This window comes from Cenococcum geophilum (assembly GCF_001692895.1).
Source record: "Cenococcum geophilum 1.58 unplaced genomic scaffold K441scaffold_33, whole genome shotgun sequence".
Classification (NCBI taxonomy): Eukaryota; Fungi; Ascomycota; class Dothideomycetes; order Gloniales; family Gloniaceae; genus Cenococcum; species Cenococcum geophilum.
In genome coordinates, this window is record NW_027137591.1 from 1,070,376 (window position 1) to 1,212,926 (window position 142,551).

At 38.7% G+C, this 142,551-nt stretch overlaps 20 protein-coding genes across 20 annotated transcripts; 11 read left to right on the forward strand and 9 right to left on the reverse strand.

Moving 5' to 3' along the window:
* Positions 1-7,154: 7,154 nt before the first annotated feature.
* On the reverse strand, positions 7,155-7,412 carry K441DRAFT_570879 (uncharacterized protein; the record flags this gene model as incomplete). Its single annotated transcript, XM_067643949.1, has 1 exon — positions 7,155-7,412. A coding segment is annotated over one exon (258 nt), but the record flags the coding sequence as incomplete, so codon positions are not given.
* A 17,243-nt stretch (positions 7,413-24,655) lies between these two features.
* On the reverse strand, positions 24,656-27,416 carry K441DRAFT_188031 (uncharacterized protein). The gene is made up of 6 exons (XM_067640416.1): positions 27,317-27,416; positions 26,944-27,267; positions 26,842-26,893; positions 26,024-26,650; positions 24,832-25,963; positions 24,656-24,773 (listed from the first exon to the last, which is right to left on the reverse strand). The coding sequence occupies exons 2-6, from the start codon at positions 27,163-27,165 to the stop codon at positions 24,746-24,748; spliced, it is 2,061 nt and encodes a 686-aa protein (XP_067501725.1). The 5' UTR covers positions 27,166-27,267; positions 27,317-27,416; the 3' UTR covers positions 24,656-24,745.
* K441DRAFT_188139 (uncharacterized protein) lies at positions 27,260-27,981 on the reverse strand. Its single transcript, XM_067640417.1, has 4 exons — positions 27,848-27,981; positions 27,720-27,797; positions 27,317-27,670; positions 27,260-27,267 (listed from the first exon to the last, which is right to left on the reverse strand). Exons 2-3 carry the CDS (start codon positions 27,779-27,781, stop codon positions 27,403-27,405), a joined length of 330 nt encoding a protein of 109 aa, XP_067501726.1. The 5' UTR covers positions 27,782-27,797; positions 27,848-27,981; the 3' UTR covers positions 27,260-27,267; positions 27,317-27,402.
* K441DRAFT_663469 (uncharacterized protein) lies at positions 27,889-29,238 on the forward strand. The gene has a single exon (XM_067649201.1). The coding sequence runs from the start codon at positions 28,153-28,155 to the stop codon at positions 28,963-28,965; it is 813 nt and encodes a 270-aa protein (XP_067501727.1). The 5' UTR covers positions 27,889-28,152; the 3' UTR covers positions 28,966-29,238.
* Positions 29,239-32,822: 3,584 nt separating this feature from the next.
* Positions 32,823-33,659, forward strand: K441DRAFT_640400 (uncharacterized protein). Its single transcript, XM_067646615.1, has 5 exons — positions 32,823-33,013; positions 33,063-33,139; positions 33,194-33,437; positions 33,488-33,555; positions 33,607-33,659. The coding sequence occupies exons 1-3, from the start codon at positions 33,011-33,013 to the stop codon at positions 33,354-33,356; spliced, it is 243 nt and encodes an 80-aa protein (XP_067501728.1). The 5' UTR covers positions 32,823-33,010; the 3' UTR covers positions 33,357-33,437; positions 33,488-33,555; positions 33,607-33,659.
* Positions 33,660-34,482: 823 nt separating this feature from the next.
* On the forward strand, positions 34,483-34,823 carry K441DRAFT_188183 (uncharacterized protein). Its single transcript, XM_067640418.1, has one exon. The coding sequence runs from the start codon at positions 34,554-34,556 to the stop codon at positions 34,740-34,742; it is 189 nt and encodes a 62-aa protein (XP_067501729.1). The 5' UTR covers positions 34,483-34,553; the 3' UTR covers positions 34,743-34,823.
* Positions 34,534-35,389, reverse strand: K441DRAFT_663473 (uncharacterized protein). The gene is made up of 3 exons (XM_067649202.1): positions 35,370-35,389; positions 34,975-35,319; positions 34,534-34,927 (listed from the first exon to the last, which is right to left on the reverse strand). Exons 2-3 carry the CDS (start codon positions 35,314-35,316, stop codon positions 34,775-34,777), a joined length of 495 nt encoding a protein of 164 aa, XP_067501730.1. The 5' UTR covers positions 35,317-35,319; positions 35,370-35,389; the 3' UTR covers positions 34,534-34,774.
* K441DRAFT_727330 (uncharacterized protein) lies at positions 35,325-35,900 on the reverse strand (the record flags this gene model as incomplete). The annotated part of the gene is made up of 1 exon (XM_067654159.1): positions 35,325-35,900. A coding segment is annotated over one exon (576 nt), but the record flags the coding sequence as incomplete, so codon positions are not given.
* A 1,747-nt stretch (positions 35,901-37,647) lies between these two features.
* K441DRAFT_615058 (uncharacterized protein) lies at positions 37,648-38,207 on the reverse strand. The gene is made up of 3 exons (XM_067645707.1): positions 38,075-38,207; positions 37,948-38,024; positions 37,648-37,893 (listed from the first exon to the last, which is right to left on the reverse strand). Exons 1-3 carry the CDS (start codon positions 38,075-38,077, stop codon positions 37,704-37,706), a joined length of 270 nt encoding a protein of 89 aa, XP_067501732.1. The 5' UTR covers positions 38,078-38,207; the 3' UTR covers positions 37,648-37,703.
* Positions 38,208-44,244: 6,037 nt separating this feature from the next.
* Positions 44,245-44,394, reverse strand: K441DRAFT_571579 (uncharacterized protein; the record flags this gene model as incomplete). Its single annotated transcript, XM_067643989.1, has 1 exon — positions 44,245-44,394. A coding segment is annotated over one exon (150 nt), but the record flags the coding sequence as incomplete, so codon positions are not given.
* A 13,754-nt stretch (positions 44,395-58,148) lies between these two features.
* On the forward strand, positions 58,149-60,536 carry K441DRAFT_615060 (HET-domain-containing protein). Its single transcript, XM_067645708.1, has 2 exons — positions 58,149-58,954; positions 58,999-60,536. The coding sequence occupies exons 1-2, from the start codon at positions 58,241-58,243 to the stop codon at positions 60,430-60,432; spliced, it is 2,148 nt and encodes a 715-aa protein (XP_067501734.1). The 5' UTR covers positions 58,149-58,240; the 3' UTR covers positions 60,433-60,536.
* A 3,779-nt stretch (positions 60,537-64,315) lies between these two features.
* Positions 64,316-65,781, forward strand: K441DRAFT_663476 (uncharacterized protein). The gene is made up of 2 exons (XM_067649203.1): positions 64,316-64,411; positions 64,462-65,781. The coding sequence occupies exon 2, from the start codon at positions 64,701-64,703 to the stop codon at positions 65,283-65,285; it is 585 nt and encodes a 194-aa protein (XP_067501735.1). The 5' UTR covers positions 64,316-64,411; positions 64,462-64,700; the 3' UTR covers positions 65,286-65,781.
* K441DRAFT_688515 (uncharacterized protein) lies at positions 65,633-66,318 on the reverse strand (the record flags this gene model as incomplete). The annotated part of the gene is made up of 2 exons (XM_067652197.1): positions 65,633-65,806; positions 65,845-66,318. The coding sequence occupies 2 exons, from the start codon at positions 66,316-66,318 to the stop codon at positions 65,633-65,635; spliced, it is 648 nt and encodes a 215-aa protein (XP_067501736.1).
* Positions 66,319-67,618: 1,300 nt separating this feature from the next.
* Positions 67,619-67,930, forward strand: K441DRAFT_455056 (uncharacterized protein; the record flags this gene model as incomplete). Its single annotated transcript, XM_067641730.1, has 1 exon — positions 67,619-67,930. A coding segment is annotated over one exon (312 nt), but the record flags the coding sequence as incomplete, so codon positions are not given.
* Positions 67,931-77,509: 9,579 nt separating this feature from the next.
* K441DRAFT_571236 (uncharacterized protein) lies at positions 77,510-77,728 on the reverse strand (the record flags this gene model as incomplete). Its single annotated transcript, XM_067643971.1, has 1 exon — positions 77,510-77,728. A coding segment is annotated over one exon (219 nt), but the record flags the coding sequence as incomplete, so codon positions are not given.
* Positions 77,729-87,716: 9,988 nt separating this feature from the next.
* K441DRAFT_663479 (splicing factor, CC1-like protein) lies at positions 87,717-89,947 on the forward strand. The gene is made up of 4 exons (XM_067649204.1): positions 87,717-88,666; positions 88,715-89,023; positions 89,075-89,575; positions 89,627-89,947. The coding sequence occupies exons 1-4, from the start codon at positions 87,900-87,902 to the stop codon at positions 89,889-89,891; spliced, it is 1,842 nt and encodes a 613-aa protein (XP_067501739.1). The 5' UTR covers positions 87,717-87,899; the 3' UTR covers positions 89,892-89,947.
* Positions 89,948-90,375: 428 nt separating this feature from the next.
* K441DRAFT_188354 (uncharacterized protein) lies at positions 90,376-91,490 on the forward strand. Its single transcript, XM_067640419.1, has 2 exons — positions 90,376-91,117; positions 91,265-91,490. Exons 1-2 carry the CDS (start codon positions 90,619-90,621, stop codon positions 91,273-91,275), a joined length of 510 nt encoding a protein of 169 aa, XP_067501740.1. The 5' UTR covers positions 90,376-90,618; the 3' UTR covers positions 91,276-91,490.
* Positions 91,491-93,285: 1,795 nt separating this feature from the next.
* On the forward strand, positions 93,286-95,181 carry K441DRAFT_679143 (uncharacterized protein; the record flags this gene model as incomplete). Its single annotated transcript, XM_067651230.1, has 1 exon — positions 93,286-95,181. One exon carries the CDS (start codon positions 93,286-93,288, stop codon positions 95,179-95,181), a length of 1,896 nt encoding a protein of 631 aa, XP_067501741.1.
* Positions 95,182-95,671: 490 nt separating this feature from the next.
* K441DRAFT_663480 (protein serine/threonine phosphatase 2C) lies at positions 95,672-97,701 on the forward strand. The gene has a single exon (XM_067649205.1). The coding sequence runs from the start codon at positions 95,785-95,787 to the stop codon at positions 97,615-97,617; it is 1,833 nt and encodes a 610-aa protein (XP_067501742.1). The 5' UTR covers positions 95,672-95,784; the 3' UTR covers positions 97,618-97,701.
* Positions 97,702-99,030: 1,329 nt separating this feature from the next.
* K441DRAFT_706859 (uncharacterized protein) lies at positions 99,031-102,189 on the forward strand. The gene is made up of 2 exons (XM_067653685.1): positions 99,031-99,661; positions 99,758-102,189. The coding sequence occupies exons 1-2, from the start codon at positions 99,089-99,091 to the stop codon at positions 101,879-101,881; spliced, it is 2,697 nt and encodes an 898-aa protein (XP_067501743.1). The 5' UTR covers positions 99,031-99,088; the 3' UTR covers positions 101,882-102,189.
* The last annotated feature ends 40,362 nt before the right edge of the window (positions 102,190-142,551 follow it).

Below are 142,551 nucleotides of genomic sequence, written 5' to 3' on the forward strand. Positions count from 1 at the left end.
TAGGAAGTATAATGTATTTTATAAATCTACTTTGCCTTTACTAAGCGGTAGTACGTAAATTAAGACATTAGGGCGATTTATAAAAGTCCTAATAACCTTAGTTTAGTATATACGGTTACCTATAGAGCGAAAACCGGTATTGCTAAGAACTAGTTATTCTACCTCCTTATTAAGTGTAGTAAAATAACTAAACTAAACTATATCCTAATGAAGTATTGTCTATAGCTCGCCTAATATTATAAATATTAGTTGGAACAATTCCTATTACTTTACTAGATAATACTTATTAATTATAATAAGTCTAATCCTAGCCTGTAGTTCTGGGCTCTTTAATATATTTTAAAAAGACTTTAACGAGGCCTACTTAGGACTAAGAAGTACGTATATATATATACTATCCTTTACTTTTCTAATTAGGGCCTTATCTAGGCTCCTACTCTTAGTAGTAATAAGACACGGATTAAAACTATTAAGCTTCTAGATATTATCTAACTGTTTATTACCAAGCTTACTTAATAAGACTATCTATATTAGCAAAATATAGTACCCTACTAATGGCCTTAATAGTTGGTGGTTGACGCAATTGGCGCGTAGTTGAGGGTATTTAGCAACTCAACCGACTAGCCTATATTGTGTTTTTTTAACACGCAGCCTGCGTGCAGTCTGCGCGCAACCTATATGCAACCTACGCGAAACCTGCTAGTAATCTGCGCATTTAGTAACCATAATTATATTTACCTCTTTTATATTAATAGCATATTTTAAATAAATAAAAGCTACTTTAAGGCTATTTATAAGGCTAGCAAAATAAATATTATTTTAGATAATTTAATATAATATAGCAATGGTTCTCTTCTACCTATCTACCTATTGACTTACCTACCTACCTATCTACCTACCTACCTATATCGCCTACCTGTCTACATTGCCTACTTGTCTACATTACCTACCTATCTGCATTGCCTACCTATCTATATCGCCTACCTATCTACATCGCCTACCTATCTGTATTGCCTACCTGTTTATATTACCTACCTATCTACATCGCCTACCTATCTACATTGCCTACCTGTCTATATCGCCTACCTATCTATATCGCCTACCTATTTGCATCTATCTACCTATCTATATCTGCCTACCCGTTAGCATTTACTTACTTATCTACATCTGCTTGCCTATCTATATCTAATTACTAGTCTGTATCTACCTACCTATTAGTATCTACCTACCCGTTAATATCTTCCTGTTTATACCTACCTATCTATGCTGCCTTAATTCGATCGATCGATTAAATTATTTATAGTGTTCGCTAGCTAGTTGTTATCGTCTAGCTCTGGCAACGGTTATCTAGTTTTGGCAATAGTCGTCTAGTTCTAGTAACGGTCGTCTGGTTTTAGCGACGATCGTCTAGTTTTGGCGACGGTCGTCTAGCTCTAGCGACGGTCGTCTGGCGACGGTTGTGTGGTTCTGGTAACGGTTGTTTAGTAACAGCGACGGTCATCTAGTTCTGGTAACGGTTGTCTAGTTCTAGCAATAGTCGTCTAGTTCTGGCGATGGTCGTCTCGTTCTAGCGACGGTTATCTGGTTCTGGTAACGGTGTTCTAGTTCTAGTAATAGCGACGGTCGTCTGGTTCTGGTAACGGTTGTCTAGTTCTAGTAACGGTCCTCTACTAGCTGCCGTTCTGGTACCTCCTTAGGTAGGGAGGATATAAGGAAGGATAGATAGATAAAAAAAATAAGGTGGCTATATAGGAGAGGCTATTAGGAATATAGCGGGGACCCGATACAGAGCTTTATGTAGAGCCTCTATACACAAAGCTTCGCGTAGAGCCTCGTGTAGAGCTTTGTACAGAGCCTTATATAAAGCCTCCATACATAAAGCTTCGCGCAGAGCCTCTATATATAGAGCTTTAGGCAGAGCCTCTATACGCAGAGCTTCGTGCAGAGCCTTTATATATAAAGCTTTATATAAAGCCTTGTGTAAAGCCTTATACAAAGCTTCGTGTAGAGCTTCGTATAGAACTTCGTATAGAGCTTTATATAGAGCTTTATGCAGAGCTTTATGCAGAGCTTCATACAGAGCTTTATATAGAGCTTCGTGTAGAGCTTTATGCAGAGCTTTATGTAGAGCTTTGTATAGAGCTTTATATAGAGCTTTATATAGAGCTTTATATAGAGCTTTGTGTAAAGCTTTATACAGAGCTTTGTATAGAGCTTTATATAGAGCTTTGTATAAAGCTTTATGCAGAGCTTTATACAGAGCCTCTGTATGTAGAGCTTTATATAGAGCTTCGTATAGAGCCTTATATAGAGCCTCTAAGTAATAAAACTGTATAAAAATTTATTTGCGTAATTAGTATATAACTTTACCTTAATTGCATGTTAAGGAATATATAGTTAGCTTTTAAAGTTATTAAGTAGGTTAACTGCGTGTTATTTAACTACCTTAAACAATTAGACGGCGACTTAGCCGCCGTTTTTAGCGGTTTGTAACGCCGTTTTCTAAGGCCAATTTGCCCAAAAACCCCCTAAAACCTACGGCTAATAGCCTAAGCGCTAAGGTTGTCTGGATTGCCTATATTAGCCTAGTGTAGGCGTAAATAATGTTAGTAACAGAGTAAGGTACCTTTAGCCTTTTTTAGCGCTAAGGTACGCTTAGGTACGCCGTATACTTATATACTTTTAGACTCCGGTAAACTATCTTTACTCCTATTACTATTAGGCGCTAAAATGGGCCCCTCTAAATTTAGCTGGCTAGTATACTTAAGATGGCTTTGCCCTCGCTTATTGACTATAAGTAGCTACCTATCTTCTCTTCTCCCGCTAGATTTACCTATTCTACTTACCATCTACCTTGCTCGTCTTTAAGTATTTATTAATAGTAGTATCGCACTAACCCTCCTTTCTTTAATATATTTGCCGACGATAATATAATATGCGATAATACCTGTTAGATAAATACTCTTTGTTTAAGGAGAGCAAATATATAGATTTAAAAACTGACAAAGCTAGTTCCAGTATAGATTTAACCGATGTTAATACCTGTAGTAATAATAATGATAATAATCGGGCATGGCTCCTTACTAATAAAGACTACCCGCCTAAGTACTACCTCGAATAGCTTAATACGTTTAATGAAGTAGAATATATAAAGGAGGATTATAAACCTAGTAGTACCTATCTGCTTGACCGTATTAAAGAGTAGTAGTATTAGTAAGTAGCTTATCTTTTTCTATTTCCCTACCGTGTTACACTACCCTAATAGCGCTAATGTGCGATATAGGTTCTGGGCGTACTTAAAAAAGGACCCTTAAAAGGCCTATATAACCGTCTTTCTTTATAGTCTCTATAGCTTTTTTAACTAGCTGCTTAATTAACGCTAAGGGAAAGGAGGAAGGAGGCGCCGCGGGATTAAGGTATCGAGCTCCCTTAGGATATATTAGAAGGTCTACCACCTTATATATAAAAGAGTAACTAGTGCGAAGCTTAATAGTCGGTTGAATAGGAATATATATAAGGTAAGCGTATTTTAACTGCTTTAAGATATTATATACCCTAGGCTTTAAACATGACTAATTTTAGGGGTTAGGTGCTTAGAAAGCTGGCTAAGAAGTATAGCTTAAAGAAGATGGGGCTAGAGAAGCCCTATATATATATAGAGGACCTTATAAAAGTGCTATAGACGAACCTAATGACGACTAAAAAGAGGTACTCCTATAGACGCTATAGGATACTACTCTAGCTATATCTATAACTGGGTGGTTTTACTATAAATTGGCCCTAAGCCCTCCTTAATCTCTGCTATTAGTATATTAGGGTCACGCTACTCTAGGACCTAGAGGGTGGGCCCTACTATATTTTACTAGAATTTATATTTAAATTTACGAAGGAGTACCTTAGTGTAAAAGATATGTGAGTTCTTAAAGTTCTATTCTTTTCTTTTAGTTACTACTATTTATAACGTTATAAAATAAGTACTAATGCTTACCTACTAACTAGAAATACCTTCCCTATCCCTAAAATTATCTACGACCCATCCCTTAGCTTTAGCCCTTATGTCTTCCTTCTCGGTCTCCTTTTCGCTAATTAGGCGTTTACAGTATATAACCTTATATCTCCTAAGGAGCTAAGTAAGCTCTATATTAAGCTAGGTTGTAATAAGCTACTATTATAGCTAAATCGGAAACTAGACGATATTCCCGTGTTCCGCTGGTTAGTAAGGACTTTAAATAGCTAGACTATTTCTCCTAACGAACCTCTTTTATACTCTACCCTTATACCCTAAACTAAAGGGCTTAGGGAGATTACTGGCTTTACTTAGGTCTCTTGCCTATATTCGCTTAAATATAGTGCCGGAAAGGCATTTAACGACAATAGTAAACTTTATTGCGACCAGTCTTTCTATTAGAAGCACTAAAGAGAAATATAGGTAATATTAGCGAGGCTATATAAAACCTAATAATGTAGTATGCCGATATATAAACGTTCTTAAGGCACTACCTATTGTAATATATTACAGCAAATATATAGGCAATTATCTGAGGCCTTTAGCTCTAAGACGTATTAATACAGGCCGCTTATACTATAAGCCGTTTAATTAATCCTTAATAACTGCGGCGGCTTATAATAAAATAATCTTTATTAATTAACAATTATCTTACTATCCGTTCTCTGCTTAAGTAAAGAGAATAACTTAAATGCCGTTTTAAAGGTAAAGCTATAAAATATCCAAAGTATAAGGCGCTTAATGGCGAAATTAATAAGGAAAGGCAATGCTAGCGGTATGTACTTCTTAAAGATGTTAAGGAGGCCTAGGAATAGGAGCAACTAGTATATAATATTAAACTGCAGCTTGCCGGCGTTTAAGTTAAGGCGGAGGCTAGGGTAATAATGAATCCCTATACGGGCATACTATTAGAATAGAAGGAATTAGTTAATGCAGTTATTAGCCTACTAAGTACCATATTTAAAGAGGAGATTTGTTAACGCGATAGGGCTATTTATGCGGTTATATAATACTATAAGGTTAAGGAAGGTAAAATATACCCTACCGCTTCTAAACTTTATAAATAATCTAACGGTTATATAACACTAGTTAAGACGATAGATAAGGCCAAGATTAACTCTTAAGTTAAAGCCTTAAAAGCAGCTAAAGTGTTAGTATATAGTGAGAAGAGGCTAAAGATATATTTCCTTTATCTAGGTAACGAAAACCTACCGATTAAACAGCGCATATATTCGTTTTATACCCTAGGTGATTTTAGTAAATACTTTAAGCGGAAGCACCTTGTGAATATTAGGTAAGGGAAAAAGATCTAATATAACCTCTGTTAGGTTGTTTTGGCGCATAAGATACACTTATAACGGCATACTAATGATATATATAGTACGGTCTTATAGAGCTCTATAACTGTTTAGAACACGGATTTACTCTGTAAATAGTGCAATTCTAGTTTTAATACTAAGGATTAATTACGGCAAGTAGTCTTACTTAGAAAATTTCTTTTATATTTTAGAAGATGGGCTATTTTATACAAACGCTAAAAAACTTTAATAGTAATAGTGGAGGCTAAACGCGTTTACATTTCTTTAAGGGGATCTTGGGCTTTAAGTAAGTTCATTTCTAAATTTATACCGCGTAATCTACCTTACCTACTAGTTTACCCTATATACTAGTCTGCCCTATATCTATCTTATCTTTTAATCCACCTTACGTACTACTCTAACGCCCCTATTATATTTCCTGTATAAGAGGACTTAGGTAAAGAGGTTATCTAGATTACTTTACCTAAGTCACGTCTTCTATATAAGAGGACTTGGGTAAAGTAGATACTAGGACGATTTTCCTAGGACGCTAATTTTCCTAGAAGGATCGCCCTAGGATGCCTATATACCTAGGATATTATTTCTCTTACAGAGTAGTCTTTAAGGACCTATTTTATCCTAAGAGCTTTCTCCTAAGAACCTATATCTCTTAGAAGAATCCTATACTTTAACCCTATTCTAGATATATTCTCCTAAGATTGCAGATTAACAAATTTTATAAATACATACAATGAAATTAGCTGGATATTTAGGTCCTATATTAGCGTACTTCTCGTTAAAGAATATATAAAGGAAATTTTGGGTTATATTTTATATAACTAGGTACAACCTAGAGTAGCATTAGTAGCGTTATATTACCTTACTATTTACAACATTATAGAGCGCAGGTAAAGGCGGATATAACGGCTAAAGGTAGTTATACTTAATTTATTGCCTTTAAAAGAATGCTTTTAAAAGGGCGTGCCCGGAGTAGGTCGGCTATCCCTATTAGTAATAGCAACATTCTTAGCTAATTACTTAGATTATTGTTATTAATTATAAGCCTTAGATATATTAAAGTGGGAAAGCTTATTATATAACTCTAGTGGGTAAAATTCTACCTTGCACTATATATATGCTAAAGGGGATAATAAGAAGAGTTAGCTATTAGTAGAATAGCGTAGATATATTAAGCGAATCTGCTTTATAGCTGCCGTGCTTAATCTAATAAATATACTTTATAGCTATAGTGCTTAACCAGACGCAATTAATATAAAGGCTATTACTCCTCTTGAAATTATCTAGCCTCTAGCTGCGTATTCTTCTATACTTAGGATCTATATGCCAACGATAGTTATATAGAACCTATCCATAAGGTATAGTCGGATCGTTTATACGCTCTAATTTCTTAAGAACCTAGAATATTGTAGTATTAAGCGCTTATAATAGCTATAATTCTTCTTTCTAAAGCAGTTTTATATAAGTAGAACTATACCAACTTGACTACCTATAGCTACAGTTATAGTTATTATCTATTTCTGCGTCTTTTATTCTGTTGAGTAAAATTTCCTACAATTCTGTGCGCATCTAGCTCCTTTGCTCTTTTAGAAGATCTATAGTAAAGCGTTAATACTAAAATTAGGGAACTTTGTATAACACTTATAGATAACCTGCTATAGGACAGAATTATCTAAACCAATGTCCTTATAAGCGAGCGAGAGGTAGCGATCCTTATAGCGAAGTATTATTAAGAGTATAATTTTACTAAAAGCCCGTGCGTTATTAAGGACATATATAACAGCTATAAGATACCTAAGTTCTATAATACCTTAAACCTCCCTAGGGTTTAACTAAAGTGTGCTAGTATATTTTACAGCAACAATATAGTTAAACTTATTTGTAGTAACTGCAATTCCTAAGACCTTAATTAGGTTAAGGGCGTTAGGTATAATATTATTACGGAGATAAAGGATGTTGCAGATAATCTCTAAGGCATTTATATCGTCATCTAGTATTAATATCTCTTTAGGACTATTTACCCTTAAGTCCTGGCCTTTACTAAAGTGCGGTCTAAATATATTGCTAAAGTATTTTAAGGTATTCTTAAGAACAGATAAATAAACTTATATCCTTCTCTTATATAGGCCAATAACGAAGATAATATTGCCGTTTATAGCAATTTCTATAACCAAAGTTAAGGACTAATCGCTGTTCTATATCGTTATACTAACCTACCCAAGATTTTAGTAATGGTAAGTTTATAGAGTGGTAGGGACTCGGCGATAACGCTATTTAACTCGTATTAAACGTAACTTTAGTTTATATAAATAAGAAGATTATAGTAATAAGAAGGGAAAGAGAAAGTAAAGATATTGCAACTAGTTTGGCCTAAGAGGCTAAATCTGAGATTTAGCTGCTGCGGGGCTGTAGCCACTAGGGTTAGAAGTGTTACTACCGCTAGTAGGGGGCGGTTAACCCGTTCTAGCAATAGGATTGCGAGCTTCGCGGTAATAGAGAAGTACCCTATACTGTAGCAGCAGGTTATATACTTTAGTAAAGCTTAAAATATAAGGTTTTATTAGATAGACAAGGTAAAGCACTTAAAATTATTCTAGAGTAAATAAGGTAAGGCCTTTGCTAAGCAATTTAGAGGCCCGTATAAAGAAAAAGATATAGTTATCCGTATAGCTATAGGCCTTAGAACTATAAGCTTGGCTTACTAAATAATATAAGTAAATTATACAGTGATGATTATATAGGGCGTGTGGGGTTATTTCGCACTAGCCGGGACTAGTAAGTGCTTTAATTAGAAGTACTAACTAGGGTAGCAACCTTGTATAAATTTGCGCCCTATAGTAGACCTAAGGCTAATAATAACTTTTTAGCATTGTAGTAGGGCTTTAAGGCTTAGATAATATCGTTTATAAGTATTATAAAGTGGTAAGAGCTTAACGGTGGCGCTATAGGGAAGGCTCTATTGTGCTAAAGAAGGAGGCTCTATTAGGTAAGAAGGCGACAATATAAATATAATTTTTAGGTGGGAGAGGCTCTAAATATTAAAGAGTAGCTATAGTATACTATTTATATAGTATTTTAGAGACTCTTAACGTATGCGTAGATTTATAGTCGCTTAAAGTTAAAGTGCCCCTCTTATTTTCCAGTATAGTGGGTTTTCCGCTAACTATAGAGGGACGTTAGTGTTTTCTCTTATCTTTGCTAGCGTATAATAAATAATTTAGTAGGCCTTTAGCGTAATTATAGACTACTTTTATCTAAATTAATATTAATAAATAGCCTTTTAGGATGGACTACTATTCCGCTAAAGTGTAAAATTTAATATGACGTTACGTGGGAATACCTTTATAAAAGAACTAACTAATATAGGCTTAGCTAGGGCATCCTGACAGATATCTTTGTCCGGGGATGCCCGCTAGCCTATAATATTTTTCTTTAATATAATAGAAGGAAGCTATGCTCTAACTCCTATATCCCGTAAATAGTAAAGTCACTAGTCTTTTAGGTAGTCTTATACGGGGGATTAGGACTATAAGAGGCGAAAGCTATACTTATATAAAAGCTTAGGTATATTAACTACGTCAAAGATAATAATTAATAGGTAAATAATAAGTAAGCTGCTAATTCGGCAAGGTTCCGCTCTAGTAGAACTTTTAAGAGAGTTTACCGCCTAGAAGAGATAACCTTAGGACCCTTAAAAAGTAGGGTAAGCGGATATTCTAATAATTCTAGCGGGCCGAACTAATACTGAGATATAGCATCCGTGGTATCTTATATTGGGGTTTAAAGCTTCTAGGAGAACTATACTTTTTAAGAGAGCCAGTTTTAGGAGATATGCAATCCTAGGAAAATTGGTTATATAAGGAGGGCGGTATAGCGAGTATTCTAGGATTTCTAAGCTCCTAAGAGGAGTTTACTCCTAAACGCCTTATACATCCTAGGGGAACACAGCTCTTAAAAACTTCTCCCCTATAAGTATTTGTCCTGCTCTAAATATATATATAGGAGTTTTATAGCGCCGTAAGACGGAATAATTATTTCTCTTAGGATCGCACCCTTTTTAAAATCGGCTCTTTTAGACTAAGGGCCCTCTATTAAATAAGAGTAGTCTTTATCTTTATTGCCTAGGCTATAGAGTGAACTAGTATAATATAGGTTTAAGTTAGGCATCCTAAGGGATGTTTCTTTCTTAGGATAGCCCTAAATTAACTATAGTAAAGACTCTTGTAGAGATCTCTACTATAACTTAGCTAAGAGTTATATTATAATTAAAGTATCTATTTTCTAATTTATAAAATAAAAGCAATATAAATACTAATTAAATAGCATACTTTCTTATAAACCTGTACGTGAAATCCGTATATAAAATCCGTATATAAAACCCGCACGCGACAGCCAGCTAACTTTAGAGACGGCCACTAAAAACTGGCTAAAGGTAGTAATATAAGAAGCTTATTCAGAGTCGCGGTTTAGTTATTAAGCTATTGTTATCCTCTATGCGCTTACTCTCTTCCTATATACTAGTTCTCGCAGTATTTACTAGAGGCGGCTATCCCTCTTATATAGTATATTTATGTGCGCGGAGGTCTAGAAAGAGGCGCGTTATTAAGAGCGTTAAGTATAAGTTTATTAATTTGGCTTTAGCAGGTGGATATAGCTCTAGAACCTAAATAATAAATATTTATTAGGCTAAAGATGCTTGACTAGCTAGCGACCGAAGTTTATTTAAACTTAGTTATAGAGATAGATTCCTATTAATTATTCTTTGGAAATAGTAAGCCTAAGTAGGTAAATGTGCCGCGCGCTTTTATACCTTTAATATAAAACCTAATATAGTTACATAAACTCTCTTATTAGTAGGGACCTAGAAAATACGCTAACCCTTATATTTTAGGAATCTAGCTATACTAGGTAGTTAGTCATTAAATAAGCCCCAGAGTGTCGCTCTAAGGCTATATACGTTACCATTTTACTAAGATTATTAGTTGTAGAGATACTTAGGCGGCTTAATATATAGTATACCCCTATTATATACCTTGCCCGATATATAGGTAAGGTCGCCGTCAATAATAACAAAGTTATTATTACTTGGGCAATATATAAGATTATTACGCCGTAAGTCGTTATAAACCCAGTTTTTAGCATAGATGTATACTAGCCTTAACCTAAAATCGCTAAGTATATAGGTTATTTTATCAATTCTAAAAGGCCCCTTAAGCGGATAGAGATATTTAAGCTTAATTGTTAATTTAGAGGAGTTAAACCTAAATATCTTAACTACGTTAACCTAGCGTGTACGTTAGTCTTCTAACTTTATAATTTGCGTTATAGTATAACTTATATATTAGCAGCTATATAGAAAATTAACTTTACGTTTCTAGACATTATATACCCATATAAGGCTTTTTGCCGTCTAACTAAAATGTACCTTCTTAACTACTATATCCATATTATTAATACGTGTTTTAAAAATATTCCGTTTTTTCACCGCTTATATTGGCTTGAGGTGTATTATAGGAGTTAGTAGAATTAAATGAATTGTCCTACTGCCCTTGCTATGTGTATATTAGGCTTTCTTAGAATATAGAGATGCGCTTCCGTTAACTATAGTTTTAGTTAGTAAAGGGGCGCCCCTAGTAGCCTAGTAGGCCGTACTTTTTTTAGATTATATTTAGCGCCTATAACTATTATCGGAAATAGGATTACAATTAATACTCCGGTTATTTAAGGTCGCGTTTTTAGTTAGTGGAGGTAATATAAGTAAGTAGAATAAGAGACTATTGCCTAGCTATAGTTTCTAAATGTCATTACTATTAAGCAGGACTAGAGTATTAGAAGTGGCCTCTAAAGTTAGCCTTTAGGTACCACTCACAGTAATAATCCTAGCTTGTTTTACTATAACCTATAAGGTAAGTATAGCGTAATTTAGATTAGGATAGAGTTAATAATGCTCCTAAAAAATCTAGTAGGTCTATTTGCAATCTATATACTTTAAGCAGATATCTAACTTTAAACCTAAGCTAAGTAATATCTATGGTTTTTTAGTAGGCTGCCGTATAACTAATATAGTACAAGGGATAAGAATAACTATATTTAGCGTACGTATATATTTAGCCTAATACTTATACACCTCTTCGTCCCCCTTAGTATAGGCATTACCGTCATTGTCCGCTTCGCACTTGGAGATACTTGGAGATAGTATATATACGCGGTATTTAGGGCTAGCCTCCTATAGCAGAGTACGTAGAGGAGACGCGAGAGGCATTTAAGTAATTAATAATGTAGTAAGGGGTAGTAGAGTAATTAGGAGAAGAAGATAGAGGGATTATACGCTATAAAGCAAATTGGTATCTTTTTAAACTCTATCTCTACCCTTAGCTACCCTTCGCGCCAGTGCTGCCGCCTATTACTACCCGTTTAATAGCGTGCTTAAAGCGGAGAAGATTAAAAACTTTAAGCACTTAACACTCCTCTATTAACCTCCTTTAACTATTATAACTAGCCCGCCTTTATCTCCTATCTCGTAAATAAATATATACTTAATATAGTAAGACAATAAAGAGTATAAGCGAGAGCTACTTAAGCCTTTAAATATAACTACTATACCCATCCTTAATTATAAAGAAGCCTTAGTAGTTTTCTACTAGACTCCTAACTATAAACGCAGCACTCGCTTTAAATAAATAGCATAAGATATCTTCGCGGAAATAGCTTAGCACGCTAATATATATATAGCCTAAACCGATAAAAGTAATTTTAAAGATAACTATAAAAAATACCACTTGCTAATATCTCTAAAATAATAGTATAGGATAATGGAATAGGATACCGCACCTATAACTAGGGGCTAAAAACATCACAAACCGAGAGAAAAGTTAAGTTGTATTACTTGTTCTTAAGCAACAAAAAAGTTAGATTGGGTTACTTATTCTTAAGTAACAAAAAAGTTAGATCGGGTTACTCGTTCTTAAGTAATAAGAAATTTAAACTGGACCGCTCTTTCTTAAGCGGCGGAAAAGTTAAGTTTAGTTATCCGTTCTTAGTGCTTTATATATTATCTCTAAGTTAACGCTTTAACTATATAACTAACCCACTTATCTAGATTAGATATTAGGTTTCGCCCCTAATAGGACGGAAAAATTGCCTCCTTAATCTTATATCAGCTTTAAAAGTTCTTCCTATATCTTATTTACTACCCTCTAAAGGCGGTAACATAAATCTCTTTAGCAATCTATTAGCGCTAAACTTAGCATCTAAGGACATAGAGGAAAAATCTACGCAGAAACTTTAGGCTGTTTAATCTTAGCTATAATAAACAGAATCACTACTTTAATCCGCTAAGGTGAGGTACACTACGGCTAAGCGCAAAGGCGAAAACATTAATAACTATCTTAATACCCTCCGCAAGACCGGGACCTATTATAATTATAACGCCGAGTTTATATATTATATTAAGGACAGTACTTATCCGTTTAACCCTAATCCTAATTATATACTTTATTACTTAAAGTGCCGGTGTAAGTATAAGTAAAGATATATGGCTTAGGAAATTAGCTTAGGCGGGAAGTTATTATATAATACTTCTCTTCCTTTCTCTATTTAGGTTAATCTAAGAAATTTAAATGTATATCTCATCTATAGTCGATTTATTTAAGCCCTAGTAAATATAAAATCAATTAGCTACCTAATATATTACTTAAGAACTTAACTAATATATAGAAGAAGTAAGAATAACAATTATCTAAAAGGATTGGTTATGATTAATTAGACATACTTTTGTTACCGCTACGTTAATTAATACTACTTAATTATTACCTGTATTAAGACATCCTACAAATTCGGTCTAGAATTCTTTGGTCGCAGTAATAGCGTTCGTTAGATATTGTATAGCAACTATATTATTTATCCTATCTATTTAACTTAGACCTAATATTTTATAGAGGCCGTTTTCGGGTTTAATAACGACGTAGGTCGGTTAAGTAGTTAGTTACTACAGATACTCTAACCCAGGCGTGCTATTTTAGGACCGCTTTTAACCCCCTACTTCTTTTTAGTAATGGCGGCCTACTAAAAAATATGCGGCTAAAGAAATCCATTCTAGCCGCGTTTACTTACTCCCTATAACTACTAAGGCGCTATTAGTATAGTTTAGCATTCTCTATTCTACCCGCGTTTACTTATATACTATAACTACTAAGGCATAATTAGCGTAGTTTAGCATTCTCTATTCTACCCATATTTACTTATAAGCTATAACTACTAAGGCATAATTAGTATAGTATATCCGCGCTTAAATCGCAGAATCCCTCCATTACGTCCTTAAATTTATACCTACTCTCTTACTTCTCTAGTCTAGCGAAAGGATAAGATATATTACTCCATAGCAGATAAGGTTGGTAATTAGATATAGGGATCGCTAGCTACGGCGTAGGATATTAGGGAGTTTTATATTAATGTATAATTCTAAATATAGAATATAACGGGGAATGTAGGTTAAAGATAATAAGTAATATAGATAGTTGGATTTATTAATATAATAGAAGTAGGCGCAGCTAAAGCATTATATTTTTATATCCTGTCGTATAGTGTGGATTACTTTATTATACGAAATTTCTAAACTAGGATAGGCTAGACTTATAGTTAAATAAAAGAAAATAGCCATTCTTATAGTATATGTAGTTAGGAAAAATAGCGAATTCACTTTAATAATCTAAGAGACTTAACCTATATATAATTCCTCTAAATTATAGACAGCGATCCGTACTACTTAGCCTAGCATTTTTTTACCACGCCGCCGCCTTATACCTCCCTTAGAGGAAGAAACTAACCCGTTATAAACCGCATTTTAATTTCCCTATTGTCTTTCTAGGAATTTAACTCCGGAAAGGGTGGGTGGCCTATTAGTATAAAGTAGATAGCTAATCCTAAGGCGAAAATGTCGGTCTTTTAGTTTGTATTTATTGGATTTAGATAGGGCATAAATAACTAGACACCTTTAGCCGAACTACTATTAAGGAGAACTATATTATTAGAATGTAGAAGCATTCCTTAGAAGTTATATAGTTTAATATTTAAATTCTTGTTAAGGAGTAAGTTATTAACACTAATATTGTAATATAAGACGCCCTTTTTATAAGTATAAGCCAGAGATAAAACTGCCTTATTCGCTCTTGGGAGTATTATATTCCGCTTTATAGTCGCCCTTATATCTCCCAAACACCTTTACTAAATAATTACTTATTTTTATACGGAATGGACTAAAGTAATAGTTATTTACTAGCGCTTAGAGGGGTAGGAAGCAAGGGACGCCGCGGCTTAATGCCCTTATTATTCCGTACCTTTTAAGCGTTAGTAATAATTAAAATATAAGTAAATCCTTATACCTCTTCTTGTCGCGGAAATAAGATGCCCTAGCGCTTATTTTCCTCTAGCTATCTATTTACTGTCGAGTGGATATAATCCGTAGGGATAGTAATACACTTAAAGGCTAGAGCTCGCTTTACGCGGAATCNAAGCACTTTATAAGTGCTAAGGTGCTCCGGATTATTATAGTTAAAAACAATAAATACTTTCTCCCCCTTAATTATGCCGAGGACACTAGTAGAGCGATAATTGCTACCTATAGACTTGATTAGAGGCCTTATAAGAGAGCGTTACTAGTCTTCTAAGTATTTATTAAACCTAGCTCTTAAATAGTAGATAATGCATTAACTCTGCCCGCTTAATATTAAAGGAGTGTTTATTATAGAAAATGTAAGTATAGAGATAGAGAAATAATTTAATGATGTGTTATAAGCTGAACTATAATCTAATAAAGGTAGGGAAGGACCTTCTCTCTTAGAGGTGCCAAATTATATAAGTAAGCGAAAGTAAGATAACTAATTAAGCGCAAACCACCTAGTGCACTATTACTCTTCTAAAGTTTCCAAAACGCTAGAATTACTACTCTCTAGCGGGGTTTAAAGTTGTTTAGCTGCTATACATTCTATATAGTCTTTAGGGACTTTAGTGTCTCTACTCTTATCATATATAATATTTAATCTAGTGTAGTTACTATTACAGCTATTACTCGGTGCTTTTATTCTAACATTATAGCCGCATATATAATACTGCGTAAAAGCCACACACATAATTACCTAAGTTAAATAATTAGTACTCTTAACGGTTATACTAGAGTTATACTAATAAGCTAGCTAGTAGACCCTAACTAATGACTTTCGGGAGGATATTGCCTGCGGTCCTCTTTAATTATTAAAAGTTAGGCGAACAAGTTTATAGGATTTTAATTAAATACTTATAGGGATTGGAGAGGATTTTCCTAAGGAGTATGCTAAGATATAATTATAGTAATTTTATAAAGAAAGCTAAAGGCTCTTTAGTAACTATAAGCAGTTCATATAGAGAGTAGGAAGGCGATACTATTTAGCCGAATGCGGCTATGGCTGCCGCAAGTTTGGGTAAGGATTAGTAAGATTATACCAATATATACTTATACAAAGGGCAAAACTATAAGGCTAAGTAAGGGCACGTTAGCTCCTAGTGTGGCAACATCTAGTAAATATTAGCTGACAACCGTAATAAGTCCCTATAACTCTAGTAACCTCTAGCTACGCCAACTAACCTCAGCTAGCCTATATGATTTTATAATTATAGCTAATGTATTGCCTAGTAGGTTAGCAGGTTAAATAGAAATACTAGCACGTATATATAGCACGTAACTTGCGGTACTATACTGTGACTTATAGTGTAGTAGCTGGTTAGGTTAATATATTACAATTTATATATAAGAAAGTGGCGTTTTACGGCTACGGAAGTCTCTAAGAACACCACACGTGGCTAATCCCTGTGATAATCCTATATTTTCCTTATACTTTTTTCCATCACAATTATAACAGTTTACTACTGTAGCAGGTGTTATAAGGATATATTATTAACTAGTTATTCTTTTAGAATTAAGGTTAAATATAAAGCTAAGCCTTATAGGGTATTGTTCAGTGCCACCTACTACTTAGGCCACCGGTAGATTATTTTACCGATTTACTATAGAAATTTTAACTTAGCACTAACCCTCGCGGAGAGCCGCTATATATTTATTTCTCTCTTTAACTTCTTAGTTCCTAAAGCGTTCCCCCTCTACGCTCGAAACTTTCCTAAATAGTAGACTTATAATATTTATAAATTATTACCGCTTATTATACGGCTATTAGTCGTGTTATACTCCTCTAAGTGTATTAACCGTTGCGCTTTATCGCTATAATAGATATACTGCGATTAGCGATAATTAAAATAAAGCCTATAGGATACGGGTTAGATGTGTTCCGTAAATCTACCTAGTTACTCTTTTAGGAGCTTACCGCTTCTAGTCCCACTACGGCATTAGATTAAGTAGATTGTAAAGGTAAGGTAGCTAGATTAAACGCAATACTCTACTAATAGACATAGTCCTTTAAGATTACGCCCTTAATCTTATATTAGCACTATAAATCCTTCCCGCCTCTTATCTACTACCATCTAGTAGTAGTGGAAAGAACCTCTTTAGTAATATCTCCTAACTTAACCTAGCTATTAACACTAGGGATTTTAATATATAACGGGTTATACCTCTCCTCCGTATAGTCCTTAATAATAAGCCTGATGGCGTTATCTAGGACTAGGTCTACAATATTATTACAAAGTTAGCGCTTATAACCGTCGCTAAACTATTAACACCTTCCCTATCCAGCCCTCTACGTACTACATCGTTTTAGTAGACGCCTTAGTTATTTAACACTAGGAGTTTCGCAGACATATCTAATCTAAGGAGGAATATAGATCCTATACTTAGGAGTAAAGTAGAGGATAATCTTATAATTAATTATCCGGACGTTCTCAATACGTTTTTTAGAAAGATCTCGCAACTTTATAAGGTTATAGCGGCGGTATTAGAGAGCTATAAGTTATAAAGGAAGTAGATAAGAATGTTATAACTTACTACGTACCATTAATCCCTTATATAAAAGAGCTATGGAAAGTAGTTTTTCTAAAGGGAAAGCAATGGCTAAGGGAGGATTGACAGCTCTATTCTTATATAAAGTCTATTTTCTAGTAGGTAAGTAATAAGTTAGATACCCTAGAGTAACAGCATTTAATTAGATTAAGTCGCTTGTTTTCTACTATACGGAATAGCTATATAATATAAATTCACTTCTTGCTTCTAAGTTATTACCTACTAATTTTTGGTTATAGCTAGCTATAGGCCCGTTTTAGTTCCTATAGTAGGACCTATTTTGGGTACCTAGTCTAAACTGCTTATAATCTTATCTAGCTATAGCTAGAGGCTGTGCTTATAGCGTCTTAGCGTCTGCTAACTTAGTAGCAATAACTATTATAACTTCATCTTATAGGTTTTTAGGAAATTTAACGCCTCTTATATAGTTATAGGTGTACATTTAAGATTAAGGAATAGAGAATGTAGAGTAAATAGGCAACTAGTGACTAACTGTCTTAGGTATAGCGTTATAGCGGTAACGCAATGCCGCTGCTTAGTATTTAGCTTAGCGCGGTTACCAACTAAACTGTACTAAAACTTCTAGACCACAATTAATTCTCGCAACCACCGTTTAACTTTGTAATGCGGCCTTTCTAATAGCATAACACACGGCTATGTCTATATCGCAGGCTCCTCTAAAAGAATATTAGTATATTATACCGCCTTTAAGCTTTATAGGTATACCTTAACGCCTCCGCTAACTAACGAGAAAGCCTTTACCCAAGCTTACTAAGTGATCGCGCTTTTTAAGGATATCTAAGCTGGAAGATATATTAAGGAACACCTATAAACGGAATTTCGGCTTATATAAGGAGAGTATAATAAGATAGAGCGTTAGCTTAGGCGAGATAAATTGCTATTTAAATACGGTATATATGCTTAAGGAATGATAGGAATAGCAGCTAACGATAGGGATTAAATAGATATAATTACCGCGGAGGAAGCTATTAACTTATTGTTTAGATACCGACTAGCGTATATAAGCTCTTTATTAATAGTGTTAAGGACGCGATTTAAAGTCAGCTAAAAGCAATTTGCAGTAGATTAGACAGGGCAGCCCTCTTTATATAGAAAGTACGCCTAGCCTAATTAACTGAGATATATTTTCTACTTAATAATACTCTACCTAGCATAAAGTCGAAATATAAGCCGGACGCCTCCTTCTAGCACGATGGTGCTTAATACCCTGGGGTTATAATTAAAGTCGTATATTTATAGAAGAGGAAGAGGTTGGGCCGCCTAGCGGAAGACTATCTTCTGGACTTAGATGCTAGTGTATAGGTTGCTGTTGGCCTAGACATTAAATACAGTAAGAAAGGTTCGCGTAAGGCGACATTGTTAGTATAGCGAACTTATATATTCTATACCAACAATAGGAATTAATTGGGGGTAATTTAAGAAATAGAAGACGAGGTATATACCTCTAGTTTAAGGCCAATATTCTCACATTACGGTGTTCTAAGATTCTAAACTAGGCATTTCGCAACAATAACGAAAACCCTACTACTTACCTAGGCCTATAACTTTAACTATCCGACTTTGCTTATAAAGAGCTAATAGAGGAGGTAATTAAAGGGGAAGGTTAAGATATACTCTTATCTACTTAAGAATTATACCAATACCTTACTACTATAGAGGATAAGATTTAAGGGTAAAGAGTGCTTATTAAATACTTTATTCTTTCTAAAGTTAAAAAGCGTAAAAGATCTAAAACACCCCTAAAGAGGATGGCTTCTAATAATAAAGCGAGGTATATTAAGTAAGAGGAAAGAGCCGCGAAGCGTATAGTAGACAATAATCCTAATTATAAGGATACGTTAATTAAAAGCTTATTAGAGTAAAAGTATAAGACTTTAGTTGCCGCTTATAATTATATTTAATATTATATATTTTAGTATTAGAATATATACTATTAGCGCATATTCTTATTCCTTAATCTATTATAAGATCTAATATAGTTGTAATTCTTAACTACGGAGCCTAAAGTTAGCTTACTTAATTAGGATTTTTTACGCCATTTACTTAAAAGGAAAAGTAAAGGTTAAAGATAGGAGCGAGGAGGTTTAGGGGATTGCGTAGACCCTAAAAATGGAGACTTAATTTAGGCTCTTAAAACATCCAAAATTAGGACCCTCTTAAAAGCTAAAAATAGCCCTTTATTTACACCTAAAACTAAATACTTAATTTTTAGAGCTTACTTAATCCCCCTCTTTTATTCTCTCTAAGTTTAGGCAGTAGTCTTAAATACAACTTACATAAAACGGCGTAGGGCAACTTATTAAAGCGTAAGCCAATAAGGCTTAGCGAAGCGTGCTAACCAATTAAAAGCCAAGAAGCTGAGGACAAAAATAAATCCTAGCGATTTATCTATTTATGGAAGACCTTGCAGTTCCACTTCCTTGCGGTTCTATTCCCCTAGGGCTTCATTTCCCTATAGGATTATTCCCCTAAGGCTCTATTCCCCTAGGGGTTCATTCCCCTAGGGGATCATTCCCCCAGGGGTTTATTCCCCTAGGGCTCCATTCCCTTAGGGCTCTATTCCCCTAGGGCTCCATTCCCCTAGGGCTCTATTCCCCTAGGGCTCCATTCCCCTAGGGCTTCGTTCCCCTAGGGCTTCGTTCCCCTAAGCTCGCTTAGATCTGCCCTTATACGCGGGGTAAACCAAAAGTAATATATGGATTGTCGGGTCCGCTAACGAAAATTTTAACCCGAGTTTATACTTAATAGGCCCTTATTTAGAGGCTTTTAATATAGAGGCTTTTGGGTTAAAGACTTTTAATATAGCTTTTATAGTTCGCAATTAAGATTATATTGGTTATGAATATAGTGTATACTTAGACTGTAGAGCTTTAATATAAAGCCCTCTGCTTAAAATATAATGGAGTAGTTAATTATAATCAGAGTTTAAAAATTTGGGACCCGAAAGTAACAGACTACTTGTAAACTCGGGTCAATAAGCTTTATAGTTCCCACACCATAGAATTAACTTTTTAACCAAAAAGGTTAGCGATATCCGCTTGCGGATATACGTATATCCGCTAATTGATTCTACGGTCTGAACTTACTAAGGTAAGCCATTAGATCCACGTGATAGCTACCTGGAGCTAGATTTTCCGGCCGATTTCCGTTTAGAATGGAAGACACTATTACCTTAGCAAGCTTAGACGTAATTCTATTAGTGCGGATTTTTAATCGGTCCGCAAGCTAACTAACTACATTTATACGAAACCACCAGAATCACGTCTAAGCCACATTTACAACGTTTATAACATTTTCCGACAATATCCGCATTGCGGAGGTTGCGGATATTAAAATAACTTAACACTAGTATTTTATATCCTTCCCTAAAGTTCATCGATTATATAATAGAACCTAGGCTTTTAGGCTATATTATTTTTATTACTTAGGTATTCTTAGGTCTTGTGCTTATTTTTGCTAAAAAAAAAAAGTGTTATTAAGGATTATAGAACTCTATATAATTTTATTAAACGCTAGCTAATATATATAAAACCTATATAGATCTACAATAGGTACCTTAAGGCACCTACTATAGTTAGGTGGATATATAATATCTATACTATATTAACCAATCTTTATCTAAACCTTGTTATGTACCGACTACTAAATTATAGATATTTAAGCTAACCTATAATATGCTACTATAAAAACTCGTTTATATAGAGAGGTAGAAGGTTAAATAAGATACTAGAACAGCTGCTACTATATTAGGTAGTAGATACTTAAAATTAAAGAAGTTTATAGGATAGAGCAGGAGCGATGGCTCTGAAATGAATATCCGTAACGTCCGTAATTACACTGCGGGTCTCTTTATATAAAGCTTTGTGTAGAGCTTTGTATAGAGCTTTGAGTACAGCTTTATATAGAGCTTCGTATAGAGCTTCGAGTACAGCTTTAAGTAGAGCTTTGTGCAGAGCTTCGAGTAGAGCCTTGTGCAGAGCTCTATATAGAGCCCGTGTAGAGTTTCGAGCAGAGCTCCGTATAGAGCTTTAAGCAAAGCTTCGCGTAGGCGTTCGTATAGCGTTCGCGCAGACGTTCGTGTAGAGCTTCGAGTAGAGTCTTGTGTAGAGCTTCATACAGAGCTTCGAGCAGAGTCTCGTGCAGAGCTTCGTGCAGGGCCTCCGTACGCAGAGCTTCGTGCAGAGCTTCGTGTAGAGCTTCGTGCAGAGCCTCTGTACGCAGAGCGTCGTGCGGAGCTTCGTGCAAAGCTTTGTGCAGAGCCTCCGTACGTAGAGCTTTCGTACGCGGAGCTTTGTGCGGAGCTTCGTGGAGAGCCTCCGTACGCAGAGCTTTGCGGGGTTTCGTGCAGAGCTTCGTGCAGAGCCTCCGTACGCAGAGCTTCGTGCGGAGCTTCGTGCAAAGCTTCGTGCAGAGTTTCGTGCAGAGTTTCGTGCAGAGTTTCGTGCAGAGTTTCGTGCAGAGTTTCGTGCAGAGTTTCGTGCAGAGTTTCGTGCAGAGTTTCGTGCAGAGTTTCGTGCAGAGTTTCGTGCAGAGTTTTGTGTAGAGTTTTGTGCAGAGTTTCGTGCAGAGTTTCGTGCAGAGTTTCGTGTAGAGTTTCGTACAGAGTTTCGTGCAGAGTTTCGTGCAGAGTTTCGTGCAGAGTTTCGTGCAGAGTTTCGTGTAGAGTTTCGTGTAGAGTTTTGTGCAGAGCTTCGCACAAAGCCTCGTGCAGAGTTTCGTGCAGAGCTTCGCACAAAGCCTCGTGCAGAGCCTGGTAGGCGAATCGCCCGTTTGGCGGCGCTTTCTGCTTGACATCGCGGAGGCTAACAGGGTAGAGATATTCATCGATTATAGACCTGCTTCTGCGGATCAATTTGACGGTATTTCTGAGATGATAGCTGCTATGGGGGTGTAGATTAATTTCGTTAAAGAAGGTAACTGCTCTATATACAAAACAAGTCGCGTCGCTTAATAAAGTCTGTAAAAGTCTCTCAGACTATAGAATTAACTTTTTAATAAAAAAGGTTAGCGATATCCGCTTGCGGATATACGTATGTCCGCTAATTAATTCTATAGTCTGAGCTTGCTAAGGTAAAAGACACTAAGTCCTAGCAGCCGTAGAAGTCCTTCCTCTAGAAGTCTGGCGCTAAACTATAGATTATGCATGCAAAGTCAGACATGGCTATTCCAGATATGGCTGTTAGATATGGCGTCTTGCTTTCTAGATGTAACTGTTCTCTAGACGTGGCTGTTCTCCAGATATGGTGTCCTATTTAGCGCTGCTAAGAGGACCGATTATTTTGGGCTAATTGGGCATCCGATAATTCTCCAGATATAGCTGTTCTTAAGACGTAACTGTTCTCCAGACGTGGTTTCCTATTTGGCGCTGCCAAGAGGACCGGTTATTTTGGGCCAATTGGACATCCGATTTCCAGACGTGGCTGTTCTTAAGACGTGGCTGTTCTCCAGACGTGGTGTCCTATTTGGCGCTACCAAGAGGACCGTCATTTTGGGCTAATTGGGCATCTAATAATTCTCTAGACGTGGCTGTTCTCCAGACATAACTAGGATCCCCTAACTACAGTTAGCTAAAAATAGAGGGTCCTAGAATTGGGTTCTAAGGATGATATTTAAAGCGTAGCTAAAAACTTATAATAAATAACCTGTTCTCCCGTAGTAAATATTATTAAATAGGCTATATAAATATGCAGAAGGCATAATTCCTTAAGTATAAACGAAGATTTATAGTAGAGAGGAGGATCAAGTATAGAGGTACTGCTAGTGTTAATCTCAAAGTGCTGTATTTCGCATGCAAAAAGGACAAGGAAAATGTAGTAAGACTTAAGAATTTCTTCCAGAAGAATGGTTGCGATCGCCTAAATATTCAAAATCATCTTCCTACCATTATCGATTAGGAGCAGCTTAACGCTGCTATTTAACTTTTAGAAACTTCCGCTAAGGCGCTAATAGGTCATCTTATACAGAGCTAAACTTTCTTCTTAATATTCTTTCTTTTAGTAACACAGTATCTGCAAACATGGAGTCTCTGGATCAATTAGATGTCTTACTTACTATAGCTTTTATTATAAAGCGATTCCACCTAATTAGATCGGTGGAAGCTCGTATATAGGTAAAATAGAATTACTAGCTTTAACCAGTCCGGACTAGACGTCGGCGGAATAAAGAGCGAATATTAGAATTAGGTTATTGCGGCCGGGCTGCTTCTTACGCTTTAGATGATATACTATCCTAGGCGTATCCTAAACTTATAAGGTATATAGTTAAGTATAATAAACAACTAACTACCCTAAAAAATAGACTTAGTTAGGGACGCAACTGGCGCTAGCAGCTTAATTTAGCACTAGTATCCTTGCTTTAGTCCTAATTAATAGTGATTTTAGTATCCACGACCGTAAGTAAGCTTTCTTCCTACTAGCAGAATCTATACTAGGCTAACTTCCTATAGTATTAAAAGACTTCCTATAGATAATTTTAAATTGCTTATTAATATTTTAGATAAAGAACGTAGTAGTATATAAGGTGTATGCTAGAATCATAGGCTTAATTATATTGGCGCTTAGGTCGTTTAGAACATGGTCTATAGATAATATTTAGCATATTAAAAATACACTTATATATTTACGAAAGTTGAACAGGATTCTAATAATATAGAACTTAAAATTAGCTAAACTTAGCATAAATTTATATATCGACTATACTAATTTAGCTAAAACTCTATTCACTAGTGTTATGGAAGCTTTAACTATCTCTAAAAAGCGCGATAAGTTAGGGAGCTCGGGTGAAGATTTTCTAGTCGGTTGGCGCGAGGCGTTAAAGGTGCGTCTACGAAGCTTAAAGGCGGCGTAATATGTCAATATTTTTCTTGAGGAGGCTGCGCAGTAGACATAGCCGTGTGTCGTGCCGTGGGAAGGTCCGCAGGCTTCAATTGACTCAGCAACTGCAACACGCTAAACAGCCGAGCAGCACACAATAGCGTTGGCGGCAGTGCTTCACCGCCACCACGCCACACTTGAGAGTGTCAGTTCCTACGCCAACCAGCTGCCCATTTACTCTACATTCTCCATCCCTCAATCTCGACAAGTACCTCCTCGACAACCCTATGGCCGGTACGGGTCGGCCGCCCTCTCTGCTAGCGCGCCACCCAGAACATCTCAGGCCCTGACCGACCTGCTGACATACCTGCATAGGTACCTCGAGTGACTTCCCGCTGTTTTCGCCACCCACATGTCCTCTCCCCATGGTCTCAAACACGTCGCTTCACCATCCATACACCCTATCAGTTCATCTCCTTCTGCGGATAAACCCGGCTCCATTCCGTTTTCTAACTAGATAGTGTCCCACTCGCCGGTACAATCAAGCACAGAGGACTGTGGACAGATAGTCTACTATATCCTTATGCCCGCTTCTAGCCAAGTTTCTTCAGCAGTTTGTGTCTAGAGGTTGACTTCTTTTGCCGTTCACTAGGTTCAGCAATAGGTCGCACATGGGCAGATTCCAGCACTGACCCTCTCCCGCTTGACGCGTTGATCGTGTCTCTTACTTTGCTGAGGGCAGCAAGATTGTTACATAAAGCCTGACACTTTAGATGATCGGTCCCCAGCACTTTTTCGTAGCCTAAGAGAGCTTTTGAGTAGAAGGCTCTAGCGTCCTGTACTCGATTTTGATGTTCAAAGAGAGGGGTGAGGTTCCATATAGTATTGAGCGCTGGAATAAAGGTGGGTATGTTATCTGGGCTGATTGCCTTCTTATATCCTCGCAGCGCCCGCTCGTACATCGCCTCCGCCTCGTCCAGCCGTCCCTGGTCCGCGTAGAGAGAGCCCAAGTTGTTGACCGTGTCGAGTGTCGATGTATGCTCTGCTCCCAATGTCTTCTCGCTTCCTCGCAGCGCCCGCTCGTACATCCCCTCTGCCTCCTTTAGGCGGTCTTCGTCTGAAAGCAAATCCCCTAGGTCGTGAAACATCCCCGGCTGTATCAAAGCTCCTATAATCCTTTCCTCATCAGCTATGCGCTCTCCCACTATCCATCCACAAACACTTGTGGCATGGGCTAGCAGTCTCTTCCGCTTCCTCCAAAAGTCCGCCTCCGATCGCGAGGGCGCATTCAATGCCACTAGCCCGGCTGCTATGCAACCAAGGCCGTACCGCTCGTCGCCTTCCGCTAGCTGGCCACACCATTTGTGCAGCACCGAGTGCATCGAGTGGCTGTTGGTGTCTTCCTTCGCATCGGCGAGCGAGTAGCGCGATAGAAGACCGGCTGCGTCGGCAAACTCCAGCTCGTCCTCTGCAATGTTGAGCAACCACCTCGAAATGTCCATTTCTTCTGATAAATCCAGGCTGGCCGCGACCAGCTCATACCAGAGCTCTCCGCAGTCCAGGAACCCCCAGAGCTTGAGCAGCCACGCGGCCTCCTCGCTCTGCTTCCAGACCTGCTCGTACGATATAGTCCATGTCGTTAACACATTTCGGTCGCCATACTCCTCCAGCAGAAACCGCCCCTGCTTCTTCATCAGGCGCTCCCAGGTCTTGTCGTAGTGCTTGGCATAGGTCGAGGCGGACATCTTTGTCTCTCGCATATACGAACCGGTTTGGGTAAGGGCCAGGGGGAGCCCATTAAGTCGCTCGAGGATGATGTCGGCGTCTATGTACTATGTATCAGTTATAATAAACCTCATATTCAGGTATCCAACCGTCGACTTACCCCTAACTACCCTCCCAGCATTGTTCTCCAAGATGGCTCTTGCCTGCTCTGTGGTGGCCGTTCCTACCTTAAGCCCTGACCCGTGCCTCTGTAGGCTTGCCAGCCGACTAGTGATGAGAATCGACCCGTGATCAGCATGAGGAAAATAGCCCTTCACGTCGTACGCCTGCGGGTCGTCTTTGTTGTGGAAGTCGCGGTCGACGTTGTCGAAGATCAAGAGCCACTGGAAGTTCGATGTGAGGGACAGCCACCGGAAACACTCGCGCACCGCCACGTCAACGTCGATAGCGGAATGCTTCAGCATCTCTACGCCATCTGCCGTCAGCTCGTCCTGCGGCAATCTTTGCGCCATGCCCGCAAATGACTGCTTTAGGCTTGCCTCCGACGGCCCGTCCAGCCAGATAACACTGCTAAATCTGCGATGGTGCTCCCGTGCGAACTCTACCGCTAGCTGCGTCTTGCCTATGCCACCAAGGCCATGGACGACGAAGACCCTTCGTCGACTTGTTGCGGCCGGCTTCTCGAGAAAGAAATGTACAAGCTCTCGCATTTCCGCGTCGCGTCGGACGAACTGACTCACTACCGGTACGCCTCGTAGGCTGAAGTCGATCTTGTGCTTGCCGTCGTCTGCTGGAACAGTCAACCTCTTTTATTATAGAACTACTACAATGCGTAGTTACATTGAGATCGAGCCAAAACAAGCTCATGAGATGCCCCGGTCATCTTCTTGACCACATCTCTCACCGTCTCAAAGTCTTCCTCCGTAGGCTTCCCAAACTTATTCATATTGAAATGGGTGCGTGAGAGCGAATACTTACTCATCAAATCGAATAGGTCGAGGCAGCCAGAGCTCTCGCTGACCACAAACCTCTGTGCGTGTAGTTAGCCTCGTGAGTCACAAAGCACTCTTCCAAACCTACCGTCCGATCCTGTTTTCCCACAATCTTCCCCACGTTGCTCGACTTCAGCTCGTAGAAACATGCAACTTGAGCCTTGTTCGCCTGCCCACGCGTCTTCCCAAATTGGTCGACCACCTCCTGAAGAAATTCGTTCCCCGGCTCCAGGATTTTCAGAACCTCCGGCTGCACCTCGTCCTCTTCGTATTCCCGCCGCGCCGCCGCGAGCATCTCCACCTGGCTCATTCCCTCTGCGCCGCGAAACGGCGTGCCGAAGAAAATGAGGCCAGTGGTGGATGCGGACACGCCTGGCCACTCATTCTTGTCCTGTCGGGCATCCAGGAGTGCCTGAACACACTTAGTAGTGGCCATGTGCAGTTGTAGATTACCTCCTTACCTTCAGCACGACCAGCCCGCCGAAGCAGTGCGCTATAAACAGCAGTGGCCGAAACGGATACTCCTGGCGGAGTCAGCGGTGACGATCTATCCGATACCCAGGATCTGCACCTCTCTTTTCCGTCGCAGGGCCAGCAGCAACCGCTGGGCCACCGTCGACGCCTTCTGCCGCATCGCTCCTTCCCCAAACCACTGAGATTGGTATCCATACCGCATGATGCGCGCGTTCGGCGCTACCGCTGGCAGCATGTCTTCATCCTGGAGCCAGTTGACCCAACGCGGGCTCTCCGTTGTGCCGACATTCTTGCACCAGCTGTCGTCCGGGTGGGCGCCGATGCCGTGGATCGCGACGATGCTGAGCAGGTCAGTATAGGCTCGGGCAATCGAGCACTGTAAGGACGAACGCACTCAATGATCTGGGCTGCTGCCGGTGCCTCGCGTAGCACTTTGAGCCCGATGTCGTCATCGGTTACCGGCCGAACCTAGTTCCGTGTTAGTCTCAGCGCGCCTTGCGCCTTGCCCCACCGCATACCATGGTTGCTCTCCAATGCTTGACTAGGTACAGTATGTGCGCAGGCTGAGTGAAAAGAGGTATTGATGAGGTAGAATGATCAGGGCGAGGAGATGCGCTGATAACTAGCAAGTATATGCCGGACTGAGACAGCCGTTCGCTCTGCCTGCCGGGTTGGCCTGCGGCGAGGCTGAGGCTGAGGATGGCGTAAAGCGAGCTATTGCGGCCTGAGGCGTAACTCCCTCTTAACAATGAAGATGTATGCGCTTCCAGAACCCATCGCTCTATAGAGTCGACTCATCTCAATGTTATCCTTCCAATCAGTCATGCCGCCATTCTTGAAACTAAATCAGCTCGTTCATGACATTGAGCCTGCAGCTGAATCACCAACGATTACTACTTTGCCCGGCTACCCTTTGGTCATGTTGAATGGGGCCCCTCACATGAGACAATTTCTTGAAAAGGAACTTTGGTCTAAAGACCTGGAGGCAATGGCACCGCGTCTTTGGATTATGACGACTTTCTCTGGTGGCAACATTAACCCGTTGCACCGCCAGCGGGTTAAAGGTCGCGAGATCATTGTTACAGAAGAACCCCGATTGCATCTGGTCTGGATCCACAACCGTATATTCATCAAACCTCTCCCACGGTATTTATTGTCGCAAGCATTGTGGGAGACATATCTGGACAAAGGTTCAGACCGACTGGGCGATAGTCAAAGCAATATCCGCAAGGCTGCGACTGGATTCTTGCGGACGTACCGCTATTTGATCCAGCACGAATCGGACTTCAACATTGCTCAGCAGGATAACCTTCGTCTTATTCCCAAGGACGTAGACTGGGCATCTTTCTGCCAATTCATCTCGGAGCTTAATCATATTGAAGACTCGGCCGTGTCGAAGAGGTACTGCTATGGCGAGCTGAGGCTGACGCGACTCAACTTTTATGCTCCGTTCCTTCTCCGCAAATTTCACTTCGAACAGGTGCACGGACAATATGGAGACTTCTTTGGACGACTGTATGGACCTATACTCTTCGTGTTCGCCGTAGTTTCCATGATCCTAAACTCGATGCAGGTTGCACTTGCGGCTGAGCAGCTGGTGGCTGCTCATTGGGAGTCAGTGTGGTATGTGTCTTAATGTTTTAGCATAGTAAGCCTCGTGGGAGCTGCTATTATCTCTACGTGGTTCGTATTGCTGTGGCTATGGATATTTTTGGACGAGTGGATATATACAGTAAGACGCAAGCTGGAGAGGAAGCGAGAAGCCCGTAGTACATCATCATGTTAGGGAGGATTCGTCGCTGGAGACGAGGAAAATTTTATGCGGTTCAGCCTTGCGACAATGATACGAGTGCATTGCAATACGCGTCTGGCTGAAGTCGCAGACTGGGGCGATCCCTTTGTGTGGCAGAAGAGACTTTTCGTATTGGGCGCTTTGGGCGTTCCTGCCTGGGTTAGCATGTTGCAGGCACCCTAGCTAGCGTGATTTTATTAGCAAGCCTCGCCAAAACGCGTCAATATTGCGATGCCGATGAGATGCTGCAGAAGGCCACCACTAAAAACACCTATATATATATTTTTTTGAGGAAGTTAGGCAAAAAATCGCGATATATGACGTCATGACTGTAGGCTTCTGCTCTTCCTCCATTAACCAGCTGCTGATTATATAGGAAAATCCTCCATCAAAATCCTCTCCCGCACCTCTCCACTTTATACGCGTTCTTGATGTTAATGAGGATAAGCCGGTAAAGGACCAGCTTAAGGTTATAAGGGAGGACGTGCAGTATACATTAAATGAGGTGTATCAAATACTATAAGTGGTTGAGCGGTTTAATCAGCGGTTATTTGATGTAGAGGATCGATTAAAGGCAGTAGAGGAGGGCTTAGAGGCTAAGAAGGACGCTGTAGCAAAGGCTTAATTAGCTTTGGAGTCTCAATACCAGAGGCGTAAGGAAGTAGAGGACCGAAAATAGTCACCTAGTCGTCGCCTACTGAATGAAAGTTGTCAAAGCACCAAAGGCATAGAGGAAGCCTACAAGCCTTGCATTCATATACTGTTTGCCTGATTTTTGTTGTGAGCTTCTTTGCCTCCTTCTATCTACACATCTAGCACCTTGGTGGGCTCTTATAGCCTTGCTTCCTTGTAAAGCTTTTAATAGAATGGTGAGTTCGCGTCTTACACTGTTGAATTACAGGTAGTGGGGTTTTAGCGGTGATGTAGGTGGTTTTTCGATTCGTTCTATTTTTATGACCAGGCCCGATACCATATTGATATTGCCCATATTTTGGTGAGCTTTGACGAAGAAGACGCTCAGTATCGTGCTCATTTAGGCCCATTTTCTGACTGTCCATAATAACGAGGTTCTATGCCAATCGTATGCGGAAACGGCGGTGGGTTTGGAGGAAGGGCTTCCTTGACGTCCCGAAGATCTTCTTACTGATAATACAGGCGTTAATTATAGCCGCATCAAGCGCCTAGAAGAACAAGGGCAGCCAGGTGCGCACAGTAGTGATCTGTGTGGTGTCAGCCAGGCTGGTATCACGAAGAATGACATAAGCTGGCTGGTAGGTAGAGACACAGAATTGAACGAGTGATCTGTTTTATTCAAGGTGGCTCTAAGAGCCCTAATATACATAAGAGAACTGACCCCCTACAGGGGTCCCTGGAGGGTGGTGTAACAAGACGAAATTAGGCTGATATTGATGTCTGACAGCCGTCGTCACAGATTGATATTACCCTAGCTGTAAAGCTACCTCAGTGGCCAACATGTGGTATAGTAGCTTCGAAGCTGATCATGAATATCAACGCCGCCCATCCAGTTATAGTCGATAGAGAGCCTAGGAAGCGTCAACTTTTTGATTGGATCGTTACCCCAAACATCAGCTACCAGCTTCTTAAGGAAGGAATTATATGCCCGCGGCCGACGCCGATTAACTTCGTCAACGTCCTCATTATTGCATGAGTGAGCTGTCGTCAAAAACCGTACTAAATTCTTGTCCCGCCATACGATTGAAAGCACCGAATCAACCACACCGACGACTACTCCTGTAATGAAGTTGAACGGTAGCCTTTCCTTCCTTTTATCAGCCCTTTTATGTATCTCTGGATAGTCCTTTGAGTTTGATCGAGCCGTGCCAGCTGCAGCAATTCTAAGTCGTCGAAGCACCTAGAGCAACGGAATATTCGTAAAGTAGTTATCTAAAAATAGGCAAAATTGACGAGCCTGAAGGGGGAGCTGTTGGGTAAGGTAGAGGACGCACTCAGAGGTCTTTAAGAGGACAATATCTTAATGATCTATTTGAGAAGGAAGCCTAAAGAAGCAGCTAGGTGAGGTAAACATAAAGCTGTAGCAATACCTATATTAACAAAGGCTTAATATCTTAAAGCACTCAGGTACTGGCTTACTAGGCAATTTAATTATAGCTGTAGATTGTCTAGTAAACCTCACCATTATCTTATTAAAGCTGACTATAGATCTAGGTATGATGTACTTCCTGAATGCCTCGCCCAAAGGAGTCGTCAACGGCTCAATTTTCTTAAAAACCTGACGTTTGATGCCCTTTGGTGGAGGTGGTGAGGTATGGAAGAAGCGCTTGAGTTACTCCCATCTTTTTTGGCCTATAAATAAGCTGATTAAATGTTTAGGATATTCAGGATTTATGGCCCAAAGGTCTTGTACCTAGGTGACCTTAAAGACGCCTATATAGATGATAAGTCCTACCTAAATCATTAATTTGCCAGCAGAGGTCTCCTTCCACGCCTGTGATTGTTTACCAGTATATTGTCCTGATTGGTGATATCCGCCAGCTTTTTGAGACGCTGCATATAGGTTTATATTAACCGCGAGCATCTTAAATACACTGATACTAAAGAACAGTAGAAATACTCGAATTGGCAGGTCCCATCCAGATCTACTCCCACCAGACGTTATACTAACTTGATCTGCCAGTGTACAGTAAGCAGAGTGCTTACTACCCTCATTTTAATCAGAAAGATTATCAGATTCAATGCCCGCGTTAAAGCCGCTAATAGGCTCACCAGTATGCCGAGCGGCGAATATTAACTCATCTGGAAGGTTGACAACCTCAAGATCTTGTTCAGGAACAGCGGTTATAGGCTCCCATGAAGTAGGGACGGCAGGAAGGCCCATTCTTGTAACTTCTTCAGCTGATAGCTCTGGTAGTTCAGTCTCATCTATCTCATCTGCCTTATCCTCAGCAGTTTCGCCGTGGGCCTCAAAAACGGCTCCTAATTCGTCCTTAATATCCTCAATCAGCACTGCTGCCGACAAGCTATCGTGTGTATACTGCGTCGCTTGAAAGGATTGTGAATAGGACTCCCAGGCTTGCGGTGCTTTTAGAGGCTTTTGTTGAACGGACGATCAGGTATGAGAACTCTGTTTATTGAATGTGGCTCTAGAGCCTCTATATATACATAAGGAAGATGGGGTAGTAGACTACGTCGGAGACCGAGTCGGAGACCGAGTCGTAGACCGAGTCGTAGACCGAGTCGTTGACCGAGTCATTGACTGAGTCGTAGACCGAGTCGTTGACCGAGTCATTGACCGAGTCGTAGATCGAGTCGTTGACCGAGTCAGTAGTAAGACGGTGGAAAGGAAATCCGACTCAGTTCGACAGCTTTGGAGGCCTTGGAGGCTTCGGAGCCGAAGACGCACGACGTTTTTTGGGCGGCATAAGGACGATATTTTACTGACAATTCAATGATCAAATAGACGGCGACAATATTAAAGCTTTTTGATCAACTACACCAAATACTATAGGCTCCCCGGCCACGTCGCTGCTGTTCACCGCAATATCCAAGCGTCAAATGAGGCGCCAGTACTCTTGCCGCCGAGCAACCGCATTGACCAGAGGCTTCAACACCAAGCTCTATGCAGTATAGAGCTTCTAGATTGGCTTATGAGGCGTGCATATACGAAAAGTCCATGAAAATATTGCCACACAAAGGGATAGAATCTCAAAGCGGCTCGCTCTGCGCCATCCGCAGCCTCTCAGCCTTGCTGCAGGCCGACCGGCAGGTAGAGCGGGCGGCTGCCCCAGCCTGGCATACATCTGCTTTTCATCTGCCTGTCTCCTCGCCTTTACTTCTTATGCCTCATCAAGACCTTCCCTCTCCCAGAGTAAAAACGCGCCCCGCCTAGTCGAGCATTGAGGTTTCAACCATGGTGCGTGGTGGGGCAGAAAGGAGGCGCGCCAAGACTAACACGGAATTAGGTCCGGCCTGTGACAGACGACGACATCGGGCTGAAAGTGCTCCGCGAAGCACCAGCAGAAGCAGGCCAGATCATAGAGTGCGTTCGTTCCTCTGGTGGTCCGTTACCTAGGCCTATACTAAGCTGCCTCAGCATCGTCACGATCCATAGCATTGGCGACCATCCGGACGACAGCTGGTGCAAGAATGTCAGCACAGCGGAGAGCGCGGCGCGGGTTAACTGGCTCACCAAGGAAGACATGCTGCTAGCAGTGGCGCCAAATGCGCGTATTATACAATATGGATACAAGTCTTAGTGGTTTAAAAAGAAAGCAATTAAGCAGAAGGCATTAACAGTAGTATAGCAGTTACTACTAGCCTTATAGCAAGAAAAAAAGGTATTAAATTTGTTTAGGATATATTATATTATTATTAATTTAGCTAGAAGGACCTATTTTACCTACTAATTTTTATAGTATACTATTTTAGTGGTCTAGTTATGCTAAAGGTATTTAAATAAGCTATAACTATACATATTTATAACTAAAGATTTATAGGCACTTTTAAATACTTAATATAATATAAACAAATATTTTAGTATATTTAATTTTATAACTAGGCTACTTTTTTTAAGCATATTATTTAAAAAAGTAAACAGAATAAGCCAGGTAAAAATACTTAAAATAATACAAAAGGGGGACTATATACAGCCAGAGGTTTTAAAAATACTAAAACTGGGAAATAAATTCCTTTAAAATATAGTTAATTAGTTTAGAAAAACATAAAAGTAGGTAAATAAAACTTAAATTGCATATTTTTATAAACTTAAGTCTAGTAATATAGGGAAAATTATAGACAAAAAGGATTAAATAGTAGGTTTAGGATACTACTTTATAGATTATAAGGGTAACTATACTTATAGGAACTTATAGTAAGCAAGAGCTCTGGTTGCTTTGACCTATCTAACTTAATAAGCAAGTACTTACTTTCATACACCCACTCTAATGTGAACAAGTTTAGAAGGCCCACAGAGGAAGACTTTTAGATAGTGAGGAATGTCATTAATAATATAATCAGAGCGGCACACGGGCTAGTATAGGCCTAGGCTCAGTGTAGTTTTGCAGCCAGTATATGCCCTGGCAATATGGCACAGCCCAAAGCTTGTTATAACATAAGGATGGCCCTAACATGGGGACAGCAAATGACCCGCCTTAATAAATCAGGGGGATTAGATGGATTAGAGGCAGCCTTGGACAAATTCACAGTAGGCACCCTAGCCCAGGACTAAATTACTCAAATAAAGAGTTAAATACTAGGAGAGCAAATATGCATTGTTCTGGAAAGCATAGAAGCTACTAGAAAGACGCTTTTATAAGGTACCCTACTTACTATACCCTACGTGTCCATTACATGGTATGGGTTTGGGGTTTAGCGTGCGATGTCCACATACATTGGGGGACCAGTCAAATTGGAGACAGCGAAGAATTAAAACTGCATGAAGATACCAATTGCTTATGTCTATTCTGACATATGACGAGCAAACAAAGTCGTCGTTCCTGACAACCCTGAGCGCGAGTTTTTGGATAATATTTTACGTGCACAACACGCAAAGTGGTGGTGTAATGTATTCCACAAGCAAGTTGTCCACACAACCGAGCTGTCTACTTTATAGTAAGGATCTCACCAATAGTGAGAGCCTATAGAAGTCGGTAATAGATGGCCTCGAAAAGCTCCATCAGGTCCAAGAGAACGTCCAATCCATAACACCGACCATTGTCCCCAAAACAGAAGCCCTAAATAACGACCAAAATAGATAACCGATTACTGAGTCGCTAGATGTCAAGAAAACCCAGAGAACATTGTGGCTCAAGCTGAGGATAAGTTGTCCCTAGATAATTTAATAATGCTTGATGGAAAGGGCGCCGCCATACTTACTAATGTAAATGCACCGATAGGTAGTAGTTGGAGCATTATGCATGCGGGAAATGCAGCCCAATTGAAGATTGAAATGTAAAATACAGCTACAGCTTGGCGCCGAGCCAAGGCGATGTCAGGGTCGGGACGTTGACTCGAGAAGAGGGGTATATAGCCAAAGTAGATGCAATTTACGACCACCAATAATAGACGAAATGTGTTGTAGTGGCCACGAAAGATAGAAGTATAGATCAGATAGAAAAGGCCATGCGTGATCAAAACGAAACCGATGAGGATCCAAGGAAAATGACTCTTGCGAAAACCGAAGGGAGGATAGCCAAAACACAACCTCTCAGACACCATAGTCTACTCTATTTGTTAGCAACCGATAAATTCGTAGCCAGCAGGGTAGGTACCTGAATTATGAAGATTTGTAATCGAGATAGGCCTTGTAGATCACGCAATATCGCCGAGCTGGCATCCTCGCCCTCGCCCCGGCTACGCAGCAACCGCACCAAATCATCCATGCTCGTCAGCACATCTGGGTGTTCCTTACCCTGCACCTTCTCATGAACTTGGAACACTTCTTTATACCTTTGACAAGTGACATTATATCTGCTTTGATTTTCATCATACCTAGCCAGCTTTTGCAGAAGGTTGGCTCGCTGAAGAGGCATTGCTTCAGATGGTTGTCCATATCGAAGAGCTGCCAATGCATGTGGAAAGAGAATTTCGCATGCTCCCCAAGTTTTGTATCTTCCATTTGGGAAATTTTCCGCTATAAGCTCCAACACCCTTTTCTGCCATTTCTCCTGTCTACCGTGCAAGGCTAGCCATTTCTGGGTTGACAGCTGTACTAGTCGATGAATTTCGAAGGTAGATCCACCCTTCTCAACAGTTATTAATGAGAATGCCTTCAGTGTTCCAAGGGCCTGAATGAAGTCATCGCTGTGCTCCGGATCTTGGTGTAGAAGCCTTTTTGGAATTGATTGCCGGTCTAATATTGCTATGAGAGATAACAGATCAGCAGCTCGTGGTCTCGCTTTAGCAATATGATCGAAAGATAACTTCTAGGTTCTCACGACTGAATTTTCACTTTCTGAGTCTCTGCGGGGATCAGGATAATCTTCGCTCAGGTATTCCTGCAGATGAGAATTGTCTCTGACCAACTTCTTAGTATATTCCGCCACTGTTATGGTGTTTTCGCTAATGAAAGCAGCAGCTTGGGTAATTGCAAGTGATATGAAGCCGACTTCTTTGAGAAGAGTTTGAACGGCTGTCGAATTCGAATTATCCCCTCGCGTTAGATTAGATCGGAATAGCTGCTCTGCATCCTCTGGACACAATGGCCTGACCATGGTCACTGCTCCATCAATGAGTCTCCGTCCTACTCTCTTATCACGAGTTGTGATGATAATGGTACCATTCGAACTTCGGGGTAAAAAGTCAATGAAGCGTGGAGTTTCGAAGAACATCTCTAAATCGTCCGCATTATCCAGTGCAAGAAGCCATGGTCCGTTCTCTGCTCTGCTTAGCCAGTCAACGAGAATGTGCTTAATGTCGACCTTCGGGTCATCCCATCCTGGCAGGCATAATTTCCGTACAATGCCTTTGTAGGCTTGATCAAATCGATCTGGAATACTTGCATGAACCCAGAACACGTGCCCATAAGGCTGATGCTCTTTCCAGACGTAGCAGTACTCGATGGCGATTCGTGATTTCCTATTGAGGTTTCAACACGTGGTCTGCACTTACTGATATAAGGCTTACCCTATGCCGCTAATGCCACAAAGAGCGACACGACGTTGCGTTTTGATGCTATCATCAATATCTTGAATGACTGTAGATCGGCCAACAAACTTTTAATCTCTAACGAATGGTACTGTCCACACTAGGTCTCATCTATCAAGGAACCAAGGCATGGCAGCTTTAAGTTGATCAGCCATACATATAACCGCTAACAGGCCCCTAGAAAGAATTATATCGAGATCGAGCTAGCATGAGCCCATGCAATATCCCAATCATATTCTCAATCACAGCCCTCATTGTCTAAAAGTCTTCCTCTGTGGCCTTTCTGAACTTGTTCATGTCGGAGTAAGTATATAAGAGCGAGTACTTGCTTGTCAAGTCAGATAGGTCAAAGCAACCAGAGCTGTCGCTCACCATAAATTCCTATAAGTATAGTTATTTTTATAATTTATAAAGCAGTATCCTAAGCCTATTATTTAATCCTTTTTGCTTATAATTTTCTTTATATTGCTAAGCTTAAGTTTATAAAAGTATATAACCTAAGTCTTATTTACCTGCCTTTATATTTTTTTAAACTAATTAACTATATTTTAAAAAAACTTATTTCCCAGTTTTAGTATTTTTAGAACCTCTGGCTGTATATAGTCCCTTTTTTATATTACTTTAAGCATCTTTACCTGGCTTATCCCATTTACTCCTCTAAACAGTGTATTTAAAAAAAATAACCCAGTTATAAAATTAAATATATTAAGATATTTATCTATATTATATTAGGCATTTAAAAGTGCCTATAAACCCTTAATTATAAGTATATATAATTATAGCTTGCTTAGATATTTTTAATATAACTAAACCACTAAAACAGTATACTATAAAAATTAGTAAGTAAAATAGGTCTTTTTAGTTAAATTAATAATAATATAATATATCCTAAATAGGTTTAGTATCTTTCTTTCCTACTGTAAAACTAGCAGCAATTACTATGCTACTATTAATGCCTTTTACTTAATTACATCTTTTCCAGCCCACTGAGACTTATATTTATATTGCATAATACACGTATTTGGCGCTATTGCTGGTAGCATGCCTTTTTTATTGAGCCAGTTAATCCACCACAAGCTCTCCACTATGTCAACTTTCTTGCACCAGGCGTTGTCCGGATGGGCCCCAATGCCGTGGATAGCAACAATGCTGGGATAATTTAGTATGGGTTCAGGTGACCAAGTACTATAAGAACGAACGCACTCGACGATTTCAGCTGCTTCTGCTGGTGCCTCACAGAGCACCTTCATGCCGATGTCGTCGTCTGTCACCCGCCGGACCTTATTTCCGCGTTAGTCTTGGCGCGCCTTATCTCTGCCCCACTGCGTACCATGGTTAAACTTCAATACTCGACTAGACAGCGCGTGTGTTCAGGCTGGGAGAGAAGGTCAGGATGAGACAGAAGGATCAAAGTGAAGAGATGTGCAGATAAACACCAGGCTGAGCTGGGCTGAAGCGGGCTGAAGCGGGCTGAAAGCGAGCCATAGCTGCTGAAGGCGCGACATCCTTCGCTAGCGGCCTGCTAGCTGTAAACATATTTGGGCTTCTCAAATCCGTCGCACGCGCAGTTGACTGATCTCAACGTTGTCCTTCCATGCAATTATGCCACCATCTTCCAAAGTAAATCAGCTTGTTCGCGATCTTGATGCCGGAGATAGAGACGCCGATTACTACTTTACCCAACCACCCTTTGGTCGTACGCAGCGACGCCACTCGCATAAAACAATTCCTTGACAAAGAGCTCTTTTCTCAAGAACTTGATAATGGCGCCGCGTCTCTAAGTCACAACGACCTTATCCAGCGGAAACATCAGCCCGTTACATCGCCAACGGGTTAAAGGTCGTGAAATCATTATCACAGAGGAACCTCGATTGCATTTGGTCTGGATCCACAATCGCATATTTATCAAACCCCTTCCGCGATACTTGCTATCGCAGGCTTTCTGGGAAATGTTCCTGAATGAGGGCTCTGACCGACTGGGGGCCAGTCACCATAACATTCGGAAGGCTGCGACTGTGTTGTTGCGGACGTATCACTGCTTGATCCAGTGAATCGGACTTCAACATTGCTCAGCAGAACAACCTTCGTCTTATCCCCAAGGACGTAGACTGGGCATCGTTCTGCCGATTCATCTCAGAGCTCAACTTTAAGAGTTATAATAAAGAAGAAGAAGGCAACTGAAAATTTATTTGGGGAATGCCAAGACTTATCGCGATAAATATTGATTGATAAGAATATCGCGATAAGGATATCCATTACATCTTATCGCGATAAGATTTATCCAAAACCACCCTAATAGCGTGATGCGCAAGCCCATCTAGTCAACCTATTTATTAACTGGCAATTATTCCTATCTTGCCTTCAAACGCCTGTACTGCAGCAAGGCAATATCGCATAAAGTTGCCCTCATCCCTAGCGACCAGTCCTACCTAACACGATGATGTACTACAGGCTTCTCGCCTCTTATCCAGCTTACGTCTTGCGGTATATATCCACTCATCTAAGAATATCCATAGCCAAAGCAGGATGAACTATATAAAGATAATAGCTGCTCCTACGAGGCTTACCATGCTAAACCAGCGAGATAGATACCAGACTGACTCCCAATGGGCTGCTATTAACTGCTCGGCTGTAAGTGCAAGCTGTATTGAATTTAAGATTGTGGAAGCTACAGCGAATACAAAGAGTATAGGTCCATAGAGTCTTCTGAAGAAATCTCCATATTGTCTATGTACCTGCTCGAAGTGGAATTTGCGAAGGAGTAATGGAGCATAAAAGTTAAAGTCGCGTCAGCCTCAGCTCCCCATAGCAGTACCTCTTCGATACAGCCGAGTCCTCAATAACTAAAATAACTAATTTAAACCCAGTAAATAAAGTTATGTTATCCTTTTTTTCTAAATTTTAGTAGGTGGCTCTGTATATGGCTCTACATCCGGCTCTGCGCGTGGAAGCTCTGCATACGGCAAAGCTCTGCACGAAGCTTTGCACGAAGCTCTACATACGGAGGCTCCGCACGAAGCGCTGCACGAAGCTTTGCACAAAGCTCTGCGTACGGAGGCTCTCACAAAGCTTTACACAAAGCTCTGCACGAAGCTTTGCATGAAGCTCTGCGTACGGAGGCTCTGCACGAAGCTCTGTATACGAAATCTCTGCACGACGGCTCTGCGTACGACGGTTCTGCGTACGACGGCTCTACTACGGAGGCTCTATATAAAAGCTTTGTGCAAAGCTTCGTGCAAAGCTTCGTGCAGAGCCTCCATACGCAGAGCTTCGTGCAGAGTCTCCATACGCAGAGCTTCGTGCAGAGTCTCCGTACGCAAAGCTTCGTGCAAAGCTTCGTGCAGAGCCTCCATACACAGAGCTTCGTGCAGAGCTCTTGTACGCGAAGCCTCTGTACAGCATAACAACATTTAATTAAAAAAATATATAACCACCCAGCCAATAAATATAATTTTTATAGCATTAGATTTACCTTATTATACTTTTAAATAATATATTATATAGCTATTATATAATAGGAAAAGAGAGGTAGGTAAGAAATTAAGATAGAAAAGCTCCGCATAGGTTACTTTTATTCTTATTGATTGTGATATTTTATGCATTTTCTATTGGATAAAGGATATTTTATGCTTATTTATTACCTTATCCAAAACCACACTGCATGCTATGCTCTAGCTCTGTGTTTAATTCTGTGTTTTTGTGCTGAGCACAGTTATCCTCTCTAAGCAGAACAGTTGTTTTAGTAGCTGTTAGCATATTTGTGATGTCTTTCTCTTAATACTTAATCCTAAAATCTTATTTAGCGTGCTTACAGTTGGTGGATCTTTCTCCATTTCTATCACCCTGAGGGATAAAAATTGTTTCAATTATGGTAGAGCGTTGTCTTTGACAGTACGTATGTGAAGTTGTGACGGGTGTTAGGAGCGGGCAGAGACATGGCTTAAATAGGATTAGCTTGGGCTAGGCAGACGCTTATAATTTAAAAAATGTCAGTGGCAAAAAGCCTATTAGAGCAGGATGTCACTCAATGTATCTCTGCAGGTAGGTCAGCAGGTGAGTTAGGCCTCAAGATGTTCTGGGTGGCGCGCTAGCAGAGAGGGCGGCCAACCTGTACTGGCCATAGGGTTGTTTTCGTGGCGTTTTCTAGACATTTAGCGCGGTTAAAGCTACGATCCACTTTGTAAAGGAAATAGGATGTTCACACATAAATGAGCGAATACTCCTAAGGATCCCCTCTTCTACCTACACCACCTAACTGTGAGCCTCCACCTTATGTGCCTGCATGACACTAGAACAGCCCTGCAGGTTAGCTCCTAACCCCTGCTATGCTACATTTCAATAGTTATATATTACTTTCCTTTTATTTCCTTAGTTAAGTATGGTGTTAAGTAATGGACAAGTAGCTCTCACAGTTGGCTTTTAAACTAGAGCTAATACTTTAGTAGCAGGATGTATTTAGCTGGCTCTTAGTAACAGCCTATACCCTAGGGGTGTAGAATATATATATATATATATATATTTGTGGTATACACTCAGACATATTTAAAAGTCTTTTAAAAAGGACATGTTGTTAATAGCAAAACCAGTTTAGGTGCCTGTAATAGGGCACCTAATACTTAATTAAATTTAATTTAGTAAACAATAAACCCTAAAGTGAAAGAAAATTTCTAATGGCGCCCTAAGGCAGAAGCCAGTTTTACTAACAACTATATCCTAATATAATGTTTTTAAATTATAAATAGCTGCAAAAAGCCAGCACTTTATATACCTATAATATTGATAAGTACCTATAGGTGGGATGGGGAAATGGTGCTACTTAGTTTAAATTCTTTAATAGGCAGGAGGCAGTGCTATCCCTTAGTTAGGTTATGTATCTAAGTATCTAGAGAGCTGGCAGCTATATAGCTATAAGCAGATTTAGCAGATATTATAGTAGTAGTAGTATATATCAGCTAAAGGAGACTTATAATTATATTAGTATATATTCCAGACAGATATACTGAGGTAATAATTGTAGGTAACTTCAATTAGCACAATCTGCTATAAAAAGGAAGTCATATTAGTATTATATTAATACAGGAAAAAAGCATATTAATTATTGACTTTATAGTAGACTGTATACAAATAAGGATCAATCATGATAATAACCATATAAATATTTAAACTCAAAAAAAGAGGCTACTAGAAATCTGGGTTAACAAATACAGGAGTAAAAAGAAATTTCTATTTAGGTAAGGAGTATATATTTAGTAAAACTACTGTCTAGCTGAGTAGTACTATAGCCCCTTCCCTAACCCTCCTATTTACTTACTAGTTCTGGGCTATATAAAGACAAGACTAGTTATATAGAGGAGAACTGTTATATTATATTATACCCTACTAGTATATTGACCTTATAGCTGAGATTTAATTTATGTTTATTTATTAAACTGGTTCTAAGAGATTATAATCTGTCTTTTCTGCTTATAAAATTTATATTAACCTAAAATCTCTAAATTTCTTTATATAGAATTACAGCATTTGTCTTACATAATGTGCACCAAAACTATTACTAGGACTAAATACAAATGTGGATATACTGTGGAGGAGTCTTTTATCACAGCTTGTAGTAATAAAAATTGTGGGATTATAACTAGCACTACTACTCTTATACAAAGTACTAACTAATTATATAACTGTCCCTTATACTGCTAGTATATATACTAAAGGACACTATAGAGTATAAACATTAATTATTAATATAAGTGTTGTGGTTGTCTTTTAGAAAGAATGGGGAAAGTAAAATGTGGTTATATTCTTTTTTAATTATGCTTGTACTATATTGGGATTAAATAAAGGGGTAGTGAAATATTGTTACAGTTTATATTTAGGTACACCAAACTAAATGAAATTAAATATCCACCATTTTAATGTGCAGTATATATATAATAAAAAAAGCTTAAACAGCTTTTTTTATATAACCAATTTGTAGCCCTTTTATATGCCTATTGCACTTGCTAAGCTTTACTTTTAATTTTTTACAAATCCACTATATTTAATCTTAATATTTATTATATAAATTGTGCTGTTAGGTAAGCAGTTTTACTGCTTTTAAAAGGATTTAGTGTTTATACTAAAATAGTATACCTTAAGCTCCTTTTCTAAGCTGCTAATATGCTGTAATACAATTTTCTAATAATTAGATTTTCAACACCTAATTACTATGTATTTTTAAAAGACTAAGACAGTACAGCTAAAGTTTGCCTTTTAAACAATAGCAAGATAGTTCTTAAATTTGTGCTGGCTTTTAATCTTAATAGGTGCAATAATAAGGTTTTATATATAGTATAATGTAAGGAAATAGATTCCTTAATGCTCTTAGAATAAAAAAAAGCAGTGTATAAGTATTTAAATAAATATAAAGAGATCCTTATATATCTAGATATTTCTAGCACAAAGTTGTAATTTCCTTTTATAAAGAACAGGAGTCTGTAGTGCTATTTTAGTAATCCAATAAAGCTAATACAGTTTTTTATAAAGTTTTTATAGGTTAAGAGTGCTATAAAAAGCATTAGCTTTATCTATTTAATAAATATACTCTAAACTAATATAAGTACTAGAAATTTTCTTATGGCTAATAACCTGTTATTAGTACTTTACAACTTTTCTAGTTTAGCAATAGGTAACTAAGACATATTAGTTAAGCAGGAAATGTGGTACTAAAAAGTAGATAGTGTAGAGCCCTTTCACATCTCTATTATAACTGAGATATTTGCTATTAATAGTCTTATATATAAAATTATAACTAGAAAGAGGCTGTATAATAAGATTAAAAATAAAAATAAAATTGAAAGGTTATTTAAAATGCAAAATTTCCCTTTAATAATTATATTCCACTTAAAAGTATTATTAACAAATACTGGTTAAATGGATTTAAGATAGTTACAAAAGTGCTTAAAAATATATAAATAAAGAAGAAGATTCTGGAAACAAAAAATAAACAGTAGGATTACTTAATAAACTACTACTTTTACTCTTATAACACTTAACTGTAATATCACTACTCTCTACAATAGCATTATAAATATACTAGTAAAAAGCAGGTATGCTATTTATAAGATATAGCATAATACTTATAACAAACTTTTTTGCATGCCCTATATCTCCACTACCTCTTAAAAAGAAGCTAACCCTAAAATACTCTTACTCAAGAAACCTGTAAGTAATAATACAGGCAATAGTTGACTTTCCTATACTAGCTAGGCTGTTAAGCCAGAAAATACACTGCCCATTTTATCTATTAGCCCAGTTATATATCTTCTAAAGAATGTTAATATAGGTTTTATAAAAGTAAATAAATTTATGTTATTGCTAATATAAATAAAAAGGTGCCTTAATAGTATATAATAAATAATTAAGTAGGCTATTTAACCATAAAATACCAATTAGTGTTTTACTGTTTTATATCTGAAGTTATATCAATAAACTTAATAAATTTATATATTTAAAAATCTCCATATCTTAAGCCTTTTTAATAGCAGCTAATACATCCATCTTAGCTTTTTTATTCATAACAGCCTCCAAAAGGTTCCTATATTCCCCATTAGGGCCTGAGAAAACCTTTAAGTGCTCTTCTCTAGTCATTAGCCTTCCACTTTCTACCTGTCTAGCCTAAAGACATAACATTTTATTAAGCTCATCCTAGGCATAATTAGGTCTATTACATATATTTATTATTACCAAAGTTAGGCTAAAACTGAGGCCATAGTCTTATCTTATAAAGCATTAGTAGTATTTATAGTTGTTAGTTTTAATATTAATGTCAAACTCTTTATCAGCACCCTAGATCTTTTGGCAGTTTACTTCAATATATTAGTGGCATATGCACCCCTGGGTTTGGGCAGACATAGTGTTGATGAGGTGAGCTTGGTCTTATGATTATCTGTGGTATTGTTATTAAGGCTTTGCCTGTCACGGGGTATCAGATCTAGTTGATCAGAGCATTTGGGAGGTATCTCAGGCCCATGAGATCAGCTTGTGCGCTTGCTGCATCTTGTTCGCTCCTGTCTCCTCCGCAAAGTGGATCATAGCTTTAACCGCGCTAATGTCTAGGAAACGCCACCTCGACAAGGTCAGAGCCGGAGCGGGTCGGCCGCCCTCCCTACTAGCGGTAGCGAGTCGAAGTATTCTATGCTCTAACTGCTTGCTGCAAAGACTATTAGTAATATTGCCCCTGAACTCCTTCTCGATATGCTGTAAAGTGCTCTTTTTTGTTCTCTTCTTTTGGTTGCTCGTAGAGAATTCGCGAAGATGTGGCCGGAGCGGTAAGCCACCCCCTCGCATAAGGAACTAATATAAGTTGTTCACAGTTTGTATAATACAACAGGTTGAATGCCGGGTATATATTAGCGCATATCACTATTGCACCCCGCAACGTAGGTCTTGCGCAACATTGCCCCAGAGGCCCAGCTCTGATAAGTCAGCATTACCTACTTCAGCTCCCCTCTCAGCTCCCTTCTCAAACTCTCCTTTCCAGTTTCCGGCTCTCGATCACTTCTTTAACTTTTCTCTATTCTCATATATACTTGTAGAATCCATTGAAAGTTGTGAGACATTATATAGAAATTCTTCCCAAAAGCTACAAGGACATCCTCAATGTAGCTCAAACCGGACTCCAACTTATCATCATCGCTTGCATCGTTTTCATCCTTCATTTAATCCAAACAACTCAAATATTTCATGACTACCTCGCTCAACTTGTTCCCCGCACATGCGGGGAGCTCCGTTCTCCACAAGTCCACCATAACTCTGCGCACTGCGGCAGGTTTACTCGTCATTCTGCGAGTGTCTCCAAAGTTAACGCTTGTCAATGCCTCTATCCGGCCCTAGTTCGACAGCTCGGATTTGGAACTTCTCGCTAATAGTTTTGGGCAAGTCTTCTGAACGTGGATCCGAGCTCACAATAAAAGGTTGCCAAAGAACAACTCCCAGCATGCAGACCCCCAAGCTGTAAATGTCGTTTCTGATTGTGTATTGGCTTTCCACTTTGAGGCTCTGGCGGCTTGGCCGTTGATAGATAGCACATTGCCAATCATCCTCACTGACCCACAGGCTACCCTGTTCGACTTTTCGGACCAAAGTCTAGTCTGTTAAGAACGTGGCTTGGTTGGATATCTTCTCATCGTACCTCCCAGTGACGAGAATGTTGGGTGGTCGAATGCTTTTATGAACCAATCTCACTCCATGGACGTCCGAGACGGCCCGTGCATGACTCGGTGGCTCAGCGTAGGCTTTTGGTCAAAGCTGAACATGTCTGCTAGGGACCGTCGATAAGAATTCGTAGGGAGCTTGAAGATAATGTTTTACGCGTCGTCAAAAGGATTCTTGCGGTATCCCAGACATTTCACCTAGCCAATGGACCATAGCAATATCACCTTCATCCAGATTTATATCCTTGAGATGAGCATTGTTGAATGCGGTTTCAAAGAGTAACTTGGCTTTGCTAAAATTGCTTGACAATGAGGTACATACATCGATAGGATGTGTTGGCCGCTGAGGTAGCTTTACAGCTAGGGTAATATCAATCTGTGACGACGGCTGTCAGACATCAATATCAGCCTAATTTCGTCTTGTTACACCACCCTCCAGGGACCCCTGTAGGGGGTCAGTTCTCTTATGTATATTAGGGCTCTTAGAGCCACTTTGAATAAAACAGATCAATCGTTCAATTCTGTGTCTTTACCTACCAGCCAGCTTATGTCATTCTTCATAATACCAGCCTGGCTGACAGTTATGAGCCCAGTAACCTTCTAAAGCACCAGCAAGATCTTAGTGGCCAGACAAATACCACTAAGCCTCTTTGAGCATAGTTTGTTATAACATATTGCGTCATTTACACATAAGCGCGTCTTTTTACATAACCTCTCTTAAGCCTCAAAACAAAAGCCACCATGGCACCCACAACCACAGATTCTACCAATCCTCTTTTACTAACCCAAAAGGACTGGCCTTTATAGTTTCAATTTATTTGTTGTAAAACAAGTTTTGCAAAGATCTGGGACTATATTAACCTAGATAAGACAGAAGATAAAATTAAGAAAAACACTAAGCCAGATATACCCTTAATAGCAGCAGCTCCTGCAGCGCCAGTAGTAGCCCCTGCAACACCTGCAGCAGCTCCTGCAACCCTAGTAGCAACTCTAGCATCTACTGGAACAGCTATACCTGGGTTATTAAGTCAACAAGAATAACAAACTCAGCAATCTCTAAAGACATAGAGAATGCTTTTTAAGCTCTACAAACTCCAATAACAGGATTACCTAAAACAGGAAGAGAAGCTCTATACATTTATAGCACTCTTATATGCCACCATAGGCACTAACTTCTCTAGGTATTTTAAAAACCTTACTATACTATATTCAATTCTAAGACAGCTGAAAAAGGTAGCAAAGCCATCTTAAGCTATACTATAGTAAATGGTATTAAACAATTTCAAGAAACAGAAATAAGGGCCTAAACGTCAGACACTGGAGTCATGGCTTTAGCTTTATATTACTATTATACAAAATGGTAAAAAGCTAAAGGAAGGGTTAATAAAAACAATAAAAAGCAGCATTATATAAGCCTTTGTTTAGGACTATAAGGAGATCTATCCAGCTCTATACCATGCCTTTATCCAGAAGGTAGCAAAGAGGTTAGAGAAGCTTAAAATAGCAATAATAATTAAGGAATTTAACCTCCTTTATAAGCATCTAAATACAGGACATAACACCTATATTATACTCTTAGGGCAGCTAGCTGCAGATCTTACAATATTTACCACTTTAGTATTTTCTTAATTACCTAAGATAAAGTATTCTGCTTATAGTTTATTTTATAAATTAAGGAATTACAAGCAGCTGTTTCAATCTCTTTAAAATCTAAACTTTATACTAAATGACAATTATTTAAGGAAGTATTAAAAATAGCTTAAGGTCCTAATAAATAAGCAGTATTATAATAAAAGACTTAAGCAGATTAAGCAGGAAGGTCCTAGGTTAAGAATGTCTCTATTAATTTTATTTACTACTAAAAAGATTAAGGATTTAGACTGATTTTAAGTTATAGCAGCAGCTATAACAACATCCTTTTTATTATTAATATTATTGCAGGATTATCTAAATCTATTATTAATTAATACCTAGGGGTATAACACTATAGCAGACACCTACTTCTATAATAATATTAAATACTTTTATAACTTTAAGCTAAATATATCTATAGCAATAGCTGGAGATTCTAGAGCAGAAATCTATAGATATAGTAATATTAACTTGGCAATTAAGGTGGGCAAATAATGCCTAACTTGGTATTTAATATTGAAAAACATAGCATATGCTCCCTATTTTTATACTAATCTAATATCCGCAACAAAGCTCTACAGAGTTAAAATAATTATTAACTAATCTACAAACTATCTATATTATAAAAATAACAGAAGCCTATTTGGTAACCTTATAGAATATAAAGGTCTTTACCTTATTAATACTATTACCACCTTACCACCTATTTTTACTACCTATACTATATCCACCAAATTCTTTAAGACCTTAGTATATAACAAAGTATAGCATTAATACTTACTACACTATAATATAGAGTTAGTAGATTATCTGCTAATTACAATAGATAGGGTTAAAGTAGTTAAGACAGACAGAGGAAGGACTCTGTACAGTATACTACTATATAAACTATATATTTTAGGGAAGATAATACAGCAGATATCTTATAGGGAATTAGCAAAGGGAACCTACTCTTTTAAATATGTCTACTTTAATATTGTCGGGAATAAGGCAAGCGGTCGTCACGTGTCATCACGTGTCGCCGCGGCACTAGCGTGGTGAGGAACCTTAGGTTCCTTACCTACCCCTAATTCTAAACAATAAGCTTTATAACCAACATTTACTATATCTACTTAAGTAGTATTAGTAAGTTACCCTGTAACACCAACACTAATTAGTGGTTGAATATATAGTTAACCATAGAATAGCAAGGTTTTTAATAGAAGAGACAGTCTCATATAGGGGTGCTATATGCGCTTATATGGAATGGATCCCGGCAATACTATACTACCTTAGACTTACGGAAAACTAGTAACAGAAGTGTCACTAAGTACTAGGAGATACTAAGTTACGTTTATCACGCAGAACAACCACGTTTACAAAGATTTAGTCGAGTACTTTAGGTTAGAAGTGTTACTAAATCTAAAGTCCTAAGTTAACGTCCGAAACGCGTCAAAAATAATACTCTTAACACTCTGCCACGTTCCTAGCGGCCCTGCTATGTTAAAATCACGTTAATAACGCGCTCTCTAGCCCTTATACTCTTCTATTAGCATCTAAGGCAGTACTAGCGCGCCCTTACCTTATAACAATTTTAGCTCTACCAGACTATTAAAGTTCTGCTAGCACGCTATCCCTATATTCTCGACACTCTCTACACGTCAAATAACTATTATTATGGCGTTAACCTATCTAAAGAAGTATAAGAAAGATATTAACCCGGAGATATAGGACAGACCTATAACTAACTTTATAACTACTAAGCAAAAGGAGCTAAATGGATTCTTATTATACCGCATGGTATACTATAAAGACAGCGAATATAATAACACTATGCTATAGTATTATATAAAGGAGGACTTTATTAGATAGACAAAGGAAATATAGGTTCCTATATATAAGGATCTCATATGGGACTTCTGTAACTTCCTTTGGGAGTATAAAGTATTTGTCCCTATAGATAGGGGAGGTATTAGAGATAATATTTAGGAGTATATTATTAAAGTAAAAGAAGAACATAAATGGACTCTATAAGAGATTAAACACCAACTACGCACTATAAAGAAGCTTAACTTATAATAGAATCCAAGCAATACGCCACTAGAGACGTGCTCTAGTTCTATTGCTTTAGAACCCCCTACTTCGCGACTTAATAACCTTTAAACTCTCCTATAGCAAGATCAAGTACCATACTCTATTCTATTAAACTCTACGTCCCCACTATAGCCTATAATGTAATCCCCACCTCCTTAATCTCTAATACAATCTTAACCTAACCCAGCGCCACTTAGAGGCATCTTAAAGTTGCTTACGGATCTTACAAAGCTCTATTTAGATTAGGAAAAGAAGTTTAGCAGGGAGCTGTATAATATCCTTAATTTAAAGCTACATATCTTCTACAACTATTGCTAGAAGGTAGGACTAGAACCTAACTAATATTATAACGCCTATTCCGTCATACTTAAAGGCCGCGCCAGCACCTTCTACTATAATCATTTGGTAGGAAAAGGGTATAATTTTAACCGTATAATATATAAGTTAAGATACTACTTTAAAACAGAAGAAAATAAGTAATAGTATATATTGGAATAGAGAGAGACTACCTTCCTAAGGATTATTACTACAAACCCAGGTGTTTCTCGGCTTAATTATCTTTAAAAGCTCTTCGATCGACTTTAGATAATTTAGCGTAGTTTATTCAAATTATATTAAGAGGACTTTAGCCTACGCGATTAAGTTATTAGTGTATACCAAGGTGTTAAAGAATGCAACCTTACTCTTTTTAATCCTACAAATACTTATAAAGGAGTGTGTGCTTAATTAAGATCCTCTATCAGCACCGCTCTACGTTTTTAAGAAGTATAGCAATTTAACGCCCAACCCTAACCTACTTTAATTAACCCAGACGATTAATATAACCATAACTGGACTAATTAAATATATTATAGTAGGGGATACGGCAAAGGGTACAATTAATACCAACTATAAGGCAATTATGGAGGTCCTTATAGAGGTTTATTTCAAAGTAATCGCTAAAAAAAGTGTTATATTTATAAGAAGCCAAATTGCTAGTTAACTAGGCACCCTCTTAATAGACGAAAAGAGGTATATAACAAGTTTCGCTAGAGTATAAGAAACATCAAAAACTATAAGGTTACTACGGCCTACTTCTAAAGCTTCCTAGTTTAATATAAAGGTATAGAAGATCTTAAGGGTGAAGTTAATAAGGCTAAACAACTCCTTATAGATATAGAAATTAAGGACTACCCTTCCAACCAATACTTTACCAAGTTTAGTAAGGTAGATAGCACACAAACTATCGCTATTCTTAACGACCAATCTACACTTCATTCTATTATAAAGTTAGATGTCTTTAACAAGCCAAGGAAGAGTTCTACGTTCTTATTTAACGATAAATACTCGGCAAACGTCTTCCATAGTATTATACCAGATACTAGAGCCGCAGAAGTATCTATAGTAGGAGAACCTTAAGTATAAGCTCTTCAGCAGCTTAATAGCTCTGTTCAGATTAACTAATTAACAGCAGGCTAATATACAATTCGCTTTAGCAAGGGTACTATAATCTCTCTCAGCACAATCAAGGTCCAAACCCTATTAGGATATATCATTTTCCACATTATTCCCGCAAACACCCCGTTTCTATTCTATATCCAAGATATAGATAAATTAGACGTTAAGCTTAATAACCTTAAGAATATACTTATTTAGGGAGATAATCGGGTGCCCATTATACGTAAGTAGGGTCACCCTTAGTTGCTCCTTTAACAGCCAGAAAGGAGTATTGCTTAGAGCCACTTAACCAAGTTAGAGCTACATTAACTATACCGTCGTTTTAGCCACCCATCTATTTACTAACTGCTTAGGGTTCTTCAGCGAGCAGGTTATAAAGTTAAGGTTAAGATAATTAAGCATCTTATAAAGTACTACTATTACTACTAAATAAACCAGAAGTCCCCTAGCCGATTTAAGTTTACCCTTAAAGATAACTATAACTTTAACTTCTGTATTATTATTAACATTATATATCTTAGCGGCAAGCTAGTACTCTAAGTTATTAACTTCTTAACATCCTTCTAAGCCACACGCTTCCTAAAGGATATATCAGCTAGGAACATATAAAATACTCTCTAATTATACTAAATTAATGTCTACCTAGGACCCCCTAATCAAATTATTTATAACACAAAAAGGAACTTCTTATCTATAGAGTTTCGGCAACAGGTAAAGGCAATAGAAATTAAGGTTAAGGAAGTCCCTATTAAGGCACATAATAGCGTTAAAAAAGTAGAATAATACCATATACCATTACGCCAAGTATATAAGATTATTTCTTCAGAACTAGAGGACGCTAGTAAAGAGCTTATCTTACAGATAGCTATTAAGGCTATTAATAATTCCGCTAGTCCAGATAGGCTCGTACCTATATTACTAGTCTTTAACGCCTACCCTTAAATAACTAACAATTCTCTACTATCTCCCTCTATTATGTAATAAGCTAAGGCTATCTATAAAGCAATAAAGGAGGTATAACGTCTCTACGCCACGCGCTAGGTTAACGACGCACTAGGAATAAGAAATGGCCTAAATACCTTAACTACGCTTAATCTGCCGCTCCAATCTAAGGTACGCGTATAGCGTAAAAAGGGAGAATAGTTAGGCCCACATAAACTTATTATAATTAATAGTTAAACCTATAATCTCTAGATACCCTATAGACCTACTTAATTCCGCTTAACTATTATTAAGCCCTACTATAAGAATAATAGCTCCGAGCCTTTATAGAATGCCCCAGAGGATACCCTAAAGGAGAACCACAATCAACATACTCTAGAAGGCGACAACGATTCTAATATAATTATAGTAGACGTGCCGCAACCATGACGCGGTAGAGGTCGCCCAAAGGGATTATAGAATTGCCAACATCTTATAGATTTCGAAGAGCTATTTATTACCGCTATTAAAAGTAAAGACGAGTTATTAATAGCTTTTATAACAGCTAAAGAGAAGGATGACTTTAAGCTCGCAAAACAGCTCTAAAAAAAAGGCCGTATTATAACTCCAGGAGCTCCTTTTTAAGCATCTAATAAATAGGAGATCAACGGTCTTATTGCGAGAGGAGTCTTTAAATTCAAGAAATATGACCCTACTAAGTTTAATGGAGTTCGCATCTTTAAGTTAAGAATGGTTAATAAGATTAAGGGTAAAGCTACTAACGCCCTATTTAAGAAATCAAGGCTTATTATCTAAGGTTATAACGATAATAGTAAGAAGATAATTCTTATGCAATCTCCTATAATTTAACAAGCTAGTTAGCAAGTTATTATTGCGCTAGCTCCCTCCTTAATAAAGAGTAGAATAGCAGTTTATTTATAAAATATTACTTAAGCCTATACCCAATTAGAGACGCACCTTTAGCGCTTAATATTGGCATATCTTCCAGAGTAAATTCGCCACCAATATCCCAAAGATATAATCATGGTTATCCTCAAGCTATTATACGGAATTACAAAGGCAGGAACCCATTAGTGGGCTATTTATAGCAAGTACCACAAAGAGAAGCTTTTAATAACTACTTCTACGTTTAATCCCTACTTCTTTATTACAACTACGGGAACTCTATTTAGAATTATCGGTATATAAACTAACGATATAATTATCTTAGGAGATAACCAATTCTTAGCCCTTAAAGAGGATAAGCTAGTAAAGGCAAACCTTATAGCAAAGCCAAAGGAAAGACTTAATTTAATAACACCATTGCTCTTTAATAGATGCATCCTCTCCCTAAATAAGGATTCCATTGCTTTACGCCAGAAGGGTTAAGGTAAGAAGATCAACGTTATTAATATTAATTCTCTAAAGCAAGGATACGTGGAGCAACGCGCTTACGGAGCTTATATTACTTCTATCTATTAACCTAAGGCTTCCTTTAATCTCTTTATTGCCGCCTAACACCAGGAACTAACTAAGGATAATATTCTTAACCTAAATAAGCGTCTTTCCTAGTAAATAAACTATCTTAATTAAGGACTACTCTACGTGCCTATTAATCTTCCCACCGCTAAGCTCTTTGTGTTTATTAATAGATCATTCATAAATAATAAAGATTTTAGCTCCTAGCTAGGATATAAGACTATTATCGCGAACAAATCTACCAGAGAGAATAACTTCACAATTTACGGCAATCTTATCTATTAGAGCTTAACTAAAAGTAAGCGTATTACTTAAAGCGTTCTAGCATTAGAGATATATAGAATAGTTAGCGGTGTTAATATAGCAATTACAATTAGAACTACCCTTAAGATAATTATAGATCGACTTAAACTTCCTACTATTCCTACAATTATATGCACTAACTTATATTCCCTCTATAAGTGTTTAGTTAAGCTTAGTACTATAAAGGAGAAGCGCCTTATAATTAATATTATAGCACTTTAGCAGTCCTACAAGCGTTAAAAACTCTTTAAGATCTAATAGATTAATAGCCAAGATAACCCGGTAGATATAATAATAAAGATAAACCTAAACAAGGCACTAGAGACGTTTATTAATACAAATACTCTATATATACGAGTTAAAGGTTAGGTTAAGAGGGAAATTTAGAGAAGTTAAGATCTTATAGAACTTTAACCGCCGGTCAAAGTTATCTAATTAGTTAGATTCTTACTAAGAGCGCCGCGCCTAATTAATTTAGGTAGCGGTGTGGGATTCTGCCGACACTATTTATTAAGCTAGCCAATTAGGATTTTCCATCCCCAGAATAGAAAATCGCCATTGGCTTGGCTAAGAGCGGTAAGCGGAACTAACATCCTCGCATAAACCCGTACAGATACCTACGCTACCCCTTCCCCTTTATTTCTTCTTCTTCTTCTCCTTAGCTTTATATCTTTATATAGTAGCAATCTACAAGTATATATAGATAGCAACTATAAAAGAAGAGTTACTAGTGTCGGGAATAAGGCAAGCGGTCATCACGTGTCGTTACATATCGCCGCGGCACTAGCGTAGTAAGGAACCTTAGGTTCCTTACCCACCCCTAATTCTAAACAATAAGCTTTATAACCAACATTCACTATATCTACTCGAGTAGTATTAGTGAGTTACCCTATAACACCAACAGATATCATTATAGAGAAAAATAAATTCAATGGAGACACATATGTAACTCACTTTTAGTATAATTATATAAAGTACCATTATGCTTTTCCTATTAAGAACTATAAGCAAAAAACACTGCTCCTACTCTTTAAATCAATAATAGCATTTATAAAGAAATTTAATGCTTAAAATATTTATATTTAGCATATAAATAAGGAGTAAAGTATAGGTACTAGGGTAAAAAACTTTATCTAGCTTAACAGAGGTGTTATTAAGCAATTAATACTATATACTCTAGCTCAAAATGGACCTGCAGAGAGGTTAGGGAGAGCCATTTCTAAATAAGTAAGAACTGCTGTCATTAAAGCAAAGTTACCTATAGATTTATAGCCTAAGTTTATGCTTTTTATAGTGTTTTTATTTAATCAAACTCCTATTAAGTCCATTAACTAGAAGACCCTATTTAAGATACTTTATAGATAGAAGCTATAGCTAGCAGGACTTTATATAACTAAATCTTTAACCTATATACTTATTAAACATAGCATTCCTAGAAAGGCAAAGTTTAAGCTATAAGCCTAAATAGGTTATTTTATTAGTATAAAAGCATCAAATATCTATAAAATATAAATACTAACCACCAACTACATTATCTAATTTTATAATATATAAATTAATAAATTAAAGAGATATTAATCTTTTAAAATACTAGAATATCTTATTATTTTACAGGCTTAAAAGGATTGTTTTTAGCAAGTCTAGGACCTACTAAATAATCTTTAAGATAGCAATAAAGACTAAATGGAGAACTTTGATAAAGAACTGGATATAGGACTGCTGTATTTAGCAAATATTGATATTATTTCTGTGTTAAAAAGCATTTAGATTTTAATAGAAGAACTCTATTAGCTACCTACCCTAGAGCTAACTCCAGAATTATCTAAACCATTAGTGTCTTTAGCGTCTTAGCAATTACTATCTACTATAGTATTTACGCCACAGACACTATCTACTACTTAGTTATCTTCTGGAGTTACTAAACTACTATTTGTAGATCCTACACTTTATTCCAAACCTTAGATAACAGCAGGCTCATTGTTAGGGGGTAAGAGATATTCTGGCCGTGAAAAGCGACCTATAGTAAAAAAGAAAGATATGCTAAATTAGGATCTATAATAACAAGCCTTTATGGTTTAAATTAATAATAGTAATAATATTATTAATCTAGATATAACACTATTAGCTTATGCCTTTTATACTACTGCTATAAAGATATACAGACATTAAGATAACTTTCCACCACTACTAAAGTTATGGAAAGAGATGCTTAATTATAAGTATGCTATAGAATTCAAGATAGCTGCTTACACTAAGATAAAGGCCTTAACTGGAAAGTAGACCTAGGACAAGATATAACTAATTAAAAAGGTCTAGTGACTTCCTACTATATAGGTCTTTATATACAAGGAAGATTTAGATAGCTTTATTATAAAATTTAAAGCTTATCTAGTTATCTATAAAGACTTTTAGATAGTCTTATAAGAGGAGGTTAAAGCTATAACAGCAGCCTATTAAACCTTCTATTTACTTTACACTCTTATTGCTGGTTTTAACCTTAATATTATACAGATTAATACTGTAAATGCCTTTATTAACACCTTAGTTAACAATAAAGTCTACCTTATTCCCCCTAAGGGTATAGACCTACTACCTGGATTCTCTCTCTGTCTAAGAAAGGCAATGTATAGACTATAGAAATCTCCTAAATTATAGTTTTTAGAAATGTCTACTGCTCTATAAAGCATAGGTTTAAAAGTGGTACCAGATAAGCCATGTTTCTATATTTACTTTACTAAACCTATCTTTATATTCTTTTACATTGATAACATTTTAATTATAAGACATTTAAGCTGTTATTAGTAAATAAAGGACATCCTAAAGCAGCTATAAGATCAATTTAAAATACACCAAATACCTCAATTTATGTCATTCCTAAATACTTATATTATACAAGATTAACAAAAGGGAAAGCTCTAGCTTTATCTAGATTAGTATCTTAAGAAGCTAGTCTTAATATACTATTTAGAATATTTAAAGCTATTAGCTACACCACTATTAGGCCAGGAATTGACATTGTATAAGAGAGAAGCTATGCTGAATCAGATAAAAGGATATTAACACTATGTAGGTTCTGTAATATACCTAGCATCTACTATATAACCAGACATCACTTTTTCTGTTAATAAACTAGCTGAGTTTTTATAAAATCTATTATTAGCTTATTTTATAGAGATTAATAGATTACTTATCTAATTTTTATAATACTAAATACCTCACTCTTAAATTCTCTACTATTATGCTATATGAGATAAACCAAGTTCTAAAAACTACTTCTGATACCAGTTTTACTAATAATACTCCAATATATTAGAGCTCACAGGGCTTCTTAATAAGCTTATTTAATAGGCCTATAGCATAGCAGGCAACTAGACAAAAGGTAGTTATTAAATCTACTATAGAGGTAGAACTATTGGCTCTCTTGCATATTAGTAGGGAGGTTAAGCATATGGTTTGGATTTTTAAAGCCATTAAATTTGATCTAGAACAAGATGTTATTATTAATTATAATAATTAGTAGTTAGTACAGATCATAACAAAAGAGACCCCTACAGTATTTATAAAACTCTGACATGTAAATATCCATTAATTCTGGCTTTGCCAAGAGGTCCAAAACAGAAGCTTTGTTGTACAGTGGGTACTGACAAGTGAGATGGCTGTAAATGGATTAACTAAAGCTCTCTCAAAGCAAAATCATTAAAAGTTCATTAAAATAGTAGGGCTCTGTGATATTAGATATTTAGTCAATTAACGCTTGGATAACAGCAAAGCTTACCACCAGCTCATTTATCCTGACTGCCTAATCCGGTAATCCAGCTCTGCCGCTCTATGCCAGATCTAAGGGGGTGTGTTGGCCGCTGAGGTAGCTTTACAGCTAGGGTAATATCAATCTGTGACGACGGCTGTCAGACATCAATATCAGCCTAATTTCGTCTTGTTACACCACCCTCCAGGGACCCCTGTAGGGGGTCAGTTCTCTTATGTATATTAGGGCTCTTAGAGCCACCTTGAATAAAACAGATCAATCGTTCAATTCTGTGTCTCTACCTACCAGCCAGCTTATGTCATTCTTCGTGATACCAGCCTGGCTGACAGGATGACGAAACCTGTCGGCACGTCCTCCAGGTAATGAAACACACCTTACATGCCTCGTACCAGTGGAATAAACAGTTGATCGCTTCCGAGAGTTCCGGGCGTGAGGGCTTGCCTATATGAACAGGATAACCTGTACCAAACCCTTGTTAGGCCCATGCATCCGGCTTTGGCACCAATTTGGACTGTGGCTCTGTCACAGTCTCCAAGTGTCATGTGACCGGGCTTAACTTCGGCTCAGCCTCACTGTGAGCTTCTCAGCCACTCTGCTCTTCAGCTCAACACCCTCCTATTCTGCTATCACCCTCCGAAGGACCCAAGCCGACCTTCCCTCTATTTTCCCAGACACGTTTTCCTAGTAAATAAAACTGATGGCAGATGATCGGGATCGCTGCGCGGCAAGTGTGCGTTGCAGTCGTTGTCAGGAGATCAACATTGTCGAACTCCTCCGGGAAGGTGGACACCAAAAAATTGGACACGGTTCCACATTGGATCTCTCCCCAGGCTGCGATGTTTGCTCGATTTTACAGACACTAATGCCAGCACAACCCCTAAAGCCTAGCTCTCCTATCTACCTCATTTCTGTGTCGGCACTCGCGCGCCTTGAGCCTGGGATTGATATCAAGAGACATGAGGGGCCGGGAAGGAAAAATTATGCGAAATATGTTTTCGTTGGGCAGGATATTCGATACCAGGAGAGGGATGTTGCGATGCGCGAAGCTGTTGGGGTTGACAGCAGCTCTGAAGATGGGCTTGCATTGTGTCTCCGAAAAGTTCATCCGTTGAGTGTGGATATTCCGTTGATTAAGCACTGGCTTGGTGTATGTGAAAAGATCCACACGAGCACATGCGGATTGCTACCATTTGAGGAACTATCAACCATTAGACTCATCGATGTGTGGACAAGGCAAATTGTTGCATATCCTAAGGATGATCAGCCATATCTCTGCCTGAGCTACGTTTGGGGAAATTGTACGCAACCTCGTCGGGCATTACATTCCTACCTCGAAGATTTGCCGGCTACTATTGAAGACGCAATTCGATTTGTTCAACTTGTCGGGAAGCAGTATCTTTGGGTTGACTCGGTATGGACTTGAAGACTCACTCTTTCATTTCTAATGCTTATCAGATCTGTATCGACCAAGGTGACAATGACTTCAAGACACAGCAGATTTCGATCATGCACTCGATCTATCGAGCGTCTTGGGCCACTATTGTTGCTCTATCAGGAACATCAGCGAACTCAGGGCTGCCAAGGATTAATCCAAACATTCCTGTGGATCAACAAAAGGCCTTTAACCTCGACAAAACTCGTCTGCTGACGGCAATGCCCACGCTACAGCAACAGTGCAATGAATCTATGTGGGCTACAAGAGCCTGGACATTCCAGGAAGCACTCCTTTCGCCACGGTGCCTGTACTTCACAGAGAGTCAGGTTTATTTTGAGTGCAATGCGACCCAGTCAAGCGAGTCAATTGACGATACGGGTTCGTGGTTCCACAACCTATCTAATACTGAGCGCTTCGAGAAATTCGACTGTCCATGCCATCATCCATTTGGAGAAACGATTGGAAAGGGTGTTTTCCGAGACCCAGTGGTCATGGATTCGGACGATAACGGAATTCGTAAGCGAAGGTTAGGGAGATACGACGACTTCGTCCACCAATACTCTCGACGTTCAATGACATACAGTTCGGACATCCTGATTGCATGCACTGCCATTTTAGGCCAGTTTTCGTCGAGATACTTCAATGAAGGCTTTTTCTGGGGTATCCCCACAGAAGCCTTACCGTTCTCCTTGCTTTGGAATCACGAATCGGATTATGATCCCCGCCAAGGGTTTCCATCTTGGTCTTGGACAGGGTGGCACGGACACATTGAGAAATCCACGTCTCTTGTCGATGAAATGTACCCGAAAGCAAACTATCAGCCGCCCTTTAACGCTTGGAAGAAGACCCAAAATGGCTTTAGCCTCATTTATAAGAGCCGACGTCCAGATGAGTACTGTTATCGAGGAAAGGGGTATGATATGATCCGAGATGCTGCACGCTCGCCTCCACAGGATCCAAAGTTTAACCTGCGTGGATTGGATCAAGTTGAAGTCGGAAAAATGTTGTTCGTTGAGTGCTTTTTTGGTAGTCTCAAAGTCGACACTGCTCCTTTCAGAAGCCACTTTAGAAGGGGAATGCGTATCAGCATCGATGGGGCCCTGTGCGAATTAGAATGTTTCAACGACAAGGCAGAGGAGATCGTCCAATCCCGTTTAGCCACTGGTATAGCATTTATTCTTATCGACCGATTGTGTGTGGAGGCAGAAACGAGCTGGAAGTACGATTTACTTCTCCTCAGCTACGATAAAGGCGAGAAAACATCGTCTTCGCGTTCTGCATTCAATATCTTTCGTCGTGTATTTCCCCCAAAGCCCACACAGATCAGTGTCTTTCGTCGCATGTCCTGTGCAAGGCTGACACCGATCAACTTGCATAGTTGCGATTATGCAGACACTGTTCGTGAAGTGCTTAGCAGCCTTAAGTTAGTCAAGCGGCTACTTATCCTTTCTTAGATATCGTAAATTGCCATTGTAGGAATAATGGAAAATGAAGAAGCATAAAATATAACCGCATTTAATTATGGTCATATAGTTTTTCTTACTCTGGTATCTCATGCATCTTTGTGTCCATGGAACATCGCAAAAGGTGATGTTGAGCACGCAATATTCGTCAACGTTAGAGGTCTGAGTCTGTAAATGCAAGTCAAATGATTACTTTGCAAGGTTTGACATTGAAAGAGATGGTACATGTAGTCGCTCCTTTTCTGACAAGGTGCGAGATTTGGACCTACTTGCTAAATGCCACTAGGTTTTAGACAGCCCCGGAGGAATCTATGTGGATTCCCCTAACCTTCACTTTGGATTTTTTTCCCCCTCTTTTCCATCTTTGCACTTTTAACTCGCTTCTCGTTCACACCAACCCAGATGCATCAGAGGCGCAGTATCTAGAAAAAGTTTCAACCTCTCCGTTTAGGATAAAATCGCATTGTGGTCAAAGCTTAGCATACGGGAAGGTGAGGTATGTAGTCAGCTCAACACGCTTGTCAAAGATGACTATTGGCAGAACATATCTGAATGTCTCGAAATTGAGTTCTACATTATTCGCAAGCAGCATTACCGAACACAGTACTAGACAATTTTCTTTACTTTTCGTGAGATTCGCATTGGGGTCCACTACTTCCAGGGGCAGCTGCATGTCACCGCCACAAGCAGAGCATGAGATAAGCAGTCATCAAAATCTGGCTAAGTCCATGTCCGTATCTTCGACTCCATCATTGAATGACAAGGTTTAATGGAATAATATACTTTGGGAGTGTAGCGCGTATTCGAATTGTTAGCGTGGCAGTGCCTATAGATGGTAAATCGCCACCACTAGCAGGGAGGATGGCCGAACCGCTGCGGCCACAGGGTTGTCGAGGTGGCGTGGGACGCGGCGCCTGGACGTAAGAGAACTTTTGAAAGAGGAGGATATTCATCTCGGACATTCTTTTAATCGAATCCTAGTTGTTTGTTTATCTAGTTCCCGCTATAAGGCGGCTCCTGCGGCCCACCGAACGAAGCCCCGGAGCCCCAATAGCTACTTCAACTCCTAAACGCGTATCGGCAGCACCACCTCTGGCCACGCCAGCAGCTCCACTAAGAGGACGTATAAGGAAACCGAGCGCGAAGGTGCTAGAGGCCTAGCAGTCACTAAAAACACAAATAATCGCGCCACGATTAACGCAGAATGGATTACCCCCATTCCCTACTATAAGCGTCTCCGTCTCACCTAAACGCAAGGGAAGAAGTACTAACCTAGAGGAAATCGCAAGGCTTATCACGAATCTAAAAGAAATTATAACATAGTAGAGTAGCGTCATCACGAACCAGAACAGCATTATTGAAGGCGTCTAAAACGACCTTATAGAGATCTACGTAGAATAGCAGAGCCTTAAGAGCCAATACGCCGAACTTTAGGAGGAGATCCGTTCTCTCTAAACGCAGTTTAATAATTTTTCAGCATCGCCTCCATCAACACAATCATGGGCGTTAGTTGCGGCTAGCGGAGGCGTAACGGGATTAGGGACAACTCTCTCGCGAATAATAAGCACCGGGAACCCTTATAAGGAGCCTAACAGTTAGCTAGTAATTAATATTAGCCGAGCGGAAGAGGGAGTAATAGAGAAGGTGGTGAATACGGAGGTAGCAAAACAAACTATTATATAGGGCATGAGTAATATTAAGAGACTTATAGGGGCTATAATTAAGGACTTCCGAGTATGGCGAGCGAACGACAATACGAGCGTTATTAAATTCTTGGTGGAAAAGGATAAAGAGGCCGCATTCCGGCAGACGACTACTTAGTGGCTTAAACCGCATATCCTTAGGGCTAGGCTTATCGGACCCAAGTAGTATACGGTTAAAGCGGACTAGATTAAAGTAGCTCTAGCGATGGATATGGATAGCGGGAAAGTGAGCAAGTCAGCTATAGAGCGGTTTGGGGTGGAGAACGGGGTAGAGGTATATATGATAAGATGGCTTGGAAGACTAAGGCCCAGCGGCTAGCACGCGTCAGTAGTGGTTAAGGTGGCGATAAAGGAGGACGCGGAGAAGCTTCTCAGGATGGACAGTGTGTCGTTTGGTGGGGGTACGATCATGGTGTCGCTATTTAAAGAGCGACGTACTCTGGTGGCATGTTTTAAATATAGAAGGTTTGGACATAGAGCTAGAGACTGTATGCGACCTAATACGTGCGATATGTGTGGCCAAGAAGGCTATCTCCAGTGCAAAACAGTAAACCTACGCCGGGGCCCACACCAAGCCTCGTACCGTAAGTGCCCAGCATATAGGAAAGAGAAGGACAGGATTCTTGTAATTTAGCAGCATAGGTAACTAGGTCCCTATCCTTATTCTCCATTAAATTTCATTTCTAATCTCGCCTTAATATGCAATCGCCGCCGCCCTCTTAACCTACTTATTAGTATTAGGCCGTTTAAGAACAATATAACTTAGTAAACTGCTACTAAGGGAAGCAGCTATTGCAGTTATCGGCAATAGTGGCCAGAGAGGCGCTCTTTAAGGGTAGAGGCGGATACGGGCAGGTTATAGGAGGGAATTTCGATATATATATACACTCTTTATCTCTTAGGTCTATATACTCTCTTTATTTCCTATATTAATTACAGCGTTAAAGGAAGGAGAAATAGCTCTCATAGTTGGCTACTAAATTGGAGCAGGTATAATTCGTGTCAGTTTACTCTAGTTAGCGCTTAGTAACGGCCTATACCTAAGTTAGACGGTGCATGGCTATAATAGAACATATATACATAACATCTATCCCTACGTAACCGGACACCCCCTAAGATCGGACGAATTATGGGTACTTTGTCTTTGTAGCCATTTTAATCTCGCATAAAGGTTTATATATATATAATTCTATAGGTATCTTATAAATAAGCTACTTGTAAAATACTAGGACCCCTTATACCTAAAAATTACATTTACGTCGTCGCCTCATTACCTGCTTAGTAGAGAGCCTCTTTTATACTATAAATCGACCCCGATGCTCTCTAGCCCTAATATTAAGCTTAATCATTTCTGATTTAGATAAAATAGTTATATCCAAACGAGAGAGCCTGTGCACTATACCTGGGAATGTGGTAAGCTATATAGCATCCGTGAAGTGCGAATTCATCTGGTGTTGCCACCCTAATCGGTACCTTCCCGGTTGACGCTATTATATTTCTGGTTAGTGCAAGAAGTCTTTCATGCCTTATATAAGTATAATACCTCATAAACCCCGGTTAAACGGTAGCACACTTAAAACCACTTAAACTTCCAGCCACGATTGCTTTGCCTTATTTACAAACCTCGAATCACGTGCGCTAACATAGCAATTGTCTAACCTCCCCCCCGGTTTAACGGAAAACCCTATGTTCTAGAATAAGTTAGAGGTACCTTAACTTTTGGATAACTTAGAACCTGCACACCCGTTATTATTTTTATAGTGCTAGAAGCAATATCTATGCAGCGATTGATTAACACTTATGACAACTCTCACCTAAAAATTACACAAGTGGTAACTAGTTATCTTGTCGCTTGATTCGCACAGGATGCGCAGGACGTGCCTTAACGCCGCGACGAAACTTCTTTAACACAATGCCGCCACCTTATGGTATCATTAATTCAAACTAAGAAATGAGTTCTTCGGAGCATGCGATATTTCATAATACATTTCTAGGCTACTATCGATATAATACGTGGTGTAAAAGGCAAATCCGCCACGAAGGTCGGTACATTCAGCAAGCTACAGCTACGTATATGGAAATGGCGGTATTATTATGTAATATTGAGGTCTATTAGTTGTAAATAGTCACCCTGTTTTTTTACAGATCGCCCAGTTTCTGACCGTCAGCAGTCTAACCTCTCTTGGGCCGAATAGAAATCCCTATGTCCAGGAAAGAAACATCAGCCAATCAACGACTCAAATTCCTGCACCACTCAAAACTTTATCGTGAGCTCTGCACGCCCGCCTTCAATATGGCAAATTAACACCAGCACCAGCAGTACCTCCAACGACGATACAATCCGCTCGCCTGGTATATTCAACGAGAAGAGGCCCCGCAACCCGTATCTACACGACTGAAAGGCTCGTTCTTTTTTGAACATCGTGAAAGATGCACCCCGCTTCCCCCCAATACCGACTCCCTTCTCCCCTTCGAACCCCACCGAAAGTCCTTCTACGAGCGGAATGCCATGATGAGAAGTCACTGGTATATAACCGGTCTTTCAAAGACTTTAATATGGTTGCAAGAGATCCAAATAAGCCGAAAACAAGACAAGCATTTGACGATTGCCTCTCATGGGAGAAAGTCAATACACCATTCATCCCTTTCACCAGAAAGTGGGAAAGAGCACTGGAAAGGAGACGACAGCTCATAAAAGATGGTGGGAAAAAAGTTGTCATAGTGGCAATCTGGGCGAAAGGGCTGCATGATGTTTACGACGCATATAAAGTCGCAGAGATGTTAGGGTACCGCAATGATAGCTCAAATCCGCGAAAGCGATTGGCAAATCACGTCGACGAATACCTTGTTCTTGGAGGCATTTCGGCCGATGAATACAGAATATTGGCCATTTTTAACGGACAAGGGGAGCAAAGGAACATCACAATAAGAGTGCCTAGACTTACAGGATCGCCTATACTTCCTGATGCATTTATGACGGATGTACCTGGAAGAACGGCAAGGGAGAAACTCGAGAACGAGATATACCGACATACTGGTATTAGAGGAGAGAGTGAGCAACTCCTAAATCTTGTAGGGGTCATGAGTGGAGCTTTTAGCGGTCCTTGGCCATTCGTAGTCGCGCCAACGCACCAGGACTAGCGCAGTTGAATCCGAATGTCATTCTTCTCATTGATAGTGGAAAGATGGTAAGGAAATAGATGGACTGGACCGGAAGCGAGCCCAAAAACGTGGCTTGGAACAGGTAGAGTCAGCGGGCAACACTAGTGGGCAAGTTTTGCTATCAAATTGATCATAAGAACGGTACATATCAAAGACGGAGAACAGAGCAGTTTTTTTCTGGAGGAAGCCCGCCTAGGGGAAGCGTATTTCCAGTGATTGATTACATTATAATTCTTCTGTAATAGGCGAGTGAGGCTGCTATCTACTCGCTCATGCTGATAGAATATATTAAAAAGTACCTTTAATGAAATATCTATGACCTGGCGTCACCAATTATCTTCTATGTTCTTTTCGAAGATTGTGTTGTAGTTCTCCTGTAACGCCTCCCTCTCGCTGCCGCTGTATTCTGCGAGGTAGTCGCCTCTCTCTTCCGCCTCTAATTGGTCCAAATACCGTTTCTCCCGTCGTCTTTCTTGATCTGTTGTCAATGAGATGCCGGCCTATGTAGGTTTGCAGTGGAAAACTTGCCTTCCTTGACTTCTCTGGGGTTTCTACTCTCGAGAATTGCCGTTGTGGGAATGCGATGGAGGCACAAAAAGGCTCCCCGAATATGCTGACCGGCGTCCTTTGGAATGTCCAGATCAAGCTCTTCCACCAAATCGCTAAGCTTAAAGAAGTGAATCGTGCTTATTATTTTGGTCGTATCAATCACATGTAGAGACCAATTGCCATTCGGGCCTTTAATTCCTCGCCAAGGCTCCTTGAGACCCCAATTTTCGGGGTGCTCTCGATCCGAGAAGAGAGAAATGAACGGCAGAGGTTCTCGGCAACTCCACGTGAATTGCTTTTCTATAGCGCATTTGAACTCGTTCAATTCGTTGTCGCCAAAAGTTCTCGTCGTATCCGTCGCAGTAAAGCCGTCTAGGCTAGAGAAGGTTGTTCGGCTTCCAGGATAGTCAACACGATAAAGTTCGTTAGGAAGATCCAACTTTGAGCAAATGTATCCATCCATGTTAAGTCCTAAGTCACAGCTGGCTTTGTGTCATTTGATTATTGGTCGACAGTAAAGTGTTGGTATATTCTAGGCTCCGTGGGATTAAGACCTTCCCATAGTACGGCACTGGCGGGATCGATGCGACAAATGGTGATGGTGATAAAGTGATGGCGAAGGAAAGACGCGACGAGCTACACTAGGCATCAGGCTCAGAGACACGTGGCCGATGTGCTCATGGACACTTCTAGAATTGCACCGTGTTGTAATTTTCACTTAAATAACAAACTGTCAGATAGATTATTAACTATGGATCAGTAGAGTATGACATAAGCAAAATCGATAAGACGGCGTCTTGGCACGAAGGGCGGATGTACCTGCACCCTCGGTTCGGGACTCCCGGAATGTCAGTCGCTAAGGGTTAAGTATTGGCGAACTCTGATGCAATGATTACTGTAGGCACAGTTTCCATTTTATCGTCCCGAAATTCAATGAGCTTCCAATATTCACGATTTAGCAGGGGAGTGGAGCTCCAGCGCCTCTCTGTATGGCGAGAGAACCGATCGAGGAGATGACTAGGTTGAATGTTATTTTGTCATTGCAAGTAAGGATCATGTTGAAAAGAGGCTAGAAAATACATAATATTAACTATAGGGTTATAAAGGTGCGGAGCTGGTTTTCAGAGGTTAATTAGTCCAAGTATCTCCGGCACAGTGGGTTTTCCGCCATACCGGGAGGGAGGTTAGTCGTTTAATCGCCTTAGCGCCCTAATTCTTAGGACGCCGTTTGTAGTCCGAGCGTCAACACCAGAATCAGCGTTCTGTGCAATCTGCCACAAATTATCATAACGGACAAATTGCACCTAATTATACGCTTATTATGTCGCTGTTCTATCTACTTGCAATGCCTGAGACGCGAAAACAGAAGAGATTTGATACTCCATCTCCGTTATCACACGTGATATATTCACGTGATAGCGCTCGGGCCATGAGCGCATCCCAAGACCTTATGCATCTTCCCCGCAAAGCCCGCCTAGCGGTAACCGTCCAATGACTTGCATGAACAGATCTGTAGGCACCTGATCGATCTCAGCCTTTGAATCTCGCCTTTCTCAGTACAAGTTGTTATTCAGTCGCTCACAATCTTCTCCTGGGTTACCGCCCGGCGAGCCTTAAAGAATTGCAGGCGGCTAAAAATAGATGGGCCAAAAAAGAGCCCCTCTTTCAGGGTCAGGCTCATCCCCACCTCAAGCTACGCGCTCGCTTCATTCCTCCCCACCCTTCCCATCACTATCACCATTTCCATAGTAACTAAAGCTAACATGGACCGAGCAAGCCAAGCGCTGGCACAAGGCATTCCTCATGGCGTACGCAATACATACCGCGCCCTAGCAGAACATCACAACGTCGCTCGCTCTACCCTCCATGATCGCGCACATGGCAAACGCTCGAAAGAAGAGAAGGCCCAGAGCCAACAGTATCTCACCCCATGTGAAGAAAAAGCCATCGTAAACTTTTTGTTGCAAATGGCCGAATTCGGGCAACCTGTGCGAATAAAGCATATACCTTCCTTAGCCTTCAGCGTCGCTCGCCAGCGATCCATGAACAAACCAGCCAAACCTCCAGGCAAGAACTGGGCTCGGGCTTTCGAGAAACGCCATCCAGAACTTAAAGCAAGAAAAAGCACGGCGCTAGACTGGGATCGTTACAATATCTATGATAAGGTCGTGCACTGGTTTGAGGTGATTAGAAAAGTGCTGCAAGATCAGACTGTCTTACCGGAAAATGTCTATAACATGGACGAAACAGGGGTGATGTTAAGTATGCTCGGCAGTGTTAAGGTCCTTGTTAGTAAGGATGACCTGCGAAGCTATCGAGGCGCGCGTGTGAAGCGCACAGTAGTAACCGCGATCGAATGTATCAGCGCCGACGGTAGGTATCTGGACCCAATGATAATCTGGCCAGCCTCAACTTATTGAGCGAACTGGACTACGTATCCTACTCCTGGATGGCATTATGCATACTCTGAATCTGGATATACCGACTCTAAAATCAGCTTAGAGTGGCTTAAGCGTGTATTCGATCCCCAAACTAAAGAACAGGCTAACCGAAAACCACGAATCCTGATATGTGACGGCTTCGGGACGCACGAAACCCTCAAAATCCTAGAGTTTTGTTTTGAGAACAGTATTTTCCTATGTCGTCTTCCCTCTCATACATCCCACAAGCTACAGCCTTGTGATATCGCTGTGTTTGCCCCACTGAAAGCAGCCTATCGTGACCAGGTCGAACGTCTGGAGCGAGGAGGAATAGGGACAATCGGCAAGCAACATTTCACCTATCTATACAGCCCTGCAAGGGAAAGGGCTTTTACTAAGAGAAACATCCTTGCAGGATGGAAAGCAAGCGGTTTGTATCCCTTTAATCCGGACAAAATACTCACAGATATCCCAAAGCCGGCCGCTGAACCGACGGCTGCTAAACCAACCATTCCTACTCTTAGAACCCGCGAAATTGATCCTTGTCTGCAAGGTGAAGTGGTCCAGACGCCAGTGACACCAGGGGCTCTTACAACGTTGCATAACCTAATTAAAGAGGATGCTTATGCGGAAGATGAGATGAGCAAACAGCGCCTACAGAGGCACATACAGAAATTTGCCAATGCTGCCCAAACATGCTTTGCCGAGCGTGCCCTTCAGCGGGAACAAATTCATTTTCTAAGGAAAGTAAACAATGAAGCCAAAGTTCGCCGATCTACTAGATCACTGGTAATAGGGACGGCGAAGGTCATGAGCTATGAGGATCTCGAGGAGGCACGAAAGAAGCGCGCTGAAAAGGATGCAGCCAAAGCAAAGAGCAAAGGCAAACGTGGTCGGAAGCGCAAGAGTGCTGCATCAGAGACAGATGCAATAAATCCGAAGGTTAAAGTAGCACGGATGGGCGAAACGCTAGAGCCAGTGAGGACTCCAGTGTCGTCCGTACAGGCTGTCCCAGTAGCACGAATGTATTAGGATTATCGTAGCCTTCCTCTTCCACATTTTGTGTTATATTAATTGTCTACCCGCGATTCTTCATCCTCTTTTTAATAGTGATTGCGCAACAAAGGCGAGCCACCCGTTAGCCGGGGGGAAGGGATCCAATAAGCAGCCGTAGCGTCAACCAGCCACAGTCATTCTTAGAGGGGTATAGTGCCTAGAATAATTTTAGCTTAGTACAGTATTATATGACCACGCTAATCCATATTAAATTTGAATGCCAAGGCCCGTAACGCCGATAAAACTCCTCTTTACTCGGCTATGCTCGGAATACTCATTTCTGATAGATTATTATCTTCAAAACTTGTAATAATGTTCTCTCTTAATAAAGCCTTCATTGTATGACTATGGATCTCGTAGAAAGGCCGACAGCGGTAATTAAGTAGGGGAGATTCGATGAAGCGACTTTCGACGTCTTTAATAGAATGATTAACAACACAACTAAAACTACAGTAATTTTCTTATTATAAGCCAATTCCTAGAGGAGAAATAGCTAAAGTATAATTATTTTTCAGTTACAACTTAATAGGCTCGCGAGGAAAAAATTTAACGTGTCTAACTGGTAGTCTTATCCGGTTAGACAGTGTGTCCGGTGACCTAGGGAGGGATATTACATACATACATACGTTAAGGTGGCGTGTATATAGCTATAATAGAATATACACCACCCTGGCGCATCCGGTTAAAAGCGTATATTAATCTTAGTAATTAAACGGCAGAGTTTATACCTTTTGAAGTAATACGCACGGCCACTTTAACGTATTTTTACCTTTTTTAGGTATAAATCTAGGCATTTTAATTAGCGTAATCAACACGCGCTTTCAACCGGATGCGCTAGGGTAGTGTACATACATACGTTTTCATGGCGTGCACTTTAAAAGTCTCTTAAAAAGGACACATTGCCGATAAGTAAGGCCGGTTCAGGTGCCCGTAATAGGGCACCCGACACTTAATTAAATTTGGTTTAGCGGATAATAAACCCTAGTCTAAAGCAAGCAGCTATAAAAAGCCAGCACTTAGTGTACCTACAATATTAATAAGTACCTATAAGTAGGAGTACCTATGATTACGGGGAACACCTATAATAGAAGGGAGTATTTACAATAGGGAGTACTCCTAATAGTGAGGAGTACCTACGACAATGAGGAGTACCTATAATAATGAGAAGTACCCACGATAATAAGGAGTACCTACGATAATAAGGAGTACCTACGATAGTAAGGAGTACCTACAATAAAGGGGAGTGCCTATAAGTGGCAGTGCCCGCGATAAAGGGGAGTGCCTATAAGTGGCAGTGCCCGCGATAAAGGGAAGTGCCTATAAGTGGCAGTGCCTACGGTAACGGGGAGCACCTATAATGTTAGGGAGTACCTACAATGGTAAGTATCTATAATAGTTGGGAGTAACGGGGAGTGCCTACAGCGATATGCCTTTGGCCGGTTTTCAGTGGCCGTCTCTAAATAGCTGGCGTTTAGCTTACGTGTTTCGCTTATAGATTTCGCGAGAAAGTATATAATTTAATTAGTATTTACATCGCTTTATTTTTATAAATTAGAAAATAGATACTTTAATTATAATGCAACTCTTAGCTAAGTTATAGTAATTACTAGAGATCTCTGTAAGAGTCTTTACTATAGTTAATTTTGGGCCATCCTAAGAAGAAATATCCCTTAGGATGCCCTACCTAAACCTATATTATACTAGTTTAGTCTTAGTAAATCACCTTAGTCGCACGATTACCTTAGTCACACGATTTTCCAGCTCGTACATCACCTAGCTTGTAAGATCTCCTAGCTCGTAAGATCTCCTAGCTCGCAAGATTACCTAGCTTACAAGATCACCTAGCTTGTAAGATCACCTAGCTTATAAGATCTCCTAGCTCGTAAGATCACCTAGCTTATACGATTACCTAGCTTATAAGATCACCTAGCTCGCATAATTACCTAGCTCGCACGATTACCTAGCTCATAAGATCTCCTAGCTCGTATAATAGTTCTCCACCTTTATATGCTTGGTAGCGATAAGTTAGGCCAGCCTATGACTTATTTAGTCCTCTATAAAGAAAAGATTCTAATTTAGATATCTTAGAATTAGCCTTTATCGGCCTACCCTCTTTAACCTAGTTAAAATGTGCTAGCGTTTTCTTAACTGGTATAGGATAGAACTTTTCCTTTAAAGTAGTTAGTAGTCCGTATAGCAATAGAGAGGAGAGGGCCTATTAGATTTTATAGGTTTAGAGGCTATAAAGGTTAATCTATAGACGTATAGGTATAAAATTGACCATTGCGCCGTATTAGGATATAGCAATCTATGTTATAGTCTTGCTTTAATCTATTAGCCTTTTATAAAAAGGTCTCCTTTTACTTTTAAAAATTCTCGTTTATAGCTCGCTTTGACTTTAGTAGTAACCTTTACTTTAAATATATTACTATAGTACTAGATAATTAATGGCCTATTGGCGTTTTGTAGGGTAACTAGGGTACGAGTTGGCTCTAAATTATATATTAATAAGGTAGGAATATTGAGAATAAATATAGAATCTACCCCTTAATATTAGCCTAAGTTTTGACTAAAAACAAGATCTCGTTTTAAGAACTAGATCCGATTCTAAAAACCGTATTTTAATTCTAAAGGCTATATCCTAATTCTGGGTCCTAAACGTACTAAATATGACTAAAAAGATATAGTATTAAGCTAATTGGATTATTTTTAGTTCTGGCTCAAATTGCGATCCTAAAAACTAGATCTAGTTTTGGAGACCAGATCCTAATTCCGGTTTTAGGACATAGGCCAATTAACTACTATAAAAAGGGCACGATTTTGAAAACCGGATCTAGTTCTAGGAACTAGATTCTGTTTTTGGGAAATAGGTCAATTAACCGCTATAAAAAGAGGTTAACTGTATCTATATTTATATATTAGGTTTAGCTCGTTTTAGGACTAGCTACGTAATTATTTATAGGCGCCCCTTTAGCCTCGCTATATAAGCCTTACGCGTCGCGGAACAAACTAAAACTAATAAGCATAATTAGTTATAAACTAGTATTAACTAAGCCCTACGAAGCCTTAGTCTAAGCCATATTAGATTAGCTTAACTTTTCCACGCCCAATCTTTAATCCTCCGTATTTGCTCACACCTTACTTCCTTCCTTATACTTTTCTCCCTAGTTATTTCCTTATTATAAGACGCGACCGACGTATACTCAGCCTCCCTACACTTATCTGCCATTATACCGTCCGTTATATACTAGCCTCTTTAATCTCCCCTCCTTATCTACCTCCTGCCTACTATATCGGCTCTTAGCGCGTTCGCCTATAATAGCGAATCTCTCTAAATTAGAGATAATTAAAACAAAACCTATCGGGGAAGGACTAAATAACTTTCGCGATTTATTTAACTTAACTTATTAGGATCTAGGCATCCCTAGCTCTTTAGACTTATTGCACCAAATAGGCGATAAAGGTATTTATTAATTCGTCTATTATAAGTCTCCTTTAACACATATAGGGCTTATAAATCTCGTTATTAACCTTACTATAGCGTTATAAAATCTTCCCACTACTTAAGTACTTCCATCTAGTGCTAGCCGCGGCACCCTTCACAGTGACCTTCTCCGGCTTAGCTCCTTAGTTGATTCCGATAACTTTAACATTAAATAGTTTCTACCTCTTCTAAATGCGATCCTTTAGAGTAAACCTAACAAGGTTATCTAGGAAAAGGTATACGCTACTATTATAAAGTCTACGCCTCCCCCCTAACCGCTACCATTCCACATTTAAACCCTACATCGACGCAATATAAGCAGCTTCGCTAACTCGTCCAAACATAGGAAATACGTAGATGATGTTCTAAAGGAGGAGCTAGGCCCTCTTTACGTGGGGATTTCTAGCTTATATAAAGTATTCTTTAGGGGAGTAGAAGGTCTTAAAGAGGCAAGCGCCGCCGTTTTTAAGAAATGCAAGGAAGGGGATAATCTACTATATACTGAGGGCGGCTAGCGTAACTGGCCTAAAGGCGCGAAAGAACGTGGAGTCCTAAAGTGGTTTAATAAGCTAATTATATCATTTCTGGACTTTATAAAGGAGCATAAGTTCGTTTTAAAGGTACGATAAAGACTAGTAGAGTATACTTAGTAGCCCTTATAAGGATCTACGGCCGACTAAAAGCTAGATATTAGCTTTATAGATAATCTAGTAGCTAGCAAAAGCTCCTAATACCATTGGTCGCATATACTTATATTAGGGGAGCTAAAGAGTAATCTAAATACTAATATAGCCTCGAAAGTATAGTTTAATTTAGGGAAATATATAAGGGAAGTATTCGCCGCTTAGGATAGTCGTCGCTTTATCCTAAGCTTTACCCTCTATAGATCTATTATGTGGTTATAGGAGTATAACCAGGTAGGAGGCATTATATTATTACCATTTAATATTAATAAAGACGGACTATAATTTACCTTGGCGATATTGGGATTTCTTTAAATAGATAAGGAGCAGCTTAGGTTTAACCCTACTATTCTAATATCGGACGGTAAACAGTATATTAAAATTATGCGTAATGACTAGACTAAGCGTCTTATCCTTAACAAACTTATAAAGCGGGTACGCTATATTGCTAGTTAAGCAACTACTTATTAGAAAGCATACCGTAAGGGGACACCTAAGATACCCCTTATTATTAAAGACTTATAGCAGTACCTAGAGCGCAAGGAAGAAGGTAAACTGCTATATAAGATATTAGAGAAAGGAGTGGTTAATATAGCTAGGTACTATCACCATAAGACTATTTGCGTAAGTAGATAAGATAATGATATCTTTAATATCCGTAAGGGGCTAGATATTATAAAAGCGATAAACTATAAGCTAGAAGGTTTAATAATGCCTCTAAAACTAGCTAGAGTATAAGGAAGTATAAGAAAAGGTCGAAGTTTTAGTAGAAAGAGGTCTTCTAGCTATAGCGCCCTATTACCACCCAGTAAGCGCCTATGTTTAACCTCTCTAACTAAGCGCCCTATTATATAGAATTGCGTGCACTAATATATTATTACTAGTGACTATAGAAAGCCTCTTTATAAGGCAAGCTCTTGGGCTGCAATACTTACTATACTAGAGGGTGGTATTAAAGGATATAAGTCTTTATATACGCAGGCCGGTATTATCTAATATAATATTTTAATAGGCAACCTTATAATGAATAAGGAAGATAATAATCCTTCTTAGCCGGTATTCTTAATTAACTTTGATCTTGCGATTAAAGAGAAGTAAGAAGGACCTTTAGGAGTATAGGGCAAAACTAGTATAAGAGCGTTTATAGCTATAGGAGTGCTTTTAGGCGAGAAATACTCCTTTAGGCATAATCTAGAATTGTTTTTCTAGGTACTTTTCTGGATATGCGTATATTATAATCGGTTAGGTAAAGATATCGGTCTAACTAAGTTTAAGTATTGGAACTATAAGAATATTATAAAGCTAGCTAAGTTAAAATCGGGGCTAGTAGGTAGAGAAGGCCATTTTCTTAACTATATAGCTAAGGTATTTACACCCTACTACTAACTACTAAAGCCGTGGGTTAATAGGCTGCGGAAGGTAGTTTTCTTAATAGATGGGAAGTAGGAAAAGGAAGATAGGGCGCTTTATTCCTAGATAAAAGAGATTCTTTAGTAAGTATAAAAGGATCTAGAGGTATTAGTAGAATAACATTTTATTACCCTATGCTCTTTTACCGCACGAGTTAAAGGTTTGTAGAGATTTGGGCGGCTAAGGCTAGGTAATAGCCTTGGTCGAAATGTATATAAAACAGTATAGGGTGGGCTAAATAACCCGGGAAAGCGGATAACCTAATCTTCTGCCAGATCATTAGGTCCCTATACCCTACTATCTTATATAGGCTTTATTTTCCATAAAAATATATAATCTACTCCCTAGCCTATTAGAAGCCGCCTTGTACCGCCTAAATAGAGGCCGTAGAAGAATTAATTCCTTCCTCTAACTAATCCCCTACTTAAATAAGTCCCCTACTTAAATAAATCCCCTATGGGAGCCAATGCCTACGTGTTTTGCCGCCCTATAGGAACCAGTTCCCTACTCTAATAAATCCCCCACGGGATCTAGTCCCCTACTCTAATAAATCCCCCGCGCTGATAAATCCCCCGCGCTAATAAATCCCCCGCGCCAATAAATCCCCCGTATTAATAAATCCCCTGCGCTAACAAATCCCCTACTCTAATAAATCCCCTACTTTAATAAATCCCTTACTCTAACAAATCCCCTCTAGGCGCTAACGCCTACGTATTTTACCGCCCTATAGGAACTAATCCCTTACGGCTTACATTTCTATACGGCTTTTACTCCCTTATAGAAACTATTAACCACCTCTTTTACTCCCCTACGGAAATAAATCCTCTATAAATTCCGTTTCTATATATAGTAACTATATCTTCTACTGCCCTATAAAAACTGTACCCTATAGCTTCTATTCCCATATAGCTTTTACTCCTCTATAGGAATTAGTAGCAATAACTTCTACTCCCTTATAAAAACTAATCTCTTATAGCTTTTAGTTCTCTATAGGAACTAATACCGGTGTCCTCTATTCCTTTATAGCTTTTAGTTCCTTACGGGAACTAATACTTATATCCTCTACGGGAACCAATACCCTATAGCTCCCGTTCTCCTATTTCTAAATTCGCCCGCGTTATAGCCTACTATATAGGCCTTATTATAGGAGTAAGGAAGTATATAGGCTTATATCCCGTATAGGAATAGGAGCTATTTACGCACTAACTACCCGCAATTAAGGTTTTAGGAGGGCAGTAGGTACTTTAAGTTATCTAGTTATATTTGTTAGAACCTAGGCCTATAACTAGGGATTTAATATATAACCTCCCGACTATATCTATATCTAAAATCGTAGCCGCCTAGAAGTCTTAAAAAGTGGGAAATACTTAGTAGTAAGCGTTTAAATTGCTAACTTAGCCTAGACCCTTATAGTTATAGTTAAACTTATTACCTAGTTACAGAACTGTTTCCAGATATTAATAGGATAACGATTTTTCTTCCTTATACGCTAAGGCAAGGGCTACTCCTATAGCATTTTTAATCTGCGAAATATAAATAATTTAGCATAAAAATTCTTTACTAGGACTTTAGTATTCCTACCTATTAGCCGTTAAGCTCCCGTTGTGCTAATTCCTTAAGCTCTTTATAACTAAATTTTGCCCTACTAGTAACTGCCTTCGCCAGGAAACTGGCCTAAAGGCCCCATCTCGTATTAACGCCTAAGGGAGGGTATTTTATGGCTATACGTATTCTGCTTTATATTGCGTCGTTAAAGTCTTTTATATAATTAGTAGTGAGGATTATAATTCCTTTATAGTATTTAAGTTTCCGCAGAAAAATTAAAGTTAGGTTATTGCCTATATAATCCAATGATCGTTGCTTTATAAATACGTTAGCTTTATCTAATAAAAGTATAGTATTCTAATAGCTGGCCAGCCGAAAAGCGTGAGAAAGCTGAATTTTAACCTCCTTTAAGTTGGTGGCTAGGTCCCTACTAGATAACTAGAAGAGTTAGGCAAATAGTAGCAGTTTAAATAAGCAGAGTATACCGTGTAAAGCGGCTTTTATAGCTCTTTTAAAAGTCCTTCTGTGGTTAAGGTCTTTTTAACTTTAGAAGGACCACTAATACTCTATATTAGTTTTCTCTAAGTATAAAGTAGAACGGAGCTCGTACTATAGTAGTATAATTAGACTACGTCCTTTGCCTAGTATAAAATTATTAAACTAAGCCCTATTTGTATAAGAAGCTGTAAGAGCCTAAATAAGCTTCTTTTAGTTCTCTAGGATGGTAAGGTTTTAAAAGGAGAGAGGGTTCTACTTAATGTTGCTGATATTATTAATAGCAAACTCTACTGTAGAATATTAAATTAGCTTTATAGTCTTCTCTGCTTGCAAATCTAGGGGCTTATACTAGAGCTTATTATTAAGACTAAACCCTAATATAGTTGGGCTGTAAATAAGCAAGTCCTTATATTTTAACTCGGTAGGTTCCTTACTATTACTCTTAACTTTATTAAGTTTCTTCTCTACTGGTTTACTAAAACAAATCGTCTAAATATTATTGGTTTGGTATTTTCGCTACTTATTAATGCTAGGTTTAATATAGTTTGGATTATCCTTTTAGAAGAGTACTGGGTTAACTATAATCCAACTATTAATAGATAATCTAATAGGCTTTCCTTTCTCTATATAAAAGGCTTTGCCTTTATACTGTTGGTGGCGTATCCCCATTAATAAAATTAATTTATAACCGCTATTAGCAAGTTCTTGCTTCTCCTCCTCTACGTTAGGGTGGTATTTAAGGGGATAATATATAAGGCTATGTATCGGCTTTAACCCCTAGAACTTTTAAATAGTAGCTACGGTTACAGCCTTACCAAATTTTTTGCTATTAAAATCCAGATACTAACCTTAAATGCGGAAATATTTATCTCCTTTATCGTCCTCTTTTACCTTACCTGAGTTAAATCTTGTATATCTATGCTTCTTAGTACCATAGCATTTCCTATATACCAATTTATTTGACTTAAAGAGAGTCTAAAGCAGATTAAATGTAATTTCTCCGCTTTCTTATAGCGATATAAGGCGCTGTTTTGTTAAGGTATATGTATCCCTAATATAGTTCACTAAGAGGTTAAGGTGGGTGCTGTTTTTTGGGGCTCCCTTATAAGCTTCTAGCTTGGGAAGGAAGTAGTATAATATATTCCACTTAACCTGGTTTTAAGTTAGTAGCCGATCTAGGACCTAATAGATAGGGTTTTATACCGTAGGTTTATCTTCCTTAAGGAAAGTTCTATCTATACCTTATAGAATGGACCTAAGTATATCCCGCAGGCCTTTAGACTTAACGTTAATAAGGTACGTCGTGCATTTAGTCTTCTTGTCTATTGTTTTGCCGTTAGTAATATAAATCTAGTGGCTATTTTTATGCTTACTAATGCGTATACGAATAATAAATATGTATTTGTTATATGCGTCCACCTTAGAAGGTGCTGAAAAGGATTTAACTATTTTGTACTTTAAGGTCGTATTATCCTAGCTATATACGGCAAATCAGCTAGGGTTATACTTTCGGTTTGGCAGGGATATATATTTTATTAACTATCTTATACTCTACCTTTAAAGCTTAGGCTCTTGGTTCTTAAGGTTAGGAACTGTCTATAGCTTAAGGCTTAGTAGCCTTAGAAGTGTCTATAGCGCTAGGTGTTACTTTTACTACCTTTAATATGTCCTTAAGCAGCTCCGCGAGGTAAAGGATAGTAACTGGGTCTGAGGGCAGTATAACTAGGCTAGAAAGAGGCGTTTGCGGACTTCTGCAGCTAGGAGGGATGTCTAGAGATACCTTATATGGCTTTATAGTCTTAGGCTGGTTTAATATTATTGCTTTATAAAGCTTTAGTAATGTAGTGCTAAGTTAAAGTATAAAACTAGTAATAAGCTAAGTGTATAAAGTGAGGAGCTAAGTATAGAAAAGGTTGATAGTATTAGTTCTTAAATAAGATCCGCCCTCTTTATATCTAGTGATGCGACATACTACGCGAATGCTTTCCCCTATTTATCCTAGGAGACGCTATATTATATATATTAACATTAGTTCTAATATAGTAGAGGACTAAGTAAATATTATATAATCTGCTATAACTATAAAAATAGAGCTAAGACCTGTATTTGGGATCTTAATTCCGGCGCTAGAGCGGCGCAAAAAGGACATTTAACTGCTCTAATTAATGCGTAGAAGCCTAACGGATATTAAGGACCTATTTTCGTTATTAAAGCCAATATATATGTCTTTATTTTTAAATACTAGCGCGTAAGTTCGCTTTTAAATACTAGCGTATAAGTTCGCTTCTAAATACTAGCGTACGAGTTCGCTTCTATATTAGACTATATATTCGCTAGGTAGGCCTAGAAAATTAAAGTTATACCCTTAGGATAAAATAACTTATTAGGTTATATATAAAAACCTATTATAAATTTAAGACTTTATTAACTTCTCGCTCTTCTCTATATAAGTGCTAGTATATAATGAGATCTATATACATAACGTCCACTTTTAGTTAGTGTAAATATTGGTAAGAGTTAGAATGCAATACTTGCCCCATAGTAGTACAGATATTGCGTACAATTTAAGGCCCTACTAGGCTGAGGATAAACAACCTTAAAATGTCCAGACATCGTTGTTGGGTACTAACACTACTATCTATTCCTCCTAGTCCTATAACTACGACACTCCTCTATATCTTACTATATTGAACTCTGTATATACGTTAGAGAATATAGAGTATAATACCTATTTATAAGATTTGTGTATATACCCTACTATTATACCATTAGATCCTATTTAGTAGCGGTGTAATTATAGTAAGTACTAATTTTACTATCTTCTAGTGGTGCTAACGTCTTACGTAAAATTAGCTGCTCTTATAATTTATATACTGCCTTCTCATTATACGGACTTAAGACAACTACTTACACGCGCTTACTATAGACATTCTATCCTTATACACTACCTTTAAAAAGCTTAAGTTTTATAACTCTACCGTTATAAGCGAGACTAGAAGGACGGTTAATGTTACTAATAAGGTAGTAGAGGACAATTAAAAGTTAAAAGGAATATTTAAAGATAAAGTACGCTTTTAACTTCTTAGTATAAAGATTATGCTGTTACTAAGTCCTATCTAGACCAAATAAGATGGGGAGGTTAAAGGTAACTAAATAGGCCCTTATAAGTTAATAGTATAAGGACCATTTTAGCGCACTATAGCGGTTATTATAAAACATGGCAGTAGTAGGTATATTACGGTCTTTAAAGTTTATACTAAAACGGATTATTAACCTATTATAACTTATAATGTATTAGACGGAATAACTATAATTATCTTAGAATCTACTAAATATTGCTAGGTTATAAACAGCGCCAAAGTCAAGTACATCTTATAACGTTTATTAGATATTTACGTCTTAGTTATATATTTTTCTATAAGTTTTGTATATATGTTATAAGGGATAGTAATAAATAGGAAATGCACCTGTGGTTATAGAAATAATATAGTTAATCTATTACTTAGGCCCTCCCTAATATATATAAGAATGACTTTAGCGGCTTTAGCGGTAAGTAGTAAGGTTAGGGTTTAAAGATAGAAAGAATGGTCTACTCTAATTAGTCCTGTTAACTATATAGTTAAGGAATTACGCACCTCTAATATGCCCCTATTTTAAAGATGCTTCCTCTAAAATAGGGGGGTTACTAGGATTACATAGTTATATCTTAAGCTTATAGTAGTCTAGACGTTAATTAATAATATTTATATAGATAATATTAAAGAAACATACTTTCTAAAAATGCCCTTATATTTTCTTGCCTTAGTGTATTTGTTATTACCTTTTATATCTAATCTATTGCAATCTATATAGGAGGGAGGTCTCGCGCCTCTAAATAGCGCTGCGCATTGTCTAAGAGCTAATTAAATTATTTATATAGTAGCGTAGATAGACTGGAGAAAGACAAGGTGTAGAAGATTAAGGTTATAAAGTCTAGCTTCTGTAGTTCTAACCATTGTGATTGGCTTTTTTTAGTACCGTTAGATAATTTTTTAATATTAAACCCTATCCTTTAGACTGGTAAAGGCTTTTCCTCTTATATAAGTTTAACTATCTTATCTAGGCCTCTTTAGACCGTAATCTGCGCTAAAAGGTTAAATACTCTAACGCTTAGTTCCTTAGAAAGAACATAATTAATATTATTAAGTTTAAATATGCGCTTACTAATCTCATCTAATTTTAGGAAGATCTTATGCGGCATAATAAATAAATAATAAGGGATATAGAAGAAGCGAATAGTTGTTCTCTAAGTTTAGAAGTAAATAGCTACTATCTATATTTGGGTACAAACTTGCCGTTTTATATTAGAAGTTGCTAAGGTGCCCCATTTTTACTAATTCAGGTAGTAGCACGTCTAGAACTGACCTTATATGCTAAGCTGGCGGCTTGTCGAAAACTAAAAGCGTAATGTGGCACCTTTTAGCAATTAAGCGTTTCAGTTATCGATATACCACGATTAAGTGGTTCCCCTATATAAGCTTAACTATTACTTATATAACGGCTGCTATAAGTATTAGCACAGCCTAGAATATATAGTCTAACCACGAAGTAAGGCGCAGCAGTATAGAGAGTTGCGGCTCGCGCCACAAATCTATATATAGGTGCGAAAACATAGTATAATAATGTAAATATTTTACTACGCTATTTAGGGACTTAAAATGGGTGGTCACTAAGATATAGTTTCGCGTTTATTAGTTATATAGGGGGTAAGCGGTATAAAGAAGTCCTTAAAGCTATTAGGGGTTATATGCTAATAGATAGGATATTTGTACTAATCTAGCTATATAATGTATATTTGTTTCCCTATAGTGGACTTTCTTTAATAACCAGATGCTTAAATAAAACTTTACCGCTTTAGACAAAATTGGATAATAAAGAGAAGAAGAGATTTTAGAGACTAACTCCTTTAGGGAAATTGGAATTATTTCTTAATGTTGGTATAGTATATATAATTCTATAGATAAAATAGTAAGGGAATCTAGCAGCAAATAGGATGAAGTGCTATAGTTATAATAGGCCTTACTCCATAAGAACGGTTTGGGAGATCCTAAGGATATCGCAGCGGCCTTAATAAATTACTTCCCTTATAATATGTGCTAGTGCGCCCATACTATACCTAGCGTCTAATCTAGGAAGCAACTAAATATATCGTCCCACTTTATACCTATCTTGTTCTTGTACGTAAGTAAGCGCTAATTATCTAACTTTAGCTACGGCCGACGTGTTCGAACTTATGCGCGCCTATACTCTCTATAGAGCCGCCTATCATTATTAGTGGCGGCGGTGCTAGTATTAGAATTACTACCGCCTGAGCTTTTACTGCCTAAGCTTTAGCTACTATTTTTAAAATTGTTGTCTCTATTGTTGTTATCCTCATTATCTAAACTAATAGCATCATTATTGGCACCTTTACCGTGCGGACTACGTATACCAGTTTTACTAGCGGTATAGTTACTATTTTGCGGCGTTAAGCTCTGGCTAGTATATACGTTTAGCGTATTATTATACTAATAGCTTACTAATAGCTATAAATCTAATGTTAACTGCGTTATGCGGATAAGTTGCCCTACGTTACCAAGCAAGTCGCGTATAATTATTAACGGTTTTAAAGACAGCTTTAACGTTATCTTATTTTAATAGATAATCGCCGTTACTAATATCATGCATTCTGGCACCTAGCAAAGGGTAATATTAGTTAGCCAATAGTCCATATAGTCGCTCTGTCTATAGTTAACGGTATAGTTATATACTACCTTTACTCCTAGAGAGGATGTTTAAAGGGAGATAGACTAAGTTGTAATATTTGCTTTAGATCTAGAGTGGCGGCATACTGGTAATAACTTTAGATATCGCAATATTCTTATAGGCCTTATACTCCCGCTAAGCCGTTTAAGACTTATTCCTATTAGACTATGCCGCTTATCCTAGAACGGATAATTACTATATTTATATCGCTGTAAAGTTACTACACTAGCCCTATAGGACACCTTATAGTCGCCATTAAGGTTATCCTCACCGCTCTCCCTAACCTTACTATTGCTGCCATTACTTTTATCTTTACCCGTATATATATCCTTATTAATGTGTTAATCGCCTTCTATTTATCTATATGGAGAGACTAATTATCTTAAGGGCTCTAGCGGCCCCATATCTGGCCTATGCCCTTAGTGTTTACTATCCCTACTATTTACTAAATTAAGGATGTCGCTTTGAGGTAAGTCTAGGATATTAGCGTTATTGTCTTTGTTGCTACCGTCTAGGTTTCTAATATTTAGATCGTTACTAGTTCTAAGAGGCGAAATTAGGCTGCCGCGGCCCGGCGGCGGCGTTAACTTTAGTGTATATATAGGACTAGAGATAAGGCTCTCTGCCTATAGCTAGGCTGACCTCTACCGCTTTACTAAATAAGAGTCTTCTAGAGCTGGTCCCGAGGTTAAGTCTAGTACTTTTATAGAGGAGATAGCCGTATTAGCGGATAAAGTGCGCTTCCGCTTGCGTATTATAGACGGCCGACTCATTATACCTAGATCCCTATAGAGAGGTTCGTCCCGCTTTAGTAGACTATCTTTAAATACGTTAAAATAGGGACTCTATAAGTCTATAGGAAGATTACTTACTATTATATACGCCTTCGGTATTCTCTATAGAGGGGGCGCATATACTAGCTGCGTCTAGACCGTTATTCTAATATTCTAGCAACCCACCACTAGATTAGATATCCCCTATACTATAGCTTACTCTAGCTGTATCATCCTCTAGAATTAAAGGAAATTCTATTATTAATTAGTAAATAAGAGCCATAACGCTATTAATATGCCTACCTAGACTACTTTTATCAAATAACCTATTTATAGCTAAGTTTATCTCCTTAACGCCTATAGCCTAGTTAGCCCCTTCCTAGCCGGGTTAGTAACTCTATAGTATCTATAGAGGAATGGGGCTAAGACTACCTTCGCCGTCTATATATATATATTAGCTGATATCTATTATCTTATACTATTTAAGACGTAGATAATACCTTAATATAGCGAACCTAAAGGATTAATAGCTTTTACCGGAGCTAGTAGTCCTAGATCTAAAGAACGCGACGCTTTAAAGTCTGGTAGATTAGTTAAGAAGTTATTAATATTAGCCCACTCTATATCGTATTTAGGGGAGCTAGCTTCGCTAAGATTGGGCTCTATTATTTTAGGCTTCGCCTTAGGCTTAGCCTTAGATTTCGTCTTAGGCTTAAGCGTTAGAGGAATATAAGGAATATATTTTATAGGAGGAAGTAAAGGGGTAAGTAAAAGAGTGCTAAAAGAGGAGGCTATTTTGGTGCTAAGATCTGCTGGCTTCTCTAGTTGTAAGGATAGGAGCTAGTCCGGATATTAAAATATATAGCTACCTCTCTAAGCTAAGGAGTGTCACTTTATATACCGCTACTAATAACGCCGTCTAAGGTAGGATCGTGAGGAACCTATATAAATGCCGTATCCTAGCGCAGAAGCTTAGTTATAGGGGGTAGTAAGGACTGGCTTAAAGTCCCGTCACCCTTAGCGTCTTTAAGACGATTGTATATCGTACTTATAGGCGCTGCGGAGGCTCTATTATAATAAGATTATATATGGCTTCCTGGGCGATTAGCCAGTAAATATCGCAAGAAACCCTTTAGACCGTTTTCCGCATCTTAGTATACCCGTCTATATTATAGCCTATCGTCTATATCTTTTAGCTAATTAAGGATCTATATTACTTTGAACGAAACTACCGATCGCCAGCTAATTCTTTAATTATTGGCTAACCCCTTATATAGGACGAGGCTATATTAGATAACGCATTAATGACTAATTCTCGCCGGCATTGCCCCACGTTAGAGGGCTCTATTTAGTCTCACAGCGCGCCCAACGCCATCGCTAAGCTATTATTAGCTAACTTCCAGGCACTAGCTCCCTACTGGTTGCATTGCAACATTATAACTACGCCAAACATATTATATAAGGCATAGCATCCTATAGGGGCTATAATAGTAACGTAAAGGTTATAAGAACGAAATTAATACCTTATGCTAGTGACTTGCTATATTATTACCGAGGGATTTAGCCCTAATAGGACACGGATAATGGAGCGCGGATTAGCTAGCGTATTTTACTACAGGGCTAAAGTTAGAGAGTACAATATAAGGTAATTAGAGCTAAGATAATAGTATAAGTGCTATATATTCTTTAGCTAAAATATACATTAGGTAGTGCGCAGTAAATGCTATTAGTAACCCTAGGGTGGAGAATAAGTTCCTAAACGTATAGGCTAGCGTTAACTATATAACCGGTAGGAGGTATTACCACTTTAACCGCAGCCGTGGCTCGCCTAAAAGGAGAGAGTAAAAGTTAATAAGAGAAGGATAGGGAGAGTATATAAGAGAGAAGAAGAGGCGTCTATAAACTGCTTATAGGGACGAGTCTAGAAGCGGCTTCTCTAGTAGCGGCTTAGGGTGCCTAGAAGTAGACGGCATAGTATACATGGAAATAAGATAATAGGGAGGAATAGATTAGCGGAAGCAGAGTTAGGGACAGTGTATATACTACGGTAGAGTTTAAAAAAAAAAAAAAAAGCCTTATAATAGATGATTGGGGCGTAATAAAGGGGGCGGCTGGGATAGATAAAAGAAGAGTAAGGGGGGGAAAGGGATAGAGTAGAGAGAAAAAGTTAAGGAGGATAGAGGATAAAAGACGGCGAAGGGAGGGCCTTTTATGGTTGGTTGTTGAGGAAGATTGCCAGTTGGGGTGTAGCGCCAAAGTCGTAAGCGAGGCGCGGATTACCTAAACGGGGAGCCTCTATTTCCTAATGCAGGCTTACCATCTAATTGTTTACTTTTAAATATATTAAGTAGGTTAACTACGTGTTAAGTTAGTTAAATTATATATTAAGTAGGTTAACTACGTGTTAAGTTAGTTAAATTGTATATTAGTAGGTTAACTGCGTGTAAGTTAGTTAAATTGTATATTAAGTAGGTTAACTGCGTATTAAGTTAGTTAAATTATATATTAAGTAGGTTAACTACGTGTTTAAGTTAGTTAAATTGCATATTAAGTAGTTAACTACGTGGTTAAGTTAGTTAAATTGCATATTAAGTAGGTTAACTGCGTGTTTAAGTTAGTTAAATTGTATATTAAGTAGGTTAACTGCGTATTAAGTTAGTTTAAATTATATGTTAAGTAGGTTAACTACGTGTTAAGTTAGTTAAATTGCATATTAAGTAGGTTAACTACGTGTTAAGTTAGTTAAATTGCATATTAAGTAGGTTAACTGCGTGTTAAGTTAATTAAATTGCGTATTAAGTTAGTTAATTGCGTGTTAAGTTGGTTAATTGCGTGTCGAGTTAGTTAAATTGCATGTTAATTACGCGAAACGCGAACACCAAAGTTAACTTGAATCTTATCCTGCGAATATTTTCCCGATGTAGATAGTAATTTTACCTGTTAAGATTAAAAAAGTATAAAAAAAATAAGACTCTTTTTAAAACCTATACGTGTAATAAGAAGTATATTGCTAAAACCAAATATTAGACGTCTTAAGGTGCGTATTTATTTAAAATAAGGGGTTTAAGGGCGGCCTCCTAGGTTTATATACTGGAGTATTTACTTAAGATATGCTTTTAAAATAGCCATCTATAATAGAATATTTTCCTTACGCCAAGCTTCCTTAATAATAGATGGCAATTCTTCTAGGTCTATTAAGCTGATTGCTATAATATAACCTAGTTATAGTATTAGACGCAGACAAATCTCTACCCTACCCGCCCTTGTCTTTTGTTAACCCTTATACCATTTCTTCCTATAATTATAATTTTGTTTAGGCATCTAATTAGCTTAGGAGTTTATAGGAGTTTATAGGAGTTCGCGGAAGTTTATAGGAGTTAAAAAGAATATAAATTAGCTGTACTCTAATTGGTAATAGGTGGTGTATATAGAGGAGTAACGCTAAACACGCCTTAGGGTCCTATATATAAGCGATCTAATTGGCCTAGGAGTTTGTAGAAGTTTATAGGAGTTTAAAGGAGGTTATAGGACTTAGCTAATAACAAAAGTAGACGTAATATGGTTGTAGTATAGATAGTAGTAGGAGGAACGGTTTATAAGTATTATAAACATTTAAATCTAAAATATAGTTAAGGTTTTGCACGATATATCTTATACCTTTAACTACGTTATAATTAGCTTTTATATATATAGAATTAAAGACTATTATCTTAAGATTAAAATGCATTAAATAAAGTATTAATAACTGTTAGTGGGGCCTTTTATAGAGCCAGTTAAAGTTAAAATACGCAATCTAAAACATTTAAATCTTACTAAAGCAACGCCTATAAGCTCTTAGACGCTCCGTAGAGGATTTTATTAGGTGATAGGGGTGCGTAGGGGGCTAAAATTAGTGCGCTGTTCTAATTGGTCCAGGAGTTAGTAGGAGTTAGCAGGAGTTAGGGCGCTATTCTAATTGGCTTAGGAGTTTGCAGGCGTTTTAGAGGGTCTATGCGTTATCCCGTGTCACGGAATAAATCTTCTGCGGAGCGTCTGATTTATGAGATAACAGCGAAGCCGTGGGGGAGGGTTACAATCACGTGATTTCCCAGCGCCTAGCGCACCGAACTTCCATTGGTAACTGCGACTTAATCTACTTCCAGTTCTTCTCCTCCCATATCTCCCGCCCAACATCCAACTACCTCCACAATCAATAACCATCTCAATCACTCCCCCACTTACAATTTGCATGCGATCTCAATTTTGCAGTCACAGCGTACTCTCAGATTCGGAATCACTGGCTTTTCTGAAGGGTTCGCACATTTGTTCGACTCACTTCGCTGACTCTGACTCTGAGGCAGTGAACCTCTTCCTCGCACTTACTTGACGTCTTGAACAACCTCCAACCCAACATGTCATCAGGTTTAGACGTCGAAGCTCTTCTTGATTCGACGGCCAATGGCATCGCGCCTGACCCCAAGGCGTCGCGCCCGCCCACCGACCGTGATGAACGACATAGGAACGATAGATCTGACCGGCGCGACCGGGAACGACCTCGAGATTCAAGCCGAGACCGCGAGCGAGACCGCAAGCGCCGTGACCGCAGCCGTGATCGCAATCGCCGTGACAATAGAGATGCTGACGGTGATGAAGAGATGAAATCTCCTAGGAGCGACAAAGGCAGCGTTAACGGCAGTCACAAGTCTAGACGCCGAAGTCGCAGCCGCGACAGTGACCGACGCCATCGCCGTGACCGCCGTCGAGACTCTGCTGACGGTGAAGATTACCGCTCATCCGGTGGTGATTTCTACCGTGGCGGTGGACGCGCCCGGACTAGGACTAGATCCCCTGACGGTGATAGGTACTATCGACCCACTGGGCGGAGCCGACGCGACCGCGACCGCGATGATGATCGTGACCGAGATCGCGATAGGGATCGAGGGTATTCTGGTCGTGGTGGTCGTGGTCGTGAGAGTCGACGACGCACTCCAAGCCCGCGGGCAAACGGAAAGTCCCCTACTCCTCAACTCACCGAGGATGAACGTGATAGGCGAACGGTTTTCGTTCAACAACTCGCTGCCCGTCTAAGAACGAAGGAGCTAGCTGATTTTTTCAGCAAAGTCGGCCCAGTCAAGGATGCTCAGATTGTCAAGGATAGAGTTTCTGGTCGTTCTAAAGGGTATGTTTCCTTTACTATTGGCCTGATTGTTTGCTAACAATAACCCAGTGTTGGATATGTCGAGTTTAAGGATGAAGAATCGGTACCTCAAGCCATTCAGCTTACCGGACAGAAGCTTTTAGGCATACCTATCATTGCTCAGCTTACCGAAGCCGAGAAGAACCGCCAAGCTCGGACTGGCGAAGGCAGTAGCAACGCCACTAGTGGCGTCCCCTTCCACAGGTTGTATGTTGGTAACATACACTTCAGTATCACTGAGAGCGATCTACAGAATGTCTTCGAGCCATTTGGCGAACTGGAGTTTGTACAATTGCAGAAGGAGGAACAAGGCCGCAGCAGGGGCTACGGCTTCGTTCAGTAAGTTAAACCGGTCCTGTCAAATATGCAGCTGCTGATATTTACCTTCAGATTCCGTGACCCCAATCAAGCTAAGGAAGCTCTTGAGAAGATGAATGGTTTTGACCTCGCTGGCCGCCCGATCCGTGTGGGCTTGGGAAACGATAAGTTCACCCCCGAATCTACTGCCAACTTGCTGCAGAGATTCCAAGGCCAAAACCAACCTTCTTTTCAGGGCTCTGCCTTTTCGGGACATGGCGGACGCGGTGCTCATGCAGGCGGTGCTGGTGGCAACTTTGACCGCGCTGGAGGCCGAGACAACGACAAAGGCGCCGGCGGTGCAAGTGCTCTCGATGATACTGACGTTGCTGGCGTCAACTTTAACAATTACAGCAGGGACGCCCTAATGAGAAAACTCGCCCGAACAGATGAACCAGCCGACAACAACGGTACCAATGGTACTGCAGACAAGCGAAATGTGCCTAAACCTCGCACTGAGGTGAAGCCATTGCCTGTTACTGTTAGTCAGGCCAGCAGATGCGTAGTCTTGAAGAATTGTTTCGACCCATCACAGTATGTTAGAGCCCTTGAATTCCTAGAACAGTATACCAACAGTCGACTTAGGGAAGAAGGCGAAGTGTGGATCAAAGATCTCGAGGAAGACGTCCGCAATGAATGTGAGGAAAAATTTGGTCACGTGGTTCACATTGCTCTAGATCCGACTAGTCAAGGCGACATATACCTTAAGTTTGACCGTGTCCAGGGCGGCGAAAACGCGATCAAAGGCCTCAACGGGAGATTCTTTGGTGGCAGAATCATTACTGCCCAACCAGTCGTGGACAAGATCTACAGCAGCCTCTTCTCTCGTGCTTCAACGAGGGAAATGTAGCAGACCCGTCACGAGTTCTGATGGGTTCCACATGGCAATGGCTGGTAGGTAGACTAATCTCACAACACCTTCTTACACATGGTTTTAGGCAACATTCGATACAGGAAATTCTTATGGCGTCTTGGAGTTCTCATAGGCGTCATTTTCGAAGGGCACTGATTATTACTTAGAACTCATATGATTGTAACTAGTCTGTTAACCCGAGTTCTGATTTAACGAGACATAACAGATCCTCTATTACTTGAATGGTTTGCATTGCGAAACAATCTCTCGAGCAATCGTTCTAATGTCTCCGTCGCTTAGCGGAGTGCTACCCAAAGCGCCATCTGCGATTCGCAGCCTCCGATTTTCGGCTCATAAATCCCGTTTAACGCACATAAAGGGTGTTGCTGCGTACCTTCCCTTATCCCCTACCAGTAGATCTTGCTTATTGGAGATGATAACGGCTAAAAGTTTGCGTTTTAGTTTTCTGGAATCTGCCCTCAAGCAATACTAGCTATGGTCCTGCGAGAAAGGTCTACGTGGCATAGTGCGACATGCCTGTAAATTGCTNCATGGCATAGGGCATCTCTTAGTCTTTAGGAGAAGTAATCTTAGAAACATCCCTTATACAGCTGCTTCGTTTTCTGTTAATGTGAGACTTTACTAACCCATATTCATACACTGTGACGGTAACGTCTCGCAAAGGCTTTCTAACGCAACTTTACATGATTTTGTTTGCCATGCTATGAGTTTGGCTGCTAGATCTCACCTAACGTTCCTTGTATTTTACGCCGGGCGGTGTCTCGGTTTTCGTCTCCGTACCACACCACAACCCCGGGCCTACTCACCAAAGCGCCCCTCTCATCAACACCACTACCTCTTCGTCACTACCTCTAGCTTTAGGCATCCTTTTTTCACCAATAGGGCCCCAGTGTCTCTATATAGCCTGCTTGTTGATGTAACGATGGCTATCCTCTTCATCCTTTGGTGGAGCCGCTGCCTTTGTTTCCACCACCTTCACCAATCTCATCTCCCACCGCCTCCAGCCATCCTTTCCTCTACACTGCCTCCCTCCATTCTTTCTATTCTACTACCTCCACCTACCGGTCCATCACCTTCAACTATCTCTTTCTACCTCCACTACGTCTACCATGTCTCCACCTCCCCACTACCTCAAAACACCTTCGTCCATCTCTTTCACTATATCAGCTTCATCAACTTACCCACCCCTCCCTCTACCTCGAGTGAGTCCTACCCATCTCTACTAACTTCATCCGACCATGTCCTTCCAACACCTCGTCCTGCCTTCCTCCAGACCATCACCCGATGTTGCTCCATCCCTTCTTGTCTTCCACAGTTATCTCAACTTCTAATCATCTTTCATGGACTAGTTCAAATTTAAGCCCTGGTTCCACACCTCGTGGCCCTCATCGACCTATACTTACCACTTTAACCATCAGGATTTGACTTTCTTGACAAGTCCTTTCAACTTCCTTTGGCAGTCCTCTACACCCGTCACTCCTCATGTTTACATCTTCATTCAATTCGAGTATTTGGAACCGACCGCCCAAGCGCTTCTCAAGGCCGTGTCCGCCTCTATCTTCTTTCACCGCTTGGTACCCTGGAAAAGTTTCACCCAGTCCCCTTCTCAAGATAAATTCGTCGTCTGCACCACGCTCAAACTCTTCATGTGGTCTACGATCATATCTGAACCTAGCCTAGCCATCCTGCAAGTTACGGCACCCGCTGCAGATTCGCCAAGTCCATCACTGTCTTCTCTTTAACAACATCACTTATCATTGTTCTTACTATTCCTCATCCGCTAGACCACATGAGAACATTACTTCTTTGCTTATGCACATTGCCGCTTTGGTTTACAACTTCATTCATCATTGCGGCAGTGTCGAAAACCTATGCTTTTCCTTGGCTTTCTTACCCTTCTGAACATCTCGTCAATATCACTTCAACACAGCTTGACTTGATCTTCTATCTTGTAACTTTGGGGTCAAATTTTAATTACACTTCCAGCAACGCCGACCGCATTGGCCTACCAGTCCTATTGCAATCGCACATCCGGCGACAATCCATAGCTAACTTCTACAGACATTAAACCCAGTCAAATTACAACCTATATCAACGTATCCTGAATCCCTTAGGCCGCCTCTGGCATATTTCTTTAATGATTATGAAGATATCGAGTAATTGGTGGGCCAATAAAACCTCTATTACTTTCAATGAAATTACCGGCTGGTATTATCAGAGACGAGATGCATATGCAGACTCAAGGCACCTGCGGTGCAGCGGCAATGATGAGGGTAGAACAAAACTTCTTGATTGGCAATTCAAATAAAAATAGAATACCAGAGGTATGTGGTCAATTCCGCAAAATTTTGGACAGTATCTATTGCCCCTAGGTTGGTGTTTCTGGGTTGATATTTTTTTCAATCATCGTACGGAATTTCTGTAACCATTATGTTCGTTTCCCTGGACGCTCCCTGGTCGCTTATTCACTCAACCACCATCTTTGTCATTCGGCTGCATCTTGAAGTTTTCGCCTGGCCAGATTCACCATATGTGCTTGTTTCGCTTGTCTTGGCGTGTCCATTTTCGGCTGTGTTCTGGCAAAGCAAGCCTCCGATTTCACCTCCAGCCCCTCTCATGGTCACCCTTCAACACCCTTCTCTAACCATTCCTAACTTCTTCATCAATCTCAAGATCACACCCAGGGTGGTATAGGGGCTTATTTTTCAACAACTCAAGTCTCAGAATCATCTTCTGCCATTCGTACGTCAGGGTCTTGAGTCATCACGCTTCGACTTAAGTTGCTTCGGTAAAGCGCCGCAGGTTTGCCTCAGCTTCAAGATCCTTTCTGCTTCTTATCTAAGATAACCTAAGTGTTACGATATTAACAACGCGTAACTCGCTCTTCCAAGCGCTATTCAAAACGGCTTTTCATCTACGTATCCTTGCAGTAAGCTGTAATACCTGTTCGCACAGACCGTGTCAGTCAATTCTATTATCCTGGGTAAGTGTTTACATCTAGTCAAAGCCAATTCTCAGGCCTTGGAGCAACCAAACACGTTGGTCCTGGCCCCTTCCCGCTCAGCTCTTTTCTGCCCTACTCGTTGAATTATGAGGTTGGTCTTCTTGTCATGCGCAGATGCGGCACCGTCCTTCCAAATGATTTTCGCACCATGTCGAGCCGTGTTCCCTGGTCAAGAACGCAGCAGGTGACTGACCTGGCCAGTTCTTTACTCTTACAGCTCCTTCAAGTTACTTACTGCATTCTACCTCCGATTAGCTCTAGCAATCCTTTACCTCAACTCGGTGTGGCTTGGTTCAGTGTCTCCGGTGGCACATTTCATAGATATCGATACACACGAATTCACAGATCCAAAGCTCCGAACCTATCATGTCTGGACAGCGAGAGAGCTCTCGGCGAGTGGCTGACAAAACCCAAAGCCAGCAACCGCCAAAAACTCCGACTCCGGACACAAAGCACGGCTATCCCAGAAGAGACAATAGCTCTAGCAATGCTATGAATCGTCGTCACTCTAGTAGCGGTGACAAGCTTCAATCAAGTTTTGGTCAGCGTAGCGCTGGAAGTGATGGCAACAACCTTCAAGCGACCATGGACCCGTTTTACACTAGCCCCAATCGAGGAATTTTAAAGGAACAGAAAGGCGAGGCACCCTTTCAAGTTTCTAGGCACTCATTTTCGAATCGGCTTCCTAGTTCAGCAAAGGACCCACGAACCCCCCCGAAGGACGTCAATAAGATGTTGCAAGCGTCAATTGATACGTATGATGGCGGAAATCACTCCTACGATAAGCCGAAATATGAACCTAAATCAAGGTTCTTCTTGCCAGAGCAGCTGCTTAGAGACTCTCCATACCCACTGCTGAAGCATGGAGGCCGAAGTAATATGGCTGCCGAAGAGCCAAGATCTGTTGGCTTACGACCAGAACTATCAGCTCTGAAGAGTCAAGACAAAATCATCTCCTATAACGACACTCGCGTACCTAGCCATTCTGAGACGGCAGCCTTGGTAGATATAGCTGTGAAGTACGGAGTTCTCCAAGAAAAGCTTGAAGTGTTGAAAGAGAGAGTCACATCGTCAGAGAAAGAAGTTGAGACGTACAAATCCATGCTACAGAGCTCTATTAATGAACGTGATGAAGCTATAGCGAATGCAGACACCTTGTGGAGGAGAGTGCGTGAACTTGAAGCTACGGTGCGTTCTATGTCGGTTCCGGTGACCCCAACTCACCATCACCATAGCGAAAATGGAATTGGCTATTCTGGCCACCGAATGACTGGGTTCCAATCTGGATTGCCGCAGACTCCAACGTTTGCGAAGTTTGCCGAAACCCCAAGCACTTCACTGAGCGTACATAAGCCTCCAATACGCACAGAGACGCCTGTACTCAAGGCAATGTTACACGACCCCCAATCAAAGGTTCTTACTACTACTGCATTGAAGAGCCCACCCGCTTCGGATCTCCGACAGCAACCATACCGTGGCCTCTTGAGCGACTACTTCGGGTCAATTGAAAAGTGGGGACATGGTTATGCAAGACTTATGCCGTCCAGGATGGGTTCCCTGAACCCTTTCGTACGCACTGTAACTTCTGTCATGGGGAATTGGAGGGGTTCTGATGACCTTATTGATGATCTATCACTCCGAGGTTTTGTGGTTGCTGCCATTATTAACCGTAGAATTGGCGAAGCAACAATGGCCGAAGACATCTTTAAGAGCTACGACGTCCTTAAGCACCAAAAGAACATGGATCTTGTTGATCGCTGGAACAAGGCCGTTGCTCAAGCTCAAGATTCTACTATTAGGCGCTCTATTATCGCTGACCGGGTTGGCTTGTTCAACGAGATGAATCAGGAGGAGAAGTATCGGTATTGGAGAAAGGACAAATCCGAAGAATTGACCAACAGCTTGATGGACATCTTCAACTCGATCATTCACGAAACCCATCGGACAAAGGCATTTGAGGATCTACGCGAATTGGTTGTGAAGGGCTACCGCATCGCGATGAGGATGCGGAAAGAGCACAGGAAGTGGGATTTCAATTTCCCAGGCTCTGGGTCCCAGTTCCAGAAGGACAATATGGTTGTTCGGAATCATTATCTGCTTGGAGACCCTCAGACTACGCTAAAGCACGTTTCAAAAAGTCCGGACAACTTCAAGGTGTTGCTGGGCGTCTCACCAGCTATTGTGCAGGTTGATTACAGCGGAAATGCTGTTGTAACGGACCTTGTACATCACTCGGAGGTACTTATCATGCGCAAGCACTAAGACTTGACTCTTTTCTTTGGTCAGACATTCCTGATCGTTGATGAGGTGGAATTGGGGTGAGGTTCTGGGTGCAACATCTGATGGAGACGCTTTTATTCTGTTTTCTAATTAATGCTTCATGGGAATTACGACGCAAGGCGGACGAGTTCTAACGAGTCCGGATTTCTTTAATTTCTTGCTGAGAGCTTTGCTGAAGGGTTGTGTCCTTCCAAGGTTCCGGATTGCTTTCCTCGTTTTGTTTGCTGGTCCCTTCACTTGCTTGGGCGAGCTGATCACCTCTAGTCATTGGGCACTATATTCCATCCTGGATCTTGCACCCTGATTCTAGATAAAAGTGCACTTGGTTCATAGCAATATATTCAAGAAATTCTAACTTGGCGTTGAGTAAACTCGTGGGCGAGCCCGGACGAGGCAGGAAGTCGTCTCCGCTTCTCCGCGAATTTGCCGATGCGTGTGGGGAAGCGATCAAGAACTACACCAAACTGTCCATACCCAGCCATCTCCCCCAATTCCAGGAATTGTTTATCTTGTCCTTGAAGGAATGACATAACACTTCTCCACAGTCTTCACGCGCATCATGTGTCCTTCGTCGTCCGCTCAAGCATGTGGACTCTACCAATCCGCATCACTAGAGCCAGCAAAACGCGCTCTTGCGTCTGCCCTCAATGGCCGCGCCGACACTTTCACGAGTACTTTATAACCCATCTACCCTCCTCCTCCCTCCATCCCGATGCGGGATCCGCTGGGGGCCCTCACCATAAGCTCCCTCGGGACAAATCGACCCCTCACACCCCACGTGGGAACAACAGATCTCCTGCTGCAGCCCCTCCAATGGTTGGAGTGTCGCGGGAGATGACGGTTGTTCGCATACCACTCAAGAGCGCAAAACATCATTTCGGCGTTTCCCTTTCTCGAGGGAGTCGACCGTACAACGAGGACAGTTATCAGGCTGGCACAATCGAAATTCCCGCATTTGCAAAGAGGAGGCCGATATCGCTGACACGAAGTAAGAAGGGCGATGTAAGCAATGAAATCACTCCGGCTGATAGCCCTAGTGGAGATCCTCAGGTCTTCTACTTTGGGGTGTTTGATGGGCATGGTGGGAGTGAGTGTAGCGGCTTTTTGAGCGAACAATTGCATGAGTATGTGGAGGAAGGCGCAAGGTTGTTTGAGCTGGAGAGCAGCCTCAAGAGAAAAGGGAATCCGGAAACGTACATGGGTTGGCCGAGTAGTATGGGTGATAAAGATGAGCGCAGCTCCGTTACTGAAGGGGAAGCTTCAGGCAAAGACAGTCTGGATGCCGTGAAAACTCTCAAAGCCCCGGGCATTAAACCAATCAAACCACCACAGCGAGGTGCCAGCGAGAAACTGCCTAATAGTACAGATGACCAGACTCCTCTACCTGACGGATTTCCCCCTCTGAAACAATCCGATAGTATTCTCAAAGCAGAGAGCCTGGAACGCTCTCTTGTCATATCTTGGAAAGAGCTGGTAGGGGGCTACTTCAGACGCTTCAAGCCAGAATACTTCTTGTTATCAGCCGGTGGGCAGGGCCATAGCTTAGAGAAGGAATTAGTTCAACAGAAGCAGCTTAAACACTCCAGTCTCTCAGATGATACTACGGAAGGCATCGGCATTGAAACAGTGCTTAGCTACGCATTTCTGAAAGCCGACTACGACTTTGTCTTTGCACAAGTCGTGAAGAAGGATGAAGACTCAGTCTTAGCTGACCGCGCGATCAACGCTGACGATATTCTTGGCCATCCCTCCAAAGCGGGGAAAAATATAGGTGGTCCTAAACGATTTAAAGGCGGTAGTACATGTAGCATTGCACTCGTGTCAACGCCTACACCATCGCCGTTCTGGCATCCTGCCTCTCCTTCTACAATCGTCACTGCTCATGTCGGCGACACTCGAATCCTCCTTTGCGACACGGCTACGGGCCTTGCTATTCCGCTTACCTCGAACCATCATCCCTCACTCCCTCAAGAAGCCACTCGACTACGACGATACGCAGCGACTTTTGTGACTGACTCTTTTGGCGAAGAGCGAGTGTCTGGGCTTGCAAATACTCGCGCCTTCGGCGACATGGCGTCGAAGCGCATTGGCGTATCTGCTGAACCCGAGATCCGACGCATCGAGTTATCGCCTGCAGAGTACTCTTTCCTTGTTCTTATTTCCGATGGAGTCTCCGGCCCTCTTAGCGACCAGGAAATTGTAGATATCGTTAAAGAAGCACGCACACCAGAGCAAGGCGCTCGGGACGTTACCAGCTTTGCGACAGAAGTTTCCACAGATGCAGATAATGCCACTACGCTTGTAGTACGACTTGGAGGATGGGAGCGGAGGTGCGAAGGTGGCTTGGGGAGCATGGGAACGAGAGAACTTAGGGACTGGAGGAAACAGGAAGCAAACAGCCCGAGAAACCGCATGTAAGGTTGAAGGGCATCATTGCATGGATGGCGTTTGGGAGAATATTTGAAATGTGGCTTCACGTGTAGTATCTGTACATTTTGGCTTGATGAGTATCATGGATGGCGTTTGGGAGAATATTTGAAATGTGGCTTCACGTGTAGTATCTGTACATTTTGGCTTGATGAGTATATAGTTGGCGTGTTTGAGCGATAGATACTTTGCGGGTACAATATATACAAATATTCTTGGAGGTAAAGTGTGTGCGCCTTGCTGTGACCAGAGATGCTTCACGTCGCTGGAAGTACTATGCAAGTCGGTACATGATAGTATTGACTGCTCGGCTGAGCGCCCGCTGAGTCGCTGAGCCGTGAACACTTAGCTTGCAGAATCAGACCTGGCACCGATACGAACCAATACGAACCGATAAAATATCGGTTATCGGAAATATATCGGCAATACGATATTGCCAATATTGGGTAAAAAATAAAAATAACTGGCTTTACGCAGCCTTACATTATAAAAGAGCCTTACTACTTTATAAAAAAGCTTTTTTATAAGGCAAGATATAGATAGGGAGTTTAATTAATAGAATAATAGGATATATTATAAGAATAGACGAATTCTTAAGGAAAAGGAGGTATCCGGCTACGAGCGCACGTGCCCTATATGCGAGTCGCCGAGGTTTTAGGCCTCTTTAGGGGGCCTTTGGCGGGTCTAGGGGCATAGACCGCCTAAAATCTCGTTGCTTAGGCGACAGAGCCCCCATAACTTTGGCGACCTTATAGGGGCTCTATTGCCTAAGCAACGAGATTTTAGGCGGTCTATGCCCCTAGACCCGCTAAATGCCCCTAAAAGAGGCCTAAAACCTTAGCTACCTACCTTCCCTACCCCCCCTTCCCCCCCATACCCCCCTTATCCCCCCCCCTACTAATAATATTAAAAATAAGAGATAATATAAGTTTTAGAAGATATATAATATAATATTATATAGATAGAAGATAACCTTTAGGTATAATATAAAATTTTGGTATGCCAAGCAATATTGCAATATTATCCGAATATTGGCAATATTGGCAATACCGATATTTTATTGGTTCGTATTGGATAAGATTTTATCGGTGCCAGCACTGTGCAGAATCAGACTTTCAGCGCACGGTCCTTGCTGCAGCTCTTGGCAAATGCTTTACCCTGACACTGGAGCAGACGAGGGGCCCGACCCGGGACCGGCGCGCACTGTAGCACCCCACCAATTTAGCAGCCAACCACGTGCTAGTTGCTACAGTATTGGCCTCCGAAGCTTGGAGACAGTTACAATACAAGCCGCCAGCGGAGAACGCCACGTCATCCGTCTCAGTACGTCTTGGGTTGCCGGGCGCTAACTTTTCACGCATCAGTGTACCAGCTTATTCTTGAGATAAAGCTTGTTCATATTAGCGAAACAAGAAATTGCCTGTACTCTTAGCTCATACCGAGCCAAATTCGTTTGCGAAGAATGACACAGTTATCATCCGTGCTCAGGAAACTCCAGGGAAGAGGTCCTCAGTCTGAAAACACTGGTTCCACACCCCTCCCGGAAAGCTCCTGGAGATCTGCATTGCGTTTCCAAAAGTCTCCAAAGAGGGGCAAAGGAGAACCAAAGAATCCTTGTCCGGATGTTGGCACGGCGGGCTCAAGCACTCCCATTGAGTCCAAGCCGGATGCCGCGACTTCCAGTGAGGATGGCAATCTATGGATGAGAGCGGAGCAGATGTTGAGCGGTGACAAGAGTAAGGGAAAGATTTGGCAGACATACCTTGAGATTCTCGGATCGGAGCTCGGATCGGAACTCAAACCTAGCGCAACTGCCGACCGCCAGAAACAGCTATGCGAGCTTCTCGATGCTAAGACACAAGAGCTAGAAGATAAGAAGTGGACGGTTCGGTTCGGCGANCATGGGGTGGAGGCTAGGGATCTACTAACCGGAGCCTTCAAAAATGTTCTAATTGCGAAGAATCTCATTAATTCCGCAGCGAGTGCGAGTCCGCCAGCTGCTATAGCTTGCGCTGGAGTAACCGTAGTTCTCACGGTAAGTTGATCCTAAAACGGCGCTATTCCAACTTAGATGAAGCATACCCTCTTAATGTAACTCGCTATGCCTTCAGGAATACTTACTCGTGCGCAGCTTCTCGTTCAAGCCGTAGAGCAACATGCTACTCTCTTAAAGGGCTTGGACTCTATCTCTGCGCTGATCTGTCGCCTTCATATTATGGAAGATCTCTACCGATCGAGGGCAAAGCTTCCGCTTCTCGACCCAAAGCATCCCGTCCCGATGAAACAGAAGTTCGAAGCAAACTTAACAGCGTTATACTCCAAGATCCTCGAGTTCCAAGCTCGAGCCCTTTGTTACCTGCGGAAACACCTAGTAACTCAAACTTTTAATGACATGTTCAAGCAAGATGGATGGGATGCGTTACTACAAGACATCAAAGAATCTGAGGATTCTATAAGAAGTTTCACGGCTCTAATCGATGCAGATGATATAAGGAGCCGGCTTGAACGGCTTCAAAAAGCACAGGAGAAGGACAGGACGTGGCAAAAAATGTCGGCTCGGGATGAGAAGGCCAAAAAATTCCTTAAGATGCTTTATACCTGTCCTTACAGAGATCGCAAAGAGAGGAATGGCGAGCGCGTCCCAAATACATGCGAATGGTTTACCAGCCACTCTCTTTTCCAAAACTGGGTAAAGACTGACAGGTCAAGTCTTCTCTGGGTGTCCGCCGATCCAGGATGCGGGAAGTCGGTTTTGGCAAAGTACCTGGTTGACCATGTTCTTCCAAGCACAAGCAAAAGGACTACTTGTTACTTCTTTTTTAAAGATGATTTCACGGACCAGAAGAGCGCTACTAATGCTCTATGCGCGATATTACGCCAGCTTTTCCTGGCAAAAAAGCATCTTTTACGGGGCTCAATACTTGACACGCTGGACACTGACGGGGACAAATTTATCCAGTCATTTCACGATTTATGGAGTACGCTGATCAGTGTTGCGGCCGATCAGAATGCTGGAGAGATTATTTGCATCCTAGACGCCTTAGACGAGTGCCAGGATAGCGACCGGTCCCAGCTCATCCAGGCAGTGAGGAACCTCTACGTGGCCGACTCGAGCAGGCTCAGATTGAAGTTTTTGTTGACCAGCAGGCCATTCGGTCATATACGGCGTGAATTCTGGGAGTTGGAGAACCGCCTGCCTACCATTCACCTAAGTGGTGAGGGTGAGGTCGAAGTTGAGAAGATTTCACGAGAGATAGATCTCGTAATCAAAAATAGAGTAGAGGATATCGGTAGGAAAAGGTCTCTAGAGCCGAACGAGCGTATTTTTCTGCAGGAGCAGCTCAAGCTTGTTCCCAACCGGACCTATCTCTGGGTTAGTCTTACCTTAGATGTTATCGAGAATATGCCGGGCTTCACAAAAGGGAACGTCCGTAAAGCAATACGTCAAATACCTCAAACTGTCGATGATGCTTATAATAGAATCCTGGATAGAAGCTCGGACACAGAAAAAGCCAAGAGACTCTTGCATATTGTTACTGCTGCAACAAGGCCGCTGTCTTTGAAAGAGATGTCTCTGGCAATGGCAATCGAGGGAACTCACAGATCATACGACGACGTTATGCAGGAACTAGAACCAGAAGAGCGGTTCCGAGCCACCCTTAGAGATATTTGCGGCCTTTTCGTGGTCATTATAGATGCGAAAATCTACCTCCTTCATCAAACTGCGAAGGAGTTTCTAGTTCGGGACGATTCCTCGGCTTCATTAAAGGATACTTCTCATCTTAACTCTCAGTATAGCCTACTTAAATGGAAGCATTCACTGCAACCAGAAAGGTCAAACAGAATACTCGCGGAAAGATGCATTTGGTGCCTTACGTTGGATTTTGTTGAAACTCGCTTCACGGTCTTACTCGATTATTCTGCCCATAATTGGGCAGCTCACTTTCGTGAGGCAGGCATACGGAGCGAGGAGGAAATAGCAGTATCAGCACGAAGTCTCTGCGAGATAGGATCAAAACGATACAAGGCCTGGTCCGCTATATATGCATCCAATACATCTGGATTTCCTAAATCCGCCAGCTCCCTTATCATAGCGTCGTATTTCGGGCTTGACGCGGTAGCAAAACTGCTGCTCGAGACGGGCAAGGTGGACGTGGACTCGAGGGACTCCGATGGTCAAACGCCGCTATCGTGGGCTGCGGAGAACGGGCGCGAGGCGGTCGTCAAGCTGCTGCAATCTTTCAACGCTACGTAGCTTGTTACGAAGTCACATTTTGCAAACCTCCACCCCGCCCAGCCACCTTGCTACTCTAGCTTCCTTATATATCCCTAAATAATCGACTAGAACATTCGTTTGCTTTAGAAATCGAATTATTTTGAATGCTTAGCTTAGAAATCATGTTAAGCGTTAAGGGGTGCGCTTAGAGGGTGACGTCATCTCGATGAATTCCGTTAGGAAATTTGGGGCTGGTACGGAAGTCGCTAACATCATCGGCAAAATATTGTCCCCTATCAATTGCCTCAACGGCCGGTAGTTAACGCAATTGGCGCGCAGTTAAGGGCATTTGGCAACTCGACCGACTGACTCTGAAGCTCGGAGAGTGTAGCCAGACCATAGAATCAATTAGCGGATATCGCTAACCTTTTTTGTTAAAAAGTTAATTCTATAGTCTAAAAAACTTTTATAAGATTTATTAAGTAATATAACTTTTTTTATATATAAAGCAGTTACCTTTTTTAATAAAATTATTAAAGCTATCTATATAAGGTCTAGGGCTATGTATAGGCTTAAAAAATTATAAAAACTAGCTCTATAATTAACTAAACCTTTAGGCCTTATATATATACTTTGTCACGGAACCCGACCGCAGGGGCCTCCATAGGAGAGCCCCGTGCTCTCGTGTACACCTCGCGTACAGCTTACGTCAGCTACGCATAGGTATATCACCTCCTTACGCCCTCGACCCTTACGATCGATCGCGCAACGTCTTATAGACTCCTCAAATACATACGCTCTGTAGCCACTGCCCCCGTTCCGTGACATTACGTTGCGCCTTTTTACCACCAACGCTTAGCCTACGACCAATTCTACGTCTCTATAATACTACAGGCGCTACCAGAAGCAGCGTATCTATCCCTTCGACCGCTGGCGTCCAACGCCAAGGCCGCACGGACAGCTATACCCTGATGGCAGCTACACAAAAGTACATATGATTGGCTAGATCCCTTATCGATAACGTTGGACCCAACTCAGCGGTCGAAGGGATAAATTACCTTACTTTATACTTCTAAGGAACCCATAATAATAAGATAATATTCCTTACTAGCTACTATATTAAACCCAAAGAATAATCTAACACCTATACTTAACCTACAACGCCAATTAATCCCAGAAGAATTTAATTTATTAGCCTCAGCCTTAACCCCTAAGGAGATGGACACTAATAATATCTTATCTTTTATTAACTATATAACTACAGATAAGTAAGCGGAAGGGCTACTACCTATTAAAATTAAAATATAAGACACTAAGACATTTATAAAAATGGTAGCACGAGAACCTAATAAATACTACCGCCTTTTATAGAACTACTACCTAAAGCTTATATAAGCTAAGATGTGTACTACTTAAGATTGTAATATTATCTAAGACCTATAAGCTTATAAGGCACTCGCTAATAACACGCGTTAAGAAATTAAAGATAACCTCTGTGTATTTAAACGCGAGGTCCAATAGTTAAAGAAGGCTAAGTGTCACAGCGACTCAGTCAATCGAGGCACGAGCGCCGTAGAACGTATGCAAGCCTGTACAATTGGTAGTCTATTGACCCGGATATCAAGATGAGGAGTAGAAGGTGGAAAAGGACACGTTTATATACATATGCCAAGGCTCAAGCGAGCCCCCTGACTAGATCCGTTACGGAGCCGTAACACTAAGATTATACTTATTACTATAGTTACTAAAAGAGAAGGTATAATTAAATACCTATAATCTTAGCTTAATAAGTATATTTATAATAACGCTAGATACCTCTTTACTATATATAACGCCACCTAAGTTTCTATACCCCTGGTAACTTTACCTACTTAACGCCCGACGGAGGGTTAGCGCTAAGCAGCTTTACCTAATAGAAACCCCTACTAGAGCAGCGATAATAAAAGCTACAATAATCGGACCTAAGCTGCTACTATAGGGTCTAATGTACGCTACTCTAATCCCCTAGTCTTTTAGGGAGACTGTAAGGAATATAGCTACTAGAAGATGTAAATCCGTAAGAAACTAACTTAGAGCGCCTACCTTTTTCCTACAGAAGACACTAAGATTGGCTACATTATTAGGCGAATAAAGGGTATACTATTTAATAGACTCTTCGCCTAATAGGAGACTAGTAGCCCCCGGAAGTAGTAGTTCCACTAAGAAGTCCTTAATGATCTTAACCTAATATACCGCGACTATGACCTACTAGCCACCAACTAAGCTAAACTACGTGCCCTAAAGATAAGCCCTACCGAATTATTTAATAAGTTCTATGTTAAAATTTAGGAATATACTAGAGCCCTTACCTAAGATAATACTAAAGACTAAAAAGATCTCCTTAAAAAAGTTACTTATTACCTTAGTTACGCAGCCGCCAGCTACAACTATAATAATGTTTATAATATAGTAGCAGCCCTATAGAAGATTAAATAACGACTAAATTAGATTGCTACTATTAACCCTTACCTAAAGACCTCCCTATAGAAGCCCTTTAGACCCACTAAACCTATATATACTAAGCCACTAACGCCTACTACCTTAAATACTACTAGAGCTAATATTAACCTCTCTATACTAACCTTTCCGTAAAAACTCCTAGATGGAGAGCGTAAGCTACTTTAGAAACTAGGATACTACTATAGATGCTATTAAGAAGGCTGTTATTATAATAGCCTAAACTGCCTAATAGCTAGGTTTAGTAGCTGCCGCCTAATACCTAACCTAATACCCTAAATACTAAATACGTTACTATATACCACTACCATATAAGATAAAGACGTAGTAATAGTAGTAGAGTTAGATATAGAAGCGGAAAACGCTAAGTTTTAACCTTAAGTTGTGGGTTAAGACGCCCTAACGACGGAGGGATCTATATATCGGCTTACTTAATAGATAACTTAGTAAAGATAAATAAACGGAAATAAATAGTTTTACCTATAATAGGAACTACTGCTAAAAAATAATATAAAAGCCGTTTTATAATTAATTATAGAGCTATTAATAAATTTATAGATACCTAATTTATACGTACTTATAATCTACCTATCTTACCCCTTACTAAAGCCCGCGCCCTATAACTCGCTAACAGTAGTTATACTGCACAGAAGATTACCTATATAGCATAACTCTACCTAGATATAAATAGGCACTAGAAAGAACTTTGGGCCTATATTATATTACTTATCAACTACCCTATTATCCTTGGAATAAACTAGCTTAAATAATATAACCCCTTTATTAACTAGAAGAAGAGAGAAGTAACCTTTAACTCTAAATACTACAGAGAGACTTGCCTAGGGTATAGCCTAGCCGCCTTTATTTACTCCCTAGGATATTAACCTAAGGAACCCCTTATTACTCTACCTATGATTAACTACTACTATATAAGCGCCGCGGCCTTCTACCGCATAGCATATAGAAAAGGCTAGACTATTACTATAGCCTTTTAATTATAACTATATAAGCTTAATAAAGAACAGAATTATATCCTCTATAGTAATAGGATAGATATAGTTAACCTTTTAGAAAATAATACCCCCGTAAAACTCTATAGACTTTTACCTTTAAACTTTAAAAAGGTTATAAAGCTTAAAAAAGGACTTATTAATAAGGAACTCCGTAAGCTCCTCCCTAAGAGGTACTATAACTTTATTAACATATGCTTATAAAAGAGCGTAGATATACTCCCCCTATATTAACCTAATAACTATACCATTAATATTAAATAAGGAAAAATGTTACCCTATAAGAGACCCTACTTAATATTAAAAGACGAACTTCTAGTTATTAAAAAGTATATTAATAAGCACCTTAATAAAGGGTTTATTCGTTCTAGTATATCCCTAGCAATCGCCCCTATCCTCCTTACTAAGAAGCTAGAAGGAGGTATTTAATTCTATATTAATTATAGAGGACTTAACGCTATTATAATTAAGAACTAATACCCTATACTACTTATACGCAAAACTTTTAAGCGGCTTAGCTAAGCCAAAATCTATACTAAGCTTAATATTATCGCCGCCTTTAACTACCTCTAAATACGGGAAGGTAACGAATAAAAAACCGCATTTATATTACGCTTTAGCTAATTTAAATATACTATTATGCCCTTTGGCGTATATAACGGCCTAGGCAGCTTCTAAAGCTATATTAATAACGCCTTACGGGACTACCTTAATAACTTCTGCTCTGCGTACCTAGACGATATACTTATTTATAGCAATAACCCTTTTAAGTATACTAAGCACGTTTAAAAGGTCTTATAGCGCCTTAGGGACGCGGGACTTTATATTAATTTAAAGAAGTGCGAATTCTTAGTTATAGAAGTAAAATACCTTAAACTAATTATTATTACTAAGGATGTCTATATAGACCCTAAGAAGGTATATATAATTACTAAATAGCAAACCCCTAACTGCATTAAGGATATATAAGCTTTCTTTAGTTTCGCCAACTTCTATTAAAAATTTATATATAACTTCTCGGGTATTATAGCACTACTTATAGCAATAATGCGAATAAAGGGCCTTTCCGTAAAAGGAAGAAAAATATATTTACGTTTTATTTAGACGCCTAAATATAAGAAGGCATTCTAAGACCTTAAAAATGCTTTTACTAAAGCACCTATCCTAGCTTACTTTATACTAGGACAATAACTCTATCTTAAGACTAACTCCTTAGATTACGTTAACGCAGGTATCCTTTCTTAGATAGGTAATAACGGTTTCCTCTACCTAGTTATATTCTACTTATCTAACGTCAGGAAAAAATTTACCAGCATTTAATTTTTCTTTTCAGCCATTTCAGCATTTCCCAGCATTTCCCAGCATTTGGCGGCATTTATAATTAAGTATTAGCATTTAGCCGCTAAATGCGGCACTTAGAATTAAGTTTTAGCAATTAGCTGCTAAATACTAGGAAATGCTGGTAAATTTTTTCCTAATGTGCCTTTAAGCTCTGCATAAAGCTCTACACGAAGCTCTGCACGAAGCTCTGCACGAAGCTCTACACGAAGCTCTGCACGAAGCTCTGCACGAAGCTCTACACGAAGCTCTGCACGAAGCTCTACACGAAGCTCTACACAAAGCTCTGCACGAAGCTCTACACGAAGCTCTACACAAAGCTCTGCACGAAGCTCTACACGAAGCTTTGCATAAAGCTCTACACGAAGCTTACACGAAGCTCTACACAAAGCTCTACACGAAGCTTTGCACGAAGCTTTGCACGAAGCTTTGCACGAAGCTCTGCACGAAGCTTTGCACGAAGCTCTACACGAAGCTCTACGACTGATGCTCTGCACGAGGCTCTGCGCGAAGCTCTGTGCGAAGCTCTGCGTACGGAGGCTGTGCATCGGGTCCCCGCTATATTTCCGATAGCCTCTACACGTGCCTCTGCCAAGTATACCCCCTATATAGCCACCTTATTTTCTTTACCCTTCCTTCCTTCCTTACATCCTCCCTACTAGGGAGGCACCAGAGCAGCAGCCAGTAGAGGACCGTCGCCAGAACTAGACGACCGTCGCCAGAACCAGACGACCGTTACTAGAACCAGACGACGACCGTTCGAACAACCAGCCAGCGAACACTACGAGCGATTCAATCAATCGATCGATCGAATTGAACCAGAGCTGACACAGGTAGGTAGGTAGGTAGGTAGGTAGGTAGGTAGGTAGGTAGGTAGGCAGGCAGGCAGGCAGGCAGGCAGGCAGGCAGGCAGGCAGGCAGGCAGACAGACAGACAGACAGACAGACAGATAGGCAGGCGGGTAGGTAGGTAGGTAGATAGACAAACAGACAGATAGATAGACAGACAGATAGACAGACAGATAGATAGACAGATAGATAGGTAGGCAGACAGGTAGACAGGCAGATAGGTAGACAGGCAGGCAGGCAGGTAGGTATGCAGGTAGGTCGGTAGGTAGGTAGGTAGGTAGGAGAGAACCGTCGCTATATACTAAATTATCTAAAATAATATAATTTATTTTGCACCAACTGCGTAAACTAAGCAAATACTATTAAGTACGTAGGAAGAGCAATATTTATTTATTGCTTAAAGTGGGTAGAATATACGGAATGCGCAAGAAGGGCATTATATATTAATTGCGCATTAAGTGCTTAATAGGGTAGGGGTACTACTTGCCTAAGTGGCTATAAATGCGCAATTAGCTGCACTAAGTTGTTGAATGCGGCAGTGTGCCGCAGCTTAGTCGATACCATACGCTACACGTTGTGGTGCGCGAAATGCGCATTTGGCCGCCAAATGCTGCCAAATGCTGCAAAAATGCTGGTAAATTTTTTCCTGACGAAGCTTATACTATAAGAATATAACTATAAGATCTATAATAAGGAACTTCTCGCGATTATATAAGCGTTTAAGGAATTCTAACCGGAACTCTCCTTAGTAGAACCTAACTAGCTAACTAAAGTCCTTACGGATTATTGTAACCTTAAGTACTTTATAACTACGAAATAGCTAAACTAACGCTAAGTACGCTAGAATAAGTTCCTCTCTAGTTTTAACTTTAAAATTGTATATAGGCTAGGAGTATAAGGTACTAAGCCTAATAGCCTAATACGCCGCTTATAAGACCTTTTTTAGTCTAAAGATAACCCCTATAACTAGTTCCAATAATAAACAATCCTAAAAGCACGGAATTTAGCCCTAGGTATACTACCTATAATAGAGCTAACTGTACCTTAGCTCTATACTATAGAACTAAAATTACCTCCTAAAATTAATAAGCTTATTACTATAGTATATAACACCTCTATTAACCTATTACTATATTAACTTATTGCCGTAAAGACCGCTAGCGCCTATACGCTGCTAACTAAACTCTAAAGCTTAGGCTAGATTAATATAGCAGCCTTAAAAGTAAAAGAGAATAGGCTCTATTATAGAGGCCGTCTATTTGTCCCTAACTTAGAAAATTTTAACGGCAATTAATCTAAATAGCCTACGACCTCTAATTAAGCGGCTATTTAGGTAAAGAAGGAACCTATAAGCTTCTTAGCCGATACTACTTTTAGCCTAAAATAATAGACTTAGTTAAACGCTTTATAGGTACCTACTACGGTTATAAGCGCGCTAAGGCCTTTAATATAAAGTACTAAGGACTACTACACCCTTTACTAGTACCTATATAACAATGGGCAGATATTACTATAGATTTCGTTATTAACCTACCACCCTATAAACGATATGGCTGTACCTATAAGAACATCCTTATAATAATATACCGACTTATAAAAGAGCGCCACTACGTCCTAACTAAAGGCGTAGCTGTTAGCGACGTTACTAACGCCTTCCTTCGCGAAATCTACCGATTATATAGGTTACCTAACTTAATTACGTCCGACTAAGGTATATAGTTTAGCTCTAATATATAGAGACAAATCTACTAACGCCTTGGCATCTCCGTTAAGATATTTATATCCTTTTACTATAAAACTACTAGGTAACCGGAAAACACTAATACTAGTATAAAAGCGTACCTATAACAGGTAGTCGCCTATAGTTAAGATAACTAGGTAGATTACCTCCTACTAGGTAAATTCGTAGCGAATAACTATGTCTTAACTACTATAGGACTTACCCCATTCTTCGCGAATAAGGGATATTACCCCCATCGGCAAAATATGGTACCCTTTCAATGGCCTCAATGGTTGGTGGTTGACGCAATTGGCGCGCAGTTGAGGTCATTTGGCAACTCGACCGACTAGCCTATGTCGTGTTTTTTTGACACGCAGCCTGCGCGCAGCCTGCGCGCAACCTGCCAGCAATCTACGCATTTGGCAACCATAATTATATTTACCTCTTTTATACTAATAGCATATTTTAAATAAATAAAAGCTATTTTAAAGCTATTTATAAGGCTAGCAAAATAAATATTATTATTTTAGATAATTTAATATAATATAGCGATGGTTTTCTTCTACCTATCTACTATACCTATTAACTTACCTACCTACCTGCATCGCCTACCTATCTACATCTACCTACCTATCTACATCGCCTACCTATCTACATCTACCTGTCTGCATTTACCTACCTATCTGCATCTACCTACCTATCTATATTTACCTACCCGTTAGCATCTACCTACCTATCTACATCTGCTTACCTATCTGCATTTACTTACCTATCTACATCTGCCTGCCTGTCTATATCTACTTATCTGTATCTACCTACCTGTTTACATCTACCTACCTATTAGCATCTACCTACCTATCTACATCTGCTTGCCTATCTGCATCTACTTACCTATCTGCATCTGCCTACCTATCTATATCTACTTACCTATCTGCATCTGCCTACCTGTCTACATCTACCTACCTATTAGCATCTACCTGTTTATGCCTACCTGTCTGTGCTACCTTAATTCAATCAATCGATCGAATCGTTTATAGTGTTGGCTGGCTAGTCGTTGTCGTCTGGCTCTGGCGACGGTCGTCTGGTTCTGCGACGGGTCGTCTAGCTCTGGCAACGGTCGTCTGGTTCTGGGTAACGGTCGTCTGGCTGGCGACGTCGTCTGGTTCTGGCGACGGTCGTCTGGTTCTAGCGACCGGTCGTCTGGTTCTGGCGACGGTGTCGTCTGGCTCTGGCAACGGTTGTCTGGTTCTAGTAACGGTCGTCTGGCTGGCGACGGTTGTCTAGTTCTGGCGACGGTCGTCTAGCGCTGGCAACGTCGTCTGGTTCTGGGCGACGGTCGTCTAGCTCTGCAACGGTCGTCTGGCGCTGGCAACGGTCGTCTGGTTCTGGCGACGGTCGTCTGGCTCTGGCAACGGTCGTCTAGTTCTAGTAACGGTCGTCTGGCTGGCGACGGTCGTCTGGTTCTGGCGACGGTCGTCTAGTTCTGGCGACGGTCGTCCTGGCTCTGGCAACGGGTTCGTCTGGTTCTAGTAACTGGTTCGTCTGGCTGGCGACGGTCGTCTGGTTCTGGCGACGGTCGTCTGGCGCTGGCAACGGTCGTTCTGGTTCTGGCGACGGGTCGTCTGGCTCTGGCAACGGTCGGTCTGGTTCTGGTAACGGTCGTCTGGCTGGCGACGGTCGTCTGGTTCTGGCGACGGTCGTTCTGGCGTTGGCCGCAACGGTCGTCTGTTCTGGCGACGCGTCGTCTGCTTCTGGTAACGGGTGGCTCTGGTTCTGGCTGACGGTCAAGTCTGGCTGGCGGCAGGTCGTCTGGTTCTGGCGCAGTCGTCTGGTTGCTGCGGCGACTGTCGTCTGGCTGCGATGTTTCGTGCTAGTTCTGGTAACGGTATCTGGTTCTGGCGACGGTCGTTATCTCTAGCAATCGCGTCCTCTGCTGGCTGCCGTTCTGGTTCCTCCTAGGTTAGGGGGGATATTAATGAATGAAGGAGGGGTAAAAAAATAGGTGCGTTTACATAGGGGTAGAGGCACGTGTTAGGGCTATCGGACTATAGCGGGGACTCCGATGCAGATCGCTTTGTGTTAGAGGACCTCTGTACGCAGAGCTTCGCGCAGCAGTCTTCGTTGCGAAGAGCCTCTGTACGCAGAGCTTCTCTCGCAGAGCCTCGTGCAGACGCCTCTGTACGCCTCGGGCTTCGCCGCATAGCCCTCGCGCAGAGCCTCGTGCAGGGCCCTCGTGCAGAGCTTCGTGCAGAGCTTCGTCGTGTAGAGCTTCGTGCAGAGCTTCGTGCAGAGCTTTCGTGCAGAGCTTTCGTGCAGAGCCTCTATACGCAGAGCTTCGTGTAAGGCCTCGTGAAGAGCCCTTATGCAAAGCTTCGTGCAGAGCTTTGTTGCAGAGCCTCTATGCGCAGAGCTTCATGCAGAGCCTCTGTACGCAGAGTTTATGTAGAGCTTCGTGCAGAGCCTCCAAGTAATAAGACTATAAGATTGTATGAGATTATATATAGGATTATATATAATAGTTAAATATATAGTATATAACTTTACCTTAATCGCACGTTAAGAAATATACAGTTAGCTTTTAAAGTTGTTAAGTAGGTCAACTATATATTAAGTTAGTTAAATTATATATTAAGTAGGTTAATTGCGTGTTAAGTTAGTTAAATTATATATTAAGTAGGTCAACTGCGTGTTAAGTTAGTTAAATTGCATATTAAGTAGGTTAACTGCGTATTAAGTTAGTTAAATTATATATTAAGTAGGTCAACTACGTGTTAAGTTAGTTAAATTGCATATTAAGTAGGTTAACTGCGTGTTGAGTTAGTTAAATTGTATGTTAAGTAGGTCAACTGCGTGTTAAGTTAGTTAAATTGCATATTAAGTAGGTTAACTGCGTATTAAGTTAGTTAAATTATATATTAAGTAGGTTAACTGCGTATTAAGTTAGTTAAATTGCATGTTAAGTAGGTCAACTGCGTATTAAGTTAGTTAAATTATATGTTAAGTAGGTNAACTGCGTATTAAGTTAGTTAAATTATATATTAAGTTGGTCAATTGCGTATTAAGTTAGTTAATTGCGTGTTGAGTTAGTTAAATTGCATATTAATTACGCGAAACGCGAAAACCAAAGTCTACTTAAATCTTATTCTATGAATATTTTCCTAATGCCTAATCTGGTATAGAACTACTAGAACCTATTAATAAGAAACTACTATATAGAAAATGCCTTAAGATACTACTTACTAACTAATATACAGACTATATAAAAAATCTACTTAACTACTATAAGGGAGAAATGGCCTAGGCTTAAGTAAAGTAGGTTTACTTTACTAACTGTTATAGAACGCTACTACCGGAGATATGTATTGGCGACTAGGTATAGCTAGATATACGCAATATCTCTATATAGAGGCCTATAAAGTTACTTAATTATAAGAACCTTGGCCCCTACTTAATTAAATGAGTTATTAATAGGGGAGCCGCATATAAGCTAGAGCTCCCGCCTACCCTAGCCACCTATAGGATATAGCCTATATTTTACCTATAGCTACTACACCTTTACTAGCCTAACCTCTTACCGGGACAGATATAGCCTAAACCCCTATTAGTACTAATCTAAGATAAGAACAAAGACAAGAATTACAAGAAGTGGACTATTAAACGAATTATTAACTCTAAATACTTTAGTAAAGGTAGAGGACGGCGGCTCTACTATAAAGCTACCTATATAGGATTTGATATAGATTAGCCGGAATAGTAACTATAGGAAGATTTTAAAAACGCGAAAGATCTAATTAGCAATTTCTACTACGCAAACCTATAAAAACTAGGCCTAAGTAGAGATTTTATACCTAATCCCCTATAGGAGCCGTTATAGCTAAATTATTAAATATTATTGTTATATAACTACTCTAATAAGATATCTAGGAACTTTAACCGCCAGTTAAAGTTGTCTAATTAGTTAGATTCTAGACGCTAAGGAAAAACTAGCTAATTAGGATTTTCCATCCCTGGGATAGAAAATTGCCATTAGCTCGCTTACTACTAGCGCCTTAGTAATACCCTTATATCTTACTAAGGGAGCGTTCGGTTGCAATCTGGAGCTTTTTCAATCTGACGTTGACCTGTGCTTTCTTCCGGCAGAAAGGACGCGTTCCTTCCTAATTTGATACGCGTTTGTGGCTTTGTAAAAGCACGGGCGTGTGCAATCTNAAGNCTCNAGAATGAACTNAATCTNAAATCTGGAACGTAGACCTNNAGATTNAACTGACGCCAAGACCTTCAGTTCAGAAGCCGTATACAGTAAAGTTGCCAACTTTTTAGTAACTTTTAGCGTGTTTTTTGGGCGGTCAGAGGAACATTAAAAATTTGTGGCTAAAGTCAGGTTGAACTGGAATTCAACCAAATAGTCGCCTTAGAATCAGATTGGAGCTCCAGATCAACTCCATTCTGAACTAAATCTGGGGCCTCCAGATTGCAACCGAACGCTCCCTAAGTCTTTAATAGTCTCCTTCCCCTCTATAGCTTAGTACCTTCGCATAGTAGTAACCTATAAGCTTTAAGTTAGAAGTATTTGTACAAGCCTATTATACCTATAACGATATCTCTTCTTCTTCTCTATACCCTAAGTATTCCCCCTATATGTATATAGTAACCACAGCGTCGCCGGAGCTCCGCCTTAATAGGAGGGGGGGTAGTGTCACGGAACCCGACCGCAGGGGCCTCTATAGAAGAGCCCCATGCTCTTATATACACCTCGCGTACAGCTTACGTCAGCTACGCGTAGGTATATCACCTCCTTACGCCCTCGACCCTTACGATCGATCGCGTAACGTCTTGTAGACTCCTCGAATACATACGCTCTGTAGCCACTGCCCCCGTTCCGTGACATACTTATTGCGATATTATAGCCATGTCTATAATCCTTAATAATAGATTTTTTTTTGTGAAAGTCATCTTAACTTTAGGTAGTTGTGCTAATTTAGACCAAATATTTATAAAATATTAGGTTATCTCTCTAATTAATTAACTTTTAGTAGTATTTTAAGTCGTTATAGTTAAGCAATTTATTAATTTATATAGGGAAAATTATAATAATTATTATTATTTATTCTATTTATTGCCCGATTTAGTCCCTTTACTAGGTCTATATAGGCTACTACCTTCTATTATAGGAAAAATCCCTAATAAGGGAAAAACCTGTGACGGTGCTGGGGCATCGCCACCTGCCGCATTCAATATCGCTTACTACTAGCGCCTTGGCGCCTCTTGTATATTAACCCCTAACGACCTTCCTCTTCCTTTCTTCTCCTTAGCTTAGTATCTTCGTGTATATAGCATTCGTTTAAGCTTCGGTTTAGAGGCATTTGTTTAAGCCGTTATATTATACTAAGCTTACCCACCCGGGGGGGGGGGGTTAATTTGTTTAAAGCTCTCCTCTCTACCTCGCCTAGGAAGGCCTGGATAATATCCCACCCCCGTTCCGCGTGTTAAGGACACGCGTTAAACACCCCTAGCTACGCTTTGTTGACGCGTTAAGTCGCTATTATTAATACTAGAAGCCGGTATTTAAGCAGCTAGAAGGTTTCCTGTAGATAAGGACAACTGCCTAAAAAGGCAATAATATCTCACCCCTCTGACCTTTTTGACTGATACGGAGTTATACGAGCTGTAGAAACGACCCCGGTTAAGACTTAGCCTAGGGCTGCGAGGAACAAAGTTAATTAAGACTTAGCCGTAACGCTGCGATAAACGACATTAATAGATACCCAGACTACTGCTGCGATAACTACCCTAATTAATACTGAGCTATATAAGGAGAGACGAAATTGATTAGGAAGGACCTGCCGCTAGCACCGTACTGCTACCCTAAACCCCAAACCGACCGAACGATCGTGCTAATATGCCTGCGATCCGACCTAACAAGAAACTTATGCCGATACGCATACGAGCCAACAAGACTCCGTGCCGATTTGCCTACGGAATATAACCCTATTACTAGCATTACACTGCCTTCCGAACGACCCCGTCGCTAGTACCGTACTGCTACACGAACCGACAAGCGCCGCGCCGATACGCCTGCGCCCGAACCCGTTGCTAGTACCATACTGCGACCTGAATAGACAACTGTTATGCTGATACGCCTACAATCCACCGACCAGCTAATAGACCAAACTCTATATTCGACCCACTATTACGACCCATCGCTGGCACCGTACTGCTACAATCCCAATAAGTTACCGCGCCGATACGCCTGTAAACCACCACCAATAAGACACCGTGCCGATGCGCCTGCGGAACTATACCCTAACAACCCGTCGCGCCGATACGCCTGCGACCTGAACATAACTAGGTAGAGCTTTGTTCCCTAGAATATAACCCCGTTGCTAGCATTATACTGCCACCTAAACAACCTATTGCTAGCACCGTACTGCTACTAAACAGACAATAACTCGTGCTAATATACATACGAGTAACTCCCTAACCCTCCCACCCTTATTAACCCTTTACGTTAACTTTTTTTAAGAGGGGGACTAGGGGGGCTTTTTTTATAGCTCGAGGCGCGCCATAATAAAAGGGGGGATAGTAGAGCTAGGAGGTACCGGAGTTCTAGAGGAGGAACAACGACCAACGGAGGGCTCCTAGCGATAAACCCCTCGCAGCTGCAGGAGCTGCAGGACGGCTGCCTACCCTATATCAACTAGGTATAGCGATATACCCCTACAGTAGCAAGAGCTGCAGGACTGCTATAAGTCCTATATTAACCAGCATCGCGATTAAGCGCCAGATGCAAATTTTTTTTTTTCTCTTCTTTCTTTTCTATAAGGGGATAAAGCCTAGGGGCAGGCTTTTTTTAGGAGGGGGGGTAATATAATAATGCTGGGGCATCGCCACCTGCCGTATTTAAGATCGCTTACTACTAGCGCCTTGGCGCCTCCTGTATATTAGCCCCTAACGACCTTCCTCTTCCTTTCTTCTCCTTAGCTTAGTATCTTTGTATATACAGCATTCGTTTAAGCTTCGGTTTAGAGGCATTTGTTTAAGCCGTTATAAAACCTAAATATATCCTTTTAGCTAGTCTTACGCGCTCCGCCTATACCTAGCCTATTTACCTTTATAATATATCTACCTTTTATACTATACTTTTAAGGTATCTTAGAAGGTCTAGGGGGTAGTAGGAGGGTTTAGTAAGTCGCCTATAAGCTGCCTTTGGCTTAATGGGGGTGTCTAGTCCCTAAGGGGCTAGAGGGGGGCGTATCCTCCTATGTCCTCTTATTAGATCTTATACACTATTTAGAACTACTAAAGGACTCCTTAACTTATAAACTATTATGCTACTATATATAGGCCCCTACTTATAAATAGCATTTAGGTAATATTATTTATGCCCACTTTAGTAAATAGCTGGTTTTTTGCCGTATGGTAGTTATGGGGGGGTATTATATAGCGTATTAACTATATAGGCTATCCGCAAGTGTAGTATAGTATAGTATTTAGGATATAGATGCTTATTAGCTATATATTTAGTCCTAAGACCTTTATCTATAATAGAAAGGCGGCTATAGATTCTACCTTCGTCTATTCTTTATATAGGGGGAGAGTTAGTATTATCTATAGGGTGCTCTATATAGTTTCTCTCTACGCTTTTACCGCCTTCTTCTATTATTATTTCTACTTAATATCTACCTATCTTGCAATGCATATAGTAGACCTCCACTTATATTAGTAGTCCCCTATCCTCTATTACTTTCGCGGTACTCTACTAGCGTAGCGCTAGGTCTCTACTTAGTATTATAATAGCTCTTATATTTTCTGTTTTCTCTCTACCGCTTATAGGCGGAGGGCTTTTTAGCTTATAAGCTTAGGCGCGGTACCCCTTTAGGGGGCCCTTACTCCTTATATACGCTCTACTATCTAGCGTATCTCCTTCTCTATTAGGTGGCCTTATACTATAGAAGCCCTCTATATAGTAGTTACTTCTATATATACGTCTAGTAGTAGTAGTACTACTTTATATTCTATTGCGGTATATAGTGTCCTTTTATAGGCCCTTATAATTTTATATAGGCATTAATTTTATAGCTTCTCTAGCAGTACTAAGGAGCTTTTTACTAATAGTTTGCCGTTTAGTCCTATGCCCTAGATTTAGGCGCTATAGAGTATTACTAGCCTTACTACTACTATATATAGTAGTTATATACGACTAAATAAGGGACCCTAAGTTAATGCTATAATTTATAATACCGCCATAAATACCGCCACTCCCCTATAAGTCGCCTATGTAATATATACGTTCTAGTTTAGCTTAGCGTCTACCTATACCCTTAGGGCCTTGAGGATAGTTTCTAGTTTTGCTTTGTAGCCCTAGATACTTACTATTAATACTAGGTTATTAGTTGCCCTTCTTTTCCTTATAAAGTAAAAAAGCTAGTATTTATCTAGTGCGAATTTAATGTTATATTACTTTACCTATATAATACATCTATTATATACCTATTTTAGCCTTATATAGTTTTCTGCTACTATATCTCCCTATATAATTAGGTTTATATTGTTTATAAATCCTAAGGCTACCATTTTTTAGTTATTATTAAATATCTTTAGTAGCTTAGATATAAAGAATAGGAACAGTATTAATAATAGGGGTAATCCTTATAGGATACCTGTAGATGTTAATATTGTTTTACTTTTATAGCCCTTAAATACTATTTTAGTAGTACGTCCGATAAGGAATACTTAGGTAAACTTAACTATCTATTTTAGTAGGCCCTTCTTTCTTAGAATTTATAGGAGTCTCTCATGTAATACGTAGTTAAAGGCTCCGCTTATATCTAGGCTTAGTATAAATACTACGCAGCCTAGGCGGGCTTACTAAGCCGCCTAAACGCTTAAGGTAATTAGGGAAAGGGCTAAAAGGGCTAATTGTTTCTTTTTTGCGCCTATTTATATCTATAGTAGTAGCCCTTACTCCTTTACGGCTTCTTATATAAGTTCTACTACTATCTTTTCTAAGAGCTTTCCTAACGTATTTTTAAGGGCGACTAGTTAGTAGCTTTCTAGAAGGGAGTAGTCCTTTTTATTTACCTTTCGTAAAATAACTATAATTATTTCTTTACAGTATTCTAGTAGCTTGCCTTTAAGGAGGTAGATTATTACGGTATTAGCTAGTAATACTATTATAGCTTTTAATACGACTTTAATTACCTTATTTAGAATTCTATCTAGCCCTACCGCTTTACTTATAGGGAGTTTCTATATAGCATCCTTTATTTCCTTAAAGGAGACTATCTAGCTTACCTTTAGAGGTTAGAGATAATCCTAACTACTAATATCCTATAGGTCCGCTTAATATATACTAGGGAAGAATATCTTTACTAATATTTTTGTTTTCCCCCTATTATCGTTTATATACTAGTTTTATACTATCTAGCAGAGTATAAGTAAGTAGGGTTCTCCTAGTATTTCCCCTACGGCTCTTTTACCCTACTTTAATATACGCTAAAGGCCCTAGTTATATAGTTTGGTAAGGTCTAAAGTAATTTCCTCTAAAAATTAGCACTAGCTGTGTTTATTCTCCTTCTATATTGTCTTCTTAAGCCTATTCTTTAGGGCCTTATAGCTCTAATAGTAGTAGGCCTCGCCTATTATGCTATACTATCGCCTTACCCTTCTTATACCTATAAGTAGCTATACTACCTTTAGCAACTAACTACGCCGGACATATTTATAAAGCTAGGCTTTTAGGCGGTACTCTTTTAAGTAGTTGCTTATAATCCTCTAGATATCCTCTAATATTACCTTTAGTATTATCACTAGGCTATTAGTAATTTCCTAGGAGTATTTTTCTTAATTAAGTTTTTATATAGCGTATCTTTAGCGAGTTTATTACGCTAGGGCGTTAATATTAAGAGATATCCATATAGGTATATAGTCTGTAGTTAGTGCTTATATATTTTCTAGCCTATAAAACGCTAGCCGGTTTATAAGTGCTTTTTATATATTATAGTGCTACAATAAAGTAGACTAAATAACTACGTTATAGTATAAAGAGGGGAAGAAGGTGGTAAGGGGGTATTGTATATTACAGTGCTACAATAAAGTAGACTAAATAACTACGTTATAGTATAAAGAGGAGAAGAAGGTGGTAAGGGGGTATTGTATATAAATAGTAGGGCCGGCCGCTGAGTCACTAGTGGTGGGCTAGCTAATAGTAGGAAATAGTACGAGATAGTATAAACAGTATGCGTTAGGTTAGTGCCGTAATAGTACTCCTCTCCCCTAGATGGTTTAGTCCCCAAACTAAATAGATAACTTAAAAATAGGTAGTATATAGGGTTGCCTATTTTTTTTACCGTAAAGATATTAGTTTTACTTACCGCCCTTAACTAAGCTAATGGCGATTTTCTATACCGGGCATAGAAAATCCTAATTGGTTAGTTTAGTAAGTAAGGTTAGTAAAACTCTACACCGCCACCTAAATCGATCCGCGTGGCATTTCTTAGTAAGAATTTAGCTAATTAGACAACTTCGACTGCTGGTTAAAGTTCTATAACATCTTAACTACCACAAATTTTAATACGGTGGTTAGCCGCGACCTTAGCATAACCTTTCCTTATCTTATACCTAGTTTAGGGGTTCTAGCTTCTTAGGGTGTTGCTTATAAAAGCGCTATATAGCTTATTTAAAACCCTTTAGGTCTTCCTCTAGCTGCTAGGTTATATCCTTATAATATTTCCATTTAATCTTATAGGTTAGGCCTTAGGGGTCTTCGTTATATACATTAAGTATTTTCTTAAACTCCCATTTGTCTTCTATATTACCGTTATTATCTCTCTCTACTATTTGTCCTTATACATTACGGCGCTCTATAGTATTAATATTTGCTTAGCTAGAGATCTCTTTAGCAGCCTAAAGGCGGACCTTAGATGTATAAAAGGATTTATTTACTTAGATATAGTCCGGAAGGTCCACTATAACTACTCTTTAGTATACTGCGAGTATAGGGTATAGGCCGTCCTATTTATTATCCTATTTCTTCTTAGGTCTATTTATCTTTATATTTTCTAAGCTAATTATAACTATATCACCTTCGTAGAATAACGCGCTCTCGTCCCTATAGGTATTAGTATTATCTTTATAGCATTACTATAAAATCTAGGCTAGGGCCTTAAGCTGTATTAATATCCGCTTAAAGCGGTTAGCTATAGAGTCTACGTAGAAGAACTCCTTCTTTACTTATACTAATAGTGTTAGTAGGTAGGGGCTAACAGGCTCGATTCCAAGGTAAGGGTTAAAGCTATAGTTTATAAAAAACGGGAAGATACCTATACTCTCGTTAACTTAGTTATTTATAGCAAACTTAATAAGCGGTAGGTAGTTAACCTAATCGTCCTATATAAAGCTAACAAAAGTATAAAGGTATTTATTTACGGCAGCGTTAATAATTTTGGTTTAGCCGTCCGTTTTTAGGTACTAAGCTAGGCTTAGTCGCAAGGTTATTTTAAGGCGTTTACTTAGTTATCACCAGAAGTCGCTAATAAATTATATACCGCGATTAGAGATAATTATGTTTGGTACACTATAGAGCTTATATACGTTGTTAATAAAGCTATTAACTAGCTCCTTTATTAAGAGTCCTGTTACTAAAACGAGGTATTATATTTTAGTTAGGCAGTCTATAATAACGAGGATATATTTATATACCTTACCGTAGCGTTAGCATACCGGCAGCGTTATAATATAGTTAATTAAGATATTAGTTTACGGGCGGGTGGGTAATTTTAGTAGCTTTAGAAAACCAGGTGAGGTAGAATAGGGGGTCTTAGTGCAAAAGTATAGGGCATAGTCTTTAACAAAGGTAGCCGTAAACTAGGAGATTCTTAGCCACCAGTATATTTGGTTTAAAAGGTTAAGAGTTTTAACCCGGCTAGGGTAATTAGCGGGGCCACTACTATAAGAGCGATGGGTAACTTCTAGGTAAAGGTCTAAGGCGTTAGGGATAAAGAAACGTTAGCAGAAGTAGATCTATTTATTAATAATACTATATTCTAACTTATTGCAATAAAGTAATTTCCTAATCTTTTTTAGCTAATAGCGAGCTTTCCAATTACGTAGGGCTGCTACTATATCTCTTACGAGTTTGTTCTCCTAGTATCCTAACTAGATTAACTCGTCTAGTAACTTTTTAGCTATTTTAGGGTCTAGAGCGGCTATAAACTCCGCGTTATTAAAGTTATGGGACTTATATAGTAATTCTTCTAAGATTATAGGGTTAACTTTCTAGGGCGGTATAATAACTTAGGCTTAATAGCGGAGGCGTTTATTATCGGCGTCCTTAGGCCTTATTTTTAGTAGCTGGCTTAGGGCGTTAGGGAACGTGGCTTTACTACTAGGTTTATATATAATTATAAAGTTAAACTATAAAAGAAACTTTACCTACTAGACTTGGCGCTAATTTAGCTGCTTAATAGTTATAAATATCTATAGGTTTTTATAGTTAGTAATAATTTTAAACGGCTCCTTAGTCCATTATAGCTTAGGGCGCTATTTCTCTAAAGCCTTAATAATAGCTAAGAGTTCTTTATTATAGATCTTGTAGTTATACTCCGGCATAGAGTACTTTATATAAAAAAAACACAACCAGTTTTAATTTTCCGTTATTGTTATATTAGGAAAGGACTCTACTAAAAGCCTAATTTAATACATCTATCTCTACCACTGTTTTCTTTATATAGTTATAATATACTAGTGCTAGTGCTAAAGTAAAGGCTCCCTTAAGGGTCTTAAATAATTTAGCTTATTTTAGTCCCTATAGCCATCTAATATCCTTCTTTAGGAGTTTTGTTATAGGTATAGCGATAGTAAAGTAGCCTTAGATAAATTATTAGTAGAAGTTCGCGAAGCTAAGAAATTATTATAGTTCTTTAATTAATATTGGGTCCTTTTATTTCTATAAGGCCTATACCTTTTTAGGGTCTATAGTTATGCTATTAGTTAAGATAATTAAGCCGAGGTATTTTATTTTAGTAGAGTAGAATTTAGACTTATTAATATTAATTTAAAGTCCAGCATTACCGAGTCTTTAGATAACTTTATTTATATACTTAGTATACTTAGCGCGTATTTTAAAAAAGATAAGGACGTTATTAAGATAGGCAGTACAATAGTTATTAAGGGCGTTATATAGAATATAGTTAATATAGTTTTAGAATGTAGCGGGTGCGTTATAGAGGCCAAATAGTATAACTAGTATTTTATAGAGTCTGAACCGGGTAATAAATACTATAAGCTACTTATAGCCCTTTGCAATCCAGATCCGGTTAAACGCAGCAATTATATTAAGTTTAGTAAAGTACTTAGCACTATAAAGTGCGTTAAGTGTCTTACGGATTAGTAGCAGTGGGTATTAATTCTTAATAGTAACTGTATTTAGGCCTTAGTAGTTATAGTAAATTTATATACCGCCACCAGGCTTAGCAGCGAGGAGGAGTAGTACGGTAGCTAGTAAGGTTAATTTGCGGATAAAACCCCTATCTAGTATCTTATTAATCCACTTCTTTATATACCTAAGTTTAGCAGGTAAAAGTGGTCTATTTTTATAGTACGGGGCCTAGTTTCTAGGGATAATCTTAATTTTATAGTCCTATAGTCGGTAAGGGGGTAGCTTATCTACGTTTTTAGGGAGGAAGTGCTTAATATATTTACGAAACTCCTTTAGTAGGTGTTATAGAATATCTTCGCGGGTTAATCCTAGTTTACCTTTTAGGAATTTTTTAACATTAGTATTAACTATCTTTTGACGTAAAAGCTCGGGTTCAGTTTTTAGATTTGTCTTAAGGAAGTTATAGAAATAGGGGGGGAGCACTTTATAGGCTTCCTGTTACGGACGCTTTAAGTATAATATTACGACTACTAGGAGAGGAGTTAGAAGAAGCTAGTTAGTTAATATAAGCACGGTCTAGGATAAAACTAGTGGAGCTATATAACAAGGAATGGTAGCTAAGGTTATATAATATACTATATATTAAACGAGAGAAATAAGAGGAACTTACGTACCTTATATATAATACGTACCTCATATATAAGGAGGATTTCTTAGGAGTATAGTTGTGTATTTAAAGGACCATAGTCTCTACCTAAATAGTTCTTCTCTCCTTATAGTAAATCTCAGAATATAATTAGAGTTAATCTATTAGGCAACTACTTTACCAGTTATATTTATATTGTTAACTATTTTATACCTATATACCTAGCTAATTAATAAGTCTACCATAGTATTTCCTATAAGGCTTTATTATACATTTACTACTAAGGTTATAGTAAAAGAAGTTAAATAATATGCCACTAAAAGCAGCAGCTATAACGGCGTTAACGGCAGCGACTACCTTGGGATTAGGTAATAACACTAGTATAGTAGATACTAACTCTTAGCTAGTTACCGTTGGACGGCTATAGAAAATAGTTAATTAATTAATAGATAATAATAGAATATTTAAAGAAAGGATTAATAGAATCGGAGTAGCAAAGGTTAAGTTACCCTTAATTAAGCAATTCTTAGGAAAGAAGTTAAAACTTAAGGGATTCCTTACGTAAATACACTTTAAGGTTATATAAGAAGGAGTTAAACTAGAAACGCCTATAGATTAAGTTGCTTACGCAGGATTATTCTTAACAGAAAGGGCACTTAAGTAGTTTAAGCCTTACTTTACGGAGGTATAGGAGCACGGCATAGCAACTACTAACTAAGAGGTGCGGTATATATTCTTAAGCTAGAACGGGTTCGCGGAATAATTAATATAAATATTTAAAGACCTAGAGGTAACTACTACGGTAAAAAGAAAGCTTTAAAACCTAGTATAAAGGACTTTAGTAATTAAGTATATAATATAATTTTAAATATTAGTAATATAAGTTAAATAGAATAATGAGGCGCTTATGGTATAGTATAAACAAGGACTTAAGGCGAAAGTTTAGAATGTAATTATCCTAATAGAAGATACGGATACTGTTGGTATTACTTCCGGTAATACATATTACTATTACAATAGTGTAGGGGTGGTAACTGATTTAATTAATGCTTATTTTTAATTCTCCTATTCTATAGGTGGAATTTAGTGGATTTTCTAAGCTCGCTTAGCTTATATAACTAACCCGATTAGTTATAAACAACCTTATTTAGACACTGGGAGTATTTAGTTTTTAATAATGCTTAAGCACGCCTCCTACCAAATTCTGCCAAGTTCTGCTAGGTCCTATTAAGTTCTACTAAATTATACCATATTCCACCAAATTCTATTAAGTTTTACTAAATTCCGCTATATTTACTAAATTCCATTAAGTTCTGCTAAATTCTGCTATATTTTACTTAGATTCTACCAAATTCTACTAGGTGGTTAAAGTGACTAATTATAATTTTCCATCCCTAGGATAGAAAATCGCTATTGGCTCGCTTAGTACTAGCGCCTTAATAGCTAGCCTTATATCTTCGCGCTCTCTATTCCTGCTTTAATGTCTTCTCCTTTCTCTACCTACTTGGTAACTTATAGCTTAATTATATTTATATTAATTAGGTCCTTTAACGCCTAGTAAGGCTTTAATTTTATTATAGCGTCTGCGGGGTTACTGCCCCTATTAATCTATTTAATCTCTGCTATCTCTCTTTTCTTATATAATTGTTATAAACACATTAGTTAACTATAAGTCGTTTCTCTTATATTATCCCGAGTTTGACTAAGCAGTTATATAGAGATTTTAAATTAGTATAAAGGATAAGCGGTAGTTATTTAAGTTGTAGGATCTTCTTAATGGTTACTTTAATTATAGCTCCGGTGTTAAATCCGTAGGCTATTCTATATAATTTGGATGCTAAGACACTTTGTGTAACTCGCTTATATTTAATAGATAACTAATAGAGGATATTAGCCCTATTGTCCTTGTCTGTAAGTATAATAATAAAGCCGATCTAAAAAGAGAGGTTATAGTTATTGGCAAAGGACGAGTCCGTAAATATTATTAGTTTAAGAGTGCTTATATTAAGTCGTACGAAGCGAAGTCCTTAGGAGGGATTATCAATTTGCCATTATAGCCGCTTATTAAGCTGCTTCGCGTGCTCCTCCTTTAGATTAATAACTTATGCTGCAAATAAGAGGTTAAAGACAGCTTCTAGTTGGCAGACTATAGCAATATAGGCTCCTCTTACTCTCTAAGCAACGTACTAGTCCTTTAGTATAACTGTCTTATAGACTTCCCCTTTAGAGCTAGTTAGGTATATAACCTTTATAGTAACTAACTTTAGGTTCTAGCATTAACGTTCCTAAGTAAGGGCTATTAAGTCCTTTTCTTACCTAATATAGCCTCTATTAAACTTAATTAGGGTATTTAGTATAAGCTTCTCTCTTTCTTTTACTAAGAACTTTACCTCCTAAAGCCTAACTTCTTTAGCCTCCGTAAAGGTTTTATTAGCAAGGAATAGTATATTATTAGTCTATAATCCTATAATTTCGAAGCCATTATTGGTTGTATATAATAAGTAGGGGTTATATATTAACTAGTTCATCCATAGCATATTAAGGTAGTAACGGTAGTATATATTAAACTAATAGTTACTAGCTTCCGGGATACCGTATAGTGGTTTAATAACTCTTAGGATTAATCTATTTTTTAGTCCGAGTTCTAGTGGTAGGCGTATAAAGAAGTCTCTATTTAGGTAGGTACTGGATTATATATAAGCTTATAAAATGTTATATAGGTATAGAGAAGCTAGTCTTCTTTTATTTCCCTATAGGGTTGCTATAAGTGCTAGGATAATTCTCTAGCTAATACGTTAAATAGTTAGTGACTGTGTTAGAACTAGATCTTTGCTATAGTTGTTATAGGCTTATATAACTAGTCTAGACTTCTTAAAGGCCTTATTTATTCCGGCATTCTTAATCTTATTAATAAATTGGAAGTTAAAGATTCTAACTCCTTTTAGGACGTCTACTATATTAATAAACTTAAAAACACCTTTCTTAAGTAAACCGTTTATCTCCTTACGTTAAAACTCTGTAAATGACAGTAAGGTATACTTAAAGGTTATAGTATTAGGTTTCGTTAGGCTATCGTTAATAAATATTAATACGTCTATAATGTTTTGCTAGGACTTTATCGGCAATCGTTATATCCGTTTTAATCTTTAGGGGGGTATACTAGCTGCTAGTTCCCTAGTTAGTTCCTTAGTTGGCTCCTTAATTAATTTCTTAGTTAGTTCTTTCTCTAGTTCCTTATTAGGTTCTTCTAGTTTAGGTTATAGGTATAGCTTTACTGCTATAGTCCTAAAATTGGTAGGTCCGCTAGGGAGCTATATCTTATATATCTCTCTATTAATTCCAAGTAACTTAAATAGGCTAGTCTATCTACCGCTCTATTTAGTATTGCCTTTACGCTATATAAGTACTTCTGAGTTAAGGGGGAGGTTGTGGATTATAATGACAAATAGGCCGTTTTATTAGTTTAGTATATCGTTAACTTACTTCTTTGCCCTAATCCTTATAATCTCCTCCATTGCCTTCTTTATAGCTGCTGCTCGCTATATAATAGAGGGTGCTAGTAGGTTAAGTTCGCTTATTTAAGGATAGGCACTAAAGATAAGTAGTATTAGGACTAAGCCATCTAGGCTAGCTATATTATTGGCGGCTTTTACTACTATTTATAGAGCTAATTCCTTAGCTATTTCTAAGTCCTATAGTTCTTCTATAATTATCTAGTATACTTAGCGTAGGGTTAAGTAAGCTCTTTTTACCATTCTAATAGACTAATAAGCTTCTACTAGGACAGTCTTAGTTAATATAGCTATTACCATAGCGTATTATTAGAACTCCTTACTTATAAAGTTCTTCCTAGTATTATAGGTAATGTAGTTAGGGGGTCCGATATAGGTATTAACCTAGTAGAGTTATAGGGTATCCTAGGTATGCTTTACGGAGATATTGCATAGCTATCTTGCTGCTTAAAATCTAATAGCTTCGTTAATAATATAGAGGATAGGGTTTCCGTTAATATATATAATGTTAATAAAAATAGAATAGTTAAAATCGGAATCTTAGTCTTCTTATAATGTAAACTTAAACTATCTAGGGGATTTGCTATATTTCTAGCAGTAGGAACAGTACTTAGTAAGGTAGTCAATAACCTACTTATTAATGTTATTATGGCTAGAGCGTTCTAGTACCTTATATAGCTTATTTACCGATAGATGTCTAAAGCGGCGGTAAAGTCGGCGGAGTTTAGTAGTAGTTAGGTAGTAGGGGTTATAATTAAACAAGTGGGTTATAAATAACCGTAGTAACTCTTCCTATAGTAAGAAGGGGTGGCCAAATTGGCGAACCACTAGTACCGATTTTGTTAGGGTGACTAGGACGTTCTTAAGGTTATTATAATAGACCTTTAGTATATCCATATCTGCGAGGCATAGTAGGAAGGGCATATTAGCCTTTATAATGTGGAATTCAACATCGCTAACTAGTGTATTAACTATAACGGAGCCAATAAAAGGGGTAGAGCCGAAGCTAAACTAGACGTTAATAGCGCCGGCCTTTAAGGTATTAATAACGGTATTATAGGTCTTCCTGTATACGAGGTATTATCCGTAACCTACTATTAATCTCTTTAAGGCTTTAGTGTTAATTATTACTCTATAGAACTTGTTAGAGGTATATTAGCTAGTAGCAATATAGGCAAATAGGTCTAAGTCATTGTTATAGTAAGTAGTTAGGTTAGTGCCGGTAATTATATAGGTAAAGGATTGGTCCGCTAAGTTAGTTATAGTATTAATGGCTTCTTTATACTGTATCGTTCTAAGAAAGGTAAGGAATAATTTAGTCTGTTCCTGTAAGGGTTATTTTGGCCCTTACTCGGCTGCATCGCCTAGGGGCTCTCAGGGGTCGCCAAGGCTAGCCTTCGGCTAGCCCTTGGCACCTCCTTATAAGCACCTCAGGCTTGCAGCCCTTCCCTCCTCATCGGTTCGTCTCTGTACTCAGGCTATTGCCTACTCTTTACCATATCGTCCTCTTCCATCGACTCCCTATGTGACTCATGCTCGGCTTACCTGCTCCCTACCGTACACCCTGGCAATACTGCCTTACAGTTCCTAAGTTAGAGATAGTAATAGTAACTTAATATTAATTATAAGAGCTTCCATTGCGTTATTAATAGATTCCGAATTAGGTTTATTGTTATAATCTATTTCTTTATACTTAGTAATATATTATTAGGTATATCTATTAAAGCGGCGGTTAAATTTATTCTTAAACTTCTTCTTTAATTTATTACGTTCTTCTTTTAAGTATTTAGATAACTAGTAACCTTCCTTATAATAGACGAAGCAGCGCTTCTTTAATAATGTATATTGGCTAGACGAGGATAATTATATTCTATAAGGTAATTGGGGGTGTTGTTTATAGTAGTAGTGGTTAGTAAAGAAGGCTTAGGGGTTCTCGCTATTTAACTTTTTAAATATTATAATAGAGAATTATAAGTTGTTAATTAGACCAGTTAAGCTATTAGAAGGTTTAAAGTAGGTATATTAATACGCTAGTAACTCCTAGTAGGCGTTAATAAGCTTATTATAGAGGAACTTGTCTATGCGTAAATCTGGGTTAAAACCATACTGGAGGTGTCTTAGTTCTTTAATAAGCAACTATAGGCAGTCTAGGGTTAATTTTCTAGTATTCTCGCCTTTGCTTATTATAGACCTTAAGGTTATTAAGTTCCATTACCCTAGTATACCACGCCTATACTTAGGTCCCTTAAAGTAATTACGTATAGCGTCGCAGATTTGGTTAAACGAAAGTGTTAGTATAACGTTCTTAAGGTTAGTATAGTAGTGGTTAAGTGCTAAGCCGCGTAACATTATAGGGTAGGCTTTAACTTTGGCTTTTTAGGGTATGTTAGCTCTACTGCAGAGGTTATAGAAGATGGTAAGTTTAAAGTCGAAATTATTATCTTCTCCGCTGTACTTGTTGTCTTCCGTATATATCTTCGCGAGGTTTGTTAACTCCTTGCCAAAACCCTAGGTTTAACTTTATCCCCTAGGTAGTTCTAGTTATAGGGTTAAGTTTATATAGTTAGGCTCCCGTTATAGGGGTAGTATAGGGGTAGGTTAGGGTATAGTGGTAAATAGTATTGTAGGTAGAACGGGGTTTATAGGTGGTATTATAAGTAGGGTAGGGTTTATAGTTAGTAAGGTTAAAGTTAGGGTTTTAATTATAGATCGTAAGGTTAGGTTCTTAGTAGTACTAGTAAAGTTATTCTTAAAAAGGTATTTAATTCGTCCTAAATTAAACTCTCCTCTAGTTACTATGTGTTCCCTAATCTTAAGCTTAGTCTATTCTATAGGGTCTTCTTCTTATAAAGTGTTAAATAGCAATTTAGGGACTGTGGCATTCCTATACTTCCTTACCTATACGCCATTGGTTTATAGGAACGTTTAAAGCTTTTAGATAGCGTATTGGTTGCAATCCTTAAAAGTTTATAGTATAAAGTTGTTAAAATCTTCCTTATAGACCTCCTATAGTTCATTATCCTTAAAATTGTAGGCTTCGTATTTAAGGATTTTGAACTTTACAAATTTGTTAATGTCCTCTATAGTGGTTTTATCGGACTATAGGTTAATGCCTTTAGGCTATTTCTTCTGTCCTGCGTTAACTTGTGCCCTAATGTCTAATATGTCGATTCTTATCTTGTAACTCTTATTAAGTTCGATTTTAGGTTCTAGGTAAAAAATACGTAATGGACGCGAACCGAGGGCCTATTAGATAGGGGTCGGTTCTTTAAGTACCTAAAGGCTGTNTATAAAGAATTAAGGGCCTATTAGATAGGGGTTAACTTTTNAAATACACGTTAACTAATNCTCCTTAACGTNATNTAAGTAGTACGAAATGCGTAATNGACGCGAACTNAGGGCCTATTAAAAGGGGTCGGTTCCTTAAACACCTAAGGGCTGTGTATAAAGAATTAAGGGCCTATTAGATAGGGGTTGACTTTTTGAATATACGTTAACTGATGCTCCTTAGCAAACGAGATTGGTAGAGGCCTTTAGCAGGGACTGATCGAGCTTGTCTCTCTTCGTAGATAATACGTCTCCTGATCTGTAATCACTAATTAGTGTCGGTATCACTTCCGGTGATACGTATTGCTATTGCAATAGTATAGGGGTGGTAACTGATTTGATTGATGCTTATTTTTAATTCTCCTATTCTACAGGTGGAATTTAGTGGATTTCCTGAGCTCGCTTAGCTTATGTAACTAACCCGATTAGTTATAGACAACCTCATTCAGACAGATACTCTTAGGGATTTAATTAATTAAGTAATTAAAATCAATAATAGGATCTACCAAAGAGAGTAGACTAAGAAGGGTTAGAATAAAGTTTTATAGTTGTATAAGGCGCAAGGCACGTAACAATAAAGTTAAAGTTAGAAACTATAGTATAGCGCAGAGCTAATAAACCTAAGTAGTATTAAAGAAAATAAGAAATGGAATAAACGATTATAGAAACCTAAAGAATAAGAATTAAGTACTTAAAGATCTAAGGAGCAGAGGCCGAACTAGGGATCTTAGTAGCAGAAGACGTTTAGGCGGACTCTATAGCAAGAAAAATGGTTTAAAAAAGGAGCTTATATAAATTACGGAAAATAGGGTTATTACGTTAAAGACTATAAAAGTAGTTAGAGTTACTATATAATAAAAGGAACGAGACTAGTAGAAGACACATATATATAAAGGGATAATAGCGTACTACAAGGAATAAAGGAATATTTAATTAATAGTTTTACGTTTTGTTATAATAACGCATACCGAATTTATAAAGACGCTAAGTATAGCGTAAGCTATTAGCCATAGAAGCCAAAATTATTAGAGTTTAGAGGAACTAACGAACTAGTTTATAGATCGGACATTAAAGATAATAAATTTAATGTAGGCAAAATATTTAGTAATAATAAGGCAATAAAGGTAGCTTACTAAAAGCATATAGACCTCAAAAATGTTATAAGAGAGGTAGAGGATAATTCTACTATAGAACAGGAAATATTAGTAGAGATTAAGACCCCACTAGATACGATATTTATCGCTTTATAAGATATAAGAGAAGTAGGACAGTAAACCACTTTAGTACTTAATAAAGGTAAAAGGCTAAAGGCTTAAGATTCTTAAGAAGAGATATAAGACGCTTAAGATTCCCAAAACGGGATAAGATAAGCTTAGGGACCTATAATAGACGATAACCAATAGAGCAGAGCAATAGCTTAGTTTAGTAATATATAAATAAGCTTAGGATGGAGTTTTCTAAAGATATAAGACTCTTAAGAAGAGATAAGTAAGATTTAAGACTTTTAAAATAAAATAAGAACACTACGGAAGCCTAATTAAACTAAGGCTAGAGCTAAGCTTAAGATAGAAGTAAGCTTAGAATTGAGAATCCTATAGGACCAAGATTTCTAAATATAAATAAAGACTATTAAATAAACCAAGATTAAGAAGTAAGAAGACTTTAAGGATTTACTTATAAGGCGAAAACCAAAAGAAACCATAGAAGGATTTAGGTAAAAAATTATTATATAGCAAGAATAGAAACTAGACTAAAGATCTACTATACTAAGTCATACTAGGGACAAAGCACCTATATAAAGAATTACTAATAGACCTAGGGTAGGTACGCTAAGAGCTAAGTAGCTTACTAAACTAGAAAATAAAGAGAATTTAGGAATCTTAACTAAGTTCGAGGAACAATATATAAAGGGCTATCACGATATAGTAATAAGAAGATACTTTCTTACGGATAAGCCGTATATACTCCAATAGCTGTACTAAAAGTAGTATAGGCAACGACATAATAATAAGTGGGAAGATTTCTATATATAGTTAGATAAATGAGTTATCTAGAACCACCTAATTACAAAAAAGGCTATAACTTATATTAAGGGAGCCTTAATTATAATATTAAAAGATCTAGAAAAATAATTAGAGGACTAGAGAAGTAAGAGATATATTTTAGTACCTATAAATAAAGTCGCGACGTTTAGATTAATACGGCAAAGGTTTAAACTTAAAGATAAAGACGAGTTAAGAGTTAACCTAAAGCACCTAGTATATTATACGTTATTATGGATTATATATATAGATAATATATATAAAATACATAAGAATCCAAAAGAAAAGAATTAGAAATACCCTATAAGGATATATTAGGCGCCAAATAAGCAATAATACAAAAATGCTAAGTATATATATAGATAGCATCTAGTAGAAGTTCAGAAGTTAGGGGACTTAATACTTTAACTAGGAAGATTCCTTACGGAAGAATGCTTAGACAAATAACAGTAGTAGAAGTGCCTAGAAAATATGTGTTTATAGTATATAGAGGATAAAAAGCGAACTAAGTATTAGCTAAAAAATAAGCTAAGTGCGTAAGGATCTAGTAGCTAATTGCGTAAGGATCTAGCAGCTAATAGTTAGAAAAAGTAGAGGCCTATAGAACTAAAGGGAGCTAGTAGTAAAGCCTTAGACCCTTAAAGAATTTAAAGACAACACCTAAATTTATAAATTAATTAGTAAGATTAGCGATTTAAAGTATTAATAGATAGTAGAGCAACGCGGAACTATATCTTACTAGTAGTAGTTAAGAGAATAGGTGTTACGGACGCTTTAAGTACGATATTATAACTACTTAAAGAAGAGTTAGAAGAAGCTAGTTAGTTAATATAAGTATAGTCTAGGATAGATCTAGTAGAACTATATGACGAGGAATAGTAAGCAAGGTTATGTAATGTAATCTATATAATCTGTATAATCTGTAAGATCTGCTATAGAGCGAATAGAGTAGACGGAACAGATAGAGCAACGACTTTCTTAGGAGTACGGTTGTGTATTTAAGGACCCTTAATCCCTACCTAGATAGTTTCTTCCTTATAGTAATTCTCAGAATATAATTAGAGTTAATCTATTAGGCAACTACTCTACCAGTTATTATTACTTATTAATTATTATTCAATATCTATACGCCTAGCCTATTAAAAAGTTTACCGTAGTATCTACTATAAGGCTTTGTTATACAATTACTACCTAGGCCACGGTATTAATAAGGAATTAATAATATACTACTAAAAGCAGCTACTATAACACCATTAATGGTAGTAACTACTTTAAGAGCAAGTAGAGACACTAGTATGTAAGACACTAATTTGTAACTAGTTACGGTTAGATAGTTATAGGAAACTATTAATCGATTAAATAATAATACTAGAATATTTAAAGACAGACTTAATGGAATTGGAGCAGCTAAGGTTAAGTTACCATTAATTAAACGATTTATAGGAAAGAGGTTAAAACTTAAGAGATTTCTAATATAAATGCACTTTAAAGTCTTATAAAAGGAAGCAAGACTAGTTATACCTATAGATTAAGTAGCATACGCAAAATTATTCTTAACAGGAAAGGCACTTAAATGGTTTAAACCCTACCTTATAGAGATATAGGAATGTGGCATAAACACCGCTAATTAAGAGGTTTAGTTTATCTTTTTTAGTTAGGGAGGCTTCGCGGAATAACTTACGTAGATATTTGGAGACCTAAAGGCAATAACTATAATAAAAAGGAAGCTGCAAGACTTAACGCAGCAAACCTTAGCAATTAAGTATATAATATAGTTTTAAACATTAGCTATATAGGTTAAATGGAATAATAAGGCGCTTATAGCATAGTATAAATAGGGACTTAAAGTAAAAGTCTAGGACGTAATTATCCTAATAGAAGATGCGGATACTCTAAGAGAGTTAATTAATTAAGCGATTAAAATAGATAATAGAATCTATTAACGGGAATAAGCTAAAAGAGGGTAAGATAGAGTTATATAGTTATATAAGGCGTAGAGTACGCAACGACAGATATAGAGTTAAAAACTATAGTATAGTGTAGAGCTAATGGACCTAAGTGGTACTAAAGAAACCTATAAGAGATAAAATAAGAAACTATAGAAACCTAAAAGTTAAGGATTAAGTAATTATAGGATTAGAGAGGAGTAAAGGCCAAACTAGGGATCTTAGTAGTAGAAGACGTTTAGGTAAACTCTATAATAGGAATAATGGTTTAAAAACAAAGCTTATATAAATTGCGGAAAACAGGGTTACTTTACTAGAGATTATAGAGATAGTTAAAAGCACTACGTAATAAAGGGAACTAGACTAGTAGGAGATACATATATATAGAGGGATAATAGTATACTATAAGGAATAAAAGAATGTTTAATTAACAGTTTTATATTTTATTATAATAACGTATACCAAATTTATAAGGACGCTAAGTATAGCGTAAGCTATTAGCCATAAAAGCTAGAGTTAAGAGGACTTAAAGAAACTATAAAGTTAGATAAAAAATAAAATCAACTCTATAAGCTAGATTAAGATATTATAGTAATATATAAATAAAGATTAGTAATAATAATAATAGAGTCGGAGTACTTATTAATTATTAGCAATAAGGGAAAGAAAGGAACTAACTAGAAGTATCTAAACCTTAATAGTGTAATAGAAGTAGAGGTTAAATTAGTAATAGAAACTAACACAATAATAGGGATTAAGACTCTATTAGACACAATATCTATCGCTTTATAAGATAGAAGGAGTAATATCTAAAAACGATTAAGTAAGTAGATAACTATTAGTGCTAGCTTACTACTTAATAAAGGCAAAAGGCTAAAGGCTTAAGATTTTTAAGAAGAGATAAGAGATAACTAAGATTCTTAAGATAAGATAAGGTATGCTTAAGGACCTATAATAGATAATAACTAATAGAGTAGAGCAGTGGCTTAGTTTAAAGATAAATAAATAAGCTTGGGACGAAGATTCCTATAGGATTAAGACTTCGGCGAACAAATAAGGACACCTAAGAGGTAAGAGGCTTCTTTATAGATTAGAGAATCTATAATATAAATAGTAGTTAGACTAGGAGATAGATATATAGACCTAGAAGACCTATTAGTAGAACACAGTGTTTAGACTAAAGGTTAAAAAGTTAATACTATAATTAAGAAGTAAGAAGACTTTAAGAATCTACTTATAAGGTGAGTAGTTAAAGAGATAATAGATAAATTTAGAGTAAGAATTATTATATAGTAAGAAAAGAAACTAGACTAGAGATTTAGTATACTAGGTTGTATAAGGGATAGAGCACCTATATAAAGAATTACTAATAGGCCAAAAATAGGCACGCTAAGAGTAAAATAGTTAGACAAACTAGAATAAGAAGAGGATTTAGGGATCCTAACTAGATTTAAAGAATAATATATAAAGGGCTATTACAACGCAGTAATAAAGAAATACTTCCTTATAAATAAACTATATACACTCTAGTAACTATACCAAAAGTAGTATAGGCAGCGGCACAATAATAAGTAGAAAGATTTCTATATATAGCTAGATAAATAAGTGGTTTAAGATTAGCTAATTATAGAAAAAGCTATAAGTTATATTAAGAGAGCCTTAATTATAATATTAAAAAATCTAGAGAAATAATTAGAGGACTAGAGAAGTAAAAGGCAAATCTTAATACCTATAAATAAAGTTATAATGTTTAGATTACTATAATAGAGGTTTAAACTTATAAATATAGATAAGTTAAGAGTTAACCTAAGACACCTAGCGTATTATATATTAGTATAGATTGCATATATAGATAATATATGCGATATACACAAGAATCTAAAAAAAAAGAATTGGAAATATCTAATAAGAATATATTAGATAATAGATAAAAAAGATTTCTAAAATATAAAGTATATATATAGATAGCATCCAACGGAAACTTAAGAGAAAGGAAATTTAGTACTTTAACCAAAAAGATTCCTTAGGGAAGAATGCTTAGATAAATAATAGTGGTGGGAATACCTAGAGAATACGTATCTATAGTATATAGAGGATAAAAAGCAAACTAGGTATTAGCTAAAGAATAAGCTAAATATAATAGGATCTAGTAGCCAATAGTTAGGAAAAGTAGAGGCCTATAAAACCAGAGGAAGCCAGTAGTAGAGCCTTAAACCCTTAAAGAAATTTAAGGACGATACCTAAATTTATAAATTAAGTAGTAAGATTAATAGTTTAAAGCGCTAATAAATAGTAAAGCAATAAGGAACCACATCTTACTAATAATAGTAAGATGGATAGGGCTACCATATAAATAGAAGGAGCACCTATATTTACTAGTTATAATCTTAGGAGATTTAATAGCCTATAGAGGAGGCATTATTAATCTTAAAATAGGACCTATTTAGTTAACCATTAAAGGGAGATAAGTTAAGATATCTTTTAATATATTACTATTAGGGAATAATAAGGTAGTATTAGGAATGCCTTAATTACAGGAATATAATCTAAAGATTAATTAGGTTATAGGTTAGGTTAATATTAGGGATACTTAATGCCATAAGATGCGATAATAAACTAAGATAGTATAGTACTAAGTAGGGGCGACCTATAAAGAAATAGATAAAGGACTAAGCTATATACTAAAGAGATACTATAAGTATAGCAAAAAACTATAATCACTAGAAAGTAAAAAGCTATTAGAGTATATAGCATAGGATTATAAGATAGAATTGGAACTAGGAATAAGTCTAAGGTTCTTTCTAATCTATAAGCTTATTAAAGAGAAAAAAAAAGCACTGAAAGAGTTTATCTAAGAAAACTTATAAAAGGGATATATTAGACTATTATAGTTATTAGCAGGATATCTAGTACTATTTATACAAAGAAAAACGGGAAACTTAGGCTATGTATTAACTATAAACAGTTAAATAGCATTACTAGGAAGGATAGGTATCCTTTACCCTTAATTAGTAAGATCTAGGATAGGATTAGTAATACGTAAATCTTTACGAAGATAGATCTAAGATAGGCGTACTATTAGATCTGAATTAAGGAAGGCAATAAATAAAAGGCAGCCTTTAGGTTAAAGGAAGAACTATATAAACTATTAGTAATATAATTTAGGCTTATAAACGCATTAGCCACGTTTTAAAAACATATTAATAATATATTAAGAGAATACTTAAATAAATTTATTATGGCATACCTTAATAATATTATTATCTACTTAATAAGTAAGGAAGAGTACAGAGAACACGTTAAATAGGTCTTAAAGAGACTATAGGAAGAACAAATGCTAGTAGTAATTAAGAAATGCGAGTTCTTTACTAGGAAGATAGATTTTATTAGATTTATTATTAAACTAGGCTAACTTAGTATAGATCTAAAGAAGATTAAGGCTATAGTAAATTAGTAAGAACTAGAGAATATTATATAGTTAAGGTTATTTCTAGGGTTTTACAATTACTGTAAAAGGTTTATAGCTTAATGGTCCAAAAATATTAAGCCATTTATAAGGTTAATAAAGAAAAAAAACCTAATCCTTAAAATTTACTAACTAAAACTAGAGACAGTGGTTAAAATAGACGTATTAGACTTTATACTAGGGGTATACTTACTATAGAAATATAAAGATGGATGGCACCTAGTGGTATACTATAGTTAAAAAATAACACCACTAGAACTAAACTATAATATCTATAACAAGAAGTTATTAGGTATAGTTATAATACTTTAGGAATAGAGAGCATTCTTATAAGGTATAGAAAAGCTATTTATAGTTAAGACGGATTATAAGAACCTAACGGGGTTCCTAATAATAAAAGAACTTAACTAGAGATAAATTAGATAGGTAGAGATACTTATAGAATACTATTTTAAGATTTAGTATACTAAGGGTATAGATAATGCATAAGCAGACGCTTTAAGTAGAAAGGCTAAATTATAGAATAACAAAAAGCTATTAGGGGCTTTACTGCAAAAAGATATAAACGGATTAATTAGATATAATTATCCGAAAATCGCAGTAATAAGAGAAATTAGTTAGATTTATAAATTATTAAAAGTAATTAAATATAGAAGATTTAAGAAATATAGGTAGAGGATTTAGACTTAGAGTAGTATAAAAATTAAGAAGTAATATATATACTAAGAGTTATTATAAAAGAGTTTATTAAGTTATTCTATAAGGGACTAACTTAAGGATATAATAGAGCTATAGGCTTAGTATTAAGACTTTAAGAGGAGTATACTATTAATAAAATCTAGGGGCTAGCGAGATAAGTTATAAAAGAATATCTAAATTGCTAAAGGAATAAACTAATAAGATATAAGCTATATAGAGGGCTATAACCTATTAAAATACTAGAGAGACTATAGGAGGTTATATTATAGGACTTTATTATAAAGCTATTTGTTGGGAATGAGGCAAGTTGCTATTATATGAAGCATATTGCCGTCACGTATTAACGTGGCCCTAGCGTGGTGAGGAACCTTAAGTTCCTTACCCCTTTCCTTATTCCTATTAATAAGCTTTATAACTAACATTTACTATGTCTACTTAAGTAGCATTAGTGAGTTACCCTATAACACCAACACTAATTAGTGGTTGAATATACAGTCAACTATAGAGCAGCTAGGTTATTGACAGAAGAGATAGTCTCGTATAGGGGTGCTATATGCGCTTATATGGAATGGATCCCGGTAATACTATACTACCTTAGACTTGCAGAAAACTAGTAATAGAAGCGTTACTAAGTACTAGGAGATACTAAGTTGCGTCTATTACGCAGAACAATTATATTTACGAAGATTTGGTCGAGTACTTTAGGTCAGAAGTGTTACTAAACCTAAGGTCCCAAGTCAACGTCCGAAACGCGTTGAATAACATCTTAAATTGCCTACCTTTGGACAGTAAACCTACGAGATACTATAAAACCGAAAATCCTGCCTACCTTTAACGTACGACACCTCGTTAATTCTACCTACTATAGCGTTAACCTATCCAAAGAAGTACGAGAAAGATATTAACCCGGAGACATAGGACAGAGCTATAACTAACTTTATAACCGCTAAGTAATAGGACCTAAATGGATTTTTAGTACACCGTATAGAATACTATAAAGACAGCGAATACGATAATACCGCGCTATAGTATTATATAAAGGAGGACTTTATCGGATAGATAAAGGAAATATAGGTTTCTATAAATAAAGATATCGTGTAGGACTTCCGTAACTTCCTTTAGGAGTATAAAGTATTTATCCCTATAGATAGGGGTAGTATTAGGGACAACATTTAGGAACACGTTATTAATGCAAAGGAAGAGCATAAATAGACTCTATAAGAGATTGAGCACTAACTATACACTATAAAGAAGCTTAAATTACGATGGAACCTAAGTAATACACTATTAGAGACGCGTTCTAACTCTATCGCTCTAGGCACGAGTTCTAACATTCCACATCTATTGCCTCTACCTCTGTCTTTAACTCCCCTATATCAACCAGCTTAACCCATAGCCTTAATTAACAACCCCTAATAAGCGTAAGATCCCCTTACTTCGCGGTCTAATAACCTTTAAACTCCGCCAACTAGATCTACGTCACTATTATAGCCTATAATATAATGCAGCTAAATACTAATTAGAGGCACCTTAAAAATGCTTATAAAGCTTATAAAGCTCTATTCAGAACAGGAGAAGAAGTTTAGCGGAGAACTATATAATATCCTTAATTCAAAGTTACGTATCTTCTATAACTGTTGCTAGAAGGTTAAACTAGAACCTAATTAATACCACATTACTTATTTAGTTATGCTTAAGGGCCGAGCTAGTACCTTCTACTATAATCATTTGGTAGGAAAAGGATACGATTTTAACCAAATAATATATAAAACAAAATGCCACTTCGAAATAGAGGAGAATAAGCAGCAGTATATATTGGAGTGGAGAGAGACTACCTTTCTAAGAATTATTGCTACAAACCCAGGTACCTCTCGACTCAATTATTTTTAAAAGCTCTTTAATTAACTCCAGACAATTTAGTGTGGTTTATCCGAATTATATTAAGAGGACTTTAGCCTACGTAATCAAGTTATTAGCGTATGCTAAGGTATTAAAGAATGTAACCTTACTCTCTTTAACCCTATAAGTACTTACAAAGGAGTGTGTGCTTAATTAAGATCCTCTATCGGCACCGCCCTACGCTCTTAAGAAGTACAGTAATTTAACGCCTAACTTTAACCTACTTCGATCGACCCGGCCGACCAACACAATTATAACTAGACTAATTAAACATATGGTGGTCGTGGTAGGGGATATAATAGAGGGTATAATTAACGTTAACTATAAAGCAATCATGGAGGTCCTTATAGAGGTTCATTTTGTAACGATCGGTAGAAGAAATACTACGTTTGTGAGAAGCCAAATTGTTAGTTAACTAGATACCCCCTTAATAGACGAAAGGAGGTATATAATAAGTTTCGCTAGAGCGTACGAAACGTTAGAAATTAAGAAGTTACTATAGCCTACTTTTAAAGCTTCCTGGTTTAATATAAAGGCGAAAAAGATCTTAAGGGTGAGATTAACGAGGCTAAACAGCTCCTTATGGATATAGAAATTAAGGACTACTCTCCTAACCAATACTTCACTAAGTATGGTGAGGTAAATAGCACACAAACCGTTGCTGTCCTTAATAACCAATCTACGCTCCATTCTGTCATAAGGTTAGATATCTTTAACAAGCTAAAGGAAAGTTCCGCGTTCTCCTTTAATAATAGATACTTAGCGAACGTCTTTTATAGTATTATGCCAGATACTAGAGCCGTAGGAGTATCTATAGTAGGAGAACCTTAAGTCCAAGCTCTTTAGCAGCTTAATAGTTCTGTTTAGATTAACCAATTAACGGCAGGCCAATATACAATTCGCTTTGGTAAAGGTACTATAATCTCTCTTGGCATAATTAAGGTCCAAACCCTATTAGGATATATTACTTTCTACATTATTCCCGCAAATACCCCGTTCCTATTCTACATCCAAGATATAGATAAATTAGGCGTTAAGCTTAATAACCTTAAGAATATACTTGTCCAGGGAGATAATTGGGTGCCCGTTATACGCAAGTAGGGTTACCCTTAGTTGCTCCTTTAACAGCTAGAAAGGAGCGTTGCTTAGAGCCACCTAACTAAGTCAGAGTTACGTTAACTATACCGTCGTTTTGGCTACCTATCTATTTACCAATTACTTAGGGTCCTTTAGCGAGCAAGTTATAAAGTCAAGGTTAAGGTAATTAAATATCTTATAAAGTACTGCTACTACTACCAAATAAACCAGAAGTCCCCTAGCCAATTTAAGTTTACTCTTAAAGATAACTATAACTTTAACTTCTATATTATTATAGATGTTATATATTTTAGCGGCAAGCCAATACTCTAAGTTATTAACTTCTTAACCTCCTTCTAAGCCGCACGCTTTTTAAAAGATATATTAGCTAGGAACGCATAGGATACTCTTTAATTATACTAGATTAATGTCTACCTAGGACCCCCTAATCAAATCGTTTATAACATAGAAAAGAACTTCTTATCTACAGAGTTTCGATAATAGGCAAAGGCAATAACAATTAAGGTTAAGGAAGTCCCTATTAAGGCATATAATAGTATCAGAAAAGTAGAACGATATTATACGCCATTACGCCGCGCATATAAGATTATTTCTTCAGAACTAGAGGGTGCTAGCGAAGAGCTTATTCTATAGATGGCTATTAAGGCTATTAACGATACCGCTAGCCTAAATAGGCTCGTACCTACGTTGCTAGTCTTTAGCGCCTACCCTCGAATAACTAACGATTCTCCACTATCTCCCTCTATTGCGCAATAAGCTAAAGCTATTTATAAGGTAATAAAGGAGGTGCAACGTCTCTACGCTACGCGCTAGGTTAACAACGTACTAGGAATAAGAAATGGCCTAAACACCTTAACTACACTTAATCTGCCACTCCAATCAGAGGTATGCGTATAGCGTAAAAAGGGAGGATAGTTAGGCCTATATAAACTCATTACAATCAATAGTTAAACTTGCACTCTTTAGATGCCCCATAGACCCACTCAATTCCACTTAACCGTTATTAAGCCCTACTATAGGGATAATAGCTCTAAGCCTTTATAGAATACCCCAGAGGATACCCTAGAGGAGAACCACAATTAACGTACTCTAGAAGGCGAAGGCGATTCTAATATAATTATAGTAGATGTACCGTAACTATAACGCGGTAGAGGTCGCCCAAAGGGATTATAAAATTGCCAACATCTTATTAATTTTAAAGAGTAATTTGTTACTGCTATTGAGAATAAAGATAAACTATTGATGGCCTTTATAACAGCTAAAGAGAAGGCTGACTTTAAACTC

Bases quoted from the DNA above. Each gene is read 5' to 3' on its own strand.
- K441DRAFT_188031 (XM_067640416.1), bottom strand. From the start codon at position 27,165: ATGAGCCAGGTGGAGATGCTCGCGGCGGCGCGGCGGGAATACGAAGAG. The intron at 26,894-26,943 runs GTAGGTTTGGAA...CTACACGCACAG, and splicing joins TGGGAAAACAGGATCGGACG to AGGTTTGTGGTCAGCGAGAG. The intron at 24,774-24,831 runs GTCAGTGCTGGA...GAACGGCAAAAG, and splicing joins AACGCGTCAAGCGGGAGAGG to AAGTCAACCTCTAGACACAA.
- K441DRAFT_188139 (XM_067640417.1), bottom strand. From the start codon at position 27,781: ATGACGACATCGGGCTCAAAGTGCTACGCGAGGCACCGGCAGCAGCCC. The intron at 27,671-27,719 runs GTTCGTCCTTAC...TGACCTGCTCAG, and splicing joins CAGCCCAGATCATTGAGTGC to CATCGTCGCGATCCACGGCA.
- K441DRAFT_663469 (XM_067649201.1), top strand. From the start codon at position 28,153: ATGCCGCCATTCTTGAAACTAAATCAGCTCGTTCATGACATTGAGCCT.
- K441DRAFT_640400 (XM_067646615.1), top strand. The intron at 33,140-33,193 runs GTGCGTTCGTTC...AAGCTGCCTCAG, and splicing joins GAAGCAGGCCAGATCATAGA to CATCGTCACGATCCATAGCA.
- K441DRAFT_188183 (XM_067640418.1), top strand. From the start codon at position 34,554: ATGTCTATTCTGACATATGACGAGCAAACAAAGTCGTCGTTCCTGACA.
- K441DRAFT_663473 (XM_067649202.1), bottom strand. From the start codon at position 35,316: ATGGTGTCTGAGAGGTTGTGTTTTGGCTATCCTCCCTTCGGTTTTCGC. The intron at 34,928-34,974 runs GTAAGTATGGCG...TAAATTATCTAG, and splicing joins CTATCGGTGCATTTACATTA to GGACAACTTATCCTCAGCTT.
- K441DRAFT_615058 (XM_067645707.1), bottom strand. The intron at 37,894-37,947 runs GTGCGTTCGTTC...AAATTATCCCAG, and splicing joins GAAGCAGCTGAAATCGTCGA to CATTGTTGCTATCCACGGCA.
- K441DRAFT_615060 (XM_067645708.1), top strand. From the start codon at position 58,241: ATGGCAGATGATCGGGATCGCTGCGCGGCAAGTGTGCGTTGCAGTCGT. The intron at 58,955-58,998 runs GTATGGACTTGA...AATGCTTATCAG, and splicing joins AGTATCTTTGGGTTGACTCG to ATCTGTATCGACCAAGGTGA.
- K441DRAFT_663476 (XM_067649203.1), top strand. From the start codon at position 64,701: ATGGTTGCAAGAGATCCAAATAAGCCGAAAACAAGACAAGCATTTGAC.
- K441DRAFT_663479 (XM_067649204.1), top strand. From the start codon at position 87,900: ATGTCATCAGGTTTAGACGTCGAAGCTCTTCTTGATTCGACGGCCAAT. The intron at 88,667-88,714 runs GTATGTTTCCTT...ACAATAACCCAG, and splicing joins GTTTCTGGTCGTTCTAAAGG to TGTTGGATATGTCGAGTTTA. The intron at 89,024-89,074 runs GTAAGTTAAACC...ATTTACCTTCAG, and splicing joins AGGGGCTACGGCTTCGTTCA to ATTCCGTGACCCCAATCAAG.
- K441DRAFT_188354 (XM_067640419.1), top strand. From the start codon at position 90,619: ATGAGTTTGGCTGCTAGATCTCACCTAACGTTCCTTGTATTTTACGCC.
- K441DRAFT_663480 (XM_067649205.1), top strand. From the start codon at position 95,785: ATGTGGACTCTACCAATCCGCATCACTAGAGCCAGCAAAACGCGCTCT.